Source organism: Bombina bombina, chromosome 4 (genome assembly GCF_027579735.1).
Source record: "Bombina bombina isolate aBomBom1 chromosome 4, aBomBom1.pri, whole genome shotgun sequence".
Lineage (NCBI taxonomy): Eukaryota > Metazoa > Chordata > Amphibia > Anura > Bombinatoridae > Bombina > Bombina bombina.
In genome coordinates, this window is record NC_069502.1 from 108092144 (window position 1) to 108236322 (window position 144179).

Genomic DNA, 144179 nt, shown 5'->3' on the forward strand with positions numbered 1-144179 from the left:
ATGAATGTTCTGGGTCTAGGGGATCCTAATCTGTGCACCATTTCTATTAGCATCGGGGGTTGCTTAGATAAGCCCACACATTGTGGAAGAAGAACTGATGCAAAAAGTATGAGATCTCTATACTCTGTGCTTTCCGGCAGGCCCACTACTTAACATTGTTACGTCTGGACCTGTCTTCAAAGTCTTCAATCCTAGCCTGTAGTATAGCCATTTTCTTTTCATGCTCAGTTACCATTGTTTCTTGACTATTTGCTTGATCCTCTAAGCTAGAAATTCTAAGCTCTGCTTCATCAAGCCGATTGGAAAACTGTCTAACTTCTGTCACAAGACTAGCTAACTCCAACTTAATCTCTGTAAATTGTGGAGTGAATAAAATCTGACATATGTTGCAATAACTGTTTGCTCTCTACAGATATAGGCATATTCTCCTCATGGGCACTTAAACTACTTCTAGGTCCCTTTTTGTCCTTTCATTTAGCTGCATAGCTAAAGGTGTGTAGGGGGTAGAGGACAAGAATTTGTCCATTGGATAGGGTGAAACCAAACAGTGAGATACCTATCAAGGTCAGAAAGAAGAAGTGTAGAAAGGGTGGATCCGGAGCCTGAACAGGCCCTCAAAAAAAAGGTGCGTGTCGTGTCCGTGTATCAGTGGCCTAGAGCGGGCCCTATATAGTGACCATATATCAGGAGCCAAGAAAGGCCCCAAAAAAAAAAAAAGTGAATGTGAGTGACAAATATGCCGACACTCTTGTTATCTTAACAGATTCTATAAGGGACAAAAAAAAAAGGATCCTCTGCCTAATACAGATCTGGTCTAACTTTTTGAATCAGCTAAAATTAGCTATTTATCTGTACCATACGTCTATCTTAACAGGGTCTAAACTTATTGCACAATGCAATGGACTTATCCTGATATTATAAAGCTCAAGAGACAGAGTTACACAGATATAGGCAAACAATAAACATATATATACAATATACGCATAAACCTATACACTCATGTACCTGTCCCTCCCTTTTTCTAGATCCAATGCCTTGTCCCTAGTCCCCCCTTCCTTTTAACAGAACAATACCAAGATAGACTATATCTTTAATATACCATAAACATTACAATGCAGTAACCAATTACTTTCCCAGAGTTTGAATTATCTACGTTTCAATTGGTACATCAACCATGGTATCTAGGTCTAATTGTTTAATACACTGAAGGCTTTATATATGACTCAGTTAGACAATCTTACGTTCAATTCTACCCACAATTGTTCTCCCACACTATTGGGGAACCTATAAGAACGTTCTTCAAAGCTTCTTAGAGATCATACACAGGAGTTCAGGTACCAACTATATTGACATAGTTACAAATGACTATTAAACAGTCCACCTGTTAACATGTAAGTACTCTCTTGCTGCAGCACTATTTATTGGCAGGCATTTATCAGCAGCAGTCCAACTTTCCCTTTTTTTCTTTTCCTTAGGCTTCCTCTATAGGATTATACGAAACAATTTAAATCTTGAAGCTCTTAAAGCTACTGGTTACTGCTTCAAGGGAGAGTTATGATATTCTAGTGCTAGACAAGTTAAATTTCAATATCTTAAATTAATTTACCAAGCGCCTGCTGAATGACGACCCTTAGCTCAGATAGGTTGACCCCTAGTGGTCAACAGGAATCTGTCAAGGTTTAAAAGAAATATCAGAGCGCCAACTGTAGAAGGCAGGGTCCACAATAAACTATAACCAAATCTCCAGGATGGCTTCAAAAAGTGTTTTATTACAACACAAACAGACCAGTAATGATTGATTACTTAAACTTCAATGTCTGTGTGTCTTACAATACAGTTAAAACAATTACATTAACCCAATATTGTTGTTATACAAAATAGGATGCTACACTTAGCATATATATTATTATAAAATCACAATCCTTTGGGTTTCAGGATTTTAAAACAAATAAATTAAATATGATTTAAAATGATATTACAAATTTAGTTTCCCTCATGGATCCATGTTAACAGTCTTAAGTTTAAATTAACCATACATTGGAACAGTAATAAAATCATCTAAGGCTTGTTTCAGGTGTTAACCCCCTTGAAAAACTCTTGGATGAGGTGACCTTTCCGGTCAGATTGGAGTTATTGAACAATATACAGGCTTACATTGGCTGCCTTCAATCTTTGGCAATCAAGATTAGCCCAAAGGAATCCCCTTGGTGAGGGATCCTACACAAAATTAAAAAGTCTGCTTACAGCCTAATGAAAATACTGCTTGCAACCTATTACTTTTGTATAGTATGTGCCCTAAAGCGTGATAAATAAACTTCCTACTAAAACGTGATACACAAACTGTTTTTCAAAAGTGAATAAAACATATACTTGGTGAAAAAATTGGTGAAAAAATAATCAAAGTGGAAAACACTTGCAGCAAATTACTTGTGGTGAAAAACAATTGCAGTAAAATCTGATGATTGATCTTTGCTTAGTGCTCAATCCCAATAAAAACAATAACAATGAGTGTCAATCAAAGCACAAGAACTGGTGATAAAACTTTGCTTAAATGTTCAATCAAAAAAAGTAAAAAAATAGTAACCAATGAAAAATAAATTCCTTGAATATCAGATGTGCAGAACTAGTGAGTGGAAATATGAAAGTTTAACAATTATAAGTCCCAACAATTGATGTGTTTATTCCTCCTCACGATCCTATGTGTGCAAGATATTCGGTAAGCCCTGGGTCCCCTTGCTCACAAAGCGCTCGGTCCCTTAGCCCTTTCAAGCGTTGGTACCCTCTGCTTGTTACCTCGCGGTCCCTCTGCCGAAAAAATTTTTATATAGTGTAGATTGCTACAAACAAGTATCAATATCAAAAACAAACTTACCAGCCAACGCGTTTCGGTCAAGTAATGACCTTTCTCAAGACTGGTTTTAGCGTTTGGACAGGGAGTTTAAATACCCTGTCAGTTTTTTGGCTTTTTCGTCAGACCGGAAGTTGGCCTTTTCCTCAAACCGGAAATGTTTGTTTGAAACTTTCGTGTTTAATCTATTACTTTCGGTTTCATGAATTCATTTGATCCCAACCTTAGGGGCTTATACGGTCCTACTACTCTTTGAGTTATGGATAATGTATTAAAAATCCTTATTCTAGTGGCTTTTTCTTAATACGATTTTTATCCATTCTGATTGGTGGGTCTGGTTGCTCATAACTTTTATGTAATTGGCTGCCATGGGAGGTGTGTGACAAATACCTTTTCTTATTGGATATCTAGCGTTATGTGTGTGCTTATACTTATGCAATAGGGGTAGTAATCTTTATTCAGATGTCTTTTACATAGTCCGATTTTTATCCATTCTGATTGGTTATTATGATATAGTATTCTAAATGTCCGATAATGTCCTTTATTTTCAAGTCATTGGTATATTTAATAACTATTGGGAAAGGTACATATTCTTTTTCTTAGTCCGATTTTTGGGAAAGATACATATTACTTATCTTAGTACGATTTTTATCCATTTTAATTGGTCAGTCTGATTGCTCATAACTTTTATGTAACTGGCTGCCATGGAGGTGTGTGACATATACCTTTTCTTATTGGATATCTAGCTTTGTGTCTGTGCTTATACTTATGCAATAGGGGTAATAATCTTTATTCTGATGTCTGTCTACAATCAACTTTTCATAGTCTGATTTTTATCCGTTATGATTGGTTATTATGATATAATATTCTAAATATCCAATGATGTCATTTTTCTTTTAAGTCATTGGTGTATTCAATAACTTTTGGGAAAGATGCATATTCATTATTCTATAAAGAAATGAATCAGTTTACTTTTATTTTCCTATATTCCATAAAGTTTACAACCATTAACCTTTCTGGATCATAATAGGTCAATATGTCATTGTCAGCAATATATTATGTTTGCCAATTTTTGAATTAAAAAAGATTTTTTGAAAAATTTATTGTTTATGTGGATTTCTATTATTAAATAAAATTGTCAGAGCTTGATCTCTGTTTATTTGTTAATTGCTGAGGGCTTGTTGAGTTTTTCAATAAGGAGACAATATAAGTACGTTTCTTCATCTGTCAGTTTGTATATATGAGGATTTTTTGTAATAAAGAGGATATTCCTATAGTACACTATCAATGCTGTTAGCTTCCTGATAATATCGTATTGTTTTTTATATATTATTTTTTGTGTTCCAACTAGTGGAAGGGAGGTTTTTAATAGGATTCCTCCGGGTGTGAACACTTGATCTAACAGTTTCTATATATTGTCATATATGAACACTAAGTTCATATATGGTAATGCATTTCCATGTTTTAAATGGACTTTATGTAGTCCATATATCTACATTTCTAAAAATCAGATGAAATGAGAAATGATTTCTATAACCTTTTTAGTTTTCATTTGGAAATCCCTTATGTTATTCTTAAAATATCTTGGATATGGCCTTCCTTGCAAATCACTTTTTCATGTATTTCCAATTTACATCTAAAGAGTTTCTCTGTAGTGTTAATGATATTTTGCTCCTCATCAAGGTGTCTTAATAAATTTAGGTGTCATAATAAATTTATTTCTTTTATAACTTTCTTGAAGGTTTTTGGTGGCTTAAAGATTAGCATTTTTCTTTTTAGCTTATCTTATTGGGCTTAATCTTTGGGTTTGGAGCGACTATGTTGGAATTTTTATCTGGCAGAAAAAGTGGAGAAGATTCTTCCCCAATTTTATATGCTTGCAGAATTTGAGTGCTAAGAGAGATTATCTAATAGTCTATTTTAGTGACATTGGGTGTTGTGGAGTATTCTTTCCAATAGTGTGAGATGTTTGTCTATGAGAGTGTTTATTATTTTGATGGTACTCTTTCATATTGGATCAACCTGAGTGTTGATAGGGACGTGGTACTTCTTCTAATAATTTTTCTAATACTTCTTAATATCATACAGATAGATGTTGATCGGGATTGGTCACTGGATATAGTCTCTGAGGTAAAGTTTTGGTCACTGGATATAGTCTCTGAGGTAAGGTCTTTTTCTTTAAGTGAATTTGTCCAAAGTGTTCAAATATGTCCATAGTTTTCAAATGTGACTGTTCCAATTTAGGAGGTGGGGACAGGTCTTCCTTGTTGTTCAACCCTCTTGGGAACAAACAGTCCATATGGAAGATCCATTTTGATTCTTCGACCCAATAGCTTTTTTTCATGGTTTCCCCCTCTCCAATTTATAGGGACCTTTTTGTATCCCCATATATTTCAGGGTTTTTATGTCCCCCTGATGTTTTTCGGAAAAATGTTTGTAGAGGGGTGTTTCTTTGTTAAGTTTTTTCGATACAGAGGATATGCTCCCTTATTCGGTCCCTTAGTGGCCTTGATGTTTGTCCAATATATTGGAGGCCACAGGGACATTGGAGTAAATAGATGACGTTTTGGTCATGACAGCGGATCAGATCTTTCATTTTATATTTCTTCATACTACTATTTGATTGGAATTCGGTTGTTTTTATACCATTCTTACATGCTTTGCATGTATGGCATGGGAAAAAGCCTCTCACTGGTTTCCCAAATGGGTCTTTTATTTCAGGTGCTTTCCTCTTTTGTATACTGGGTGCCAGTGTATTCTTCAAGTTATTGGCCCTCCTATATACAAAGCTTGGTTTCTGTGGTAATTTTTTCACCAAGAATATCATCGTCTTTTAGGATATTCCAATGCTTTCTGAAGATATTTTCGATTATCCGGCTGTTCTGACTATATTCCGTAATTAGGGTACATTTATGACCTCTTCGTCAATCTTTTTTGTCCTCTCTTTATATTTGGTTAAGTTTCTTCTGTCTATTTTTCCTATTTCTTCTATTTTCTGGTCCAATGCTTTCTCATTGTAACCTCTGTCTAAAAACTTTGCCTTAATGATTTGCGCTTGTTCTTCCCACTTTGAGTGGTTAGAACAATTCTTTCTCATTCTGAGAAGCTGTCCCTTAGGGGATATTCCTCTTCCAATTAGTATGGTGAACAGCTTGTTTGGTGGACATAGTTATTGCTGTCCACCTTTTTGAAGAAAGTTGATGTTTCGATTATCCCTTCTTTTACCTCTATATTCAAGTCAAGATATGTCAGTGACTTTCGACTCCATTCATACGTGAAGTGCAAATTGGCTTCATTCGTATTCATGACATTCATAGTGTGTTCTAGATCTTCTTGTGACCCTTTCCAGATCATTATGATGTCATCAATATATCGGCGATAGAGGACTAGGTCGCGCCTGCTGGGCATGATTCCCAGAAGATCTCTCCCATTTAGCCATATACAAATTGGCATAGCTAGGCGCGAACCTAGTCCCCATCGCTGTACCACATATCTGTCGATAAAATTTTCCATTATTACAAAAGTAGTTGTGATGTAATATATAGTGGATGCTGTCCAGAATAAAGTCACATTGTTTTGATGGAATCTCCGTATCCTTCTCCAAGTAGAATCTCACCGCTTTCAGACCCTCCTCGTGGGGTATGCTGGTGTACAGCGCGGTCACATCACAAGTTACCAAAATGTAATCTTTATCCCATCTTATATCTTCCAGGAGATTAATTATCTGGGTCGAATCCCTTAGATAGGAGGGGCGTTCTTTAACATGTTTTTGCAGATGTCTGTCGACATATTCAGACAGATTACTGCTTAACGAACCTATCCTGGATATTATCGGTCTCCCAGGTGGCTTTTTGAGATTCTTATGAATCTTTGGGAGGTGATATATAATTGGAGTCTTGGGATACTGTACATTGATATAATTGTATTCCCCTATCATTTAAGATGTTATCTTCCTTAGCCTCCTTCAGTATTCTTGACAGCTCCTTTTTGTACATATCCACTGGATTTCCTCCTAATTTTTGATATGTATTCACATCACTCAGAATCCTCTCAGTTTCATCATTGTAGTCTTTTCTATTCATCACCACAATTCCTCCGCCTTTTATCGGCGGATTTTATAGTTAGGTTGTGGTTTGGTTCCAGTTTCTTAATGGTTTGAAATTGTTTCATGGATAAGTTCTTATTCTTCAAATTCAGCTTTTTAAGGTGAATGTCCCGTATCTCTCTACACACTATTGTCTCGAAGGTCTCCAATGCGGTTCCTTTGTGAGTTAAGGGATAAAATGTGGACTTTGGTTTAAGGTCCGTATGTTGATAACAATCTTCTTGTGCTGTGGACCCATACTCTTTAAATCCATAACTCATCCTTTCCAGCGGTGATTTTAGAAAGAATCTCTTTAGAGTGAGTTTCCGGATAAATTCTTTAGTGCTCACAAAGGTATTAAATTTATCAAGGCTTCTAGATGGTGCAAATGATAAGCCTAATCCTAAAATGGATCTTTCATCTTTGTTTAATTCATATGAGCTTAGGTTAAATATCCCTTTGTTAGTCTCCTTACCCTCCTGATTATTGGTATTTTCCTCCTTCTTCTTTACTTTGACCCCTCCTCTCTCCCTCTATGGTTCTCTATTGATGACAATCATAATGATCTGGAAAGGGTCACAAGAAGATCTAGAACACACTATGAATGTCATGAATACGAATGAAGCCAATTTGCACTTCACGTATGAATGGAGTCGAAAGTCACTGACATATCTTGACTTGAATATAGAGGTAAAAGAAGGGATAATCGAAACATCAACTTTCTTCAAAAAGGTGGACAGCAATAACTATGTCCACCAAACAAGCTGTCACCATACTAATTGGAAGAGGAATATCCCTAAGGGACAGCTTCTCAGAATGAGAAAGAATTGTTCTAACCACTCAAAGTGGAAGAACAAGCGCAAATCATTAAGGCAAAGTTTTTAGACAGAGGTTACAATGAGAAAGCCATTGGACCAGAAAATAGAAGAAATAGGAAAAATAGACAGAAGAAACTTATCCAAATATAAAGAGAGGACAAAAAAGATTGACGAAGAGGTCATAAATGTACCCCTAATTACGGAATATAGTCAGAACAGCCGGATAATCGAAAATATCTTCAGAAAGCATTGGAATATCCTAAAAGACGATGATATTCTTGGTGAAAAAATTACCACAGAAACCAAGCTTTGTATATAGGAGGGCCAATAACTTGAAGAATACACTGGCACCCAGTATACAAAAGAGGAAAGCACCTGAAATAAAAGACCCATTTGGGAAACCAGTGAGAGGCTTTTTCCTATGCCATACATGCAAAGCATGTAAGAATGGTATAAAAACAACCGAATTCCAATCAAATAGTAGTATGAAGAAATATAAAATGAAAGATCTGATCCGCTGTCATGACCAAAACGTCATCTATTTACTCCAATGTCCCTGTGGCCTCCAATATATTGGACAAACATCAAGGCCACTAAGGGACGAATAAGGGAGCATATCCTCTGTATCGAAAAACTTAACAAAGAAACACCCCTCTACAAACATTTTTCCGAAAAACATCAGGGGGACATAAAAACCCTGAAATATATGGGGATACAAAAGGTCCCTATAAATTGGAGAGGGGGAAACCATGAAAAAAAGCTATTGGTCGAAGAATCAAAATGGATCTTCCATATGGACTGTTTGTTCCCAAGAGGGGTTGAACAACAAGGAAGACCTGTCCCACCTCCTAAATTGGAACAGTCACATTTGAAAACTATGGACATATTTGAACACTTTGGACAAATTCACTTAAAGAAAAAGACCTTACCTCAGAGACTATATCCAGTGACCAAAACTTTACCTCAGAGACTATATCCAGTGATCAATCCCGATCAACATCTATCTGTATGATATTAAGAAGTATTAGAAAAATTATTAGAAGAAGTACCACGTCCCTATCAACACTCAGGTTGATCCAATATGAAAGAGTACCATCAAAATAATAAACACTCTCATAGACAAACATCTCACACTATTGGAAAGAATACTCCACAACACCCAATGTCACTAAATAGACTATTAGATAATCTCTCTTAGCACTCAAATTCTGCAAGCATATAAAATTGGGGAAGAATCTTCTCCACTTTTTCTGCCAGATAAAAATTCCAACATAGTCGCTCCAAACCCAAAGATTAAGCCCAATAAGATAAGCTAAAAAGAAAAATGCTAATCTTTAAGCCACCAAAAACCCTTCAAGAAAGTTATAAAAGAAATAAATTTATTATGACACCTAAATTTATTAAGACACCTTGATGAGGAGCAAAATATCATTAACACTACAGAGAAACTCTTTAGATGTAAATTGGAAATACATGAAAAAGTGATTTGCAAGGAAGGCCATATCCAAGATATTTTAAGAATAACATAAGGGATTTCCAAATGAAACTAAAAAGGTTATAGAAATCATTTTCTCATTTCATCTGATTTTTAGAAATGTAGATATATGGACTACATAAAGTCCATTTAAAACATGGAAATGCATTACCATATATGAACTTAGTGTTCATATATGACAATATATAAGAAACTGTTAGATCAAGTGTTCACCGGAGGAATCCTATTAAAAACCTCCCTTCCACTAGTTGGAACACAAAAAATAATATATAAAAAAACAATACGATATTATCAGGAAGGCTAACAGCATTGATAGTGTACTATAGGAATATCCTCTTTATTACAAAAATCCTCATATATAACAAACTGACAGATGAAGAAACGTACTTATATTGTCTCCTTATTGAAAAACTCAACAAGCCCTCAGCAATTAACAAATAAACAGAGATCAAGCTCTGACATTTTATTTAATAATAGAAATCCACATAAACAATACATTTTTCAAAAAATCTTTTTTAATTCAAAAATTGGCAAACATAATATATTGCTGACAACGGACATATTGACCTATTATGATCCAGAAAGGTTAATGGTTTGTAAACTTTATGGAATATAGGAAAATAAAAGTAAACTGATTCATTTCTTTATAGAAATAATGAATATGCATCTTTCCCAAAAGTTATTGAATACACCAATGACTTAAAAGAAAAATGACATCATTGGATATTTAGAATATTATATCATAATAACCAATCATAACGGATAAAAATCAGACTATGAAAAGTTGATTGTAGACAGACATCAGAATAAAGATTATTACCCCTATTGCATAAGTATAAGCACAGACACAAAGCTAGATATCCAATAAGAAAAGGTATATGTCACACACCTCCCATGGCAGCCAGTTACATAAAAGTTATGAGCATCAGACTGACCAATTAAAATGGATAAAAATCGTACTAAGATAAGTAATATGTATCTTTCCCAAAAATCGGACTAAGAAAAAGAATATGTACCTTTCCCAATAGTTATTAAAGTATACCAATGACTTGAAAATAAAGGACATTATCGGACATTTAGAATACTATATCATAATAACCAATCAGAATGGATAAAAATCGGACTATGTAAAAGACATCTGAATAAAGATTACTACCCCTATTGCATAAGTATAAGCACACACATAACGCTAGATATCCAATAAGAAAAGGTATTTGTCACACACCTCCCATGGCAGCCAATTACATAAAAGTTATGAGCAACCAGACCCACCAATCAGAATGGATAAAAATCGTATTAAGAAAAAGCCACTAGAATAAGGATTTTTAATACATTATCCATAACTCAAAGAGTAGTAGGACCGTTATAAGCCCCTAAGGTTGGGATCACAATGAATTCATGAAACCGAAAGTAATAGATTAAACACGAAAGTTTCAAACAAACATTTCCGGTTTGAGGAAAAGGCCAACTTCCGGTCTGACGAAAAAGCCAAAAACTGACAGGGTATTTAAACTCCCTGTCCAAACGCTAAAACCAGTCTTGAGAAAGGTCATTACTTGACCGAAACGCGTTGGCTGGTAAGTTTGTTTTTGATATTGATACTTGTTTGTAGCAATCTACACTATATATAATTTTTTCGGCAGAGGGACCGCGAGGTAACAAAGCAGAGGGTACCAACACTTGAAAGGGCTAAGGGACCGAGCGCTTGTGAGCAAGGGGGACCCAGGGCTTACCGAATATCTTGCACACATAGGATCGTGAGGAGGAATAAACACATCAATTGTTGGGACTTATAATTGTTAAACATTCATATTTCCACTCACTAGTTCTGCACATCTGATATTCAAGGAATTTATTTTTCATTGGTTACTATTTTTTTACTTTTTTTGATTGAACATTTAAGCAAAGTTTTATCACCAGTTCTTGTGCTTTGATTTGACACTCATTGTTATTGTTTTCATTGGGATTGAGCACTAAGGCAAAGATCAATCATCAGATTTTACTGCAATTGTTTTTTCACCACAAGTAATTTGCTGCAAGTGTTTTCCACTTTGATTATTTTTTCACCAATTTTTTCACCAAGTATATGTTTTATTCACTTTTGAAAAACAGTTTGTGTATCACGTTTTAGTAGGAAGTTTATTTATCACGCTTTAGGGCACATACTATACAAAAAGTAATAGGTTGCAAGCAGTATTTTCATTAGGCTGTAAGCAGACTTTTTAATTTTGTGTAGGATCCCTCACCAAGGGGATTCCTTTGGCTAATCTTGATTGCCAAAGATTGAAGGCAGCCAATGTAAGCCTGTATATTGTTCAATAACTCCAATCTGACCGGAAAGGTCACCTCATCCCAAGAGTTTTTCAAGGGGGTTAACACCTGAAACAAGCCTTAGATTGATTTTATTACTGTTCCAATGTATGGTTAATTTAAACTTAAGACTATTAACATGGATCCATGAGGGAAACTAAAATTGTAATATCATTTTAAATCATATTTAATTTTATTTGTTTTAAAATCCTGAAAACCAAAGGATTGTGATTTTATAATAATATATATGCTAAGTGTAGCATCCTATTTTGTATAACAACAATATTGGGTTAATGTAATTGTTTTAACTGTATTGTAAGACACACAGACATTGAAGTTTAAGTAATCAATCCTTACTGGTCTGTTTGTGTTGTAATAAACACTTTTTGAAGCCATCCTGGAGATTTGGTTATAGTTTATTGTGGACCCTGCCTTCTACAGTTGGCGCTCTGATATTTCTTTTAAACCTTAAATTTCAATATCACAATAGACAAAATTGTCAGCAGCTTTATCCCAATGAGTCACCAGAGTTGAAGTTCACAGCAAAGTTTACCCAATACTTATATTCCAGCATATCACTAGCACGTTCAAAATCTCTAGGGAACACTTTAAACCCAGCAAATCATAATAGAAAATTAATTAAAGATTCTCAGCAGGAGATTTTTCTTATAGCGCCCCAATGCTTGCAAGTTAGAAGGCATATATTATCCTATGCATATGGGGGCTTATATCCCAGTTATGTCACATAGCTTGGTAGTTGGCTCCCCTGCAAAGTTCTGTATAGGGCTTCTTCTATTTGGTTATGCTACGACCACAGCACAGGGCTGTTCCCTGGCCCATATAACATTCCCGCCTCACCTTCACCCTGTGTTCCCCAGGCACTTACTCCAGCGGGTTTTTCTTCACCCCTCAATATCACAGGCGTTACACCAACAGCTATCTCCTCGCTGTGTGGACCGAGGGACTTTCAAGTAGAACTGTAGATCAATAGATCCCGGTATACTCGCTTCTGGTCTTAAGCGGGGGACACAGTAACACAACCTATGCTGTGGCTGTCAGCCGTTATGAGTTACTTGCAGCGGTTTGCACTTATCGAGTGTAATTACTTGCTGCTCCACAGTGTGTTCGGTTAGACTATGGCCCCACTTCCACTGCACTCTACAATACTTGTTGCTAGCGTCCGGATGTGCTATGCCGGGGCATACAGGCTTAAAGCCCAGCTATAGACTTCCGCTCGTCAGGTCCCACGGCCGTGGGGCTTTAGAGTATCCAGGCCGCAGAGAATGCAAACACAGCCAAGGAATCAGGTGAGACGACGGCTCCTAGCGTTGTCATCGTGCTGCTGGTGAGCAGGATCCACCGAGCCGCACTACATGCGCACGCTCCACCCACCAGAAGTCCACTCTAAATCAATCCTGTATATGGAGATCTCACAATCTCTTCGGCTCAGCAGAGTAAGTTCTGTGTAAAAAGTTATACTCTTTTGATATTCTTAGTTTAAAGCTAAACCTAGGATGCACATATGCTAGTTTCTTAGACCTTGAAGGCCGCCTCCTAATCTGAATCCATTTTGACCATTTTCACCACTAGAGGGTATTAGTTCATGTGTGTCATATAGATAACATTGAGCTCATGCACTTGAAGTTACCTAGGAGTGAGCACTGATTGGCTAAAATGCAAGTCTGTCAAAAGAACTGAAATAAGGGGGCAGTTTGCAGAGGCTTAGATACAAGGTAATCACAGAGGTAAAAAGTCTATTATTACAACAGTGTTGGCTATGCAAAACTGGGGAATATGTTATAAAGGGATTATCTATCTTTTTAAACAACAAAAATTCTGGTGTTGACTGTCCCTTTAAGGAAAGGATATCTTTGAAAGAGGCAAAGTGGAGTATAAAATATTTTTTCTATTACCCATTCTGATATATATTTAGTGCAGACAGTATGAGTTTAATTAAGCTTTAAATGATGTTCTATAGAACAAATGGAGAAAATGCTATAATAAAGGGGTGGCCAACGAACTTATGGAATACGAACGATCTAATGACCACAGGAAACAGATCAAGGCAAACTGTATTTGGTTAATGATCATCACTGCAATGATCTACAGTGTGTAGGAGACCATACTCATCACCCTGTATTACTTATATTTTGCTATTTGACTTTTACCCTTAAATATATTGTAACAATCAAAATAGTTCAATTAACAATGTTTCTATAATAATTTTAAACCATCAAAGTCCAGGAGGAAACACCTTCAACTTTTTGATGTAATTTTTTCAGATATAAAACCGTATCTGTGCATATTATTATTTATAGTAGTGTCTATTACATGCAGTTAAATGAATTTGTGTATACTGCCCCTTTAAGACACAATAGATGTCTTGTCTGATTTTTCATAGATACCCTAAAGCTGAGTATCCCCCCTCACACAAACACGCAGAAACACAACTGCAAAGACGTAGCGTGTGGAATATTTTTTTTTCTTAAAGATATTTTGTTCTTGTCTATATTTTAAGAATCCTTTTCTTCTGTTTTCTCTCTGCAGGTTTTTCTTAGAACATGTTTCTCACAGTTCCAATCACTATTGTTCTATCAGTTATAATATGTGTTTGTTTGATAAGTCTTCTTTATGGTTGGAACAGAATCACATCGCCGAACTTCCCTCCTGGACCCAGCCTCTGCCGATTATTGGAAATCTCCATATCATTAACAAACGTGCACCCTATAAAACATTTCTAGAGGTAATTATATATAAATATATTTCCAGGTGTAAATATCTAGATTTTACTATGGGAGAGATTTATTAAGCAGCGGATGTTGCTTTCTCCGCCCGAGGCTTCCGGCTCGCCGGAAACATAAGTTAAGAGGAAGCGGTCTTAAGACCGATACTCCTTAAACTTGTCTGCCACCTCTGAGGTGGTGGACAGCAATCATCCCGATCAGATACAATCGGGATGATTGACACCCCCTGATAGCGGCCGATTGGTCACAATGTGCAGGGGGCGACATTGCACAAGCATTTTCACAAGAAAAGCTAGTGCAATGATAAATGCCAATAGCGTATGCCGGGCGGACATTATCTGCTACTGCGGATCAAGTCTGCCCGACAGTTAATAAATCTACCCCTATGGCTTTAGCCATCTACATATATAACAATATAATATCATTTATCAATATTAATTAATTATTATTTTTGGCACATATATTGAGTTATTGTCCCCTGAAAACAAATGTTACAAGAACCTGAAAACCAGGGCTTGATACTAATCTTAAAGGGAGGGATACTAAACCCAATATTTTTCTTTCATGATTCAGATAGAGCACACAATTTTAATTTACTCCTATTATATTTTTTTTCTTCGTTCTCTTGGTATATCGTTATTTTATTTAAAAAAGCAGGAATGTAAAGCTTAGGACCCAGCCTATTTTAGGTTTCAGCATCCTGGATAGCGCTTGCTTATTGGTGACTACATTCAGCCAACCAATAAGCAAGTGTAACCCAGTTTCTGAAACAATAATGGGCCAGCTACTAAGCTTTACATTCCTGCTTTTTAAATAAAGATAGCAAGAGAACGAATAACAATTGATAATAGGAGTAAATGCTTAAAATTTCATGCTCTAGCTGAATCATTAAAGAAAATGTTGGATTTAGTATCCCTTTAACTAGAGATTTACTGTGTGTATGTGTGTGTGTGTATGTGTATATGTGTAATATATATATATATATTTTGTGTGTGTGTATATATATGTGTGTGTGTGTGGGGGGGGGGGGGAAAGTATTTAGTCAGCCACCAATTGTGCAAGTTCTCCCACTTAAGAAGATGAGAGAGGCCTGTAATTTTCATCATAGGTATACCTCAACTATGAAAGACAAAAAAATCACATTGTCTGATTTGGAAAGAATTTATTTGCAAATTATGGTGGAAAATAAGTATTTGGTCAATATCAAAAGTTTATCTCAATACTTTGTTATATATCCTTTGTTGGCAATGACAGAGGTCAAACGTTTTCTGTAAGTCTTCACAAGGTTGTCACACACTGTTGCTGGTATGCTGGCCCATTCCTGCATGCAGATATCCTCTAGAGCAGTAATGTTTTGGGGCTGTCGCTGGGCAACACAGACTTTCAACTCCCCTCCAAAGGTTTTCTATGGGGTTGAGATCTGGAGACTGGCTAGGCCACTCCAGGACTTGAAATGCTTCTTACGAAGCCACTCCTTCGTTGTCCGGGCGGTGTGTTTGGGATCATTGTCATGCTGAAAGACCCAGCCACGTTTCATCTTCAATGCCCTTGCTGGTGGAAGGAGGTTTGCACTCAAAATCTCACGATACATGGCCCCATTCATTCTTTCATGTACACAGATCAGTCATCCTGTTCCCTTTGCAGAGAAACAGCCCTAAAGCATGATGTTGCCACCACCATGCTTCACAGTAGGTACGGTGTTTTCTCTCCTCCAAACACGACAAGTTGTGTTTCTACCAAACAGTTCTACTTTGGTTTCATCTAACCATATGACATTCTCCCAATCCGCTTCTGGATCATCCAAATGCTCTCTAGCATACTTCAGACGGGCCCGAACATGTACTGGCTTAAGCAGGGGGACACATCTGTCACTGCAGGATCTGAGTCCCTGGCGGCGTAGTGTGTTACTGATGGTAGCCTTTGTTACGTTGGCCCCAGCTCTCTGCAGGTCATTCACTAGGTCCCCCTGTGTGGTTCTGGGATGTTTGCTCACCGTTCTTGTGATCATTTTGACCCCACGGGGTGAGATTTTGCGTGGAGCCCCAGGTCGAGGGAGATTATCAGTGGTCTTGTATGACTTCCATTTTCTAATTATTGCTCCCTCAGTTGATTTCTTCACATCAAGCCTCTTGCCTATTGCAGATTCAGTCTTCCCAGCCTGGTGCAGGTCTACAATTTTGTTTCTGGTGTCCTTTGATAGGTCTTTGGTCTTCACCATAGTGGAGTTTGGAGTGTGACTGTTTGAGGTTGTGGACAGGTGTCTTTTATACTGATAACAAATTCAAACAGGTGCCATTAATACAGGTAATGAGTGGAGGGCAGAGGAGCCTCTTAAAGAAGAAGATACAGGTCTGTGAGAGCCAGAAATCTTTCTTGTTTGTAGGTGACCAAATACTTATTTTCCACCATATTTTGCAAATAAATTCTTTCCAAATCAGACAATGTGATTGTCTGGATTTGTTTCCACATTTTGTCTCTCATAGTTGAGGTATACCTATGATTAAAATTACAGGCCTCTCTCATCTTCTTAAGTGGGAGAACTTGCACAATTGGTGGCTGGCTGACTAAATACTTTTTCCCCCCACTGTATGTGTATATATATATATATATATATATATATATATGTGCTCAGCATAAATGAGAACACCCCAATAGATTTGTCAGAAAACCTTTACTTAACTTTCAGAAAAAAATATATTCTATGGGACACTATACTACAAAATACTCCCACAAAGTGGGCCATTGATTGCAACCAAGATTTGTTAATTTGCCCCCTCCTATGCCAATCTGTTTATGGGTTGGTGGGAACTGTTCCACGTCTTTGCGGATGGAAATCCCTTCATTAATCACATTCAATTCTACAGGAGATTCATTGATGATCTCATACTTGTCTGGCATGGGGATGAACAGACCATACATGAGTTCATGGATTATTTGAACTCCAATGACAAGGGTTTGGAGTTCACCCATTGCTGGCACAAGTCTGAGATTGTGTTCCTTGATTTAGTGTTGAGAGCAGCTCCCTCAACAAGAGAGGTTACTACAACCTTACATCGTAAAGAAATTGCAGGTAACAGTTTGCTACACGCGCAAAGCGGACATCCTCAACATGTGTATAAAGGAATTGTCAAAGGACAATTTTTGCGCGTTAGGCGTAACTGTACCTTGCATTCGGACTTTGTAAAAGAGTCAGTTGACCTGAAACAAAGGTTCATTGAGAGAGGCTACAATGTGGGGATGATTGACTCAGTGTACAGGGAGGTAGAAACTATGGATAGAAAAATACTACTCAGAAACAGAAAACAGGGATGTGAAAGAAAAAACCTAAGATTTGTTACAAAATTCTCAAATCAATTCTCTGGAGTGTGTAATATCATCAAAAAGTACCTGCCCATTCTATATGGTGATGATGACTTGAAAAACATAGTTCAACAGGGATGTGACTTTGTATACTCTAAAAATCTAACAATGGGCAACATGCTTTCACCGAGCATGTTGCCCATCGCAGAAGCACGCAGCTCCTGGTTAGAAGTTGCAGGGACTTACAAATGTGGTTTTCCACGTTGTAAGTCCTGTACTTATATAAAACAGGGTAACAATTTCACATCTTTTGTTACTAATGAAACTTTTTCTACAAGAGGTTGTGTTAAGTGTACTTCCACCTATGTGATTTATTTAGTGGAATGCACTCAGCACAAAAAGCAATATATTGGCTTAACTACAAGGGATATACGTTCCCGGATAAAAGAGCATCTGGGTTATATATCTAATGAAGTGCAGTGCTCAGCACTATCGAGACACTTTATCCAAGTGCATGATAAGCAAGTACAGCACTTTAAATGGAATGCCATTGAGAGTATTACTGTGCCTCGCAGAGGTGGTAGTAAATTAAAGATCTTGGAGAGACAGGAGATCTATTGGATCCACAAGCTAAAAACTTTGGTCCCAGGGGGATTTAACTCACAATTTGATGTGATTAACTACTGGGAGTAAGCTTGTGGATTAGATCTGTTGCCTTGTAAATCTTTTTAGGATGTAGTTGAAATGAGGTGATGAAGTAAAATAAAATAATAAAAGTAGAAATAACAAAAACACACACAATGAATAGAGTCTAGTGTATAATAAGATTAGTCTGATAGTGAGCTGTTGTTTTCCTCTTTGTTTTCCCTTCATTCCTTCTATATCTAGAACTTAATGCAGCATAAGGAAATACAAACACAAACTAATTGATTAGGGATTGGCTGGGATGGTTTGCTATTGGTTTAAAGGAATTTATATAAATTTGACATACTATTAAAGTATTGACTAACAGAATGTGCAATGATAGTATATACAGAATCTTTGATGCAATAATATATTTGTAAAGATATACCTTTGTTATATTAGACAAAACACATTGGTATATGTATAACTGAGGATGGCGAGGGAAGGGAAGTGGGTTGTAATTCTTATATTCAAGGACTAAATCACTTTGTATAATACTTATAGTCCCAGAATCCCAGAACCTAATGCAATAATATACATAGAAATGTACAGATATGTGTGCAAAGAGATTTGCAACACACAAAAAGAAAGACTGCAGGTTACTGGATTGTGTAATAACTGTACCCACTGTTAGGTAAAGGTCAGACACATAAAGAATAAGTGAATATAAGAATCAAAATCATCCAATCATACTCATTTGTACTAAATAACTTTATTGGTGAAAAAATATTGAAAGTCCGACTGGACTCATACACATGCACACACACACATACAATTAAAACTAGCTGGAACTCAGATAATATTATTGGTATATCAAATAGCACTCACGCGTTCAAATTGTGGTAACTAACAGGGAATCTTAACTATTTATAGTGTTATAATACAAACAGCCACCAAGTTAAATCGTCTACAATCAACGTAAATAAGGACTAAGCTACCAAAAGGTCTCTTCTATAGCGGAGACCTGATTACTTTTAACTGTCTATAGATATTATGGTTGTATCAAGAGTGCTATGACTGAGTCAGCAAATTAAAAATTAGGGGTTCAATAACCCCGTGTTTGTGCCCCTGACGCGCGTTTCACATTACGCTTCCTCAGAGGGGTACGCGCCGGCCGGACAGAGCGGGTTATGTTGGAGTCAAAAAACCCGCCTACGTGTTTTGATTGGTTCACCAGAATAACGCTATGTGACTTCTCATTGGTCAATCCTTGCAGTGTGACACATGGAAGTTCAAACAGCGCATTTGCTTGGAGAGCTGATAAGTTCTCATTTACGAGCTGAATTTATCAGAAAATTATTTAAAAGGGCAAGAGTTAATGTATCTATCAGATACATAGTCACGCATCAAGAACGAGATATAAAATATTAAGTGCGCTTTATTCTTTGCATCGATATGTATTACTTGTGAATGATGTCTCTGTTGGTGATCCATTATATTAGTAGAATGCTGCTGGTCGTTACCTAGATATAGTATCTAAATCATCTACTTGGTTTTACATTATACCATAGATAAATCTATGAAACTTTATTTATATCGATACTAGGATAGACAACCAATAAAAATTCTAACAAAGTAAGATATTGAATATCACTCATTAGTAGTCCAATATTTCAAACAATATATCACTGTTCTATGGTCAAACTGAGAATTCACAGTTTGAGAGAGTTTTCAATACAGTGCCGTATTTTAAATACCATACATAATAGATGTACTCAGATTGAATGTTCATCAAATATACAGGATAAATAAATCCACAACAAAATAAAATTAAAAGGGCTAGATAGTGTAAATGTGATACAGTGTAGTGAAGAAATGTGAACAAAGGACACACATAAATAATGAAAGGATGTGATGCTCACAAAAAGTGAGAGAAGAGGGGAGTGTGCGTGGGCGTATGAATTCCACACAAAGTATATTGAATCATATGTTCCATTAATATGTAGACGTGAAAAGTCTTTCTACGCTGTGTACGGTAGAAAAAATTAATTAATAATTGTGTAGAAAGTTAATGGGTGAAGTAACTTATTAACTGAAAGGTGATATTATGCATAAACAATTTATACCAAAGTGTAGTAACATATATTAAGGGTTAGTGAAGAGCTAATGTGTACATAGACTGTGTTTTTATTAACTTAATATTAAAGTAGTGTATAAAAGGAAGATCTTTTAGAAAAAGAACTTTTTATAAATAAACATTGTAATTGTTGAATTCATTTAATCCGTGTGGATGTACAGTATTGAGTAGAGGTATCCAACGGCATTCTGCTTTTAATAGAGAGTTTTCTAAATTGCCCCCTCTAATGCCAAGGGAGACTTTCTGCAGAACAGAAAATTTTAAATGGCTGCTTGATCCTTGATGTTTAAGTAAAAAATGTTTTGCTACACTTGTAATCTTTTTGCCTTTTTGTAGGTCTTTTTCTGCGTTCTTAATATTGTTTTTATGTTCCAGAATCCTGACCCTTGCCTCTCTGGTCGTCATGCCTACATAAGCTTTCTCACATTCACAATAGATGATATAAATGACTCCCAGGGATCTGCATGTGAAGTGGTGTTTAAGTTTTTGGTTTTTCCCATATTTGTCCTGAATTTCTTTAATTTTTCTGACATGAGGACAGACAGAACATGTGCCACATGGGTACATGCCAGGGTCAGTGTCACTTTTTTTCGGAGTGTGTATATAATGACTCTGTACAAGTTGATCTTTTAGGTTTCTCGGTCTCTTATAGCCTATTTGTACTCTCGCTCCTAATGTATCTTTAAGCTCAGGATCACTAGTGAGGATATGCCAGTTCTCATTGAGTATCTTAATCACGCTCTGCATCTGCGGATTGTATGTAGTGATCAATCTAGGAATGGTGGTGGAATTGTCTTTGATTTTAGGACACAATAAGGTGTCTCTGGATGTTTTCAGAGCTTTGAATTTCGCATGTTTGATGGCCCTATTGCTGTAGCCTCTTTGTAATAGCCTGGTTGTAAGAAGTTTACTCTCATTTTCATATATAGAGACATCAGAGCAATTTCTCCTCAACCGTAAAAATTCCCCATATGGAATTGCTTTTAAAGTGCATCCTGGATGTGCACTTGTCCTGTGCAATGATGAATTTGTAGCAGTTTCTTTCCTAAAGACCTTAGTTGCAATGGTGCCATCAGTATTTTTTGTAATTGTTAGATCTAGGAAATCAATTTACACAGATCGGCTTGGTATGTCAATTTGATGTTAAATTTGTTTTGATTGAGAACTGAAAAGAACTCATCAAGATGTTCACGTGTGCCTTCCCAAACAAATAGCACATCATCGATGTACCTTATCCATAAAGGTATATGGTCTGTGTATTTCTCCATGCCTTCAGAAAAAACAATTTTTTGTTCCCAGTGCCCTAGGAACAAGTTAGCGTATGTTGGGGCACAAGAAGTGCCCATGGCAGTTCCTTGTGTTTGTAGGTAGAAACTATCTTTAAATGTGAAGATATTGTGAGTCAGGACATACTTCAAAAGGAGTAAAATAAACTCATTATGTTCTTTGTTATCCGATTCATTGGTGCAAAGAAAGTATTTAACTGCCTGTATACCATCATTATGTCTGATACTGGTATATAATGACTCTACATCTGCGGTGATGAGCCAGGTATCACTGTTCAGATGTAAGTTTTGCATAATTTTTAAGACCTCCATAGTATCGCGGACATATGAGGGCATAGCAGTCAGGTATTCCCTTAATCTCTGATCTATATATCTGCTAGCTGCCTCAGTTAGGTTATTATTGCCCGATACTATGGGTCTTCCTGGTGGTTTGGTAAGGTTTTTGTGAACCTTAGGCAGAAAGTATATAGTCGCTAGAGTAGGGTTCTTTTGTATCAGGAAATTTTTTTCGGTTTTAGTGATGGTTCCATTCTCCAATGTCCTAACTATGAGTTTATTGTATTGTTCCATATAGTCAGATTGAGGATTGAATAGTAGTTTTTTATAACAATCTTTATTAGATAACTGTCTCATGGCTTCATCAACATAGTCATCTTTAGGCCATAACACTATGTTTCCGCCCTTGTCTGACGGCTTAATGACTACATCAGTCCATGTTTGAATATCATTCAATGCCCTTTTTTCAGGGAGAGTGAGGTTATTATTTACATCAAAAATAGGCAAAGTTTCAATTTTTTGACATACAATCTGCGAGAAAACACTGACTTGAGGTGAAATTGATGCAGGTGGTGTATATGTAGATTTCGGTTTTAACCCTTTCTTCCATTGGATAGCATGGGTTTCAGTATCAGATTCACTTAAGAGATCTTCCAGATCTTGCAGAGAGTCTAATTCCTCCTTAGATAGAGAGGGATCATTTTTATTTGAATACATCTTTTTTAGTAACAGCTTTCGTGAAAATAGGTGTATGTCTTTAATTAACTCAAACTTGTTTAGAGTATTGGTGGGACAGAAAGTTAATCCTTTAGAGAGAACACTCTCATGGTTAGTATTCAGAGAGTGTTTGCTCAGATTAATTACTCTCATGAGTTGGTCCTGATTGTGGTGAATGGACACATCTCTTTCTTCCTCTCTGATTGTCTTTGGGGGCCTGTGTTTTTCCTTTTGTTTGCCCTTGTTGGTTTGTTGGCTGTTATCGAATTTAATGTTTGTTGTTGTCGGTGACTTAATGCTAAAAAAGACACTTCTCTGTTGGTATTAGATGTACTCGGTAAAGGATTAACTTGTGTTGCTGGTACTGGGAACTCTCTTGTCATAGGCTCCATTTCATCTCTATTGCTTTCATTATCAGAGATGTCAGTTTCTGTTTCTGTGCCACTGTTGTTTTCTCTTATTTGAGTTCTATTGTACCTATTTCTGTTAGATGTCTGATATCTCCACCTATAAATTCTTTGTTGTTGAAAATCATCTATATCTCTCTGCAGTTTTTGTTTTTTGGTTTGAATTAGTTCATTCTCAAGTTTGTCTAATTCTTTTTGGTATGTCTGATACGTTTCAACAAAATCAAATTTTTCTTCAAATTTTTTAAGAAGTTCATTATGTTCTTTAATCTCTGCATCTAATTTATTAAGTTCCAAGGTGTCATGTTTTATTAATATTTGAATTAATTTAAGTGAACATTCTGTCAGTGTTCCTTCCCATTCTTTTACTAAACTTTCATTGTTTAAGGTAAAAGCTGGGAACATTTTGATCCTTAAGCCTCTCGGTATGATGCCTCGCTCTGCATACTTCTCAAAGAAGTGCCAATTCCACCATCTTTTGGTTTGTTTGTATAATGTTTGATGTAAGTTACATAGCGTGTTATTCAGTTCATGTTTGGTTATTGAAGTATCATCAATGTTTTTTTTATCAAATAATTGGTTAAGTTCTTTAAGTCTTTTTTGTTGTCTGAGTGCTAAATCTTGTTGTAAATTCATTTTATATTAGTTAGTTCCCTCAAAGAAAAACTAGGATAACCTAGTAAATGTAATCGTTTAACTGAGGATGGCGAGGGAAGGGAAGTGGGTTGTAATTCTTATATTCAAGGACTAAATCACTTTGTATAATACTTATAGTCCCAGAATCCCAGAACCTAATGCAATAATATACATAGAAATGTACAGATATGTGTGCAAAGAGATTTGCAACACACAAAAAGAAAGACTGCAGGTTACTGGATTGTGTAATAACTGTACCCACTGTTAGGTAAAGGTCAGACACATAAAGAATAAGTGAATATAAGAATCAAAATCATCCAATCATACTCATTTGTACTAAATAACTTTATTGGTGAAAAAATATTGAAAGTCCGACTGGACTCATACACATGCGCACACACACACATACAATTAAAACTAGCTGGAACTCAGATAATATTATTGGTATATCAAATAGCACTCACGCGTTCAAATTGTGGTAACTAACAGGGAATCTTAACTATTTATAGTGTTACAATATTGAACCCTGTTAGTATATAATAGATTATAGACAGCAAGAAAAAATAATTGCTGAATTAATTAGCCCTCCTTAAAGGCAAGTCTGCACTAAGTTGGATAGGCAAAAACACTATATAATCTGATGTGCTGGGTATTAGTGCATAAATTAGCCAACCCAAGCACGGCCTTAAGTATCTACGTGTTTGAGTCCTAAACTGAGTGAGAGTTGCACTATAATTATTGTTTCCGATACTATTGCTAGTAATAGTTAAAGTGGTCAATATATCGGCCCCATAGATATAAAGTATAAGCCTTGATTTCAGAGACAAAATATGGTGAGTGCCTCTTATTGAACCACAGTATAGCTGTTTGCTGTGTGTGACCTGATATTCAGGGTGAGTATATTGGAATAAATTAGCATAAACCGATATTGTTTGCTACAAACTAACAAGCCTTGCCGAAATTTTAACACATCAAATAGTAGTGCTTAATCAGCTAGTTTGAATGCTGTGCAGTTAGCCTGCTTAATAACGTAAGTTTATGAATTTATGAAATAAATTAGCATAAGCCGATATTGTTTGCTACAAACTAACAAGCGTTTCCGCAACTTTAACACATCACATAGTAGTGCTTTATCAGCTAGTTTGAGTGCTGTGCAGTTAGTCTGCTTAATAACGTAAGTTTATGAGTTTTAGAAATCTGACCCTTATTATCGTCAGGAGAGTTACCACAGAAATGCTTAGAAATATCCCATTACAAACAGCCACCAAGTTAAATCGTCTACAATCAACGTAAATAAGGACTAAGCTACCAAAAGGTCTCTTCTATAGCGGAGACCTGATTACTTTTAACTGTCTATAGATATTATGGTTGTATCAAGAGTGCTATGACTGAGTCAGCAAATTAAAAATTAGGGGTTCAATAACCCCGTGTTTGTGCCCCTGACGCGCGTTTCACATTACGCTTCCTCAGAGGGGTACGCGCCGGCCGGACAGAGCGGGTTATGTTGGAGTCAAAAAACCCGCCTACGTGTTTTGATTGGTTCACCAGAATAACGCTATGTGACTTCTCATTGGTCAATCCTTGCAGTGTGACACATGGAAGTTCAAACAGCGCATTTGCTTGGAGAGCTGATAAGTTCTCATTTACGAGCTGAATTTATCAGAAAATTATTTAAAAGGGCAAGAGTTAATGTATCTATCAGATACATAGTCACGCATCAAGAACGAGATATAAAATATTAAGTGCGCTTTATTCTTTGCATCGATATGTATTACTTGTGAATGATGTCTCTGTTGGTGATCCATTATATTAGTAGAATGCTGCTGGTCGTTACCTAGATATAGTATCTAAATCATCTACTTGGTTTTACATTATACCATAGATAAATCTATGAAACTTTATTTATATCGATACTAGGATAGACAACCAATAAAAATTCTAACAAAGTAAGATATTGAATATCACTCATTAGTAGTCCAATATTTCAAACAATATATCACTGTTCTATGGTCAAACTGAGAATTCACAGTTTGAGAGAGTTTTCAATACAGTGCTGTATTTTAAATACCATACATAATAGATGTACTCAGATTGAATGTTCATCAAATATACAGGATAAATAAATCCACAACAAAATAAAATTAAAAGGGCTAGATAGTGTAAATGTGATACAGTGTAGTGAAGAAATGTGAACAAAGGACACACATAAATAATGAAAGGATGTGATGCTCACAAAAAGTGAGAGAAGAGGGGAGTGTGCGTGGGCGTATGAATTCCACACAAAGTATATTGAATCATATGTTCCATTAATATGTAGACGTGAAAAGTCTTTCTACGCTGTGTACGGTAGAAAAAATTAATTAATAATTGTGTAGAAAGTTAATGGGTGAAGTAACTTATTAACTGAAAGGTGATATTATGCATAAACAATTTATACCAAAGTGTAGTAACATATATTAAACGCTCATAAGGGTTAGTGAAGAGCTAATGTGTACATAGACTGTGTTTTTATTAACTTAATATTAAAGTAGTGTATAAAGGGAAGATCTTTTAGAAAAATAACTTTTTATAAATAAACATTGTAATTGTTGAATTCATTTAATCCGTGTGGATGTACAGTATTGAGTAGAGGTATCCAACGGCATTCTGCTTTTAATAGAGAGTTTTCTAAATTGCCCCCTCTAATGCCAAGGGAGACTTTCTGCAGAACAGAAAATTTTAAATGGCTGCTTGATCCTTGATGTTTAAGTAAAAAATGTTTTGCTACACTTGTAATCTTTTTGCCTTTTTGTAGGTCTTTTTCTGCGTTCTTAATATTGTTTTTATGTTCCAGAATCCTGACCCTTGCCTCTCTGGAAAATGCCTACATAAGCTTTCTCACATTCACAATAGATGATATAAATGACTCCCAGGGATCTGCATGTGAAGTGGTGTTTAAGTTTTTGGTTTTTCCCATATTTGTCCTGAATTTCTTTAATTTTTCTGACATGAGGACAGACAGAACATGTGCCACATGGGTACATGCCAGGGTCAGTGTCACTTTTTTTCGGAGTGTGCATATAATGACTCTGTACAAGTTGATCTTTTAGGTTTCTCGGTCTCTTATAGCCTATTTGTACTCTCGCTCCTAATGTATCTTTAAGCTCAGGATCACTAGTGAGGATATGCCAGTTCTCATTGAGTATCTTTATCACGCTCTGCATCTGCGGATTGTATGTAGTGATCAATCTAGGAATGGTGGTGGAATTGTCTTTGATTTTAGGACACAATAAGGTGTCTCTGGATGTTTTCAGAGCTTTGAATTTCGCATGTTTGATGGCCCTATTGCTGTAGCCTCTTTGTAATAGCCTGGTTGTAAGAAGTTTACTCTCATTTTCATATATAGAGACATCAGAGCAATTTCTCCTCAACCGTAAAAATTCCCCATATGGAATTGCTTTTAAAGTTCATCCTGGATGTGCACTTGTCCTGTGCAATAATGAATTTGTAGCAGTTTCTTTCCTAAAGACCTTAGTTGCAATGGTGCCATCAGTATTTTTTGTAATTGTTAGATCTAGGAAATCAATTTTACACAGATCGGCTGCTATGACTGCTATGCCCTCATATGTCCGCGATACTATGGAGGTCTTAAAAATTATGCAAAACTTACATCTGAACAGTGATACCTGGCTCATCACCGCAGATGTAGAGTCATTATATACCAGTATCAGACATAATGATGGTATACAGGCAGTTAAATACTTTCTTTCCACCAATGAATCGGATAACAAAGAACATAATGAGTTTATTTTACTCCTTTTGAAGTATGTCCTGACTCACAATATCTTCACATTTAAAGATAGTTTCTACCTACAAACACAAGGAACTGCCATGGGCACTTCTTGTGCCCCAACATACGCTAACTTGTTCCTAGGGCACTGGGAACAAAAAATTGTTTTTTCTGAAGGCATGGAGAAATACACAGACCATATACCTTTATGGATAAGGTACATCGATGATGTGCTATTTGTTTGGGAAGGCACACGTGAACATCTTGATGAGTTCTTTTCAGTTCTCAATCAAAACAAATTTAACATCAAATTGACATACCAAGCCGATCTGTGTAAAATTGATTTCCTAGATCTAACAATTACAAAAAATACTGATGGCACCATTGCAACTAAGGTCTTTAGGAAAGAAACTGCTACAAATTCATTATTGCACAGGACAAGTGCACATCCAGGATGCACTTTAAAAGCAATTCCATATGGGGAATTTTTACGGTTGAGGAGAAATTGCTCTGATGTCTCTATATATGAAAATGAGAGTAAACTTCTTACAACCAGGCTATTACAAAGAGGCTACAGCAATAGGGCCATCAAACATGCGAAATTCAAAGCTCTGAAAACATCCAGAGACACCTTATTGTGTCCTAAAATCAAAGACAATTCCACCACCATTCCTAGATTGATCACTACATACAATCCGCAGATGCAGAGCGTGATTAAGATACTCAATGAGAACTGGCATATCCTCACTAGTGATCCTGAGCTTAAAGATACATTAGGAGCGAGAGTACAAATAGGCTATAAGAGACCGAGAAACCTAAAAGATCAACTTGTACAGAGTCATTATATACACACTCCGAAAAAAAGTGACACTGACCCTGGCATGTACCCATGTGGCACATGTTCTGTCTGTCCTCATGTCAGAAAAATTAAAGAAATTCAGGACAAATATGGGAAAAACCAAAAACTTAAACACCACTTCACATGCAGATCCCTGGGAGTCATTTATATCATCTATTGTGAATGTGAGAAAGCTTATGTAGGCATGACGACCAGAGAGGCAAGGGTCAGGATTCTGGAACATAAAAACAATATTAAGAACGCAGAAAAAGACCTACAAAAAGGCAAAAAGATTACAAGTGTAGCAAAACATTTTTTACTTAAACATCAAGGATCAAGCAGCCATTTAAAATTTTCTGTTCTGCAGAAAGTCTCCCTTGGCATTAGAGGGGGCAATTTAGAAAACTCTCTATTAAAAGCAGAATGCCGTTGGATACATCTACTCAATACTGTACATCCACACGGATTAAATGAATTCAACAATTACAATGTTTATTTATAAAAAGTTATTTTTCTAAAAGATCTTCCCTTTATACACTACTTTAATATTAAGTTAATAAAAACACAGTCTATGTACACATTAGCTCTTCACTAACCCTTATGAGCGTTTAATATATGTTACTACACTTTGGTATAAATTGTTTATGCATAATATCACCTTTCAGTTAATAAGTTACTTCACCCATTAACTTTCTACACAATTATTAATTAATTTTTTCTACCGTACACAGCGTAGAAAGACTTTTCACGTCTACATATTAATGGAACATATGATTCAATATACTTTGTGTGGAATTCATACGCCCACGCACACTCCCCTCTTCTCTCACTTTTTGTGAGCATCACATCCTTTCATTATTTATGTGTGTCCTTTGTTCACATTTCTTCACTACACTGTATCACATTTACACTATCTAGCCCTTTTAATTTTATTTTGTTGTGGATTTATTTATCCTGTATATTTGATGAACATTCAATCTGAGTACATCTATTATGTATGGTATTTAAAATACGGCACTGTATTGAAAACTCTCTCAAACTGTGAATTCTCAGTTTGACCATAGAACAGTGATATATTGTTTGAAATATTGGACTACTAATGAGTGATATTCAATATCTTACTTTGTTAGAATTTTTATTGGTTGTCTATCCTAGTATCGATATAAATAAAGTTTCATAGATTTATCTATGGTATAATGTAAAACCAAGTAGATGATTTAGATACTATATCTAGGTAACGACCAGCAGCATTCTACTAATATAATGGATCACCAACAGAGACATCATTCACAAGTAATACATATCGATGCAAAGAATAAAGCGCACTTAATATTTTATATCTCGTTCTTGATGCGTGACTATGTATCTGATAGATACATTAACTCTTGCCCTTTTAAATAATTTTCTGATAAATTCAGCTCGTAAATGAGAACTTATCAGCTCTCCAAGCAAATGCGCTGTTTGAACTTCCATGTGTCACACTGCAAGGATTGACCAATGAGAAGTCACATAGCGTTATTCTGGTGAACCAATCAAAACACGTAGGTGGGTTTTTTGACTCCAACATAACCCGCTCTGTCCGGCCGGCGCGTACCCCTCTGAGGAAGCGTAATGTGAAACGCGCGTCAGGGGCACGAACACGGGGTTATTGAACCCCTAATTTTTAATTTGCTGACTCAGTCATAGCACTCTTGATACAACCATAATATCTATAGACAGTTAAAAGTAATCAGGTCTCCGCTATAGAAGAGACCTTTTGGTAGCTTAGTCCTTATTTACGTTGATTGTAGACGATTTAACTTGGTGGCTGTTTGTAATGGGATATTTCTAAGCATTTCTGTGGTAACTCTCCTGACGATAATAAGGGTCAGATTTCTAAAACTCATAAACTTACGTTATTAAGCAGACTAACTGCACAGCACTCAAACTAGCTGATAAAGCACTACTATGTGATGTGTTAAAGTTGCGGAAACGCTTGTTAGTTTGTAGCAAACAATATCGGCTTATGCTAATTTATTTCATAAATTCATAAACTTACGTTATTAAGCAGGCTAACTGCACAGCATTCAAACTAGCTGATTAAGCACTACTATTTGATGTGTTAAAATTTCGGCAAGGCTTGTTAGTTTGTAGCAAACAATATCGGTTTATGCTAATTTATTCCAATATACTCACCCTGAATATCAGGTCACACACAGCAAACAGCTATACTGTGGTTCAATAAGAGGCACTCACCATATTTTGTCTCTGAAATCAAGGCTTATACTTTATATCTATGGGGCCGATATATTGACCACTTTAACTATTACTAGCAATAGTATCGGAAACAATAATTATAGTGCAACTCTCACTCAGTTTAGGACTCAAACACGTAGATACTTAAGGCCGTGCTTGGGTTGGCTAATTTATGCACTAATACCCAGCACATCAGATTATATAGTGTTTTTGCCTATCCAACTTAGTGCAGACTTGCCTTTAAGGAGGACTAATTAATTCAGCAATTATTTTTTCTTGCTGTCTATAATCTATTATATACTAACAGGGTTCAATATTGTAACACTATAAATAGTTAAGATTCCCTGTTAGTTACCACAATTTGAACGCGTGAGTGCTATTTGATATACCAATAATATTATCTGAGTTCCAGCTAGTTTTCATTGTATGTGTGTGTGTGCATGTGTATGAGTCCAGTCGGACTTTCAATATTTTTTCACCAATAAAGTTATTTAGTACAAATGAGTATGATTGGATGATTTTGATTCTTATATTCACTTATTCTTTATGTGTCTGACCTTTACCTAACAGTGGGTACAGTTATTACACAATCCAGTAACCTGCAGTCTTTCTTTTTGTGTGTTGCAAATCTCTTTGCACACATATCTGTACATTTCTACATTGGTATATGTACTCTGTATAGAATTAATTGTTGCCAAATCCACTTCAGTCTATTCTAACCATGCACTTAATTAGAAAAGTATTTTTCCTTTGTCTATGGTCCTTATCTGAAGAAATGTAACAATGTTATAAATGAAATGAAATGATGTGTTTAGCCAAATTAATTTAACAACTTTAATGACATTAATATGTATCTTTTGTATTCATTGTATAACTAATAACTGCTGGTAATCAATGGGTTAAGGAGTGTTGATTTTAATGGGCGGATGTAAGCCCTATAAAAACACCTTCCATATACCAAGGGAGTATGTCTATGATTACGGCCGTGGAGGCTGAAACATGTAAGACCTAGTGTTAACTCTTTTTACCCTATGGAGCTCTGCTTTTAGCACCTACTTTTTTAAATTTTTGAATAAACGTCAATGTTTTAACGGACCTGGAGACGCCTGGATTCATTCCTTCTTTGTTGTATATATATATATATATGTGTGTATGTATATGTTCTCAGCATAAATGAGAACACCCCAATAGATTTGTCAGAAAACCTTTACTTAACTTTCAGAAAAAAAAAATATTCTATGGGACACTATACTATAAAATACTCCCACAAACGTGGGCCATTGATTGCAACCAAGATTTGTTAATTTGTACGCGCAAGAAAGTATTTTTCCTAACAAATTAATTCAAGACCATGTGGAAAAAATGAATACACCCCAATGAAAGTCATATGAGCAAAGCTAAATGTCTGACAACAAATTCCTAATTAACAAGAATTCAACTACAGGTGACTCTAATTATACATTAAACAGGTGTCCAGCAGACAGTTGATTATAAAAGGGTGTTACTTATCAAAGAAAACCCCTTCCCATGTCATGCTGTCAGCAATGGCACCACATGGAAGAGAAATGTCACAAAGCCGGAGAAAGAAAATAATTTCTTTACACAAGAGAGGTGAAGGCTACAAGATGATCAGCAAAGCTTTACTTATCAGTCAGAATACTGTATCAAAAGTGATACAAAAATGTAACAAAGATGGAACTGCATCCATCTCACAGAGACGTCCAGGCTGTCCACAGAAGTTAGCAGGAGAGTCTTCTGATGAGAAGGGTTGAAGAAAATTGCCATGCAAGTTCACTGCAGTTAGCTAAAGAAGTAGAAAGCCAAACTGGGGTGATTTTTTCCCTGTGACACAATATGGCGTACACTTGGCGTACACTGCAGAGGAATGGCATGCACGGGTGTCGTCCACAAAGGAAGTCTCTCCTAAAGCCCATGCACAAAAAAGCCTGCTTAGAATTTGCCAGGACATATGCTGAAAAAGAAGAATTCTACTAGGACTCTGTACTCTGGATTGATGAGACCAAGATAAATGTTTTTGGAACTGATGGTTTCAAAACTGTATGGCGTCGCAAATGTGAGGAGTACAATGAAAAATTCATGGTGCCTACAGTGTAAAATGGTGGTGGCAGTGTCCTTCTGTGGGGCTGCATGAGTGCTGCTGGTGTTGGGGAGCTACATTTTATTGATGGTATCATGAATTGAATCAGATGTACTGCTCTATATTGAAAGAGAAGATGCTTCCATCACTCCATGCCCTTGGTGGTCGTGCAGTTTTCCAACATGACAATGATCCAAAACACACATCTAAGGCCACTGTTTCATTTCTGAAGAAGAACGGGGTTAAAGTGATGCAGTGGCCAATTTTGTCTCCTGATATGAACCCAATCGAACAACTATGCGGAATTCTGAAGAGACAAGTTGAGCATCCAGCATCCAGGCTCTAAAATAAGTTGAGAATGGAAAAATATAGATGTTGCAATATGTTGCCAACTTGTTCATTCCATGCCTAGAAGAATTGGTGCTGTCTTTACAAATTATGGAGGTCATACAAAATTCAAGATGTAGAAGGTGCATCACCTACTTTGAGTAAACCTGAAGATTTTGTAATCCAAGTTATATTATTAACCTTACTTTCATGTAATGAGCTAAACAAATGTTCTATAATACTGTACTCAGTTTTGTCAAAATTCTGGAAATTGTTCTTGTGTTCATTGAGATATTGATTAAAATCTTACTTTTCAAAAGGGGTGTACTCATTTATGCTGAGCACTGTGTGTGTATATGTGCATATATATATATATATATATATATATATATAAATATGTTGTATTTTTAATGCATATAAATACATGCATTTAGTAAGTACCGTTTCCCCGAAAGTAAGACACTCCTCGAAAATAAGACCTACTTACAGTTTTGCCTCTCGCTGAAATATAAGGCAACCCTCCGAAAATAAGACCTCCCCAAAAATAAGGCCTCCCCCGAACATAAGTCCCAGCCAGAGCAGACAGGAAGTGCAAGGTCTCTTTTAATCAGAGAGCCCGCGCCGCCGCCAGGACAAGCTGCCGCCTGCTGCTCGCTCTGCCCTGACGGAGTCTGACTGACTCACAATTAGAAAGTGATTAGCGCGGGGCAGGAGTCGGGCACAATGTGTGGACACATAGGGGTGACTGAGGTAGGGGGGAAATGTCTGATAAAGGGGTGGGGGGGAGGGGTAATCACTTAAAATGAGGATCAGAGGGAGGAATCAAAATGACACAGGAGGACTACATTTCCTACCGTACCATATACAGGCAATACATTTCCTTTTATTTTTGTTCAACAATAAATGTGTACCGTATTCTTCTTCATGGAAAAATAAGACATCCCCTGAAAATAAGACCTAGCGCATCTTTGGGAGCAAAAATTAATATAAGACACTGTCTTATTTTCAGGGAAACACGGTAATAGAACATAAATTGAGTGTTATAAATTTATAGAATTATCAGCCAATATAGCCACACATCATTAACCCTTTGAGTGCTAAGCACTTTCCCACCTGGGTGCTAATATTTTCTATGGTTTTTTTTTATTTTTTATTTTTTTTTGAATATTTTTTTAACTTTTTAATTTTTTTTTACAGACCCCCAAGACTTACACTGTTGGAAAGGTTAGGCCCCCTTCTCCTATACTTAACATTGTTAAGTATAAATAAAGTTGCGCAGTGACATCATCACATCATTGCAGTGATGTCACCGCGCATCATGTGAAGCCCCGGCGATACCTGTCACTCTACAGGCACGATCGCCGGGGTAGGAGCGGTTAGGAGCCCCCATATCTACCTCAAGGTGGGAGAGTACTCATGACGGCTCTGAGCCGTCATTAGCACCAGAGTGAGAAACTCTGTGACGGCTCAGAGCCGTCATTACCACTCAAAGGGTTAAAAATAAGGCTGAACAATGATGATTGTCCTACCAATGCACATTGACATTCTTTGAATAGGTAACTAATTAAATTTGTTGTTACATTATTGTGTTTACATTTAACATGTGAGAAGCTTTGGGTTTTTTTTGTATTGCGCAAAGCTTATGACATTCCTGAAAAAAAAACTTCAGAAAAATGGAGGTCACAACAGGCATTAATTATTTACTTTTTTTATTGGGTACTTTTTGTTATGTTACTAATTTAGGACGTGTCCTAGATGGTAAGTTGTTTCCAGTGCTACATTACCTGATCAACCATATTAACTAAAATTATTTTAATCTATTTAAAAAAAAAAAAAAAAAAAAGGTTGAGTATGGCAGTTTTTCTCTCTGTACTATTTGTGGGTTAAAATATATATATATATATATTGCAGAGGCCGGCACCATTTACAACTATTAGTGTAATAAACATTAAATTAACCCATTTTTTTTTCACTGGAGTTAGTGAGGAAAAAATATTTTTCTATATACTTATATCTGTGTCAGTGGGCTTCATTGGTGTTAGTGGGCAGCTGGTAGCACTAAATGTACTTATAAGGATAGAAAAATAAAAGTTGCTAGCAGTCAGATACAGTGCATGGTTACACAACTGAAAAAGAAGAAAAAGCGTAAGCAATACAATAATTGCACTCTAAAGTGTGAGCACAGGAGGACGGCTGGTGTCCTGCAAACAAGATACTTCACAAGTCCAGCTTAACGCATTTGGCCCCACCCATCTGGAAAAGCCCTATGTCTGGCCCTTTTTGGGGGAGAAATGCTCTACGCTGGACTCGTGAAGTTTCTTGTTTGCAGGACACCAGCCTTCCTCCTGTGATGCAACCTGTGTACCCGGCATTTGTCAGGTTATTGAGAAATCCTGCTTTAATGGACCACTCAATGCAGTAGAATTATATAATTAACAAGTACATAATAAAAGGACAAAGCAATAGCTCTTTCTCTGAATTTGAAATAAGCAGTAGATTTTGTTTTCTGACAAATTATTTTTTTCTCCCATTTTCCGGCCCCTGTATCATGTGACAGACTTCAGCCAATCACAGACTAGTATACTTATATCCTGTGAGCTTGTGCACATGCTCAGTAAGATCTTTTCCCCCAGAAAGTGTGTATATAAAATGACTGTACAACATTTGATAATGGAAGTAAATTAGAAAGTGTCTTTAAACTGCATGCTCTTTCTAAATTATACAAGTTTATTTTGACTTGAGTGCCCCTTTAATGCCCCTTTAAAGACTTCACATAATACTTGCTCTACTGCCACAAAAATGCTTTTTAGAAAAAAAAAAAAAAAATCCAGTGTTCTCACAAAGGGATTCCACACTCTACTGAAAATAATACAAGACATCATGGAACAATCCCTGATTTGCTTAAAAAAAAAAGCTCCTTGCAGCCATGGAGTTAAAGGGGCATTCCAGAAAAATTGGAAAGGGCACAGATGCATTAAGTATTTAATACATGTATTAGCAAAAATGCTACTAATAAAAGCTATAGCTGTTTCAAGAGTGCACAGTATTTTAAACACATCACTTGCTCAGAGAGCCTGAGGGGTTTATATGATCTGCTAATGACTCCATTTGTATAATTGCCCCTACTGGTGCTCTGAGCAGCTGCAGCATTTAAAATGCTAGTGCACAGAGAATATCTAGCTATGCTTTACATGCACGTGCAGAGAAAAGTACTTATACTAAAACAGTGATAACTTTCTCTAGAATCATTTTTCTAATCTGTATATTGTAAATATGTAATTAATCTATGTGCATTTCAATTGTGACCAGAATGTCCCTTTAAATCTATGGAGCTGTATCTTTTATTTCCAATGCTTTACCTTAAAATATAACAGATTAGCCAACAATACATAAACATATACAAAACACAGAGTATAAAGTACATCTAAAAAATGTAGGATGCCCCATTGAAATTAATGGTGGTACTGTCAAAAATATGGGCAGATAATGGCTAATTACTGCTACTGCAGCCTGGAACAGACTTGGACAAGCTGTTAGAGACGCCAAACAGGTACAGCTTCTCCTAACCCTCCCTGTTAGATATTTCATAAGGATGTAAAAGTCAACATTAAACATGTATGATTCAGATACAATATGCAATAAAAAAATCCAATTTACTTTTATGTTATATTACTTCTTTCTCTTAGTATCCTTTGTTGAAATTTGCTCCTTTCTGTGACATCATACCTAGGTAGGCTCATGAAAATGCACATATCTTTCTATGGAAGCATACTATATGGCAGCTGTGTTTAGAACAATGTTTCTAGCACTGTAATGCATTGTTTAAAACAGTGCTGTCATATAGTATGCTCTCATAGAAATGAGCTTTATTTCAACCAAGGTTATCAAAAGAATAAATTAAGGGGCTGACCTCATTATTGAGTAGATAACAATTTCAGAGCTTCAGGTAGTAATTTTGTTTCTCCAGTAATCACAATTGTAAACTGAAGATCTTATTGGGGGACATGCCAGGCAACGAGGGCAGTTCCCCAGAACCAGTCAGCAACGTTGCAGTCACGTGACTGCAGCGACAATCACGTGACTTTCATTTTTCCCGTTTGTTTACTTTGGAACATTGTTCCCATCTTGTCCACTGGTTCCCTTCCTGAATAGTTAATTTCCCTAAAGCTTAAAATTGTTATAGCCAAGGGGGCGGAGCTAACCGTCGAGGAGAGCAGACGCAGTCTTCAGAAGCTCCTGCTTATACTCACATTATATATCCTTTTTATGGAAAATCAGCCAAAATATTTTTTTACCACAATGCTACCACCTCAGCTAGAAGCTTTTGAGATGTTAGAGATCATGAAATTAAGTAGATCTAAGAATGGGGAACTGAGACGCAATGCTCCTACATGACGCGGCCCTGATCTGGAAAACGCATTGAGGGACTATTACTAACTCTCACCTCCCAGAGAAGGGAAACAAGTCGGACAGCTCACTAGTAGAACCCAGACAAGCATAAGGTGATTACCTGAGCTACAATCCGCAGAAGTGTGCTGCGCACTGGGATCCTTGTTGAAATAACTCAGGGCAGCAGAACCCCCCCCCCTTTCCCTCCCGCCTAGAGAACGGATAAATATAACGGACAGTGGCAGCAATAGAAGCCAGACCCTATAATTTACCCGGACAGCTGCTCATAGGTTACACTTTCCTCAAGTGCTCAAAGACATGGAATTCGTAGACGCTCAGGAAGATCCTATCATACAACTTCTGGATGATCATTTCATGGATCTCAAGCGGAGCCTACTCACGGTATTTCAGCACGCTCAGCAATTGTTCCAGCCCTCACAATCTGAGTTGCAGTGCAGGAGATGTGGAGTTCCTCTGTCAATTCCTAGAGACTGTACTGCAGAAGGAGAGTATGACGCTCTGGATCAAGGACCAGCTTGCACCGCACCTAAAGTGCCTCATGCTGGCAGCAGAAGCTATTGGGGAGAGAAAGTTTTACCCAGCCAGTCCGGGAACATCCCACATAGCAGCCTAAAGACTCTCCCTAGTCTACTGCTAGCCGGAACTCAGAGAAGACAAGTGGACCTTCCATTTTGGTATCTAATACACGGAGGATACACAGAGGCTAATGTTTCCCTGCATTGTGACCATAATCACTCCTCCACTGCCCTGGCCCAGGGCCTTATATCAGCATGGTGACAGCATGAACTCAATTACCTCATATGGCAACAGGTATAAGTCTGGAATTGGCTGAACTATTGCCTTTTCGTATGTTTAAATGTTTAACAAATTCAACAAGTCATATACTTTTAACAGATTGTATTTATTCAAAGCAACAACAAAGCACTCATTGCTATATGAGTAAAATAAACCCTAGAGCTTCAATGTCACCCCAGAACTGGCACACATTTACATAATTCTTTCCCACTGAGCTCACTCTAGGCAAATGCATAATATATATAGCTTGTAGGTCCCTCCTAGTCTCTCACCTCTACTCTAACTTACGATACTTTAGCTGGGATGCTGTCCGCGGCCGAGGTAGCACCCTATCTCTTGGAAGAGGTGGGAAGAATATCAAATGTCTAGTACATATCACAGGAGAGATATAGTCTAGAAGCCCTTAGTAACCATATGTAGCCATGTATAGTAACCCCCTACCCTGACTTCCCCAGATATTTGATGCCCTCTGATTTACTCTATACAGATACACCAAGAAGCCCCACTTAAGGAAGAATTCACACTCTTACCCCTTTGGAACTGCTTACCTCTAATAGATAGCATGAGTCAGTCTCACCCTTAGACTTATGGTATAATATAACAGCTCTAGGGTAATCTTTTTAGCCAGTTAACTTAATGCACAGGGGGGCTGGCTTCTTACAGTTCTCCTAGGCCTATAATCTAATACTCCCACTTGAGCGGCTCTTGCCCGCTGTATCTTATCACCCCATACCCCAATCTACTTCAGTATACTATATATTTACTCTGACATTCTCAGGAATTCTTTATGCTCATTACTCAGCCCATAAGTGGCTGTCCATGTAACTACCAACTAACATAAATGTTCTAAATGAAGGGGTCCATATGAGACCTGAGCTGTAGTTACCCCAATGCAAGATATACCACAGAAAATGAGGTTTAACTTCCACAGGCTCAACTTTATTATAGACAGTTGCTTTTTTGTATTACTACTTATATTAACCTGCATGCCATATCTTTTTAGTAGAGTATGTATATCAATTTACTATTTTTCCTTATCTGAAAGGAAGATGACTGCACCCTCGTCTATGTAACTATGCTCTCAATTTAAGTATAGATGGAATTGTAGTCTTTCATATTGGCCTGAATGTCTAATATATGCTAATGTTTCCAAAGCTTTTGTTCCTCTTGTATGTTTTGAAAACCTCAATAAAAAAAATTTGTTTAAAAAAATTGTTATAGCCAGAAAACAACATTAAATCCTTATCCCCGCGATTAATGTTGTGATTTCATAATTGAATAAGAAAATGTGCAAATTAACGACAGAGTGATGGTTTAAATGATTTCATGATTATGTCACAGGTTGAAGGGCCTTTATGTTTATCCCTTTTTATAGTACGCAGTGATGTTAATAGGTGAGCAATTAACCCTTTTAAGGGATTTGAATTAGTCTTTATTATTATAGTGGGCAGGCATGTTTGTTAGGTAATTGATTTTGCTATTTTTGTAAAAGTGCTTGTTATTCATTGTTTAACTTTATAAATGATAAAGCAGAAAGTGTTTGTAGCTGGTGACATTGCTTTCTAACGTTGACTATACGCAAAACAAATTTTACATTTTGAAAACTTTTTGGGGTACTTATTAATAATTTGAAAAGTATTGTGAAGGTTTATCAAGTTCTTTTCTCTGTGCAAATTAAAGGAACACTACACCCAAAAAATTTCTTTCGTGATTCAGGTAGAAAATACAATTTTAAACAACATTCAAATTTACTTCTATTATCTATTTTCTTCATTCTTTAGATATCCTTTGTTAAAGAAATATCAATGCATATAAGTGAGCCAATCATGCAAGACATCTATGTGCAGCCACCAATCAGCAGCTACTGAGCCTATCTAGATATGCTTTTCAGCAAAGGATATATATAGCAAATGAAGCAAATTAGATAATAGAAGTAAATTAGAAAGTTGTTTAAAATTGCATGCTCTATCTAAACCATGAAATAAACATTTTTGCTTTCATGTCCCTTTAAAAGGACATCTCGGTCAAAATTTAAATGTTATAGAAATTTGAATAGGTACATATTTGCAATACACATGTACTGACAAAATTGCTTCTAGTAAAAGTTTTAACAGTTTTAGTGTTAACATTTTTCTGTGCATGTGAAGTTTAGCTAGATATTCTCAGTGCACCAGCATTCTAAATATTGCAGCTGCTCAGAGCGCTGGTGGGGCTTGTATTATGTCAACAATTAAAGGGACAGTATAGTCAATTAAACTTTCATGATTGAGGTAGGACATTTTAAACCACTTTCCAGTTTACTTTTATCATTAAATTTGCTTTGTTCTTTTGGTATGCTTTGTTTAAAACTAAACCTAGGTAGGTTCATATGCTAATTTCTAAGTCCTTGAAGGTTGCCTCTTATCTCAGTGCATTTTGACAGTTTTTCAAAGTTAGACATTGCTCAGTACATGTGTGTCAAATAGATAACATTGTGCTCACTTGAGTCAGCAGTCTGCAGTGGCTTAGATACAAGGTAATCACAGAGGTAAAACTGTTTTCCACCACTAGAGGGTGTTAGTTCTTGTGTGTCATATCGATAACATTCAGCTCATGCATGTGAAGTTAGCTAGGAGTCAGCACTTATTGGCTAAAATGCAAATCTGTCAAAAGAATTTAAATAAGGGGGCAGTTTGCAGAGGCTTAGATACAAGGTAATTACAGAGGTAAAAAAGTATATTAATATAACTGTGTTGGTTATGCAAAACTGGGGAATGGGTAATAAAGGGATTATCTTTCTTTTTAAACAACAACATTTCTGGTGCCGACTGTCCCTTTAACAAAATGCAAAGTGAGTAAACAGCTGAAAAATCTACATTAAATCAATATTTGATGTATGCGCAGTACTCTGTGTAAGGTGTTTTATAGTTAAAATTCAGCAATATACTGTAGCATAAAACTAAGTGAAGAACCGCACTACTTCAGCAGAGGTTTAGCGCACCATTGACTTAGCACTCAAGCAACAGTCAACCTGAGTTAGTTTAAAAGTTAGCTTACAAAAGTTTCCCCGATCGCTCTCTAATGTGGGTTTATTATGGCAGGCGCCATAGACATTAGATTCTGGGAGCCTCTGGGACTATGCCAGACTTCTTTATACAATATGCCCATGCTACTAACTAACGAAACTGGGCACAGCACAAAGAAACTGGGCATAGCACCATGTGTGCAATTTTCATTGTTGTACTGCCCTTCTAAACAAAACGCTTAGCAGAGCGGCAGGCCGGGATATTCTTTGTAAGCTTCTTTCAAAAGTAAGGTTAAAAGGACACTAAACCCAATTTTTTTATTTCTCAATTTAGATAGAGCATGCAATTTTAAGCTACGTTCTAATTTACTTCTATTATCAAATTTGTCTTTGTTCTCTTGCTATCTTTATTTAAAAAGCAGGAATGTAAAGCTTAGGTGCCAGCCCATTTTAGGTACAGCACCCTAAATAGTGCTTGCTTATTGGTGGCTTCATTTAGCCACCAATCAGCAAGCGTAACCCATGTTTTGAACCAAAAATGGGCCAGCTCCTAAGCTTTACATCCCTGCCTTTTAAATAAAGATAGCAAAACAACAAAGAAAAATTGAATATAGGAGTAAATTAGAAGGTTGCTTAAAATTGCATGCTCTATCTGAATCATAAAAAAAATAATAAGGTTTGATGTCCCTTTAATAGTAACCTGCTTCTGTTGAAATAGTAAAACAGCCTTTAGCACTTTAGTAGCTTTTAACCTAAAGCCTAGATACATTACGTAGTCAATATTTAGCTAATTGCATTACTTCCATGTAAACCATATGATGTACTCATTATCACAGACGTTTACCTATGTCACACTAACCCAAGTAATTTGACAGTGCAATGGGTCATAACACACAGACTGAGAAACACAGGTTTAAAGGGACAGGAAACATTATGAGCTAGATTGTACGTAGAGTTCAATTAGATAGTGCATGGTATATTACCTTGCACTCTGTCCTACGCTAATCTAAAATAAAGGTTTATTAATGGAAAAAAATGGATTTAAAAGGATATGATATATAAGAAGGTGCAGGACTGGTAAAAGGTTCAAAGGTGTATATGTGTATACTATCAAAAATAGAAATGTCAATTCTTTATTTTTTTAGCAATTAACAAAATGCAAAGTGAGTGAACAGCTGAAAAATCAAAATTAAATCAGTATTTGATGTATGCGCAGTACTCTGTGTAAGGTGTTTTATAGTTACAATTCAGCAATATACTGTAGCATAAAACTAAGTGAAGAACCGCACTACTTCAGAGGTTTAGTGCACCAATGACTTAGCACTCAAGCAACAGTCAAATTTAGTTAGCTTAAATTGTCATTGTTGTACTGCCCAACCTAAACAAAACACTTAGCAGAGGAGCAGGCTGGGGTGTTCTTTGTAAGCTTCTTTCAAAAGTAAGTTTAAAAGGACACTAAACCCAATTTTTTTATTTCTTAATTCAGATAGAGCATGCAATTTTAAGCAATGTTCTAATTTACTTCTATTATCAAATTTTCTTCATTCTCTTGCTATCTTTATTTAAAAGCAGGAATGTAAAGCTTAGGTGCCAGTCCATTTTATAACCTTTAATCTCATTTGATAAAAAAAAATAATTGTTGTCATTGTTTTTAGTTTTTATTTTTCTATTTGATGCATCAAAACAAGAGCATTCTAAAGCACATTTCATTTTTGCTTTTTGAGAAATGCATGTTCCTGTGGTGAAAATATTATGCTTATATGTGGCAGGTCCCTAAAATCCCAGTGGAGAACTGGATGTGTCCATTTCAACAGTTTTGAATATATTAGCCCTAAGGATTTAAGTACAAACATACAATTAGTTTCAAAGTCAACCTTTAACTTTTTCTTCACGTAAAAATCTGTAATGTTATATCTTATGCATTATGCATAACTTTGCTAGGTACAATGTGTTTTTAAAAGGATATGCAACCCACGTATTGTCTTTCATGATTCAGATAGAGCATATAGTTTTAAAGAGACAGTCTACACCAAAATTGTTATTGTTTAAAAAGTTAGATAATGCCATTACTACCCATTCCCCAGCTTTGCACAACCAACATTGTTATATAAATATACTTTATAACATTTAACCCCTTAAGGACCGGGCATTTCAGACTAAGGAATTATCAAGCTCCAAATGGATGCCTTCAGGCTTGCCGTAAACAGCAGTTATAAAGCAGCGGTCTTAAGACCGCTGCTCCATAACTGGTCTGCCTGCTCTGACGCTGTGGACATCAGTCTGCCTGATCCTATACGATCGGGCTGATTGACACCCCCTGCTAGCGTCCGATTGGCAGCAAATTTACAGGGGGCGGCATTGCACATGCAGTTCACAAGAACTGCTTGTGCAATGATAAATGCAGACAGCGTATGCTGTAGACATTCATCGATGTCTGTCGGACATGATCCGCTAAGTCGATCATTTCGGACAGACCGATGATAAATCGGCCCCTAAAATTTCCAAAAAATACCAGAACAATTTTTGCCATCACTACATTTAAACAGAAATAGAGCCTTTTTTATATTTACCTTTAAAAACTATATATAGTTTTTTTAGTAGACAACCCAAAGCATTGATCTAGACCCATTTTGATATATTTCATGCCACCATTTCACCGCCAAATGTTATCAAATAAGAAAAAATCGTTGACTTTTTCACAAACTTTGGGTTTCTCATTGAAATTATTTACAAACAGCTTGTGCAATCATAACACAAGTGGTTGTAAAAGCTTCTCTGTGATCCCCTCAGTTCAGAAATAGCAGACTTATATGGCTTTGCCATTGCTTTTTGGTAATTAGAAGGCCACGCTTTTATTATTCGCAGCAGTGAAGGGGTTAATCAGGTAGCTTGCAAGGTTAATTTTAGCTTTAGTGTAGAGATTACTCTCCCACCTTAAACTTCCCACCCTCTGATCCCTCTCAAACAGCTCTCTTCTCTCACCCACCCTTCAATGGTCACCCCTATCTAAAGTACTGGCAGAAAGCCTGCCAGTATGAAAATATAAGGCTTTTTTTTCTATCATCTATCACAAACAGTTCCCAGTACCCAGTTTTCTATCATTTTTATTTTATAAAAAAAAACAAAAAACATTTTTTTTCTGTAGTGTAACTGCCCCCTCCCCTCCAAGATCATATCCCTACCCTCTAATCCCCCCTCCACCATAGTATTCCCCTCTACCTACTTCTCCCTCCTCCCTCTCCCTCCTTCTCCCTCCCTGTCAGGTTTTTTTTCCTGTAGCATATCGGTCCCACCCGCTCCCGCTACCCTCCAGCGATGGGCCGCCCACCCGCCTCCTTCCTAACCCTCCCACACCACCAACGATCGGCACCACCACAGTAACTCTGCCCCACTCATGGGTCATGCAGAAATAGCATGATCTCGCTACTTTTAGTGAGATCGCGGCAGAGAGAGGCCCTTTAAGCAACTTTCCAATTTACTTCTATTATTTAATATGCATTTTTCTTTTGGTATCCTTGATTGAAAAGCATACAGGAGTAGGATTAGTAGCAGCAAAGCACTACTGGGAGTTAGCTGCTGATTAGTTGGTGCACATATATTTTCTATTTTCATTGGCTTACCTGTGTTCAGCTAGCTCCCAGTGGTGCATTGCCACTCCTTCAACATACGATGCCAAGAGAATTAAACAAATTTGATGATCCAGGTAAATCAAAAAGTTCATTAAAATTGTATGCTTTATCTGAATCATAGAAGAAAAAAAATGTGCTGCGTGTCCTTTTAAAGAATACACCATTGTATGCTTAATAAAGATTATCACAATTTTTTATTTCAGCTGGCAAAACAGTATGGCCCAGTATACAGCGTCCACATGGGACTTAATAAAATGGTTATACTCTGTGGATATGAAACCGTGAAAGATGCGCTAGTGAACCACGCTGAAGAGTTTTCTGGAAGAGGAACATTGCCAATTTTTCATGACATAAATAAAGGAAATGGTAAATTATAAATTAGTCAAACAAATGTAAATATTTTGATAAAAAGTAGTAACAGTTTTAAGTTTCCAGCTACATTTTAGAGGAAAAGGACCATCATTGTTAACTTGATTTAAAATGTTTAGACTTGTTGTTAGATACTGTATGTTATTTAATTGCAAGACAACAGAAAGATCTTGTATTCACAATGTGTGAATGTGTATTGAGATTTGATAGCCAGAGAGAGATGAGATAAGGAAGCAAGTATATGTATAGAGAGTGATAAGATAAGGATGCCTGCTCTCTCTGCTAGCTCAGGCTTCCAGCACTGATAAGAAAGGGAAATTTGTGGGCAGGGCCACAGGAGGAGGGGCGGAGCTACAAATGTTTTGCGCAGACCCTGGTTTTTCTTTGGAAACTGGGACGTTTGCATTGAAGAGGGAGCTGCTGAAGGGAGCAGGATGAACTGGTAGCCATCAGCAATACCCCCCTAAACCAGTGGGGGAGCTACACGGGGAGGAGGTAATGACAGGGGACTGTCTAGATCCTGAGACTACGAGCATCTCAGGCTGTAGTGCTGTGGATAGGACGTGTTGAATGTGTGCAGGAAAACTTGGAAGCAGCAGAGACAGAATTGGGGAGTGCTAACAGATATAAGGATCAACTGACTGACAAGTCATGAGGACCTGTATATAATACTTTATATACACTATACAGCTGGTGTGGGTTTAATATTACTATGTACAATTACAGTTCATGAAAACATAGATGAGATACATCACTGTATATAGTCATATAAAACTGTATTTATTGATTTGGTAACAGTGATGATGGTATCTATCCCCTCTTTTTATTTTTTTGTGTTGTGAATTCTGAAATATGCACAGCATCCATCTACAATCTGTACTTATTCTGAACCGTGAGGTATTGAGGAACACACTTGTGTAATTATATTGCTTCCAGCTTCTATGAACCGGAACCGTTTATGGATGCCATTGGAGGAGGCGATCCCACTCCATAACCACCCCCCCCTTCCGGTGGCAAAAATCTTTACCCGACCGGGCTGCACAGGATTATCTTGCAAGCCACTGCATTGAACTTTCTTATATAAGCAACATATTTTATATTCTAACAAACTCAGCATATAAAGTAAAACTTATCACATTGTCTGATCGAATGGCTCTGATTGATTCCCGCATATACCTAAACTGTGATTGGTCAAAATGGAGGCTTGCAAAACTGCTAAACAAGCACTTCTAACAGGGCACTTTTAAAAGATGGAGGAACGACTTGCCATTATTTTTTATCATAAGCTGGTATTGCATGATGTGATGCCTCGCACCCTCATTCAGGGAGCCGTGGCCTCAATCCCTTACACTTGCAGCCCTGTTGGTTGCGATGGGGGGTTCCCCCTCGTTGGGCCAATTCCTCAGCGTGACCGAGTGGGAATATTTGTTGCAAAGTTAGAAACGGGCTCTGTTTATACCCTGGATGAGACATATATGTAGGTGCAACTTACCTTTACTGCTTTGACTTAGGATCCACTGTACAAACCAGCAGAAAGCTGTTCCCTCGCACACTATAAATCCGATCCTGCTGCCCTCCGGCATGAAGATGACAGTTCTGTAGGGCCCCAGCACATACCACTTTTCACCGCAAAAAGCAACTTCGGGCTGTGTCAGAAAGCCTGATTTCGAAGACCCTGGTGTGAGATCTGCTATTGCCGACTCCGAAGAGACATGATCAAGATGTCACACTGGGAATGGTTTCTGAGATAGACTTTGTCCCGGGATCAGTTGGGTTAATGAGAAGCTTGAAGGATGCCGTTCGGGACAGAATACTACTCCATTTCCCTATTTTTTTTTAAAGTTCAGAAGAATTGGAGCCTTCTCTAACTTGATGGCTATACTTTCGGAGGGGATACTCTTAAAGTTTGCTAACTCTGTAAGGCTCTGTAAGTAGCTGGATGAGCTCCTACATAATATATAGTTCATTTCATTGTTATTATATTTGTTCCACAGTAACACAGTGTCCTGTTATTGTATATTGATGCTCAGCTGAAATGTGGGAAATATGTTACTTAGCATGCACCATGGCTAGTTTCCCTTTTTTCCCCACTATTATTAGAGACTAGTTCAGTTTAAGTTTATAGGTAAACAGCGTGCTAGTAAGACTCTATGGAATATTTCTTTAAAATATGTAATAATGACAGTACACTTGTATCTTTATGTTATAAGACATGATATCTCCAGCACCTTGTACTCAATGACTCAATGTACTAAGTTCACCTTCGACTTGTCCTATGATACAGTTTTTGTCATTTATGTTTTAGTTTTAGTACATCTATATATTATATATCTATTTATATGCAACGTTTATACTATCTCAGGATTGTACATCGCTAAATACTAAGCTATATCAAAATTTATTTTCATACTACTACATGTGTATGCGCCTAATCTAATCTAATAGCCATAACTGATTCATTTCTGAGTGTAGCAGGACAATATCTTAAATAGTAAGTACTTTAATATTTATGATGTGTTGAATACCGGTTTTGAACTTTAAGTATAAGTACTTAACTATTTCTCTTATGTTCACTACCTGTTCAAAGGTTTCTTAAAACATTTTATTAAGAGCAGTATGTTTTTACTTAACGGATAACCATTAATCTTCACTTATGATTTACTGTTTCTATAGTAATACCTCCATAATGCTTTGAACATCTCTATGGGTCACTGTCTTAGCACTTTTCATTAGTATCTCAGATTCGCTTTCTCAGCGGTCAAAACAGTAATATATTAATTCTATTTCTATATAAGATACGTGAAATTACATTTGAAAGCATGTCCCTTCCATATTGATGTTTGCAGTGTACTGCTAGATAGCATTCTTTAGATAGAGAGGACCTATTGTAAAATACCACACTGACACAGGACCCCCCTAAGGTGAATCAGTGTGAGCATATGTAAATACAAAATAGCTTCATAAGTGATATAATAATATATCTCAATTTTATACGTGAGTAACATACTAATTGATCTTTGCATTTTAAGAAGAGTAGCTTAGTTATTTGTTCTACAGTAATTAGATGTGAACATATACCTTTAGTTTCTGCAACATAAAACAGTTTTTTGGCGATATATTAGTATGTCTCTGAACTCATTAGTTCCTTAGTCACAAACAAACCTCATAAGTGTCATATACTACAAAGTTAGTTATTTGGAGTCTGACATGTCTCAAGGGATCTAAAGGTAATCCATCATTTTGTTGACATTTTACTGTTGAAGTATGTTATACATCTTGTCTTTAGCATAATATTGTTAATTTAGCAATATATGATATTTTTACTGCTATTGTTACTATCTAGTTTACTTTATAGTTAAGGAGGTTGCATTACACCATGGCCCAAGAGTGGCCTTTGAGATTTATTAGTCCCCCTTCTTTATGTCACATGAATATATATAGGTCCAAGAGTGGTTGTTTGTCCAATGGGGGAATCCTAAAATGTAAAACTGAGGTTTAATTTATGTTGGTTCATGTACTTTGCACAGTGTACTGTGTCCTGGAATAGGGGATACTGTTTTGTACTGAGTATTATTTTCTTGTATGTCTATTATATTTTACCTACAACTGTCTGTAATAATTTTTCCAAAACCTTAATAAAAAAAAATTTCTCAAATTAATTTTGCCTGCATGTCAGAAGCTAAAGATGTGATTAGCTTAATCAATGACAAATATTCTTTCTCCACTTGGTACTCATATATTAATCTTCCTATTCTTCTTCAGGTATTATTTTTGCTAATGGAGAGAACTGGAAGGTAATGAGGAGATTTACTCTTACAACTTTACGGGATTTTGGAATGGGAAGAAGAACATTAGAAGATAAAATTAATGAAGAATGTGACTTTTTGGCGCAAAAACTTGAAGCCTTTAAGGGTTGGTGTTTATTTGTATAATTTTTTAAAACACATTTCATAGAAATAATTTCTGAAGAGATGTTTTTAGGCTGTTTGGAACAGGACTCTCCTCCCGTCAAATATTATTTCTGAACTGTAATGCATACTCCCAATGTATGCTTCAATGACCATGGATTCAGCATTGCATAGTATGGTGAAGCCTTATTAATAAATTATTATTATTGTAGTATTAGATCCAATCATGATCCAGAAATCCCAGAGTAGTATTTAGCCCCCACTTAGTCTCTTTTAATCTTTAAAAGTGACACCTCATAAAAGGAAATCAAAGCTTCAAAACATTTTAAATTATTTTCAAAGGGGATTTTAACAGACCTTAACAAAATCAAAATATATGTGGCCAAATCAGGATTGTAACTAAATCCCACTGGACCCCTAAGAAAAGTCTGTGGCAGGGTCTGCTATTTCAACCATGTAATTTCTGGGTGTTTTCAAACTGTGAAAGCTAGTCTGGCAGCCGCAAAATAGCAAGAGGAGCTGTGGCTGTGAGTAATTATTTTACCTTGGTTATTCCGCACCGGAGGATATGAACTTCCTATACAAATGTGGTGGCAGATTGTCCTGTACAGCAATAAGGTGACAGCCATCTTGGAAACTTTGCCACATTTGTAAAGGCAAATCTAAATCCTTTCCTTATACTGTGAGCCCTGTTTTTCAGTGGGGGGGGGCACAAAGAGGGGCCAAAAATTAAAAAGGGTGGGTGCAACACCACTAATGATTGCTTCCTAGAGGTGCAAGCCCAGTCTCAACTGAAACCAAGTAATTACGCCCCTGGCCAAATCCAAATTCAAACATGGCAGCTAAATGATTCAGTATCAATAATAACTGCATTTTTTCTTTGAATATAGTTTAATATTTCAGTTAATCCCTTTAGGCCAGACCGATTTGTCCAAGTTCCAAACATAATAAAAAAAAAAGAAAATTAAGCACATGATCATCACTGCGATCATGTGCATTGAAAACGGCGCTGATTGGTTCCTGGGGAACTGTCTGCGTTGCTAGGCACATCCCCCAGTCAGATCAGCCGTCGTTTATTTTTAGAATAGAGCAGGATGCCACAAAAGTTAGGACGTTCCATTCCATCCTAAAGGCGTTTTAAGCCCATCACTTTTAGGACGGCATAGAACATCCTAACGGCGCCAAGTGGTTAACCAATGGTATTAAAGGGACAGTCTACTCCAGAATTGTTATTGTTTAAAAACATAGATAATCCCTTTATTACCCATTCCCCAGTGATTCATAACCAACACAATTATATTAAGACACTTTTTACCTCTGTGATTACCTTAGATCTAAGCCTCTGCAGACTGCCCTCTTATTTCAGTTCTTTTGACAAACTTGCATTTTAGCCTATCAGTGCTGACTCATAAATAACTCCACGGAAGTGAGCACAATGAACTAACACCCTCTAGCTGTGAAAAACTGCCAAATGAGTCGGGCCTTCAAGGGAAATTAGCTTATGATGCTACCTAGATTTAGCTTTCAACTAAGAATACCAAGAGAACAACTCACATTTGATGAAAAAAGTAAATTGGAAAGTTGTTTAAAATTACATGCCCTATCTGAATCATGAAAGTTTAATTTTGACTAGACTGTCTCTTTAACTCATAATGCGTGCATTTAACAATTTCATTTAAGGTCATTTTATTATTACTATTTCTAACGACCAAACACTTAAAGTGAATGTAAATTTTGATGCTAAAGTGCCCGGTTTTTAAAACTTTGATTAAAAACAGGGGCACTTTAATTCATCAATATTTTCATTTCACTCCTGTTGTGAAAATAATTTTTAATCTTCACAGCAGCTCCAGCTTCCTCCACCTGTTTCAAAGCCTCTTCCTGGGTCTAAAATGAGGTATCTGGCTTCCTCCAATCACAGCAGTGAATCAGACACTGAATCCCCCGGGGGGGAATCTGTGATTGGAGGATGGCCTATCAATCATTTCTGACATCAGAAATGGCTTGTGAGACCGGAGGAAGCTGGAGCTGATGTGAAGTTTAAAAGGTAAGTTTTTTGTCACAACAGGAGTGAAATGTAAATTTTGATGAATTAAAGTGCCCCTGTTTTTAATCAAAGTTTTAAAAACCGGGCACTTAAACATCAAAATTTACATTCACTTTAACTGTGATCTTAAATAAATATTTTGATATCCATATTGTTGTTTCATAACTTTCTATTTCATCTATATGTTTTTCTATTACACATAGAAAAACAAAATACACTTAAAAAAAAAGTAAAGTATTTTACTGCAAAAGCACATAATAAAATGCAACTAACAAGACAATATTACTCTGAATTTTAATTTCAAAATGTCCTTCCATTTCCCTGCCCTTTGTACCATGTGACAGCCATTAGCAAATCATAGACTTACACTGTGAACTCTTGTACATGCTCAGTAATAGCTGGTGCCTCAGAAAGTGTGCATGAATAAAGAATGTGCACACTTTGATAACGGACATAAACTTAAGTTTTTTTTTGTTTTGTTTGTATCTGCATATGCTATCTGAATCATGAAAGTTTAAATTTTATTGTCCCATTAATTATTTTAATTAATTTGAGAGGAGATATAGGTTTATAGTGCCTATAACATACAAAAAATGTAAACAATGGGGAAAAAAGCATTAAGAATAGTCAAAAATTACCAGCTGTTCGAGATGGGTTGGATTCAAATTAACAAAGCCTTAAGTCACTTTACAGGGAAATTATAATGAAATAGAATAGGAGGATACTGAGAGTTATTCATAATTACTTACATGACTAAAAGCCTATTGTAGGTTCGAAACGTTGTTCCTGTAAACTTTTGGACCCAACTAATGAAAATAAAGGTCTTTTAAACAAAGATTTCTTCTGGTGGCTGGAGTGCTTTGGATGCAAGACTATTTGGATTGACAAGATTTGGCAAATCTTACTCTGTGCCCCACAAACAGGTGTGCTGTTCTCCTTCTCTTTTGATTTTCAGTATCTAAATCCACCACAGTGAATAATTCAACTTATTCACTGCATTTTCTTATTGTTTTCATCTAGCAACTTCTTGCTTTAATATTTTTTTTTTTTATTATATTTTTTTTATTCTAGGAAAGCCATTTGAAAATACAATGATCATGAATGGTGCTGTAGCCAACATTATTGTTGCCATATTACTTGGTCATCGCTTTGATTATGAAGATCCAAAATTTCTGAGACTAATGAGCATCATAAATGAAAATATAAGGCTTTTGGGAAGTCCAGCAGTGATGGTAATGCATTTATTTTATTAGCTGTAATTTGTTCTGTAATGCAAGATGTGTTGGCCGAGCATTTAGTTATAAGACACTGGTTTGAATTGTGGCAGAAAAGTTGGCAAGTGAAAAAGTAATATAACTGAAATCATTTATGCTTGTGAAAAACATAGCAAAATGGTGATGAAAATCAGGAAGATAGGACATTGGGCCTCATTTATGAAGCTGCAGATGCCTGAAATGCTAGTTAAGTAGCTGCGGCTTTAAGGATCTTCTGGGATGATTGACAAGTTGCTGAAGAGCAGGCGGCGTGGCTACATTAGTGCAGTAGTTTTTCCAATGATAACTGCTCACTGCAATGAAGAAACTGGGGCCATAGTGTTCATTAGGGAGGTAAATAGTAGGGTGGCACCACAAACATCTTTCTTTGTTTCATTTAAAATAGGGCATTGACAAATATATTTCAATGTTTTGCTTTTCTCTCCTGTCACACTTGCTGAAATGTGTCCCTCTCCACCCATTAAAGCACAGGAAGTTGTCCTTATTCATCGGTGAGAATTAGTAGGAAGTAAAAAAAAACAATACTGAAGTATTAGATGCATGTGAAAGTGAAAAGAAAGCCTCAGTAGATACTTAAATACAAGTCTGTATATGGCATAGATTAGCGTTACTCAAATGCGGTCCTCAAGTACCCCCAACAGACCATTTTTTTTTATTATAACTGAACCAGTGCACAGGTGAAGTAATCTACTGAGCAGTAACACCATGGTTACTAACCTGCTCTTACCCATAAGATGATTATTTCACCTGTGCACTGGTTCAGCTGTAATGAAAACCTGGCCTGTTGGGGGTACTTGAGGACCGCGGTTGAGAAACAATGGCCTGGATTATTCATGGAGCAAAGGGGATGACTTGGGGAGTTTTCATGATGAGATGAGGAGCATTTTCAATTGAATATTTTTTTAAATTGTTCTTAAAGGTCATGTATCCTGCCAACTCACTGGCTGACATAGGGGAGGGCCAAATAGTAAGTGGTTATTGAGATGAATCAGTCTGTCAGACATGATTAAATGCTATAAATGGGTTGGTTGATGAACTGCATTGGATTGGAAATTTGGCTCATTATACCTTATTGATGTGAAAATTTAATTAGTGTCATTGTTGCACCCTGGGTGAGATTTTGCAAGCTTTTCTGTGCATGAGTGGTGATGGTTTTTTGACTGTAGGAATATTATAAATGAAAGAGAGAGTATGTATACAAGAAAAAGTGTAGTAAGACTTCTGATATACTATTCCATCTAAAAAGAAGTGTAGCCAAGAAGACCTAAAAAAAGCATCACAAACTGTATACAAAAGTGGGTTGATGATTGTCCAAAACAACAAAACAAAACAGTTATGGAAAACCAAATTTAAAACATTGATGTCCAATGGAAGTTTATTATTTTAGGGAAAGATTTAAAAATATCACTGCTCACTGTGTATTACTGGCAATCAGTGTAGTTTCTAGAGAATCTGACTCCCAAGGAGAAATTTCAAAATGTGCCCCCACCTCATTCTAAAGTGTACACCCATATACATTCAGATGCACACAAGCACATACAATTAACCAAATATATTCACCCGTCAAAAGACTCATGCAAGCACCCATATGTATTCCTACAGACACATGCAAAACTTCATATACATTCAAAAGCACATAGACCTATGCAGGCACTCATATACATTCACATGCACACAGACCTATGCAAGCACCCATATACATTCCAATACACACAGACACATGCAGGTACCCATACACATTCCCATGTACACAGACACTTACAGAAAAACACAGGTGATCATTTATACCAGCATTACTGAAGACCAGGGAGTGTAAACTTGGCTTTAGAAATATATACAGTATATATAATAAAAACACACATATACACATGTTTATAAAAATAATGGAAAGTGCACGTTTTGTATTAAAGGGACAGTTTACTCAAAAATGTTCTCCCCTTTAATTTGTTCCCAATGATCCACTTTACCTGCTGGAGTGTATTAAATTGTTTACAAGTATTTTCATTACCATTTTATTGACATTTGAAATAGTTTATTTAGCCTGTGGTATTCCCACCCATCCTAAAAGTTTATGTCCTCAAGGCCAAGCTGTGTTAACACAGCCAATAGAAGAAATTACACTCCCAGTGGGTTATAGAAGAGATAAGGTAATAAAATGTTAATTTTCCATTGTTTGTATTGGTGATTGCTTTATGGACAGATATAAGATAAAGAAGCAGGTATATGTACACAATGTGATAAAGTAATGAGATCTGATTATACCTACAAGCTCAACCCATTTTATTAGGTTGTGGCTTCAAAACACAAAATCAGCTAATTCATATACACAAATAAGCGTTTTATACTCTGCAGCTGGTAAAACAAAGGAATTGGAAAAACATTAAGAAAAACATTTTTATAGAGTACTGTCCCTTTAAGTAAGGCAAAACAGTGCTGAACTGTCTCACTCGTGCAAGCCTGTAATCACAAGTTAAAAGGCAGTTTTCATAACACTGCTGCCTCTTAACCTGTTCTCCGAGGCTGTGGATTAAAATCACCCCAGAATGATCTAACTGGTTGATTGGTTGAGCAAGAGCACAGGGTAGAATTTCACAAGAAAGTTCTTGTGCAATCTTAACTTATGCCACCAATACTTGCATCACTGGTCATGAACATAGACTTTCCCATCAGGGGTGAGACATCTGAAATACCACAAGGATTTGCATAATTTTGTACAGCTCTGGCTACAATGTAGGTGGGGAATGGGTGATCTTCTGACATGAATGTTTTCAGAAGAAGTGTTAACTAATATTTATACAACATACACAAGTGTTTCTCTAAGTTACGCAAAAGTGATATTGGGTTTATTGCGGCTTTTTGCACTTGTAGGATGTAGCGCTCATATTATAAGTTAAAAGTAAACACGATCGCATTTGAATTTAACGTGCGTCGGCATAGTGAAACCTTAGAACTCTAGTTAACTATTTCACAAAACACATAAAAAATACATTTAAAAGTACAGTTACACTCATAATAACACTATCTAATAAAAATATTAAAAAAATATTGCCAAATGTTATAAGGGCTCGGACTTTAACATAGAGATACATACATATACATGTCTAAAAATGTATATGTATGTATATATGTGTGTGTATATATGTAATACGTATATGTATAATATATATATATATACAGTATATATATATATGTATGTGTGTTTCTATGTGTGTACATATGTTTTTATATGTGTATACATGTATTTTCAGACTTATATATGTGTGTGTGTGTGTGTAGATATATATATATATATATATATATATATATATATATATATATATATATATATATATATATATATATATATATGTATATATTATATGTATTGGACTGTTTATATGTGTATATATATGTCTGAAAATACATATATAAATATGTACACATATATAAACACACACATATATATATATATATATATGTGTGTGTGTACACATGTATTTAAATGTGTACAGTATATATGTATTTTCAGATATATACACATATATATATATATACACAAATACATATGTACACATACTGACACCTAGATTACAAGTTTTGCGTTTGTGTTTTAACGCTGAAGAAAAATGGTAATTTCAGCGTTAAAACAGTCTTGTCGGTATAGCTGTACCACAAGCCTTTTAGCCTGTAATGCAACGTCAGTCTCGCACTCGTAAAAATGACAATTTTTCATGGGATTCCCATAGCACTGCCATTACGAGTTTTGCGGTGAGACTAAAAAGCTTGAGTTCCAGCCTATACCGACAAGATCCGTTTCGCAATCTAAAAGCAGTAGATATGAGTTTTACGCTACAAAACTGTTACATAGAACTGATAACTAAAGTGTTACAAAGTACACTAACACCCATAAACTACCTATTAACCTCTAAACCGAGGCCGTCATGCATCGCAAACACTATTTAAATATTATTAACCCCTAATCTGCCATCCGCCCACATCACCCCATCTATACTAAAGTTATTAACCCCTAATTCCTCCGCCACTATAATAAACCATTTAACCCCTAAACGGAAAGCCCCCCCACAACTAAATATACTAAATAAAGCTATTAACCCCTAAACAGAAATCCCCCCACATCACAATAAACTAATTTAAACTAGTAACTCCTAAACCTAATGCCCCCCTAACTTTATATTAAAATTACAATTTCCTTACCTTAAATTAAATTAAAACTTACCTGTCAAATTAAAAAAAACTAAGTTTAAACTAGCAATTAAACTAATATAATTATAAAACTAAAATTAAACTAAGTACCAAATAAATGGAACTAAAATACACATTAAAAAAATTCTAACACTACTTTGCAGGAGTACTCTGTGCCTTATCCCTAAAAAAATCTTTACATTTGAGCTGCCTTTGCAGCCTGTGAATATCTACTATCTTGTCAAAAGTATTAGATTGCACTACTTGCCATAGCATGTTGAGTGGGTCCTCGTTTCAACATCCACATCTTAACAAGAGATGTAAAATCAATCACAGATTAACCTGTACTAGTGACCATGTCATATACCTGCTCATCTGTCCTTGCTCCCTGGTGTATATCGGGAAAGCGACAACTACGTTCCAGGAACGTATGGCTAATCATAGGTTTGCCATAAGAGAAGCTATAAAAAATGGGGATTCAGAACAGCCAGTGGCCTGCCATATTGTACAACACAAACACAACCTGTTGAGCCTTAGGACAATGGTAATTAATTATATACCACCTCTACGGAGGGGAGTCAATAGGGCACAGAAGTTGCTACGTATGGAGTCAAAGTGGATTTATCTACTGGATACAGTGGCCCCTAGGTGTCTAAACACTATCTTGGACTTTGGCCCTTTTTTGGCATACAATGATGTCTTGTCATTACAGGATTGAGTGACTTTAGTGTCCATACATAAAAATAACATAACGTATGAATTGTGGACACTCATAATTAAAAATGCATTTTTCACTGTACATATATAGTTTTTCCATTCCGCATAATACCTCAGTTGGATCCTATTACTACCATACTCCATCAGTCACCAGAAGAATGTTCTAGGATGTAATAGTATAGGGTATTCTATGATGAGATAGTTTTTAATCGTTATATATTTGTATATATATATTTTTTACTAATTGTTCATTACACCGTAACTTGAATGGCTCAAGGAGGGGCAAATGTTTCTTTCCTATTTCCAGTAAACACGCACATCACTACTGCGGATGGTTCTGTTGTGCAAAGTATGGCTGAAAGTTACATGCGAGTTGACAGCTGTCAAAATACAGCTGATTTTTGCAGTTGCGTAGTAAGGTGTTGACCGGCACTTTCTGATGACGTCACTCGCGCACCACCTATCCTTGACCCATGCGCACATGGCACATTTGATGTTCATGAGGTTCAGGTGTATGGTATTGTCTTTTACTTCTGGTATGTATATAAGGGAATGTAAAGGTATGCTGTGTTAGGTATGATTTTGTACTGCATTTGAAATAGAAGGCAGTGAGGTTCCGAAACGTCATGCTGCTTTTTATGGGATTATATAAAACGCTACATTTTATTCTCAAAAGACCACTGAGTGCTTACTTTTTTTTTTTGGTATCTATAACTATCTATCTATCTATCAATCTATCTATCTATCTATCTATCTATATATATATATATATATATATATATATATCTCAATATCATCAGCTATATGTAGAAATATGTATTTATGAATAAATTGAACACTTACCTCCCAACATTTGAGTCTCAAAGAAGGACAATTTTCTCCTTCGCTAACAGAGCGTCACTGCTGCCTCCACACACACACACACATTTATTATACTCTGTATGTACTGTACGTGTATGTGTATATATATATATATATATATATATATATATATATATATATGTATGTGTGTGTGTGTGTATGTATATATATATATATATATATATATATATATATATATATATATATATATATATATATATATATAATAAATTGAAGGAGAAAATTGTGGGGAGATTAATCCTCACTATAGATCCCTTTATCCGGCACCAGAGTATAAGGTTAATTTGTCAGATAACTAGCGTTCCCTATAAAGGTCTACTTCCCCTTTAAATTCCTTACCACTATATACTCAAAATATAATTGCTCCCATATCATCACAACACTTACATTCAAATTACAGAGGATAATGATAATAAGGTCACATACAAAAAACAATTTTACTTATGCACATATGATTTATTCACTGCCAACTTCAAGAAGGCAAAGTATATGATTATACTAATCTACAATCGAGTAGTTCAGAATCAGACACTTCAAGTATAGCCTCTAATAATTTTAGAAGAAGAGGCAATACTAATAGAAGAGGTTTTTTATTCAGGAGAAGAACAAGAAGACAAGGAGAGGGGGAAAAAAACATGAGAGGATTCAGTAGAAAAACAACAGAGATATCCCTTAAGGAATCAGCAGTCACAGAAATAAAAACAGATGTGATAAATTTATCGGATAGAGAACTTACAGAGAGTGAAATTAAATTATTACAAAAGGGGTTAAACTTTGTACCTACAAACAAATGTAACAAATTTGAAACTGTTAAGGATGTTCATATGTTTGCCAGAAAAATAGTATTAGAATTACAATTAGAAGAATTAGCAGAGGATACCACTTCTGATTCTGCCTTGGAAGAAAAGAAAATTGGACTCTTAAAAATAGTTCTTTATACATGCCAGCCTTATCACAGGTGGCATGTGTAAACAACTTTGTCAAATTAGTTGAGGCAGATATAAATGCATTAGACATTAAAACAGCATTTAAGGACAATTTAACAAAAAATCAAAAGAAAGCACTGAAAGAATGATAAAACAATCACCATAAAGCCGGCCGATAAGGGCGGAAATGTAGTGATATTAAAAACAACAGACTATGTAAAAGAATGTTCTAAACAACTTTTGGATAGAAAACAATACATAATTCTAAAAAGTAACCCGACAGAAACATATAAAGACATTTTGGATAATTTGATCAAGGAGGGGACACAGGATGGTTTGTTAAATAAAATGGAAGTTGAATTTTTTTTTTTAATAATTTTTTATTGAGACAATGGATAAAAGTAACAGAAAAGGGAGTGAGTCCCAGCACAAGACAAATACAAAAAGAAAAATAACTGTTACAAATCACATATGAAAGGTACATAAGAATTAAGACATTGATGTGCTAATATAGGATTTGTTAAAATATTATCTAGACAATAGAGTTTCAATATTTATATAATAATAGGAGTCAAAGATATGAAAGATATCAAGGTTGAGAACAGAGAGATAACATTTGACGTAAATTATAGCACCGACTTTATGACCTTAAATACAGAATGCGCACAGTGAGATCAAAACATGTGTGACTGGGGCATATAGAAATGAAGTCTCAGTTTTATAATACAGGTAACTAGTGGTCCCTACTCTCAAATAAGGGGTATTCTATACGCTGAAAATAGTGAGAGGAAGGGAGCTGGCATTTATCAGGCCTCCCATAGGCCTGCGTATATAGGGGGATGAGGGACGCAGCGGGCAAGAGCCGCTCATAATGGGGGGATAGGGGAAGGGAAAGGGGGGGCGGAGCCAGATAATTTGTCTTAAGAATATAAACTACAGGGCGATGTGAAATGGAATGGAGTAGGATCTCAGGGCTTTTGAAAAACTTATATGCTGGACCGTGCTTTCCCAGTATACACGGCCCAACAGCATCTGTAAATGGACCCTATCATCCTCAAACAATATACCCTGCTTACTAATAGGGAGTAGGACTGCTCTCTGTATGTAAAAAAGAAATAAGCTATCTAGCTGGAGTAAAGATTGTGGGGGATGAGAGCATCCTCAGTTTATCCAGCAAACTGAAGGCCCAAAGGAAAAGAGATAACTTCACAATATTTAGGAAATATGGGCTATCTATAGAGAGCTAACTATGAACTTGAACATTGCTAGTGGATACTTGCAGCTTTTAGTTATAGACAGAGAGACAAGCATGTAACAGGGTGTGTCCATAACCAGCTAAAAAAAAAAAAAAAAAAAAAAGGGCCTTGTCCCTATGCACATCACAAATCTGGACATCCACCATTACAATAACAGTATCATATATATATGTGAGGCTTACTAGGAAAACACAAATAATAAAGGGCAAATCCTTATCAACGTGTACAATGGAGAGTCCAACATACCATAGGAACTGCTTTACAAAGTTTACTCTGAGATATAACATACATCTATAACTGAAACCTTTATCCAACCTCAATATCAAAGAGAAAAGCTGTATACTGATAGTGCTTGAAGCATATGTTAGTAGCGAGGTGGCGGGGAGGTATAACTATATTGGAATAATTAGTTCTACAATAAAAGGGGAATAGGTAATATAAAATAATATAGGCCCAATAGAGAAATACAAAGATCTCCGCAGGAATAGATAATTAAATGTATCAGACAAAGAGGGGCAATAGCAACACATCTGGACATGTCTAGAGATGGTCAATAAATGGCGGGAATCATGGCTAGTGAGAGATATAATACCAAATGAAAAACCTATAATAATAATACATAGGAACATTAACTTGTGCATAATATTAGTGAAAAGACATAAAAGTATTAGCCAGAGTTATGGGATTACTGGATTTCCCGACGATCAAGTGGATAATGAACAAAACAAAAAAAAAAAAAAAAAAAAAAAAGCTATCACCAGACCATATAGTTATTTATAGACAGTCTGACGCGGTATATTCCAGAACTAATATAGTAGCATTATCATGTGTATTGTAGAGTGAAATAGGTGTGCAAAACTTTTAAAGCAGAGGCGGTATCTAATCCCTATATGAGTGACCCCAAACCCATCGCTGGTGTATTATACATGGTGATTATAATATCTAAGAAGAGGTAGGCATCAGCCAGAATCAGTAAACTCCAAGTAACCTATGCCATGAGTAAACGCTGTTCAAAGTTTAAAATAGTGTTGATTTAAGGAAATCCCTCCTGAGCTGTAGTATACATAGACAAGGGATATTAGATTCAGCATAAATGCAGAGAGCGAATCCCCACACATACCTAAAGCAGGGAGATGTAATGGGGAGCTGCACTATTCCTGCTTGAAATTAACCAGCTAGTAATCAAAATATTAGTGGGGGATAAGACTAAACCCTTTTATAATACATAGCATTAACAGTATAGAAGTATGTAAACTGAACATGATAGTTGAAAATATATAAAACACCAAGTCATAATGTAATGTGTCTTTTGAAACCGCTCCAGCCAAAGGTATAGGGGTACCTCTCTCTTCTGAGACTAGGAGACAAGTCCTTTACTAGCCAATGCCACAGGGCGACAAAGTTAAAACACATTCTGTTTCTGCAGTCCATAGAATGTCTCCTGTAGAAAGGTTAAAGGACCATGAGTTTTGTTCGTCTCTTGAGAACTCCCTGTTAACTTGTCTCAAATTATGTTTCAGACTGGGAGAACATAAGGTAAGCAGAGAGCTGCCGTTAGCGTCCCATGTCAGATTTAAGGCTGTTCTCAAACTGTGTCCCATACTGTCAGAGCATAATGTAGGGCTGGCATCTCTATTGATCTTACCATCCGGAACATCTAAGTAGGAGCTAGACATCGTGGGAGTCATATCCAATCGTGGATCGGCATTAGGGTTTAGCTCACAACTAGCTTGGACCTGGTATCCCTCAGTGTTTGGTCGCGTCCCCGGAGGGTCAAGGATCAGCCTCTCAGAGTCTATCAAACAGACCCGACCAGCTCCAGGCACTGGTATACCGCCTGTGCGTCTCTCAGTCTGGTTCCGGGAGTCGGCACATATACACTGCTCAGCTAAAAGCGCGTGTTTCTCCAGATCTCCTGCTGAAAGCTCTTCTCCCTCAGAAACCTCTCGCAATCTGTAGGAGGTTTGTATATGTCGGTATTCAGATTCTCCTGCGGAAGTAGGACTCCGCTCTTCTCTGAGAATTTTCGTGAGAGTATTAAACTGACTCTCCATCTTGGTGGCCAGAAAATGTAGCCAGGCTTCCACAGTGATCTCCATCCTAGGGTAGAATCTAATACTCTATTTGCGGAATAGATGTTTCCCTTACTTGTGGCTAGGTTCCACGCGGTTCTTAAAATGGCCGCTCCTCAGACAGGCAGTGTATAAACAGTGGGTGTAAAAAGACTGCTCCGGGTAGTAATTTTAAGTCCTCTCTTCTCCACTAGACCCTATGGCACTGGTCTCCAGATCCCTGATCACAATATAGCAACAATTTGGGCAATACTGAGCGGTCTGATTATTAATTATAGGTAGTATAAGAGCAGAGCTCTTTCAGTGTGCGACCGCTCAGATGCCCGGCTTGCTCCGCCCCCAAGTTGAATTTTTAAGAGTAAAATTTCCAAAGTTAGCAACATTTTACACAATACCTAAAATTCATAAAAAATAAAATACCACCTCCAGGAAGACCTAGCATTTCTGGACAAGGTTCCTTAACAGAAAGGGCATCACAATACATTGATTATATATTAAGACCAAGTCTTTTAAGTTTGCCATCTTATGTAAAAGATACTCAAGATGTATTAAAAATTATTGAGGGTATGTATTTTGAAGACAGTTGGATATTAGTGGCAATAGATGTAGAGTCATTATACTCTTCAATACCACACAAAGAAGGCATTGCAGCATGTGAATATTTTTTAGAACAAAGGGGTCACATATTCTCTAAACACACAAAATTTGTTAATAAGCTACTAAGTTTTGTGTTAGAACACAACTTCTTTACATTTGGAGGCAAATTTTATCAACAGGTGAGGGGCACAGCAATGGGAACTTGCTGTGCCCCCACCTATGCGTGCCTATATTTAGGCAAGTGGGAAAGAGATGTCGTCTATGGGGGAAGCCAGAGTGTAAGCATAAAACTCTGGCTTCGCTTCATAGATGACATTCTACTATTCTGGTCAGGATCAGAGCAAATGTTGCATAATTTTATGAAGGAATTAAATATTAATAATTACAATTTAAAATTTACATATGATTTCAATAAAATAGCAATTACCTTCCTGGATTTAAGAATTTCAGTACAAAATAATAAGATAATAACTAGTACTTACAGAAAAAAGACAGCAGGGAATAATTTATTAATGGCAGATAGTCACCATCCCCCCACATTCCTAAGTGACAATATCTGAGACATCAAAGAAACTGTACAGAATCCAACACATTTAAAGATGAAGTAGGATCTTTGAGATAAAGATTCATAGATAGAGGATACTCTCATAATGTACTGAAAAAAGCCTACATTACCGTTATTAAAAGTAATAGAGAAGAACTACTATATAAGGAGAAAGAAATTGAACACGAAAATAAAATTAGATTCATTTCCATTTTTAACAACAAATGGGCAAGACATCAGAGCTATATTAAAGAAACATTGGCCTATTCTTACTTTAGATAGAGATATTGTAAACTTTGTTGGAGATAGACCTCTAATGTCAGCTCGTAGAGCTCCAAATTTGAAGGACAGATTAGTTCAAAGTCATTTCACAGATATGTCAAAAGCTAATTGGTTACAAAAATATCAAGAAAAAGATGGAAATTTTAAATGCAAAAAATGTTCAGTTTGTTGCAATATGCAACAAGGTACATACTTTGTAGACAAATATGGCTGTAGTCACAAAATAAGAGGTAAAATCAATTGTAAAAGTGAGGGAATTATTTATCTGGCTTTCTGTTTTTGCCCCATGTACTATCGTGAATTGAAAGAAAGGATTAAAGAACATTAAAGGGATATTTCAAATGAGGTTAAAACGAGCAGTATAGCAAGACACTTAATGTTTCTTCATTACTATTATGAAATAACTTGAACGCCTAGATTACGAGTTTTGCGTTAGCCTTAAAAAGCAGCGTTGAGCGGTCCCAACGCTGCTTTTTACCTAACGCTGGTATTACGAGTCTGACAGGTAGAGGCTCACCGCTCACTTTTCTTCCGCAACTCGAGGCTACCGCAAATCCCCTTACGTCAATTGCGTATCCTATCTTTTTAATGGGATTTGCCTAACGCTGATATTATGAGTCTTGGAGAAAGTGAGCGGTAGAGCCTCTACCTCCAAGACTCCAACCACTTTTAAAAGTCAGTAGTTGAGAGTTTTATGGGCTAATGCCGGAACATAAAGCTCTCTACAGTGCTACAAAGTACACTAACACACATAAACTACCTAAAAAACCCTAAACCGAGGCCCCCCCACATCGCAAACACTATAATAAAATTATTTAACCCCTAATCTGCTGACCGGACACTGCCGCCACCTACATTATAGCTATGAACCCCTAATCTGCTGGCCCTAACATCGCCGACACCTATATTAAATTTTTTAACCCCTAATCTGCCCCCCCCCCACGTCGCCGCCATTTACCTACACTTATTAACCGGACATCGCCGCTACTATAATAAATGTATTAACCCCTAAACCGCCGCACTCCCGCCTCGCAAACACTATAATACATTTTATTAACCCTTAATCTGCCCTCCCTAACATCCCCGCAACCTACCTACAATTATTAACCCCTAATCTCCCGCACCCAACGTCGCCGCTACTATAATAAAGTTATTAGCCCCTAAAAGTCTAACCCTAACCCTAACCCCCCCCCCCCAAGTTAAATATAATTTAAATTAAGCTAAATAAATTTACTATAATTAAATAAATTATTCCTATTTAAAACTAAATACTTACCTATAAAATAAAACATAAGATAGCTACAATATAACTAATAGTTACATTGTAGCTATTTTATGATTTTTTTTTATTTTACAAGCAACTTTGTATTTATTTTAACTAGGTACAATAGCTATTAAATAGTTAATAACTATTTAATAGCTACCTAGTTAAAATAATTACAAAATTACCTGTAAAATAAATCCTAACCTAAGTTACAAATACACCTAGCACTACACTATCAATAAATTAATTAAATAAATTAAATACAATTATCTAAAATAAAATACAATTAAATAAACTAAACTAAATTACAAAAAATAAAAAAAAATTACAAGAATTTTAATCTAATTACACCTAATCTAAGCCCCCTAATAAAATAAAAAAGCCCCCCAAAAAAATAAAATTCCCTACACTATACTAAATTACAAAAGTAATCCGCTCTATTACCAGCCCTTAAAAGGGCTTTTTGCGGGGCATTGCCCCAAAGTAAACAGCTCTTTTACCTGTAAAAGAAAAGAAATAGAATACCCCCCCAACATTACAACCCACCACCCACACACCCCTACTCTAAAACCCACCCGATCCCCCCTTAAAAAAACCTAACACTACCTCATTGAAGATCACCCTACCTTGAGCCGTCTTCACCCAGCCGGGCACCGATGGGCCAGAATAGGACATCCAGAGCGGCAGAAGTCTTCATCCGATCGGGGCAGAAGAGGTCCTCCATCCAGCAGAAGTCTTCATCCGATCGGGGCAGAAGAGGTCCTCCATCCAGCCGAAGTCTTCATCCAAGCGGCATCTTCTATCTTCATCCTTCTGGCGATGAGCGGCTCCATCTTGAAGACCTCCGGCGCGGAGCCTCCTTCCAGCACGACGGACTAACAACGAATTACGGTTCCTTTAAATTACGTCATCCAAGATGGCGTCCCTCGAATTCCGATTGGCTGATAGGATTCTATCAGCCAATCGGAATTAAGGTAGGAAAAATCCGATTGGCTGATGTAATCAGCCAATCGGATTGAAGTTCAATCCGATTGGCTCATTGGATCAGCCAATAGAATGCGAGGTCCATTTTCATTTTCATTAAAGCCCTAATATGTTCAAGGACTTTCTATATGGCTGAAGAACGCAACTTGCGATTTGCAATAATTGAGAAATAAAAGTCTTTGGGAAGTACTTGATGTCCACAATTGGACTTTAACTACAAAAGTCTGTTATAAGGACATAATACAGTATGTAAATCATATGTGCATAAGTAAAATTGTTTTTTGTATGTGACCTTGTTATCATTATCCTCTGTAATTTGAAAGTAGGTGTTGTGATGATATGGGAGCAATTATATTTTGAGTATATAGTGGTAAGGAATTTAAAGGGGAAGTAGACCTTTATAGGGAATGTTAGTTATCTGACAAATTAACCCTATACTCTGGTGCCGGATAAAGGGATCTATAGTGAGGATTAATCTCCCCACAATTTTCTCCTTCAATTTATTATTTAAATAAACTTTTCCCCCCGAGCACAGTGCCGATCTGATATTAACTTATAAGTCAGATCACTCGAATGAGTTAGTGAAAATAATTGAAGTGGTGTGAATTGAACTTAATATTATATATATATATATATATATATATATATATATATATATAGTAAATAACAGGAAGCAAGAGATAGGGAGGGAGAGAAAAGGGAAGAAAGAGAGAAGAGGGAAAATGAGACACAAATTTTAGAGGGAAAGAGTAAATAAAGAGAGACTGAGAAAGAGAGAAAGGCAGGGAAGAGAGAATGAGGGGAAGATGGGGGAGAGAGTAAGAGCAAGAGTGGGAGAAAAGAAGGACGAGAAAAAGAGGAGAGAGAAAAAGGGGGAGAAAGACAAAGAGGGGGAGAGATAGAGATCAAAAGGGGGGAAGAGAGAGGTAAATAGTAAGAGAGAATGAGGGGAGAGAGAAAGGGGGAGAGAAAGACAGGGAAGAGAGGGGGGAGAAAGATGGAGAGAGTGCAAGATGGGGGTGAGAGAGAGAGAAAGAGGGGGGAGAGAAAGGGAGAGATAAAGAGGGGGGAGAGAGAGGTAAAGGAAAGAGAAAGGGGTGATAGAATGAGGGCAGAGTGAAAAAGAGGGGGTGCTATATTTGTCATGATTAATTTGCCATTTTGACAGTGACAAAATGTATTTTTATTTTGTTTGTTTTTTTGCAAAGAACATTGCATTTGCATTAATGTATTGCCCAACTAAATCATCATGACAGGACTGCAGGAGATGTGTTAACTAAAAGCAATCACCTCCTGTAGGTAGAGTCTGGCTGGAAGTAGTGTGATGGGGATGTGGGAAAAGAAGTACAGGAAAAAGATCTATTCAAGCAGAGAGGCTTGTGGAACACACACACACAAACAGCAGCAAGGAATAGTAGTGCGCTACCAAGTTACAGCGCAAGCCACCCACCACTCTAGTGCACAGTATTAATGTTCCTTATGACTGCTTTCAGTTTTTCTTTTGTCTGGGCATAACAAAGTCCTTGCACTCACCTGATCGCCCCGCCCACCACTGTTCTAAGGAGCTCAGTCAGTCTGGAGTCCTTGTAGTGCTTGCAAATTTCTTTAACGCTTTACTCCACCTCCTGCTCCTATAGTCATGACACTTAGCGAAATATGAGGCATAAAAAAAAACTAATTTTAAAAAATGGGCTGTGCGCAACACTTGTACGTTTTAGGGACAATACGTGACTGAACGTTGTCTCAGCGGGACAGACCCCTGATTTCGGGACTGTCCCGCACCACCCGGGACAGTTGGGAGGTATGAGAATATATTCTTCTATGTGAAGAACATTGGAATGGGAAATATTTATATTTTCATGTCAGGTTAGCGCACTTGATAATATTCGATCAGGTATATATATAAAATGTGTGTGTGTATCTGTATGTATCTATGGGTACGTATATGTATGTGTGTTTGTGTATATATGTATGTATATTTTATTTAAATTGAAATTGAATACTATAGTACATAAATAAGTAAAGAACTCCACTGCATGAGTGGAGGTTTAGTGCTCGAGCAATAGCAAAACACAGAAGTCTATTATGTGAGCACAATCGTGATATACGCTATATCCAGATGTTGGTGTGCCCCAGACTATGGGGCCTATCTATCAAGCTCTGAATGGAGCTTGTGGGCCCGTGTTTCTGGCAAATCTTCAGACTCACCAGAAACAGCAGTTATGAAGCAGCGGTCTAAAGACCGCTGCTCCATAACCCTGTCCGCCTGCTCTGAGTAGGCGGACAGGAATCGCCGCAATTCAACCCGATCAAATACGATTGGGTTGATTGACACCTCCCTGCTGGTGGTTGATTGGCCACGAGTCAGCAGGGGGCGGCGTTGTACCAGCAGCTCTGATCCGCAATGTCGGATCAGGTCCGCAAGACCTTTCATAAATAGAGGCCTATCGCTCAAGCGCTAAAATATCACTTGTAATATGAGTGCAAAAATAGAAACTCTGTTGAGTTAATTTGAGTAACGTTAATGCACAGTAGTACTAATATTGTTGCACTCCACTTGTAATCTAGCCCATAGTGATTTGTAATATTTAGACTTTCAGCGTCTCATAACAGTTTTGAGCCTAATTTTCATTTTTCTGTTTTTTCTAAGCTATACAATATATTTCCATCTTTGATGCGCTGGATTCCAGGAAATCACAAAACAGTTCATAAAAATATTGCAGAGTTTCAAAGATTTATTAAAGAGACATTTACAAGTTACAAGGATCACTTGGATGTAAATGACCAGAGAAATCTGATTGATGTGTTTCTGGTCAAGCAAAAAGAGGTAGTGTATACTATTATGTCTATCAATATTTCATTGTTCATTAAATGGAATCTTAAAAAAGTTGTTTTGGTTTTTTTAACCCCTTAATGAATGTGAAATACACTGTAGGTCGCAAGCGACAAGACTGCGCTATTAGACCCTCCCTCCTGCAGCCTGATAAACTATTGTTACTGGAAGAGAGGGGCTAAAAACTGCTGTATGTGTTACTAGCATGAAAGGGTTGTGCCAGTAAAAAAGCAAAACGTTTAGTTTTTTACTAATTTTTGCAAGTAACACAGTGCAGTGGTTAACCCTTTTCATGACTGCAACATAGTTTTTCTATAAGAAGTGGTAGCTGTCTATCTCTGTCTTTCTGCACAGATTGAATGGTAAGTGGTGAAATATTTATTTCAGCAACATCTCCATGATGCCCCCCCCCCCCCACAACAGGTAGAGCAAATTGTTTATGTACAGTACCATTTTGTTAATAATCACATCTTGAATTACATTGACGTATATAGATATAGATATCAAGAGAGAAAAAAATATATATATATATATATCTTTGTATAGCCCATTAACAAATCTAGACAAGTCAGAAGGCTTGTTTTTTCCACAGACAATCTCTGGATACATACGGCTAGATTACGAGTTGTGCGTTAGGGTAAAAAAGCAGCGTTAAGAGGTCCTAACGCTGCTTTTTTACGCCCGCTGGTATTATGAGTCTTGAAGGTTTAGGGGCACAGCACAAATTTTTGGCCTTACCACGAAACGACTTACGTAAACTTCGTAAAGTCTTTTTTCTATGTGACTTCCATAGGGCCAGTATTACGAGTCTGTCCTGGGAGGAAAAAAAGTGAGCGGTACAGCCTACCCTGTCAAGAGTCCTAACGCATTTAAAAGTCAGTAGTTAAGAGTTTTATGGTACAAGGCCGTAACATAAAACCTCTTAACTAAAGTGCTAAAAAGTACACTAACACCCATAAACTACCTATTAACCCCTAAACCGAGGCCCTCCCACATCGCAAATACTAAAATAAATATTTTACACCCTAATCTGCCACTCCGGAAACGGCCGCCACCTACATTATATTTATTAACCCCTAATCTGCCGTCCCCAATGTCGCCGCCACCTACCTACACTTATTAACCCCTAATCTGCCGCCCCCAACGTTGCCGCCACTATATTAAAGTTATTAACCACTAAACCTAAGTCTAACCCTAAACCTAACACCCACTAACTTAAATATAATTTAAATAAATCTAAATAAAAATTCCTATCATTAACTAAATTTTTCCTATTTAAAACTAAATACTTACCTATAAAATAAACCCTAAGCTAGCTACAATATAACTAATAGTTACATTGTAGCTAGTTTTGGATTTATTTTTATTTTACAGGCAAGTTTGTATTTATTTTAACTAGGTAGAATAGTTATTAAATAGTTATTAACTATTTAATAACTACCTAGCTAAAATAAATACAAATTTACCTGTAAAATAAAACCTAACCTAAGTTACACTAACACCTAACACTACACTATAATTAAATAAATTAACTAAATTAAATACAATTACCTAAATTAAATTAGCTAAAGTACAAAACGCCCCCCACTAAATTACAGAAAATAATAAACAAATTACAGAAATTTAAACTAATTACACCTAATCTAATAGCCCTATTAAAATAAAAAAGCCCCCCCAAAATAAAAAACCCTAGCCTAAACTAAACTACCAATAGCCCTTAAAAGGGCCTTTTGCGGGGCATTGCCCCAAAGTAATCAGCTCTTTTACCTGTAAAAATAAATACAAACAACCCCCCCAACAGTAAAACCCACCACCCACACAACCAACCCCAATCAGCCAATAGAATGCGAGCTCAATCCTATTGGCTGATTGGATCAGCCAATAGGATTAAACTTCAATCCTATTGGCTGATTGCATCAGCCAATAGGATTTTTTCTACCTTAATTCCGATTGGCTGATAGAATTCTATCAGCCAATCGGAATCTAAGGGACGCCATCTTGGATGACATCATTTAAAGGTACCTTCATTCTGTTTTAGTCGTCGCCAGAAGAGGATGCTCCTCGTCGGATGTCTTGAAGATGGACCCGCTCCGCGCCAGATGGATGAAGATAGAAAATGCCGTCTGGATGAAGACTTCTGCCCGTCTGGAAGACCACTTCTGCCCGGCTTGGATGAAGACTTCTGCCCGTCCGGAGGACCACTTCTGCCCGGCTTGAATGAAGACTTCTGCCCGTCTGGAGGACTACTTCGCCCGGCTTGCATGAAGACGTCTCCTGGTAAGTCGATCTTCAGGGGGTTAGTGTTAGGTTTTTTTAAGGGTGTATTGGGTGGGTTTTATTTTTTAGATTAGGGTTTGGGCGGCAAAAGAGCTAACTGCCCTTTTTCTTAGGTTTTTTTAGATAGTATTTTATTTGGGGGGTTGGTTGTGTGGGTGGTGGGTTTTACTGTTGGGGGGGTTGTTTGTATTTTTTTTTACAGGTAAAAGAGCTGATTACTTTGGGGCAATGCCCCACAAAAGGCCCTTTTAAGGGCTATTGGTAGTTTAGTTTAGGCTAGGGTTTTTTTTTTATTTTGGGGGGCTTTTTTATTGTAATAGGGCTATTAGATTAGGTGTAATTAGTTTAAATTTCTGTAATTTGTTTGTTATTTTCTGTAATTTAGTGTTTGTTTGTTTTTGTACTTTAGCTAATTTAATTTTATTTAGGTAATTGTATTTAATTTAGTTAATTTATTTAATTATAGTGTAGTGTTCGATATTAGTGTAACTTAGGTTTTATTTTACAGGTAAATTTGTATTTATTTTAGCGAGGTAATTATTAAATAGTTAATAACTATTTAATAACTATTCTACCTAGTTAAAATAAATACAAACTTGCCTGTAAAATAAAAATAAATCCTAAAATAGCTACAATGTAACTATTAGTTATATTGTAGCTATTTTAGGGTTTATTTTATAGGTAAGTATTTAGTTTTAAATAGGACTAATTTAGTTAATGATAGGAATATTTATTTAGATTTATTTAAATTATATTTAAGTTAATGGGTGTTAGGTTTAGGGTTAGACTTAGGTTTAGGGGTTAATAACTTTAATATAGTGGCGGCGGCAGATTAGGGGTTAATAAATGTAGGTAGGTGGTGGCGATGTTAGGGACGGCAGATTAGTGGTTAATAATATTTAACTAATGTTTGCGAGGCGGGAGTGCGGCGGTTTAGGGGTTAATATGTTTATTATAGTGGCTGCGACGTTGGGGGCGGCAGATTAGGGGTTAATAAGTGTAGGTAGGTTGCGGCGACATTGGGGGCAGCAGATTAGGGGTTAATAAATATAATGTAGCTGTCGGCGATGTTGGGGGCAGCAGATTAGGGGTTCATAGGTATAATGTAGGTGGCGGCGGTGTCCGGAGCGGCAGATTAGGGGTTAATAAGTATAATATAGGTGTCTGCGATGTCAGGGGCAGCAGATTAGGGGTTAATAAGTGTAAGATTAGGGGTGTTTAGACTCTGGGTTCATGTTAGGGTGTTAGGTGTAGATATAAAAGCATTTTAGCCTATAATGCACTCAAAAAAAGGAAATTTTTGTATGGGATTTCCATAGCGCCGGTATTACAAGTTGTGCGGTGAGGCTAAAATGCTTGTGTTCCCGCCTATACTGACACGATCCATTCCGCTATCTGAGACCAGTAGTTATGAGTTTTGCGCCACAAAAATGTTTCCCAAAACTCATAACTAAACTGTTACAAAGTACACTAACACCCATAAACTACCCATTAACCCCTATTCCGCCACCCTCCTGCATTGCAAACACTATTTAAAACTTATTAACCCCTAATCTGCCAACCTGCCCACATCCCCGCTACTATAATAAAGTTATTAACCCCTATTTCACCTCTACCCGCCACCGCCGCCACTATAATAAAGTTATTAACTCCTATTCCGCCGCTCCCCAACATCCCCGCCACTATAATAAAGTTTTTGACCCCTAAACCTCTGGCCTCCCACATCACCACTACTAAATAAACCTATTAACTCCAAAACCGCCAGCCCCCTACATCGCAAAACAACTAAATTAAACTATTAAACCTTAAACCTAACAACCCCCTAACTTTATATTAAAATTACAATATCCCTATCTTAAAATAAATAAAAGCTTACCTGTGAAATTTAAAAAGTTTAAACTAACAATTAACCTAACATAACTATTATACTAAAAATAAAATATAACTACCAATTAAATAAACTAAATTACACATTAAGAAAACCTAAGACTACTAAAAATTGTAAGTTTAAAATTACAAAAAATAAAAAATACTAAATTACAAAAAATAACAAACATTAAATTACAAAAAATAACAAAGGAAATTATCAAAAATAAAAACAATTACACCTAATCTAGCCCTATAAAAATAAAAAGCCCCCCCCCCCAAAATTAAAACACACCCTAGCCTACAATAAACTACCAATAGCCCTTAAAAGGGCCTTTTGTAGGGCATTGCCCTAAAGAAATCAGCTTTTTTACCTGAAAAAAAATACAGCCCCCAACAGTAAAACCCACCACCCAACCAATGCCCCAAAATAAAAAAAAACTAACTCTAACAAAAACCTAAGCTACCCATTGCCCTGAAAAGGGCATTTGTATGGGCATTGCCCTTAAAAAGGCATTCAGCTCTTTTACATTGCCCTGAAAAGGGCATTCAGCTCTTATCATAAAGCCCAAACCCTAATTTAAAAAAAAAACCCACCCCAAAAAAGTAAAAAGATATAACACTAACCCCGAAGATCCACTCACAGTTTCTGAAGTCTGGTCATCCAGGCGGCGAGAAGTCTTCATCCAGGCGGCGAGGTCTATCTCCATCCAGGCGGCGTCTTTTATCTTCATCCAGGCGGAGTGGGTCCATCCTTGAAGACATCCGGCGCGGAGCGTCCTCTTCATACGGTCATCGCTGTACACGGAATCTTCAATGCAAGGGAGCCTTATTAAAATGGCACCCCTTGCATTCCTATTGGCTGATTTGATTCTTGAAATTCAAATCAGCCAATAGGATGAGAGCTACTGAAATCCTATTGGCTGTTCAAATCAGCCAATAGGATGAGAGCTAATAAAATTCTATTGGCTATTCAAATCAGCTGATTTGAACAGAAAAAAAAATAAAAAATCTGCCAGTCACAAGGGCATGAGACTCCTTAATAGAAAGAAAAATGGTTTAGTTTCACAGATGTAATTTATGGGATCTTTCAAACATTGCAGGGTTAGGCTTGTAAAGTCTGCAGTGTGTACTTCCATTTGCTGCAACTGTCTAAATGACATGCGGCAAAATAAATAAGTATATTTTGTTTCACCATGCATAACTAAACATTTCATATGACAGTGTTAGTGCTTCATGTCCCTTTAATGAATGTTACAAAACACCTAGCTGTAATGAAATAACCACTATTATAAAAATATATAATTTGGTGACTATTACAGGATGAAAAAATGCAGGTACTATTATTGTGTTTGTTATGTTGTTTTGTTTTTAACGTTATGTTGCTTGTTGATTATATCTAAAAAAGTTATACAAAACCTTCTTTGTTATAAATTTCAGGAAAAACCTACTCCTGGATTATATTTCCACAATGAAAATCTAGTTAATCTTGTAGGGAATTTGTTTGGTGCTGGAATGGAGACAACATCAACCACTCTTCGCTGGGGTTTGTTGATAATGATGAAATACCCTGAAATACAAAGTAAGAAATTGATTTGTCTTTTATTTTTTAATTATTATATTAAATCTTGAGAGAACCTATTTGAGAGTAGGTGTCCATATTGGCAATAATAAGGTCGATCCCAATCTTTCTGATTTTTTTTTCTTCCAATGTTGAAAAAAATCATGAATAGACATTTTTTCCTTGACAAAGTGATCACAATCTTTCTGAGTCAAACACAGCCAAGATTGTTAACACACCATTTTTGCCACAATAGCACATGGGACTGCTGATAATGGATGTTGAACACAATGAACCTGTGAGAGGGGTTTATGGAGTTTGTGTTTTTTTACATTTGGATAAAGTGGTCTTTATGATAAGTGTTAAACAATATGAATGACATTTATATATGGGCATGATGGGTATACTGGTCATGTTTTTTTGTTTTTGTTTTACTTGCAAATTCATTTAAAAAAAAACAACTTGTTTTCCGTTTTGGCTAGTTTTTTGTTTAAAATCAGGAAGAACATTGCAGAGTATTAATTTCCATCAGCAGAAAGTGGCTTCAACAAATCTCATCTTCTATAAGGAGATTTTAACAGTTCTCACTCTGTAAGTAGCAAGGTTTTAAAGATAGTACAGAGTTGCAGAACTCACTGTACAAACCACATTTTAAAAAAAAACACTATACAGATTGCTAATTACAAACCTCAAACACTGTACAGAACATTTTTTTTTGCTTTTTTTCTATAACTGCAAGAAGATCGCAGTTTTAAACAAGCAAGACTGAATGGCAAATACTTAACCCCCGATCACGTCAATGTGATTGCAAAGAGAAATCCCAAAACTGCTAGTACGAAATAAAAACGTAGGTATTAAAAGCGAGATTGATAAACTCCATTTCACCACTGCTAAACCATCTGAATGCCAATTGTATGTCGCTATGATGGGCATATTGAGCACACATTTTATCACTATATTTTAATTTTAAACATTCTTAAATATTGTTTTTAACAATATTTTTTTCAACTGTTTGTTAAAGGATCATTTCCATTTTGGCATGTTCTTAAAACAAGGTGGTGACTCTGGGTTTCTATTGAAAGTACTTATATGTTCTGCCCATTATGCCAACATACAACTGGCCTTCAGATGGCTTCGTAGTGGTGCGGATTGAAACTGATTGCAATAGATTCCTATAGAACTTTGGATTGTGAAATCCCATTTCAGGACCCTAGTGGACTATCCTTTATGGGGATTAGGAAAATAAAATGCATACATACACACACATTTACTTCTTTAAAAATACAAAACCTAGGAAATCACTGGGTAGAATTTTATAGGTTCATGGTCCACTCTGGGGGAAGTTTAAAAAATCACGATGTTTAGAGTTAAAGAGACAGTCAATACCAGAATGTTTGTTGTTAAAAAGATAAATAATACCTTTATTACTCATTCCTCAGTTTTGCATAACCAACACAGTTATAATAATACTAGTCGATAAGCCTGCCCAGAGTGCAGTCTAATTATTTTTTAAACTACAGATGTAGAAACAACGTATTTTGTAACTCTTCTTTTATATAAAAATTTAAGCTACAGGTGTAGCAATACTATAATTTTAGTGGACTACTATCTTAAATATATCAAAAATATTTTCTATATAATAAACTACAGATATAGCCACACTCTAATTAGACAAACTACTGTCCTAAATAAATACAAAGTTTCTTCTCTTTAAATTATATCTAGCTTAAGTATATTTCTTTATATACATAACCCCTAAACAGCAAAACCCCTACATTGCAATAAATCTATTTACCCTATTAACCCCTAAACCGCAAAACCCCTACATTGCAATAAACCTATTTACCCTATTAACCCCTAAACCGCAAAACCCCTACATCGCAATAAACCTATTTAACTTATTAACCCTTTAAACTGCCAAAACCCGAAATGCAAATAACTATTTAATTAACTAAGTACAGTACACTAACCTAACACCCCCTAACCTAACACCTCCTAACCTAAGAACCCCTAACCTAACACCCCATTAAATAAACCCATAATACCTAAACTAATTCATTCTAAAGTTAAAAAAAAGTTTACAAAAAATAAAAAAGCTAACATTACAGAAAATTAAAAAATCAAATTACCAAATGTATCAAAATTATCAAAATTAAACCTAATCCCTATGAAAATAAAAAAGACCCCCCAAAATAAAAACACCCCCTACTTTAAGAATAAACTACCAGTAGCCCTTAAAAGGGCTTTTTGCAGGGCATTGGCCCAAGATAATCAGCTCTTTTTCAAGAAAATACACAAAGCCCCCCCAACAGTAAAACCCCCCATCCACCAAACTACCCCAAATAAAATAACCTAACACTAAAAAACCTAAACTACCCATTGCCCTGAAAAGGGCATTTGTGTGGGCATTGCCCTTAAAAGGGCATTTAGCTCTTTTTCTGCCCATCCCTAATCTAAATAAAACAAATCCCCCCAAAAAACCTATAAAAAATCCTAAGTCTAACCCCCAGGTTGGTACTCACGGTTCCTGAAGTTCGGTGGAGAAGGTCCTGTTCCAGGCGGTGAAGTCTTCTTCCAAGCGCAACCTCTTCTTCTTCCAGGAACATCCTGCGCAGAGTGGAGCTGAAGACTGAAGACCGTGGAGCTGAAGACCGGCGACCGCGGAGCCATGGAGCGTGGAGGATTCTCTTTGTATGATCTCCGCCGTACACTGAATAGTGAATTCAAGGTACGCGATTAAAGATGGTGTCCCTTGAATTCATATTGGCTGATTTGATTCTTCCAATTCAAATCAGCCAATAGGATGAAAGCTACTCAAATCCTATTGAATAGCCAATAAAATTTCACTTGCTCTCATCCTATTGGTGGATTCTTTCACCACCCTGCCATTTTCGGAATTCACCTGGATGCAGCTTTGCTGCATCCAGGTGAATTCTTTTGTCCTCTCGCTGCAAACATTCCATTGAGGATGCGTGCGCAACTGCCGACGGCGACGGACATTACAAACGCAATTATAGTTTAGATACTATTTACCTCTGTAATTACTTTGTATCTAAGATTCTGCAAACAGACTTGCATTTAATCCAATCAGTGCTGACTTCTAGTAACTTCACGTGTGTGAGCTCAATGTTATCTATATGACACACATGAACTAATGCCCTCTAGTGGTGGAAAACTGTAAAAAAAACCTGTCAAAATGCATTCAGATTAGAGGCGGCCTTCAAGGTCTAAGAAATTAGCATATGAGCCTACCTAGGTTTAGCTTTCAACTAAAACTGTCCCTTTAAAGGGAAAGTAAACATTACAACATACTGAATACTATTACAAACATTACAGTGCTATGATTTTGCTGCTGTACTTTGGTCTGATGGGTTACATGACCAGACTTACTGAGACCCTCAAATGTTTCTAGATAGTTATCCCAAGACATGTTTACTTCTTCTCAAGTAATATTTGTCTAGATATACTTTACTCTATAGTATATTATCTTATACCTTCCTACCTACCGTCATCATATACTTTTTACTTAAAAAAGTGGCTACTGATGTGTAACCTTTCAGATAAAGGGATTATCATTTAACTGAACAATGAAATGCATTTTACTATGTTATATTTAGAAAATGTGCAAAATGAAATTGAAAAAGTGATTGGATCAGCTATGCCCCAAATGGAACACAGAAAAAAGATGCCTTATACTGATGCAATTGTTCATGAAATTCAACGATTTGCCAATATTGTACCATCAAATCTTCCACATCAGACTACAAGGGATGTATCTTTTAAAGGATATTTTCTTCCAAAAGTAAGTAGCAAACTTTTTTATTATAGTTAATTTAAAAGTAAATAACCACAGTAAGTTTATTTATTATTTAGGACTAACATATAAACTAATAAAATAATAATAATACTATAAACGACTTACCCATTGGTATTATGTACCTACCCACTTAGGTAAAATGTCTCAGAGTGTCTCCTCCATGTGCTGGCGTGGATGTGGACAAGTTTTCAATTCCATAAATATTTTGTGGGAATGTAACAAAATTAAAACTCTCTGGTACAAGTGCTTCTCGACCTTATTCAGACTTGACCTACAGCTCCCCAAAACCCCTGAATTAGCACTACTTCATATAGGACTGCACTCCTTGCCTAAGCATCAAAGTTATCTCTATATCTACATCCTGATGGCAGTTAAACTGTCCATAGCTAAATTCTGGAGACAGGAACTACCCCCCAGTTGGTCTTCTGTTATAAACACCATGGCCTATATATACTCCATGGAAAAAATATTTTTAATGCTCTAAACTAATCTGACCTGTTCAAACTGATTTGGGCAGATTGGGTTTCCCAGTATAACCCCAAAAGGACGCCAACAGGTCAAGCACTGTAACATAATATGGGACAACCCAATACCCTCCCCTTTACTCTCACTTATAAAGGACTTCCTAACCATCCCCTCAATTACCACTTTCCCCGTCTTCTCTTCCTCTTCTCTGATCTTCTTTATTTCCTCCCCTCACTCTATCTTATTTCTACCTTGTTTACCAATACCCCAAGAGATCATAATGGGTCAAGTTGGACACAAAAAATGTCTTATGTGTAAGTTTTGTATTGGAATTTCAAGACCTGCATGCCACATTCTTCATTTCATCTCCAATGTATATTCTTGATTTGTTAGGATATTTTTGTTATGTAAGTTTTATTATTGAAAAAAAAAAAGAAATATAATAAATAAAATAAAAAAGCATCACAATTCAATATAAGAACAATTGACTAAACTATCAGATAGTAATCTAGGTGTGTCTAATAAATTGGAGATTAAAGGTTAAAAAAAAAAAAAAAATGTTTTCAAAACCTTAATATTCTGCATGTTTTCAGAGACCATATAAAGTCAAACAATAAATTAAAAATTACACAATGGGTAATAAACTGATGAAAATATATATAAAACACAGGACTCCCAGTAAAAAAGGATATTTTATATGTTAATGTAATATAAAAAGAAAAAACACAGTCAACACTATGCAACACGTATTTGCAGCCACGTAAATGAAGTTGATCTCTGATGGGAGCATTTGAAAATGTTGCATATTTCATTCATGTGTAAGGCAGATTCAAAATCACAAACTCTTCTATGTACCATTAATGATCCTTAAAACAAAAAAAATACATAAAGGTTAATGGTAGATGCACATGAGTAGATTGCAGAAGAGTGAACAATGAAAGATACACTGATAATTATGATAAAAGGAAGTAACAGTGTGTATGTGTGATAGATAAAGATTAAAGGCAGAGTACAGGTTCTTGACACAATATGAAGGGTGTTAATAACGATTAACCAACTTGAAAGACTGTTATTTTACTTTTTTTTTTTTTTTAAATCAAGGTTTTTTTTATTAAGGTATTTAGCTATACAACATTCACAGCATAACATCATGAATATGGCCTCTACAATATAGAGACAAGCATTTTGTTGAAATTAAAAGAAAAAAGAAAAAAAAAGAGTTTAAACAAGAAGATCATATAGCGCGTGGAGGTCTATGAAATCTATTCTTAGGGCTAATATGGCGTACTATAATTCTAGTAGATCCCAGTTTTACCAATTGATGGTCTTGCAGTGATACCTTACAATTTTTAATTTTATGTGAGTTACTGTAGTACCTCTTTATAATGAAATAGTACCTAATAGAATGATACTTTAAATTGAACTGTTTAACATAATAACAAACTACCTTAACTGAGAGATACAATTTTTACTGTAGCATATATAACACTAAAACAAATAATAACAGGTTGTAAAACAAGTTTCCTCACTTGACATAGAAGGTAACTCTTGTACCTAGTGAAACAGATATTATAGAAGAGGAACATTAGCATTAGGTAGCGGGTTAATACCGCTAAAGAATTCACCAAATTGGGTGAATTTTAAATTTGAGACAGTGGATAAATACCGCTCAGAATATAATAATAGGGCTAATGATGATGTACACAAATATCTAGAATGTTAAGATACAGACTTGGGACATGTGATAATAGTGTGTTGTCTAAAGAGCAATAAGGGTATTAGGGTAGCTACTCAATATTATATACTATAGACAGGATGGAGAGAGTTCCCAAACATACCCATGGATGTGAGTGCAGAGGAGCTCACTACAATAACTATATGTTTAGATGGGTAGTAATTTACAAATTCAACCATTAAGGGGAATGATACTCTAAGACATCTGGAAGGTGTTGATATAAGCTGATACTACATAACTCTAAAGGAGGCTCCGAAATCTAGCAAATTGGTATATATATTAGTAAACATTGACTCTGCATTGAGCTAGTGGATCATGACTGGGGTGAAGCTAAGTATAAAAATTTGCACAAATGATCAGAAGGACCTACTATTGTCGTTGAGAGCTATGTTCATTAGCATCATTATAGAGACATATCAATGTTTTAAACATCATAAGTACAACACTTAATTCTCAACTGGGGCTCCTTCTAGAGGATTAGATAGGATCTGAGGTCTCCACTATAATCTGGTTCCAGGCACCTAAATGTTGCATACCAAGCACTCACTCTGTCTCACTTTGCGTTAGGAATTAACACCATGTAGGTTAATTAGTGTGCACCAGGAGCCCCAGCAATATAGACAAAAGCTTAGGTAAGGGGATGATAGAATAGTACTATTGGCTTTGCCACTAAAACCCCCAAACCTATGAGCAGCCATAGAAGTTACAAAGTGCACGGGAGTGCAGAGAAGCCACTCATTAAGTTGAAATAAACATAAAACCCATAGCTTTAAGATTAGGTAAGCTGGTATACTTGAAAGATCTTCATTCTCTGCATCTATCTTATGTAAAAAAATAGCATCTATTAAGTAGGAATATGGAGATGATGCTGTTTTTACCTCATAATCCAGATGCCTATTTGTAAAGTTACAAAGCTATATGATAAAAATACCGGACATAAGTTATAAGCATAAAATACAACAATATGGACCAGAATATACAGCTAAATATGACTGTCCCATGAAACTCGTTGGTAATTAAGCTAAAGTAAACTTGGTGCAAAAAATGTGAAGACATTTAGTTAGGTCACATTTAACGTGGTACCATTAATTGTCCTGTACTTTTCATCGCATCTAGCCTATGCAGGCCCGGATCGGGATTAACATGCTGTGACAAATGTCCCACATACTTTTGGCATTGTTATAAACATCAAGCAGCGGCTCTCGGTGGAAGTCTACTGCCCGATTGTTCATGGGAGCAAAAAACAAGATCTCACCCAGCTCACCTGTCAACTCTAGTGCTGCGTACTTCTGGGATAGTCCGGACCTCATGCACGGGATGATGTCGTAGGCCACGGCCTTGTCTAGCTAACTGTCCGGAACGGCTTTCTTAATGTCGTTGTTTTCACAAGAATAAGTTCTGATAGCAGAATGATGTTGTCCTATGTGGAATCTGTAGGAAATGTTTATAAATTAGTTTTATAAATATGGATAGACACCAAATAAGTTAAAGAATTTCAGGAGCTTCAGTTTATGCTACCAGTCATGGCAGCCGTCTGGAAACGCGCCATGTTATTTTACTTTTTAAAGGAACAAGCACTAATTAGACTTGTTAAATTTTGTTTGACAAAAAACAAATGACAGTTGACGAGAGCCCATTGTATTCAAAGCTGCTGCGGGAACGCCCTTTCAAGTGTAATGGGCTCACTCCCACCCTTAGTGGGTAGTTGATTTCTGCTGCTGTTTTTGTTTTCATATGTTTTGTATAAACAGCACTGCAGTATTACACTTTTCAGTATAGGGGGTTTAAATAGATTTCAAATTAAAAAATAAAGGTAAAAGAACTATTTGTAAACAAATTAATACACTTGGTATCCTTTGTTAAAGAGTAGGTAAGCTCAGGAGTGTGCATGTATCTTGGCCATTTGACAGCAGTGTTTGCCACAATGTTTCTAGCAATGTTATAGATACAAAAACTGCTGCCATATAATGCTACAGATACTCTATAGCAGAAGCATTTGCAACTATGGGGCCCTTTCTATCAAGCTCCGAATGGAGCTTGGCGGCCCGTGTTTCTGGCGAGTCTTCAGACTCGCCAGAAACACAAGTTATGGAGCAGTGGTCACAAAGACGGTCGCAGCGGTCACATTCAGTGGTCACATTCAGTGATGTCTTGCGGACCTGATCCGCACTGTCGGATCAGGTCCGCAAGACATTTGATAAATAGACCCCTATGTATAACATTGTTATAAACGTTGTTGCAGACATTGCTGCCAGATGGCTAAAGAACCCTATAAAAAGATCAATGCAAAATGGGCAACTATTCTTACTTGTTGAATGACATATATATAGATAGATAGATAGATAGATAGATATATTTCATAAAAACAGTACACTTTTAACATAGCTAGAGGTCTTAGAATTAAATGTTTTTCAACCCTGGTATATGTTTGTATACTAAGTTATAAATTGTAGATAAGCTTTTCAAATGAAAAAAATACCGCTACTTTCAATACATTTTTAAAAAAAGTAAAAATAAATAAACTTAAAGGGACAGTAAAGTAAAAATAAATAAACTTAAAGGGACAGTAAAGTAAAAATAAAACAGCCACGATTCAGATGGAGGGGCCTATTTATTAATGTGTGAGCGGACATGATCCGATATTGTGGATCATATCTGATGCACATCGATAAATGCTGACAGCATAGGCTCTCTGCATTTATCATTGCACCAGCAGTTCTTGTGAACTGCTGGTGAAATGCCGCCCCCTGCAGATTCTCAGCCGCTAGCAGGGGGTGTCAATCAATCATATTCTGGCAATGTCTTTCCGCCACCTCAGAGCAGGCGGACAGGTTATGGAGCAGCGGAGCTTGATATATATGCCCCAGAGCATGTCATTTTAACCAACTTTTTCTAATTCACTTCTATTATCAAATTTGCTTTGTTCTTTTTGTATCTTTTGTTGAAGAGTGGGTTGACTGGTAAGTGCTTGTGTGCACGTATCTTTAGCAGTGTTTGTAACTATATATAACATTCCTATAAATACTGTTGTAAGCACCTAGAATAACTCTTTTAACAAAGGATACCAAGAGAACTAAGATAAATTGATAATTGAAGTAAATTGGAAAGTTGTTTAAAATGGCCCAATCTCCCTGAATCGTGAGAATTCAATTTAGACTTTACTGTCCCTTTAATTAAAGGGAATTTTTAGTGCAAAAATTACTTAATCTAATTGATCATGTCATTATAGCACTCATGACAATACCAGTCTGCAGCTTCTGATTGGTTCAATTACCATGTCCACTGCTTTGTGACTGCCGAGAGGTAATTATGTGTTTAAACCCTTTGCAAGGTTTAAACACATGGACTTGCAGGGTTGGTAGTGATACAATTACATCTTCTTACTGATTTTTGCACTGCAATTTCCCTTTTAAACATTTTGGGCCAGGTTACAAGTAGAGCATTATTTAATGCTCTAGCTCGAGCGTTAACTGCTCTAGAAGTAAGCTTTTTACGTGCGTTTGGTAGTAACAAAGTAAACTGTTTTCGCTCGCGCTAACCTGATGAGCAAAGCCGTACTTACAATATCAATAACCCATTCCCCAATAGAAGTCAATGGAGCAAAAAAGAAAAAAAACACCCTACTTACACACAAGCCTGATTACGTTTTCTCTCAAGTGAGCTAGCCCGACATGAAAATATGAATATTTCACATTCCAATGTTCTTTACATAGAAGAATGTATATATGATTGTTTATATATATATATATTTATAGATGTTTCTAAATAGGTATAGATATATACAGATATATATAGGAATATCTATTTATAAATGCATAGAACATATTTTGCTATGTCCAGAACATTGGAATGTAACATATTTACAGTAAATACACACTTTATTAAATATGAATATTATATAAATGTTTTCATGTTTACAGCTACTTAACTGCAAAGGGCTCCAATGCACTATATATATATATATATATATATATATATATAGGTGGCCCTCGGTTTACAACGGTTCAATTTGCACCGTTTCAGAATAACAACCTTTTTTTCCAGTCATGTGACTGCTATTGAAAAGCATTGAGAAGCAGTGCATTGATTAAAATAGCCAGTAGGTGGAGCTGTACGCTTGTGTTGCTGCAAAGCCAAGCAAGATGAAATTAATCAGTTTAACCAGACCTGAGCTATCGAGCAGATTTCAAAGGAACAAGATCTTCCTTTCTATAAATCAGTTCAGATTGGAATGCATAGAAAGAACTGTTTGCAGAAAACGGTTTCGATTTACAACCATTCCTTCTGGAACCTAACCCTGGCGTAAACTGAGGGCTACCTGTTTATATATAATACATAAATACACACATGTAAATAAATACACACATTTTTATATATACAACTCAAAATAACAAGAGTATTGCATTGAGCAATCATACTTTTTATTGGACTGACTATACATTTATAAGTTGACAAGCTTTTGGAAGAATTCCTTCCTTTCTTAAGTCTGAAGCAATACTGACCAATTCAATGTAATTTACAGATTAAATTGGTCAGTATTGCTTCAGACTTGAGAAAGGAAGGAATTTTTTCCGAAAGCTTGTCAACTTATTAATGTATAGTTAGTCCAATAAAAAGTGCCATTGCTCAATGCAATACTCTTGATATTTTGATATCTAAATCTCTCGACTAACATGTCTACAAAATATTTTTTTGAATAATTTTTATTAGATGATGTTATTATGAGTGCAAGTGAACTTTTGTAATTTATTCTTGATGTGTTTTGTGACACTTTTTTTTTTTTGCGAACAGTTAACCAGAGCTCTGAGGTTACACTAACCCAATGTGTTAACCTAAATTGCGCTTAAGCGATCACTTTTACTTTCAACTTGTAATACGAGCGAACAACTGGACACATGCAAACACACGCAATAAACCCCTTATCACTCGCGCATAACTGATAGCACTCCACTTGTAATCTGGTCCTTTATAGGGGAATAAATATTTAACTTAATGCCCTTTTTAAATAGTTTAGACAAAAAAGAACAAATTAAATCAAATTAAATAAAGAATGACCAAGGGTCAAAAATTTCAGAAAAAAAAAAGTTCATAGAATATATAACCTTTTTCCATTATCCTTCATTTGTATTTTTAAGTGTTTATAATTCCTATATTGGTCCTACTCAAAGTGAAGTTATTTTTCAGTACTATCCTACGATTAACATTCAGATACTCATTATTGTACTCTTTCTAGGGGACCGTCATTCTCCCAGTGCTAACTTCTGTATTGCGAGACAAGGATTATTTTGAGAAACCAGATGAGTTTTATCCTCAACACTTTCTTGATTCTGAAGGGAATTTTGTACGGAATGATGCATTCATGCCATTTTCAGCAGGTATTGCACGTTCTAATATTATTATAGCAACAATGTGTGTAAAAAGGATGATTTATAAAAAATATTTACATGTTACTGAAAAGCCTCCTTGTGCGTGCGATATGGTGGCATACCGCACAAAAGCCAAGGGCTGCTTTGATGTGCTCGTGCACGCTTTCCCCGATAGACATCAATGAAAAAAAACTAACACCTGAAGTGCGGGATGAAAAATCTCTGTAACGCAACCCCATTAATGTCTATGGGAAAAAAAAATTATGTTTAAACCTAACACCCTAACATAAACCCCAAGTCTAAACACCCCTAATCCGACGCCCCCGACATTACTGACACCTAAATAAAGGTATTAACCCATAATCTGCCTCCCCCAACATTGCAGACCCTAATAAAAGTTATTAATCCCTATTCCGCCACTCCCGACATCGCTGACACTATTATAAAGTTATTAACCCCTATTCCGCCGCTCCCGACATTGCCGCCACTAAATAAACCTATTAACCCCTAAACCTCCGGCCTCCCACATCGCCGCTACTAATTAAACCTATTAACCCCTAAACTGCCAGCCCACCCCCACATCGCAAAACACTAAATTAAACTATTAACCTCTAAACCTAACACCACCTAAATTAAAATTACAATATAACTATTTTAAAATAAATAAAAACTTACCTGGCTGTGAAATAAAAATAAACATAACATTAAACTATAAATTAACCTAACATTACTATTCTAACAAAATAAAAAAATACTACCGATAAAAAAATCTAAATTACAAATTTAAAAAAACATAACACAATGAAAAAAATTAAAAATCTAAAATTACAAAAAAATAATAAACACTAAATTGCGAAAAATAAAAAAACACTAAGCTTACAAAAAATAATAAACGAAATTATCAAAAATAAAAACAATTACACCTAATCTAATAGCCCTATAAAAATAAAAAGCCCCCCCAAAAGAAAAACACCCCCTTGCCTACAATGAACTACTAATAGCCCTTAAAAGGGCCTTTTGTAGGGCATTGCCTTAAGTTAAACAGCTCTTTTACCTGTAAAAAAAATACAAAGTCCCCCCAACAGTAAAACCCACCACCAACCCCCCAAAATAAAAAACCTAACTCTATAAAAACCTAAGCTACCCATTGCCCCTAAAGGGGCATTTGTATGGGCATTGCCCTTAAAAGGGCATTTAGCTCTTTTACAAAAGCCCAAAGCCTTAATCTAAAAAAAAAAAAATCCCACCCAAAAAAATGAAAAAAAACACCTAACAAAAAAACACCTAACACTAACCCCATAAAATCTACTCACGGTTCCTGAAGTCCGGACATCCATCTTCATCCAGGTGGCGAGAAGTCTTCATCCAGGAGGGGACACCTTCATACAATAGGATTTCAGTAGTTCTTATCCTATTGGTTGTTTTGAACAGCCAATAGGATTTCAGAAGCTCTCATCCTATTGGCTGATTTTAATTTGAATTAGCCAATAGGAATGCAAGGTACGCCATTTTGAAACGGCTACCTAGCATTCAACTTCAGTGTACGGCAGTGACCGTATGAAGAGGACGCTCCACGCAGGATGGGATCAGCTTCCAGGATAGCTCTGTGCCGCCGGGATGAAGATAGAAGACGTCCCCGAGATGGATGAAGGTGTCACCGCCTAGATGAAGGTGGATGTCCGGACTTCAGGAACCATGAGTAGATTTTATGGGGTTAGTGTAAGTTTTTTTTTTTTTTTTTTTCATTTTTTTAGGTGTTTTTTTTTTTAGATTAGGGCTTTGAGCTTTTGTAAAAGAGTTGAATGCCCTTTTAAGGGCAATGCCCATACAAATGCCCCCTTAGGGGCAATGGCTAGCTTAGGTTTTTTTAGAGTTAAGTTTTTTTATTTTGGGGGAGTTGGTTGGGTGGTGGGTTTTACTGTTGGTGGGACTTTGTATTTTTTTTACAGGTAAAAGAGCTGTTTAACTTTGGGCAATGCCCAACAAAAGGCCCTTTTAAGGGCTATTGGTAGTTTATTGTAGGCTAGGGGGTGTTTTTATTTTGGGGGGGCTTTTTTATTTTTATAGGGCTATTAGATTAGGTGTAATTGTTTTTATTTTTGATAATTTTGTTTATTATTTTTGTAAGCTTAGTGTTTTTTATTTTTCGTAATTTAGTGTTTATTTTTTGTAATTTTAGAATTTTTTAATTTTTTTTGTAGTGTTAGGTTTTTTTAAATTTGTAATTTAGATTTTTTTATTGGTAGTATTTTTTTATTTTATTAGAATAGTAATGTGAAGTTAATTTATAGTTTAATGTTAGGTTTATTTTTATTTCACAGGTAAGTTTTTATTTATTTTAAGATAGTTATATTGTGATTTTAAGTTAAGGGGCCAGAGGTTTTTGGGTTAATAGGTTTATTTAGTAGTGGCAATGTGGGGAGCAGGAGGTTTAGGGGTTAATAGGTTTACTTAGTGGCGGGGATGTAGGAGGCCAGAGGTTTATTGGTTAATAGCTTTATTATAGTGTCGGGGAGCCGTGGATAAGGGGTTAATAGCTTTTATAGTGTCAGCGATGTCGGGGAGCAGCAGATTAGGGGTTAATAGCTTTATTATAGTGTCGGGGAGCGGCAGATAAGGGGTTAATAGCTTTATTATAGTGTCGGCGATGCAGGAGGGCAGCGGTTTAGGGGTTAATAGGTAGTTTATGGGTGTTAGTGTACTTTGTAACAGTTTAGTTATGAGTTTTGCAAAACATTTTTGTTTTGCAAAATCCATAACTACTGGTCTCAGATGGCGGTATGCATCGTCTCGGTATAGGCTGTAACGCAAGCATTTTAGCCTCAACGCACAACCTGCAGTACTGGCGCTATGGAAAATCCCACACATAAACGTAATTTTTTTTAGTGGGGAATGGACATTGCGTTACAGGCTAAAATGCTTGCATTACAGCTATACCGTAATATGCGTTCCTGGCCATTACGCTTGAATTGCCATTTTTTTAGCGTTAAAAGCCATACAGCAACACTTGTAATCTAGCCGTATGTGTTGTAAGTTGTGTGTCATACTATACAACAAGTAAACAAACTATCATTTTTAGCAGTGGTTTAGCCTTTTATCATCAGCATAAAATAACCCTGTAATTACAAAACATCTGTCTTTCAATAGATTAACATATCAACAGAGTGTAAAAGTTTCCAAATTAACATTAACATTAAAATTGTTTTGGCTGCAGTCATTTTTCAATGGCCAAACTTTTACAATTACTTGCATTATTTGGAGGAACTAATCTGGTGTTGCCACTGTCAATTTGTTAGCATTAGTGATGTCGCGAATGGTTCGCCAGCGAATAGTTCCCGGCGAACATAGCTTGTTCCCGTTCGCCGCGGCAGGCGAACATATGCGATGTTCGGTCCGCCCCCTATTCGTCATCATTGAGTAAAACTTTGACCCTGTGCCTCACAGTCAGCAGACACATTCCAGCCAATCAGCAGCAGACCCTCCCTCCCAGACCCTCCCACCTCCTGGACAGCATCCATTTTAGATTCATTCGGAAGCTGCATTCTTAGTGAGAGGAGGGACAGTGTAGCTGCTGCTGATTTAATAGGGAAATCGATAGCTAGGCTAGTGTATTCAGTGTCCACTACAGTCCTGAAGGACTCATCTGATCTCTGCTGTAAGGACAGCACCCCAAAAAGCCCTTTTTAGGGCTAGAACATCAGTCTGCTTTTTTTTTTGTTTCCTGTGTAATCTAATTGCATTTGCCTGCCTGCCAGCGTGCGTGTCAGGCTCACAGCGTATACTGTGCCCACTTGCCCAGTGCCACCACTCATATCTGGTGTAACAGTAGTGTACATTTAAAAAAAACAACACTTTTTTGACTGTGAAATAATAGCAGTCAGTTTCCTCCAGTGTCACACCAGTGCAACTCATATCTGGTGTAACAGTAGTGTACATTAACCCCTTAATGACCACAGCACTTTTCCATTTTCTGTCCAGTTGGGACCAGGGATATTTTTACATTTCTGCGGTGTTTGTGTTTAGCTGTAATTTTCCTCTTACTCGTTTACTGTACCCACACATATTATATACCGTTTTTCTCGCCATTAAATTGAATTTCTAAAGATAGCATTATATTCATCATATACTATAATTTACTATAAAAAAATTATAAAATATGAGGAAAAAATTGAAAAAAACACACTTTTTCTAACTTTGACCCCCAAAATCTGTTACTCATCTACAACCACCAAAAAACACCCATGCTAAATAGTTTCTAAATTTTGTCCTGAGTTTAGAAATACCCAATGTTTACATGTTCTTTGCTTTTTTTGCAAGTTATAGGGCCATAATTACAAGTAGCACTTTGCTATTTGCAAACAATTTTTTTTCAAAGTTAGCGCTAGTTACATTGGAATACTGATATCTGTCAGGAATCCCTGAATAGCCATTGACATGTATATATTTTTTTTTAGAAGACATCCCAAAGTATTGATCTAGGCCCATTTTAGTATATTTCATGCCACCATTTCACCACCAAATGCGATCAAATAAAAAAAAATTGTTCACTTTTTCACAAATTTTTTCACAAACTTTAGGTTTCTCACTGAAATTATTTACAAATAGCTTGTGCAATTATGGCATAAAGGGTTGTACATTTTTCTCTGGGATCCCCTTTGTTCAGAAATAGCAGACATACAGGGAGTGCAGAATTATTAGGCAAGTTGTATTTTTGAGGATTAATTTTATTATTGAACAACAACCATGTTCTCAATGAACCCAAAAAACTCATTAATATCAAAGCTGAATATTTTTGGAAGTAGTTTTTAGTTTGTTTTTAGTTTTAGCTATTTTAGGGGGATATCTGTGTGTGCAGGTGACTATTACTGTGCATAATTATTAGGCAACTTAACAAAAAACAAATATATACCCATTTCAATTATTTATTTTTACCAGTGAAACCAATATAACATCTCAACATTCACAAATATACATTTCTGACATTCAAAAACAAAACAAAAACAAATCAGTGACCAATATAGCCACCTTTCTTTGCAAGGACACTCAAAAGCCTGCCATTCATGGATTCTGTCAGTGTTTTGATCTGTTCACCATCAACATTGCGTGCAGCAGCAACCACAGCCTCCCAGACACTGTTCAGAGAGGTGTACTGTTTTCCCTCCTTGTAAATCTCACATTTGATGATGGACCACAGGTTCTCAATGGGGTTGAGATCAGGTGAACAAGGAGGCCATGTCATTAGATTTTCTTCTTTTATACCCTTTCTTGCCAGCCACGCTGTGGAGTACTTGGACGCGTGTGATGGAGCATTGTCCTGCATGAAAATCATGTTTTCTTCTGTTATGTGTGATCAGTCCACGGGTCATCATTACTTCTGGGATATAACTCCTCCCCAACAGGAAATGCAAGAGGATTCACCCAGCAGAGCTGCATATAGCTCCTCCCCTCTACGTCACACCCAGTCATTCTCTTGCACCCAACGACTAGATAGGATGTGTGAGAGGACTATGGTGATTATACTTAGTTGTTATAACTTCAATCAAAAGTTTGTTATTTTACAATAGCACCGGAGCGTGTTATTGCCTCTCTGGCAGAGTTGGAAGAAGAATCTACCAGAGTTTTTACTATGATTTTAGCCGGAGTAGTTAAGATCATATTGCTGTTTCTCGGCCATCTGAGGGAGGTAAAAGCTTCAGATCAGGGGACAGCGGGCAGATGAATCTGCATTGAGGTATGTAGCAGTTTTTATTTTCTGAATGGAATTGATGAGAAAATCCTGCCATACCGTTATAATGACATGTATGTATACTCTACACTTCAGTATTCTGGGGATGGTACTTCACTGGAATTACTCTGTAAAAAGTACATTAAACCCTTTAATAGGTATTTATTATGTTAAACGTTTTTTGCTGGAATGTAGAATCGTTTGCATTTTCTGAGGTACTGAGTGAATAAATGTTTGGGCATTATTTTTCCACTTGGCAGTTGCTTGTTTTAATTGTGACAGTTTCGTTTCTCTCTCACTGCTGTGTGTGAGGGGGAGGGGCCGTTTTTTGGCGCTCTTTGCTACGCATCAAAAATTTCCAGTCAGCTACTCTTGTATTTCCTGCATGATCCGGTTCATCTCTAACAGAACTCAGGGGTCTTCAAACTTCTTTGAAGGGAGGTAGATTCTCTCAGCAGAGCTGTGAGACTTATATATTGACTGTGATTAAAAACGTTGCTCTGTTATTTTTACGTTTCAAATTTAATTATTGTTACTTTACTAATGGGAACAAACCTTTGCTAAAAGTTGTGTTGTTTTCAAGGATTGATGCTATAACAGTTTTTCAGTTCATTATTTCAACTGTCATTTAATCGTTTAGTGCTTCTTTGAGGCACAGTACGCTTTTGTTAAATAAGATTGTAACCAAGTTGCAAGTTTATTTGCTAGTGTGTTAAACATGTCTGATTCAGAGGAAGATACCTGTGTCATTTGTTCCAATGCCAAGGTGGAGCCCAATAGAAATTTATGTACTAACTGTATTGATGCTACTTTAAATAAAAGCCAATCTGTACAAATTGAACAAATTTCACCAAACAGCGAGGGGAGAGTTATGCCGACTAACTCGCCTCACGTGTCAGTACCTGCATCTCCCGCCCGGGAGGTGCGTGATATTGTGGCGCCTAGTACATCTGGGCGGCCATTACAGATAACATTACAAGATATGGCTACTGTTATGACTGAAGTTTTGGCTAAATTACCAGAACTAAGGGGCAAGCGTGATCACTCTGGGGTGAGAACAGAGTGCGCTGATAATACTAGAGCCATGTCTGATACTGCGTCACAGCTTGCAGAGCATGAGGACGGAGAGCTTCATTCTGTGGGTGACGGTTCTGATCCAAACAGATTGGATTCAGATATTTCAAATTTTAAATTTAAATTGGAGAACCTCCGTGTATTACTAGGGGAGGTTTTAGCGGCTCTTAATGATTGTAACACTGTTGCAATACCAGAGAAATTGTGTAGGTTGGATAAATACTTTGCGGTACCGGCGAGTACTGACGTTTTTCCTATACCTAAGAGACTAACTGAAATTGTTACTAAGGAGTGGGATAGACCCGGTGTGCCGTTCTCACCCCCTCCAATATTTAGAAAGATGTTTCCAATAGACGCCACCACACGGGACTTATGGCAAACGGTCCCTAAGGTGGAGGGAGCAGTTTCTACTTTAGCTAAGCGTACCACTATCCCGGTGGAGGATAGCTGTGCTTTTTCAGATCCAATGGATAAAAAATTAGAGGGTTACCTTAAGAAAATGTTTGTTCAACAAGGTTTTATATTGCAACCCCTTGCATGCATCGCGCCGATTACGGCTGCGGCAGCATTTTGGATGGAGTCTCTGGAAGAGAACCTTAGTTCAGCTACGCTGGACGACATTACGGACAGGCTTAGAGTCCTTAAACTAGCTAATTCATTCATTTCGGAGGCCGTAGTACATTTAACCAAACTTACGGCTAAGAACTCAGGATTCGCCATTCAGGCACGTAGGGCGCTGTGGCTAAAATCCTGGTCAGCTGATGTAACTTCTAAGTCCAAATTACTTAATATACCTTTCAAAGGGCAAACTTTATTTGGGCCCGGTTTGAAAGAAATTATCGCTGACATTACAGGAGGTAAGGGCCACGCCCTGCCTCAAGACAAAGCCAAAGCTAAGGCTAGACAGTCTAATTTTCGTCCCTTTCGGAATTTCAAAGCAGGAGCAGCACCAACTTCCACAGCACCAAAACAGGAAGGAGCCGTTGCTCGTTACAGACAAGGCTGGAAACCTAACCAGTCCTGGAACAAGGGCAAGCAGGCCAGGAAACCTGCTGCTGCCCCTAAGACAGCATGAATCGAGGGCCCCCGATCCGGGACCGGATCTAGTGGGGGGCAGACTCTCTCTCTTCGCCCAGGCTTGGGCAAGAGATGTTCAGGATCCCTGGGCGCTAGAGATCATATCTCAGGGATACCTTCTAGACTTCAAATTCTCTCCCCCAAGAGGGAGATTTCATCTGTCAAGGTTGTCAACAAACCAGATAAAGAAAGAAGCGTTTCTACGCTGTGTACAAGATCTGTTATTAATGGGAGTGATCCATCCGGTTCCGCGGTCGGAACAAGGACAAGGGTTTTACTCAAACCTGTTTGTGGTTCCCAAAAAAGAGGGAACTTTCAGGCCAATCTTGGACTTAAAGATCCTAAACAAATTCCTAAGAGTTCCATCGTTCAAAATGGAAACTATTCGGACAATCTTACCCATGATCCAAAAGGGTCAGTACATGACCACAGTGGATTTAAAGGATGCTTACCTTCACATACCGATTCACAAAGATCATTACCGGTATCTAAGGTTTGCCTTCTTAGACAGGCATTACCAGTTTGTAGCTCTTCCATTCGGATTGGCTACGGCTCCAAGAATCTTCACAAAGGTTCTGGGTGCCCTTCTGGCGGTACTAAGACCGCGAGGAATTTCGGTAGCTCCGTACCTAGACGACATCCTGATACAAGCTTCAAGCTTTCAAACTGCCAAGTCTCATACAGAGTTAGTTCTGGCATTTCTAAGGTCGCATGGATGGAAAGTGAACGAAAAGAAGAGTTCTCTCTTTCCTCTCACAAGAGTTCCATTCTTGGGGACTCTTATAGATTCTGTAGAAATGAAGATTTATCTGACAGAAGACAGATTAACAAAGCTTCTAAATGCATGCCGTGTCCTTCATTCCATTCAACTCCCGTCAGTAGCTCAATGCATGGAGGTGATCGGCTTAATGGTAGCAGCAATGGACATAGTACCCTTTGCACGTCTACATCTCAGACCGCTGCAATTGTGCATGCTGAGTCAGTGGAATGGGGATTACTCAGACTTGTCCCCTACTCTGAATCTGGATCAAGAGACCAGAAACTCTCTTCTATGGTGGCTTTCTCGGCCACATCTGTCCAGGGGGATGCCATTCAGCAGGCCGGACTGGACAATTGTAACAACAGACGCCAGCCTACTAGGTTGGGGCGCTGTCTGGAATTCTCTGAAGGCTCAGGGACAATGGAATCAGGAGGAAAGTCTCCTACCAATAAACATTCTGGAATTGAGAGCAGTTCTCAATGCCCTTCTGGCTTGGCCCCAGTTAAAAACTCGGGGGTTCATCAGGTTTCAGTCGGACAACATCACGACTGTAGCTTACATCAACCATCAAGGAGGGACAAGAAGCTCCCTAGCAATGATGGAAGTATCAAAGATAATTCGCTGGGCAGAGTCTCACTCTTGCCACCTGTCAGCAATCCACATCCCGGGAGTGGAGAACTGGGAGGCGGATTTCTTGAGTCGCCAGACTTTTCATCCGGGGGAGTGGGAACTTCATCCGGAGGTCTTTGCCCAAATACTTCGACGTTGGGGCAAACCAGAGATAGATCTCATGGCGTCTCGCCAGAACGCCAAACTTCCTCGCTACGGGTCCAGATCCAGGGATCCGGGAGCGGTTCTGATAGATGCTTTGACAGCACCTTGGAACTTCGGGATGGCTTATGTGTTTCCACCCTTCCCGCTGCTTCCTCGATTGATTGCCAAAATCAAACAGGAGAGAGCATCAGTGATTCTAATAGCGCCTGCATGGCCACGCAGGACTTGGTATGCAGATCTAGTGGACATGTCATCCTGTCCGCCTTGGTCTCTACCTCTAAGACAGGACCTTCTGATACAGGGTCCATTCAAACATCAAAATCTAACTTCTCTGAAGCTGACTGCTTGGAAATTGAACGCTTGATTTTATCAAAACGTGGTTTTTCTGAGTCGGTTATTGATACCCTGATACAGGCTAGGAAGCCTGTTACCAGAAGGATTTACCATAAGATATGGCGTAAATACCTATACTGGTGCGAATCCAAAGGTTACTCCTGGAGTAAGGTTAGGATTACTAGGATATTGTCCTTTCTACAAGAAGGTTTAGAAAAGGGTTTATCGGCTAGTTCATTAAAGGGACAGATCTCAGCTCTGTCCATCTTGTTGCACAGGCGTCTGTCAGAAAATCCAGACGTCCAGGCCTTTTGTCAGGCTTTAGCTAGAATCAAGCCTGTGTTTAAAACTGTTGCTCCGCCATGGAGTTTAAACCTTGTTCTTAACGTTCTACAAGGAGTTCCGTTTGAACCCCTTCATTCCGTTGATATAAAGTTGTTATCTTGGAAAGTGTTATTTTTAATGGCTATTTCTTCGGCTCGGAGAGTCTCTGAGTTATCAGCTTTACATTGTGATTCTCCTTATTTGATTTTTCATTCAGATAAGGTAGTTCTGCGTACTAAACCTGGGTTCTTACCTAAGGTAGTCACTAACAGGAACATCAATCAAGAGATCGTGGTTCCTTCCCTGTGCCCGAATCCTTCTTCAAAGAAGGAACGTCTTCTACACAATCTGGATGTAGTTCGTGCCCTCAAGTTCTACTTGCAGGCAACTAAGGATTTTCGACAAACGTCTTCCCTGTTTGTCGTGTACTCTGGTCAGAGGAGAGGTCATAAGGCTTCGGCTACCTCTCTCTCCTTCTGGCTTCGTAGCATAATTCGTTTAGCCTATGAGACTGCTGGACAGCAGCCTCCTGAAAGAATTACAGCTCATTCTACTAGAGCTGTGGCTTCCACTTGGGCCTTTAAGAATGAGGCCTCTGTTGAACAGATTTGCAAGGCTGCAACTTGGTCTTCGCTTCATACTTTTTCCAAATTTTACAAATTTGACACTTTTGCTTCTTCGGAGGCTATTTTTGGGAGAAAGGTTCTTCAGGCAGTGGTTCCTTCTGTATAATGAGCCTGCCTATCCCTCCCGTCATCCGTGTACTTTTGCTTTGGTATTGGTATCCCAGAAGTAATGATGACCCGTGGACTGATCACACATAACAGAAGAAAACATAATTTATGCTTACCTGATAAATTCCTTTCTTCTGTTGTGTGATCAGTCCACGGCCCGCCCTGTTTTTTAAGGCAGGTAAATATTTTTTAAATTATACTCCAGTCACCACTTCACCCTTGGTTTCTCCTTTCTCGTTGATTCTTGGTCGAATGACTGGGTGTGACGTAGAGGGGAGGAGCTATATGCAGCTCTGCTGGGTGAATCCTCTTGCATTTCCTGTTGGGGAGGAGTTATATCCCAGAAGTAATGATGACCCGTGGACTGATCACACAACAGAAGAAAGGAATTTATCAGGTAAGCATAAATTATGTTTTTCTTGAAGGATGCAGACTTCTTCCTGTACCACTGCTTGTAGAAGGTGTCTTCCAGAAACTGGCAGTAGGACTGGGAGTTGAGCTTGACTCCATCCTCAACCCAAAAAGGCCCCACAAGCTCATCTTTGATGATACCAGCCCAAACCAGTACTCCACCTCCACCTTGCTGGCGTCTGAGTAGGAGTGGAGCTCTATGCCCTTTACCAATCCAGCCACGGGCCCATCCATCTGGCCCATCAAGACTCACTCTCATTTCATCAGTCCATAAAACCTTAGAAAAATCAGTCTTGAGATATTTCTTGGCCCAGTCTTGACGTTTCAGCTTGTGTGTCTTGTTCAGTGGTGGTCATCTTTCAGCCTTTCTTACCTTGGCCATGTCTCTGAGTATTGCACACCTTGTGCTTTTGGGCACTCCAGTGATGTTGCAGCTCTGAAATATGGCCAAACTGGTGGCAAGTGGCATCTTGGCAGCTGCACGCTTGACTTTTCTCAGTTCATGGGCAGTTATTTTGCGCCTTGGTTTTTCCACACGCTTCTTGCGACCCTGTTGACTATTTTGAATGAAACGCTTGATTGTTCGATGATCACGCTTCAGAAGCTTTGCAATTTTAAGAGTGCTGCATCCTTCTGCAAGATATCTCACTATTTTTGACTTTTCTGAGCCTGTCAAGTCCTTCTTTTGACCCATTTTGCCAAAGGAAAGGAAGTTGCCTAATAATTATGCACACCTGATATAGGGTGTTGATGTCATTAGACCACACCCCTTCTCATTACAGAGATGCACATCACCTAATATGCTTAATTGGTAGTAGACTTTCAAGCCTATACAGCTTGGAGTAAGACAACATGCATAAAGAGGATGATGTGGTCAAAATACTCATTTGCCTAATAATTCTGCACTCCCTGTATATGGCTTTGACGTTGCTTTTTGATAATTAGAAGGCCGCTAAATGCCACTGCGCACCACACGTGTATTATGTCCAGCAGTGAAGGGGTTAATTAGGGAGCATGTAGGGAGCTTTTTGGGGTAATTTTAGCTTTAGTGTAGTGTAATAGACAACCCAAAGTATTGATCTAGGCCCATCTTGGTATATTTCATGCCACCATTTCAATGCCAAATGCGATCAAATAAAAAAAAACGTTACATTTTTCCAAATTTTAGGTTTCTCACTGAAATCATTTACAAACATTTTGTGCAATTATGGCACAAATGGTTGTAAATGCTTCTCTGGGATCCCCTTTTTTCAGAAATGGCAGACATATATGGCTTTGGCATTGCTTTTTGGTAATTAGAAGGCCGCTAAATGCCGCTGCACACCACACGTGTATTATGCTCAGCAGGGCAGGGGTTAATTAGGGAGCTTGTAGGGAGCTTGTAGGGTTAATTTTAGCTTTAGTGTAGTGTAGTAGACAACCCCATGTATTGATCTAGGCCCATTTTGGTATATTTCATGCCACTATTTCACCGCCAAATGCGATCAAATTTAAAAAAATAGTCAACTTTTTCACAAACTTTAGGTTTCTCACTGAAATTCTCACTGAAATTATTATAACAGCTTGTGCAATTATGGCACAAATGGTTGTAAATGCTTCTCTGGGATCCCCTTTGTTCAGAAATAGCAGACATATATGGCTTTGGCGTTGCTTTTAGGTAGTTAGAAGGCCACTAAATGCAACTGCGCACAACACATGAATTATGCCCAGCAGTGAAGGGGTTAATTAGGTAGCTTGTAGGGAGCTTGCAGGGTCAATTTTAGCTTTAGTGTAGAGATCAGCTTCCCACCTGACACATCAGACCCCCTGATCCCTCCCAAAGAGCTCTCTTCCCTCCCCCACCCCACAATTGTCCCCGCCATCTTAACTACTGGCAGAAAGTCTGCCAGTACTAAAATAAAAGGTATCTTTTTTTTAAATATATATTTTTAGCATATTTACATATGCTGTTGTGTAGGATCCCCCCTTAGCCCCCAACCTCCCTGATCCCCCCCCAAAACAGCTTCCTAACCCTCCCCCTCTGCCTTTTTGGGGGAAATATTGTGTACTGGCAGCTGTCTGCCAGTACCCAGTTTGCAAATAAAATGTTTTTTTTTTTATTTTTATTTCACTTTTCTGTAGTGTAGCTTCCCCCCCCCAAGACCAATCCCCCACCCGCTCCCAGATCACTTAGATTTCCAAGTACTAAATATTTTGCACCCCTTTCTCCCACTTATAAAAACATTTTTTTCTGTAGTGTAGTGGTTCCCACCCGCTCCCTCCACGTGCACGTGCCCGCCCCCTCCCGTGCACGCGCGCGCGCCCACGGCGATCCCGCCCCCCGATCCCGCCCCCCTCTCTGACAAGGACCGCATCGATGGCCGCCCACCCGCCTCCCACTTCAGCTCCCACCCACCAACGAATGCAGCCATCGATGCCCGGTGCAGAAAGGGCCACAGAGTGGCTCTCTCTGCACCGGAGGGGTAAAAATTTGTTATTGCAGGATGCCTCGATATCGAGGCATCCTGCAATAACCGGAAAGCAGCTGGAAGCGATCAGGATCACTTCCAGCTGCTTTCCAAACCGAGGACGTACGCCATACGTCCTCAGGCGTTAACTGTATTTTTTCTGAGGACGTATGGCGTACGTCCTCGGTTATTAAGGGGTTAAAAAAAAACTAGAAATTTGACTGTGAAATAATAGCAGTCAGTTTCCTTCACACGTGTGCGTTTCAGGGCCTGCCAGGGCACAGTGTCACACCAGTGCAACTCATATCTGGTGTAACAGTAGTGTACATTAAAAAAAAAACTAGAAATTTGACTGTGAAATAATAGCAGTCAGTTTCCTTCACGCGTGTGCATTTCAGGGCCTGCCAGGGCACAGTGTCACACCAGTGCAACTCATATCTGGTGTAACAGTAGTGTACATTAAAAAAAAAACTAGAAATTTGACTGTGAAATAATAGCAGTCAGTTTCCTTCACACGTGTGCGTTTCAGGGCCTGCCAGGGCACAGTGTAACACCAGTGCAACTCATATCTGGTGTAACAGTAGTGTACATTTAAAAAAAAAAATACAATTTTGACTGTAATAGATTGAATAGCAGTTAGTTGTCTGCAAGCGTGTGTGTCAAGCCTACAGCGTCTACTCTGCCAACTTCTGCCAGTGCACAGTGCCACTCATATCTGTTGTCACAGTAGCTTGCACGCATAGTACCACTAATCGAAAAAAAAAATGACAGACAGAGGCAGGCCACCCCGCAGGGGCCGTCGTGGTCGTGGTGCTGTGATTCCCTTTGGCCCTAGAATAATGCAGTGTGGTGCGTTAAACGGGGAGTTTGGTCTGTCACTGTGAAGCGGGCGTAAAACTTACACTACCTGATCGATACAACATCATACCTGATGTTTTAAAGCACGTTATTCCAAACAATTTAGGAATGTTAGGTGATTTATGCCCTTTATGGATTAAAACCAGACTCTGCATCAACTATGTAATTTTCCATGGGAGTTTTGCCATGGATCCCCCTCCGGCATGCCACAGTCCAGGTGTTAGTCCCCTTGAAACAACTTTTCCATCACTATTGTGGCCAGAAAGAGTCCCTGTGGGTTTTAAAATTCGCCTGCCTATTGAAGTCTATGGCGGTTCGCCTGGTTCGCCCGTTCGCGAACATTTGAGGAAAAATTTTAGGTTCGCGATATCACTAGTTAGCATAATTACATTGTGTTATCTTACCACTTCTACAAGGTTATGATTAAGATATCGGCAGTGTGCAGTTCCAATTTTCAGAATTAGAAAACTAGTAATTTTTAGGGACAAATTACAGGAAAAGTGGATTTTATGAAAGTATATTCCAAAGTTTTTTTGTTTTTGTTTTTTTGCTATGCGTAATTAAGATGTTTATATCCTTTTAAGCACTTACTAGACACTTAATGTCACCTTTTACTTTTACCAGGTCAAAGAATTTGTGCTGGGGAGAATTTAGCCAGAATGGAGCTGTTTCTGTTCTTTACAAGACTGTTGCAGAAGTTCACATTTCGTCCTCCTCCGGGTGCTCCTGACGTTGATCTTATTCCAATGGACGGAGCTACTAGAAATCCCAATAAATATCAGATGTGTGCTGTACCTCGTACCTAGATGTGTGCTGTACCTCATACCTAGATGTGTGCTGTACCTCATACCTAGATATGTGCTGTACCTCGTACCTAGATGTGTGCTGTACCTCATACCCGATGTGTGCTGTACCTCGTACCTAGATGTGTGCTGTACCTCGCACCTAAATGTGTGCTGTACCTCATACCTAGATGTGTGCTGTACCTCATACCTAAATGTGCGCTGTACGTCGTACCTAGATGTGTGCTGTACCTCGTACCTAAATGTGTGCTGTACGTCGTACCTAGATGTGTGCTGTACCTCGTACCTAAATGTGTGCTGTACCTCGTACCTAGATATGTGCTGTACCTCACACCTAGATGTGTGCTGTACCTCGTACCTAAATGTGTGCTGTACCTCGCACCTAAATGTGTGCTGTACCTTGTACCTAGATGTCTGCTGTACCTCGTACCTAAATGTGTGCTGTACCTCGTACCTAGATATGTGCTGTACCTCGTACCTAAATGTGTGCTGTACCGCGTACCTAGATGTGTGCAGTACCTCATACCTAAATGTGTGCTGTACCTCGTACCTAGATGTGTGCTGTACCTCATACCTAGATGTGTGCTGTACCTCGTACCTAGATGTGTGCTGTACCTCGTACCTAAATGTGTGCTGTACCTTATACCTAGATGTGTGCTGTACCTCGTACCTAGAGTAGAAAATAAAGATTTAAATGTGGCCTTTTGTCAACATGTTTGTAATTAAGATTTATCTTTTTTGACTCCATATTATGTTTAATACATTTTTCTAACTTTAAATGTTTTTCAATGTTAGCTTTTTTATCAAATCCAAGTTACAAAACTGTTACAGATATTGGGGCATATTTATCAAGCTCTGTATGGAGCTTGAGGCCCCATTGTTTCCGGCGAGCCTTCAGACTCGGCGGAAACAGAAGATATGAAGCAGCGGTCTAAAGACCGCTGCTCCATAATTTGCTTCCTGCTCTGAGGCGGCGGACAGAAATCAACTAGATCGAATATGAATCCCAAGAAATATCAGATGTGTGCTGTACCTCGTACCTAGATGTGTGCTGTACCTCATACCTAGATGTGTGCTGTACCTCATACCTAGATGTGTGCTGTACCTCGTACCTAAATGTGTGCTGTACCTCATACCTAAATGTGTGCTGTACGTCGTACCTAGATGTGTGCTGTACCTCGTACCTAAATGTGTGCTGTACGTCGTACCTAGATGTGTGCTGTACCTCGTACCTAAATGTGTGCTGTACCTCGTACCTAGATATGTGCTGTACCTCGTACCTAAATGTGTGCTGTACCTCGCACCTAAATGTGTGCTGTACCTCATACCTAGATATGTGCTGTACCTCGTACCTAAATGTGTGCTGTACCGCGTACCTAGATGTGTGCTGTACCTCGTACCTAAATGTGTGCTGTACCTCGTACCTAGATGTGTGCTGTACCTCATACCTAGATGTGTGCTGTACCTCGTACCTAGATGTGTGCTGTACCTCGTACCTAAATGTGTGCTGTACCTTATACCTAGATGTGTGCTGTACCTCGTACCTAGAGTAGAAAATAAAGATTTAAATGTGGCCTTTTGTCAACATGTTTGTAATTAAGATTTATCTTTTTTGACTCCATATTATGTTTAATACATTTTTCTAACTTTAAATGTTTTTCAATGTTAGCTTTTTTATCAAATCCAAGTTACAAAACTGTTACAGATATTGGGGCATATTTATCAAGCTCTGTATGGAGCTTGAGGCCCCATTGTTTCCGGCGAGCCTTCAGACTCGGCGGAAACAGAAGTTATGAAGCAGCGGTCTAAAGACCGCTGCTCCATAATTTGCTTCCTGCTCTGAGGCGGCGGACAGAAATCAACTAGATCGAATATGATCGGGTTGATTGACACCCCCTGCTAGCGGCCGATTGGCTGCAAATCTGCAGGGGGCGGAATTGCACCAGCAGTTCTTCGTATGTCTGCTCACACATTGTTAAATTTGCCCTATTATGTGAAAACTGAAGCCATTAAATCCGTCGTATAGTATTAACCATGTATAAATAGACTTGCACAATCAATGCAAAATGGGGAACTATTCTTACTTAGGGCTAGATTACTAGTGGAGCGCTAATTATCGCTTCCGCTCACTCACTAACTGCGCTCAACTTTAGCTTTTTTGTGCGTAAGTAAAAAGTTTTTACTTTGGCACTAACCCAACGTGAGCAAAATTCCGAAGTTACAATATTGTGACCATCTAAACATATTCTCTTATAGACTTCAATAGAGCATGAAAGCGGAAAAAAACAAGACCCCTTGTTTTAAACCCCATTAGCCCCTCTTAAAAATAAAGCCCTTAAATAAGTTTTAATAGTCAGTTGATAACTGTGATAAAAGGGAAAAAAATGTGCATTTATCTGCACAGAGACTTATGTGAGCTTTTATGTGCAGATCAAAGTTACAAAACTATGCTGAATGGCCTTTATTTATATGTGGCTAACCTCTTCTTTTTACTATAATGTTTAGCGGGGAAAACACACACACTCTATTGTTTATAACTTTGTTTATTAAAATTATAATGAAAAAAAATCACTTTTTCACACGTTGTGGTGCAGGTTTTTTTACGTCATGATATATACATAAAATAATGTTATAATTTGAATCTTCTGGATCTCCTAAAAAAATATATAATATGTGGGTACTGAAAATTACTTACAGTAGGGCCTAAATATAAACAGCATAAAAAACTGCAAGAAAGTTCAACACATAGAGTAGAAAGTAAGGGTTAATACAGGGGCATATTTTGGCCTTGGCACACAAGGCACTTGCCTAGGGTGATAGATCTAGGGGACAGTCCTTTTTGAGTTTCTGTTGGGGGCAGCAGGTGACTTAGCTAGCGCTAGCCATCTGTATTTTATTTATATATATACTAGTCCTAAAGCCCGTGTACACGGGCCAATTTTTGCAGTACATCGGTTCTCTCTCTATCCCCCCTCTTTTCTGCTCTCTCTCTATCCCCCGTCTTTTCTGCTCTCTCTCCCCCCTCTATTTTGTTCTCTCCCCCTCTCTTTTGCTCTCTCTCTCTCCCCTCTCGTTTGCTCTCTCTCCCCTCTCTTTTACCCCCTCTCTTTTGCTCTATCTCTCTCCCTCTCTTTTGCTCTCTCCCCCATCTCTTTTGCTCTCTCTCTCTCATCTATTTTGCTCTCTCTCTCCCCTCCTCTCTTTTGCTCTCTCTCCCCCTTCGCTTTTGCTGTCTCTCTCCCCTCTCTTTTCCTCACTCTCTTTAGCGCTCTCTCTCCCCCTCTCTTTGCGCTCTCCCCCTCTCTTTTGGTCTCTCTCTCTCCCCTCTCGTTTGCTCTCTCTCCCCTCTCTTTCACCCCCTCTCTTTTGCTCTATCTCTCTCCCTCTCTTTTGCTCTCTCCTCCATCTCTTTTGCTCTCTCTCTCATCTCTTTTGCTCTCTCTCTCCCCTCCTCTCTTTTGCTGTCTCTCTCCCCTCTCTTTTACTATCTCTCTCCCTCTCATTTGCTCTCTCTATCCCCCGTCTTTTGCTTTCTCTATCTCCCCTCTTTTGCACTCTCTTTCCCCTCTTTTTTGCTCTCTCTCTCCCCCCTCTTTTTTGCTCTCTCTCTCTCCCCCCTTTCTTTTTGCTCTCTATCTCTCCCCCCTCTTTTGCTCTCTATATCCCCCCTCTTTTGCTCTCTCTCCCCCCTCTCTTTTGCTCTCTCTATCCCCCTCTTTTGCTCTCTCTCCCCTTTCTTTTGCTCTCTTTCCCTCCTCTTTTGCGGTCTCTCTCTCCCCTTTCTTTTGCTCTCTTCCTCCCTCCTCTTTTGCGGTCTCTCTCTCCCCTTTCTTTTGCTCTCTTCCCCCCTCTCTTTTGCTGTCTCTCTCCCCCTCTCTTTTGCTCTTTCTCTCCCCTCTCTTATGTTCTCTCTACCCCCTCTCTTATGCTCTCTCTCTCCCCTCTCATTTGTGCTCTCTCTTTGCCCTCTTATGTACTCTCCCCCTCTCTCTTGCTATCTCTCCCCTCTCTTTTGCTGTCTCTCTCCACTTTCTCCCCATCTCTTTTGCTGTCTCTCTCCCTCTCGTTTGCTCTCTCTATCTCCCCTCTTTTGATCTCTCCCTCCCCTTTCTTTTGCTCTCCCTCCCCCTCTCTTTTGCTGTCTCTCTCCCTCTCGTTTGCTCTCTCTATCTCTCCTCTTTTGATTACCCTCTCCCCCTGTCTCTCTAAGTCTCTTTTGCTCTCTCTATCCCCCCTCTTTGGAGCTCTTTTAAGCTCTCGGCACGGCCCCGCCCATGCCTCACCTGGCCCCGTCCACGCCACGCCACGCTCATGTCCGGCCGGCCCATTACTCACTTTGCAGTGTTGAAGGACAGGTGTGTTTGTCCTTGCGTGCAGTGTCTACTGCGCATGACAGCTTCGGACAAACACACTTGGCCTTTTATTATATAGGCCTAGTCCTAAAGCCCGTGTACATGGGCCAATTTTTGCAGTAGAGTGGTTCCACCCCTTGCTCTCTCTCTATCCCCCCTCTTTTCTGCTCTCTCTCTCCCCCCCTCTCTTTTGTTCTCTCTCTCCCCCTCTCTTTTCCTCCCTCTCTTTTGCGCGCTCTCTCCCACTCTCTTTGCGTTCTCCCCCTCTCTTTTGCTCTCTCTCTCCCCTCTCTTTTGCTCTCTCTTTCTCTCCCCTCTATTTCACCCCCTCTCTTTTGCTCTCTCTCTCTCCCCTCTCTTTTGCTCTCTCCCCAATCTCTTTTGTTCTCTTTCCCCCCTCTCTTTTGCTCTCTCTCCCCCTTCTCTTTTGCTTTCTCTCTCCCCTCTCTTTTGCTGTCTCTCTCCCTCTCTTTTGCTCTCTCTATCCCCCCACTTTTGCTTTGTCTATCCCCCCTTTTTTGGTCTCTCTCTCCCCCCACTTTTATGCTCTCTCTCTCCCCCCTCTTTTATTCTCTCTCTCTCACCTCTTTTATGCTCTCTCTCTCTCCCCTCTCTTTTGCTCTCTCTCTCCCCTCTTTTTTGCTCTCTGTCTCTCCCCCCTCTCTTTTGCTCTCTCCCCCCTCTTTAGCTCTCTATATCCCCCTTCTTTTGCTCTCTCTCTCCCCCTCTCTTTTGCTCTCTCTATCCCCCCTGTTTTGCTCTCTCTCCCCTTTCTTTTGCTATCTTTCCCACCTCTTTTGCGGTCTCTCTCTCCCCTTCCTTTTGCTCTCTTTCCCCCTTCTCTTTTGCTCTCTCTCCCCCTCTCTTTTGCTCTTTCTCTCCCCTCTCTTATGTTCTCTCTCCCCCCTCTCTTATGCTCTCTCTCTTCCCTCTCTTTTACGCTCTCTCTCTGCCCTCTTTTGCGCTCTCTGCCCTCTTATGCGCTCTCCCTCTCTCTTTTGCTCTCTCTCCCCTTTTTTTTGCTGTCTCTCTCCACTTTCTCCCCCCTCTCTTTTGCTGTCTTTCTCCCTCTCTTTTGCTCTCTCTATCTCCCCTCTTTTGATCTCTCTCTCCCCCTGTCTCTCTAAGTCTCTTTTGCTCTCTCTCTCTATCTCCCCTCTTTGAAGCTCTTTTGAGCTCTCGGCACGTCCCGCCGACGCCTGGCCCCGCCCATGCCACGGCCCGCCCGGCCCCACCCACGTCACGGCCTGACCGGCCATGCCCGTGCCAAGCCCGGCCACGCCCACGTCCGGCCGGCCGTTACTCACTCTGAAGTGTTGAAAGCCAGGTGTGTTTGTCCTCGCGCGCAGTGTCTACTGCGCATGACAGCTTCGGACAAACACACTTGGCCTTTTATTATATAGGATATATATATATATATATATCACTGCTCTAATGTATACTGAGTACACGTGCTAATTCAACCCACCTATGTGATTTGCAGTTTGCAAGCCCTGGTGTACTTTTACTTTGGAAACACCATAAAAAAAATTACGTTACACCTTGACCAAAAAATGCCTAAAACACAAAACCTAAATATGCCACTTGGTTAATATGTAAAGTAAAATGCATAAATGCTTTAAGGTATTACATATATACATAAAACCAGTGGCGGAAATACCATTGGTACAACAGATGCAGTCTATACCTAGGCGTGTGCAGAATGTGTACAATCCCTAAAGCAGAGAATACTTTTGTTAGTGTATTCATCTATCTCTATCTATCTATCTATCTATCAGTATATCTATTGGTCTATCTTCTATCTATCATCTATATATCTTTTCTTAAAATCATTACACAGAGCAACATGTATAGTATTGTTATTGCTCACTACTGAGTTACCTTTGAGGGCCCAAAAACAATTAACAATAGGGCCCTCTGTTGAATAGGTTGCAGGAAACTATTACTCAAATTCTATTTAAAAAACATATCTTTATACACCTGTTCCTTTACATATATCCCTTTATTTTTCCAAAGTATCTCTGTGGATAAATAATTACATTTTTATTAGGCCACAATATTTCAGTTCTTGACAATGAGTATTGTGTGCAGTTCTGGAGGCCTATCTTCAGAAGGATATAAACCAACTTTAATCTGTGCAAAGGAAGGCTTCCAAATATGTACATGGTCTAAAAAATAAAACGTACCAGGAGAGGCTCAATGACCTAAATATGTATAGCTTAGAGGAGAAAAGGGAAAGAGGTGATATGATAGCAACTTTCAAGTATATTGAAGGGCTTAACAAAACTGAGGCTGTTAGTATTTTACATAAAAAGGAAAATTCAAGAACAAGGGGTCATGATCTCAAGCTGAAGGGTAGTAGATTCAGGAGTAATTTGAAGAAGCACTTCTTTACAGAAAGGGTGATCGATTCTTGGAATAAACTTCCACAAGAGGTAGTAATGACAAACAGTATGGGGGACTTTAAGGATGCCTGGGACAAGCATAGGGCTATCAATCAAATTAGATACGTTTATACTTTTACTTGCTGGGCCTATGGCTTTTATCTGCTGTCAATATCTAGGTTTCTATGGTTCTAATTACTTTTCCTTGAGTTTTAAGAAATGTGTGGCAACACTGACCAAAGTTTTGCCAACCCTTACAATCCTTCTCAATTGTCATAAGTTTGTTCCATAGTTTATTTCCACATTTGACAAGCTGTTAGAGTCATTTAATTTAAGAGCTATGGGAGTCAAATTGAACTTTTCAAGCCTACTATTAAAAAAAATCATATTTACTTTTACTATCAAATTGACCTATTTATTTTGCTATACTTTCTTGAAACTCCCCCGCAATTCATGAGAGCATACTAAGGTAGGCAATTATCTTGACCACTGTAAGTCAGCTGTGTTTGCAGCAGTGTCACAAGGTTATACCTATACTTAAAATATTGATATTGAAAAACTCACAGTAACATAATCTGCTGTAATATCTTATTCATGCCCTATTGAAAAGCTCCTAAAAGGAGTCCATTGTATTTAGGTATTAGAAAATCTACTATATCACACACACCCTCTTCCATCCTGCCCAGGCAGAATTTTAGAGACATTCGGCTAGATTACGAGTTTTGCGTTATGAGGGGTGCGGTGCTAACTTGCACGTTATTGTCACCACTCACTTCCCTACAGCGCTAGTATTACAGGTTTATAAAAACCTGGCGTTATCAGGCAAGAAAAGAGCGTAGAGAAAATTTAGCTCCATACCGCACTCCAATACCAGCGCTGTGGTGAGCTGGTTTTACGTGCTCGTGCGCGATTTCCCCATAGACATCAATGGATAGAGCCAGCTGAAAAAAGTCTAACACCTGCAAAAAAGCAGCGCAAAACTCCGTAATGCAGCCCCATTGAGTCCAATGGGGAAACAAAATTTATGTTTACACCTAACACCCTAACATGAACCCCCAGTCTAAACACACCTAATCTTACACTTTTTAACCCCTAATCTGCCGCCCCCGACATCCCCGACACCTACATTATATTTATTAACTCCTAATCTGCCAGCCCCCGACATCGCTGACACCTACATTATACTTATTAACCCCTAATCTGCTGCCCCCAACATCACCGACACCTACATTCTATTTATTAACCCCTAATCTCCCACCCCAATGTCGCCGCAACCTACCTAGACTTATTAACCCCTAATATCCCGCCCCCAACGTCGCCGCCACTATAATAAACATATTAACCCCTAAACCACCGTACTCCCGCATCGCAAACACTAGTTAAATATTATTAACCCCTAACCTGCCGCCCCTAACATCGCCGCCACCTACCTACATTTATTAACCCCTAATCTGCCACCTCCAACGTCGCCGCCACTATACTAAACCCCTAAACCTAAGTCTAACCCTAACACCCCCTAACTTAAATATAATTAAAAGAAATCTAAATAAAACCTACTATCATTTCCTAAATAATTCCTATTTAAACTAAATACTTACCTGTAAAATAAACCCTAAGCTAGCTACAATATAACTAATAGTTGCATTGTAGCTATCTTAGGTTTTATTTTTATTTTACAGGCAAGTTTGTATTTATTTTAACTAGGTAGAATAGTTACTAAATAGTTATTAACTATTTACTAACTACCTAGCTAAAATAAATACAAATTTACCTGTAAAATAAAACCTAACCTGTCTTACACTAACACCTAACCTTACATTACAATTAATAAATTACCTAAATTAAATACAAAAACACTAAATTACACAAAATAAAAAAAGAAATTATCAGATATTTAAACTAATTACACCTTATCTAATAGCCCTATCAAAATAAAAAAGCCCCCCAAAATAAAAAAACTCTAACCTAAACTAAACTAAAAATAGCCCTTAAAAGGGCCTTTTGCGGGGCATTGCCCCAAAGAAATTAGCTCTTTTACCTGTAAAAGAAAATACAAACACGCCCCAACAGTAAAACCCACCACCCACACAACCAAACCGCCCAAATAAAATCCTAGCTAATAAAACCTAAGCTCCCCATTGCCCTGAAAAGGGCATTTGGATGGGCATTGCCCTTAAATGGGCATTTAGCTCTTTTTACGCCCAAAAGCCCTAATCTAAAAATAAAACCCACCCAATAAACCCTTAAAAAAGCCTAACACTAACCCCCGAAGATCCACTTACAGTTTTGAAGATCCGACATCCATCCTCAAAGAAGCCGGCAGAAGTCTTCATCCAAGCGGCCGAAGTCTTCATCCAAGCCCGCAGAAGTCTTCATCCATCCGGTGAGGAGCGGCTCCATCTTCAAGACATCTGGCGCGGAGCATCCTCTTCAATCAAAGTCTTCTTGCAGAATGAAGGTTCCTTTAAGTGACGTCATCCAAGATGGCGTCCCTTGAATTCCGATTGGCTCATAGAATTCTATCAGCCAATCGGAATTAATGGTGAAAAAATCCTATTGGCTGATGCAGTCAATAGGACTGAACTTGCATTCTGTTGGCTGATTGGAACAGCCAATAGAATGCGAGCTCAATCCTATTGGCTGATTGGATCAGCAAATAGGATTGAAGCTCAATCCTATTGACTAATTGCATCAGCCAATAGGATTGTTTCACCTTTAATTCTGATTGGCTGATAGAATTCTATCAGCCAATTGGAATTCAAGGGACGCCATCTTGGATGACGTCATTTAAAGGAACCTTCATTCTGCAAGAAGACGTTGATTGAAGAGGATGCTCCACGCCGGATGTCTTGAAGATGGAGCCGCTCCGCGCCAGATGGATGAAGATAGAAGATGCCGTCTGGATGAAGACTTCTGCCTGTCTGGAGGGCCACTTCTGCCGGCTTGGATGAAGACTTCTCCTGGCTTCGTTGAGGATGGATGTCAGGTCTTCAAAACTGTAAGTGGATCTTCGGGGGTTAGAGTTAGGTTTTTTTAAGGGTTTATTGGGTGGGTTTTATTTTAGGGTTTGGGCATTTGAAAAAGAGCTAAATGCCATTTAAAGGGCAATGCCCATCCAAATGCCCTTTTCAGGGCAATAGAGAGCTTAGGTTTTTTAAGTTAGGATTTTATTTGGGCGTTGGTTGTGTGGGTGGTGGGTTTTACTGTTGGGGGGTTGTTTGTATTTTTTTTACAGGTAAAAGAGCTGATTTCTTTGGGGCAATGCCCCACAAAAGGCCCTTTTAAGGTAGTTTTATTGGTAGTTTAGTTTAGGCTAGGGTTTTTTTAATTTGGGGGGCCTTTTTTATTTTGATAGGGCTATTAGATTGGGTGTAATTAGTTTAAATATCTGATAATTTCTTTTTTTATTTTGTGTAATTTAGTGTTTGTTTTTGTTTGTAATTTAGGTAATTGTATTTAATTTAGGTAATTGATTTAATTGTAGTGTAAGGTTAGGTGTTAGTGTAACTCAGGTTAGGTTTTGTATTTATTTTAACTAGGTAGTTAGTAAATAGTTAATAACTATTTAGTAACTATTCTACCTAGTTAAATTAAATACAAACTTGCCTGTGAAATAAAAATAAAACCTAAGCTACCTACAATGTAACTATTAGTTATATTGTAGCTAGCTTAGGGTTTCTTTTACAGGTAAGTATTTAGTTTTAAATAGGAATTATTTAGTTATTAATAGTAGGTTTTATTTAGATTTATTTTAATTATATTAAAGTTAGGGGGTGTTAGGGTTAGATTTAGTGTTAGGTTTAGGGGTTAATATGTTTATTATAGTGGTGGCGATGTCCGGAGTGGCAGATTAGGGGTTAATAAATGTAGGTAGGTGGCGGCAATGTTAGGGGTGGCAGATTAGGGGAAAATAATATTTAACTAGTGTTTGCGATGCGGGAGTGCGGCGGTTTAGGGGTTAATATGTTTATTATAGTGGCGGCGATGTCGGGAGCTGCAGATTAGGGGTTAATAAATTTTTTTAATGTTTGCGATGCGGGAGGGCCTTAATTTAGGGTTAATAGGTAGTTTATGGGTGTTAGTGTACTTTTTAACACCTTAGTTATGAGTTTTATGCTACAGCTTTGTAGCGTAAAACTCATAACTACTGACTTTAGATTGCGTTACGAATCTTGCAGTATATGCTGCACCGCTCACTTTTTGGCCTCCCAGAAAAAGCTTGTAATATCGGCGCTATGGAAGTCCCATTGAAAAAAGACTTTACGCAAATTGCGTAAGTTAATTTGCGTTACGGCCAAAAAAGTGTGCGGTACAGCTTTTTTGACAAGACTCTTTATAGCAGCAGTAGTTAAAAACCAGCGTTATAACCCATAACACTGCTTTTTCACTCATAACGCAAAACTCGTAATCTAGCCGATTGACAGGTAAGTCAATTTACTAAAGAAGATGCACTTCTTCCTATGCTTTGTTCTCTGTACAGGTTGTTGGACAGACTATCTGGGTGTGTTCTCCTCACTATGGGCATGCAGCAAGGAATGGGGTATATAACTAATGTCTTCCTGGTTTAAAGAATTACTGCAATCTAAATCCCCATCCGTATTTAGAAAAAGAAAAGGTGATATGTGCTGGAAGCACTTCTAAAATTTAAAGGGCAATTCCAGATAATGGGTTGAAATATGAAGATCTCCCAACCATCGTGGACTTGGCTGACTTGTCATTAATTGGAAGGTTTCTAGGGACTGCCAATGAAACTCCCAACTTTGCCAAGCCCATGACATGCCTGTGCCCTGCCCCTCCCATCATACTCTTGCCCACAAAACACTTGCAGGCCACATCACAGCCATCTCACCTCTTTGCCTCCAGGAAATGTTGGGAGGTATGGTACATGTGAGCATAAGCAGTCTAGGTGGGGTATAAACAATGGATGGTGTTTGGGAATACTGGGATGGTATCCCATGCGGCCTGTAGAGAAATGAGGGCACAAACACGGGGAAAAGGGTCAGTGAGATATGCTGCACTATTCAGGAGTAGCCCACAAATTGCATAATGGTTGTAATTAGTAGTATAGGGAGGTAATATAATATGCTTAGAAGGATCATTCTTTATGATCAAATTCTCTTGTAAATTTAAAGTCTAATTATAAACAGCTTTGAATATAGGTTGAACTGGAAACAACAAACAAGACCGAACAGATGTAATAAATGTTCTTCCTGTGACACTCCGGTTATGTGTACAGTGATAATCTATAAACTCCCTTGCTCTTTGGCATGTGACACATTAGAAGAAAGTATAAATCATTTTGCAAATTGAATAAGTAAAGTGAGGTACAGGTAATACTGTTAATGCCTTAACAGTTAGGAGTACAATTCAGAGCTCTGAGGTCACTTCTGAAAGACAGCATAGTAACATAATAACATACAACTAGATTACGAGTTTGGCGTTATGAGTGAAAAAGCAGCATTATGCTTCATAACTCTGCTTTTTGCCTAACGCGGCTATTACAAGTCTTGTAGGTACAGTATAGGTGTACCGCACACCTTTTTGGCCGTCACGCAACATAAGTACCGCACTTTTAAAAAAGTCCTTTTTCAATGGGACTCCCATAGGGCCGGTATTAAGAGTTTGCCTGGGAGGCCTAAAAGTGAGCAGTACACCCTATAACCACAAGATTCGTACCACCATCTAAAGCCAGTAGTTATGAGTTTTACGTTACAAAGCTGTACCATAAAACTCATAACTAAAGTGTTAAAAAAGTACACTAACACCCATAAACTACCTATTAACCCCTAAACCGAGGCCCTCCCGCATCGCAAACACTATAATAAATTTATTAACCCCTAATCTGCCGCTCCGGACATCGCCGCCACTAAAAAAAATTATTAACCCCTATATTAAACACCTATAGTTAATAACTATTTATTAACTAGTCTACCTAGTTAAAATAAATAAATACCTGTGAAATAAAAATGAAACCTAAGATAGCTACAATATAACTATATATTGTAGCTACAGTGGGGCAAAAAAGTATTTAGTCAGCCACCAATTGTGCAAGTTCTCCCACTTAAGAAGATGAGAGAGGCCTGTAATTTTCATCATAGGTATACCTCAACTATAAGAGACAAAATGTGGAAACAAATTCAGACAATCACATTGTCTGATTTGGAAAGAATTTATTTGCATATTATGGTGGAAAATAAGTATTTGGTCACTTACAAACAAGCAAGATTTCTGGCTCTCACAGACCTGTATCTTCTTCTTTAAGAGGCTCCTCTGTCCTCCACTCATTACCTGTATTAATGGCACCTGTTTGAACTTATCAGTATAAAAGACACCTGTCCACAACCTCAAACAGTCACACTCCAAACTCCACTATGGTGAAGACCAAAGAGCTGTCGAAGGACACCAGAAACAAAATTGTAGACCTGCACCAGGCTGGGAAGACTGAATCTGCAAAAGGCAAGCAGCTTGGTGTGAAAAAATCAACTGTGGGAGCAATAATTAGAAAATGGAAGGCATACAAGACCACTAATAATCTCCCTCGATCTGAGGCTCCAGGCAAGATCTCACCCCGTGGAGTCAAAATGATCACAAGAACGGTGAGCAAACATCCCAGAACCACACGGGGTGACCTAGTGAATGACCTGCAGAGATCTGGGACCAACGTAACAAAGGCTACCCTCAGTAACACACTACGCCGCAACGGACTCAGATCCTGCAGTGCCAGACGTGTCCCCCTGCTTAAGCCAGTACATGTCCGGGCCCGTCTGAAGTATGCTAGAGAGCATTTGGATGATCCAGAAGCGGATTGGGAGAATGTCATATGGTCAGATGAAACCAAAGTAGAATTGTTTGGTAGAAACACAACTCGTCGTGTTTGGAGGAGAGAGAATGCTGAGTTGCAACCAAAGAACACCATACCTACTGTGAAGCATGGGGGTGGCAACATCATGCTTTGGGGCTGTTTCTCTGCTAAGAGAACAGGACGACGGATCCTTGTACATGAAAGAATGAATGGGGCCATGTATCGTGAGATTTTGAGTGCAAACCTCCTTCCATCAGCAAGGGCATTGAAGATGAAACGTGGCTGGGTATTTCAGCATGACAATGATCCCAAACACACCACCCGGGCAGCGAAGGAGTGGCTTCGTAAGAAGCATTTCAAGGTCCTCGAGTGGCCTAGCCAGTCTCCAGATCTCAACCCCATAGAATACCTTTGGAGGGAGTTGAAAGTCTGTGTTGCCCAGCAACAGCCCCAAAACATCACTGCTCTAGAGGAGATCTGCATGCAGGAATGGGCCAACATACCAGCCACAGTGTGTGTGACAACCTTGTGAAGGCTTACAGAAAACATTTGACCTCTGTCATTGCCAACAAAGGATATATAACAAAGTATTGAGATGAATATTGACCAAATACTTATTTTCCACCATAATTTGCAAATAAATTCTTTCCAAATCAGACAATGTGTTTGTCTGGATTTGTTTCCACATTTTTTTCTCTCATAGTTGAGGTATACCTTTGATGAAAATTACAGGCCTCTCTCATCTTCTTAAATGGGAGAACTTGCACAATTGGTGGCTGACTAAATACTTTTTTGCCCCACTGTAGCTTAGGTTTTTTTTTTTTACAGGTAAGTATGTATTTAGTTTTAAATAGGAATTATTTAGGTAATAATTGTAAGGTTTATTTAGCTTTATTTAAATTATATTTAAATTAGGGGGTGTTAGGGTTACGTTAGGGTTAGGGTTACATTAGGGTTAGGGTTATGCTTAGGGTTAGGTTTAGGGGTTAATATATTTATTTAGTGTTAGTGATGTTGGAGGCCAGAGGTTTAGGGGTTAATAACTTTAGTATAGTGGCAGCGACATTGGGGGCGGCAGATTAGGGGTTAATAACTGTAATGTAGGTGGCGGCGATATCAGGAGTGGTGGATTAGGGGTTAATAACATTATGTAGGTTGCGGCAATGTTGGGGGCAGCAGATTAATGGTGTTTAGACGTGGTTTTTATGTTAGGGTGTTAGGTTTAAACGTAACTTTTTCTTTCCCCATAGACATCAATGGGGCTGCTTTACGGAGCTTTTGTTTCCGCGATCGCAGGAGTTAGGCTTCTTTTTTGCCTGCTCTCCCCATTGATGTATATGGGGAAATTGTGCACGAGCACGTACAAACAGCGCTTGTATTTCGGTGCGTTATGGAGCTCAACGCCACCATATTGCTCGCACAAGCCTGCTTTTTGTAAACCTGTAATAGCAGTGCTATAGGGAGGTGAAATAACACCGCTTTTGTGGCAGTCGTTAATTTCCCTATAGCGCTGAAAACTCGTAATCTAGCTGATAGTAAATAAGGTTGAAAAAAGACTGAAGTCCATCGAGTTCAACCTATACAAATCTAATATAATTACAAAAAAGCTCTAGTTGATCTTAAATTAATCCCATTAAAAAGGTGACCTATGTAACATAAGCAGTCATATACTTTGGTAGTAATTTCTACAATTTTATTGCTCTTACAGTGAAAAAACGTTTCCATGGCAAGAGATTAAATCTACTTTTCTCCAGCCTTAAATTGTGTCCTCTTGTCACAAACTATTTTCTTGGAGTAAACAGAGCTTCTGCCATCTTTGTATATGGGCCTTGAATATACTGTATTAAGATAAAGTAATCATGTCACCTCTCAAGCACCTTTTTCTAGTGAAAACAGAGCAAGTTTTACTAGCCTGTCGTCATAGCTTAAATTCTCCATTCCTCTTATTAGCTATGTGGCCCTTCTCTGAAAGTTTTCTAAGTCTGCAATGTATTTGAGATCGGTCTCCAGAACTGCACTTCATACTCAAGGTTAGGTCTTACCAGGGATTTATATAGTGACAGAATTATGCTTTCTTCCCTTGCATCAATGCCTTTTTAATTACATGCTAGTATCTTATTAGCCTCAGAAGCCACTGCCCTGCATTGCACACCCATCTTTAGCTTGTTATTTATTTCTACTCCAAAATAACTTTCCTCCTCTGTTTGGCTAACTCTAGTCCTATTAAAATAATACGGCTAGATTTAGAGTTTTGCGTTAGAAGGGGTGCGTTAGCTACGCGTGCTTTTTTTTCCCCGCACCTTTTAAATACCGCTGGTATTTAGAGTTCACAGAATGGCTGCGTTAGGCTCCAAAAAGGGAGCGTAGAGGCATATTTACCGCCACTGCAACTCTCAATACCAGCGGTGCTTATGGACGTGGCCAGCTTCAAAAACGTGCTCGTGCACGATTCCCCCATAGGAAACAATGGGTCAGTTTGAGCTAAAAAAAAATCTAACACCTGCAAAAAAGCAGCGTTCAGCTAATAACGCAGCCCCATTGTTTCCGATGGGGAAACACTTCCTAAGTCTGCAACTAACACCCTAACATGAACTCCGAGTCTAAACACCCCTAACCTTACACTTATTAACCCCTAATCTGCCGCCCCCGCTATCGCTGACATCTGCATTACACTTTTAACCCCTAATCTGCCGCTCCGTACACCGCCACAACCTACGTTATGCCTATGTACCCCTAATCTGCTGCCCCTAACACCGCCGACCCCTATATTATATTTATTAACCCCTAATCTGCCGCTCCCAACGTCGCCGCCACCTACCTACACTTATTAACCCCTAATCTGCCGACCGGACCTCACCGCTACTATAATAAAGTTATTAACCCCTAATCCGCCTCACTCCCGCCTCAATAACCCTATAATAAATAGTATTAACCCCTAATCTGCCCTCCCTAACATCGCTGACACCTAACTTCAAGTATTAACCCCTAATCTGCTGACCGGACCTCACCGCTACTCTAATACATTTATTAACCCCTAAAGCTAAGTCTAACCCTAACACTAACACCCCCCTAAGTTAAATATAATTTTTATCTAACAAAATAAATTAACTCTTATTAAATAAATTATACCTATTTAAAGCTAAATACTTACCTGTAAAATAAACCCTAATATAGCTACAATATAAATAATAATTATATTGTAGCTATTTTAGGATTTATATTTATTTTACAGGCAACTTTGTATTTATTTTAACCAGGTACAATAGCTATTAAATAGTTAATAAGTATTTAATAGCTACCTAGTTAAAATAATTACAAAATTACCTGTAAAATAAATCCTAACCTAAGTTACAATTAAACCTAACACTACACTATCAATAAATTAATTACATAAAATACCTACAAATAAATACAATTAAATAAACTAACTAAAGTACAAAAAATAAAAAAAGAACTAAGTTACAAAAAATAAAAAAATAATTTACAAACATTAGAAACATATTACAACAATTTTAAGCTAATTACACCTACTCTAAGCCCCCTAATAAAATAACAAAGCCCCCCAAAATAAAAAAATGCCCTACCCTATTCTAAAATAAAAATAGAAAAGCTCTTTTACCTTACCAGCCCTTAAAGCCCCTGAAGATCATCCTACCTTATCTTCACCACGCCGGGTATCACCGATCAGTCCAGAGGAGGCTCCGAAATCTTCATCCAAACCCAAGCGGGGGCTGAAGACATCCATCATCCGGCTGAAGAGGTCCATCATCGGGCTGAAGTCTTGATCCAAGCCCAAGCGGGGGCTGAAGACATCCATCATCCGGCTGAAGAGGTCCATCATCGGGCTGAAGTCTTGATCCAAGCGGGCACTGAAGAGGACCATCAATGGGCTGAAGTCTTCTATCAAGCGGCATCTTCAATCTTCTTTCTTCCGGATCCATCTTCATCCCGCCGACGCGGAACATCCATCCTGGCCGACGACTTCCCGACGAATGACGGTTCCTTTAAGGGACGTCATCCAAGATGGCGTCCCTCTAATTCCAATTGGCTGATAGGATTCTATCAGCCAATCGGAATTAAGGTAGGAAAATTCTGATTGGCTGATGGAATCAGCCAATCAGATTCAAGTTCAATCCGATTGGCTCATCCAATCAGCCAATCGGATTGAACTTGAATCTGGCTGATTCCATCAGCCAATCAGAATTTTCCTACCTTAATTCCGATTGGCTGATAGAATCCTATCAGCCAATCGGAATTCGAGGGACGCCATCTTGGATGACGTCATTTAAAGGAACCGTCATTCGTCGGGAAGTCGTCGGCCAGGATGGATGTTCCGCGTCGGTGGGATGAAGATGGATCGGGAAGAAAGAAGATTGAAGATGCAGCTTGATAGAAGACTTCAGCCCGATGATGGACCTCTTCAGCGCCCGCTTGGATCAAGACTTCAGCCCGATGATGGACCTCTTCAGCCGGATGATGGATGTCTTCAGCCCCCACTTGGGCTTGGATCAAGACTTCAGCCCGATGTTGGACCTCTTCAGCCGGATGATGGATGTCTTCAGCCCCCGCTTGGGCTTGGATGAAGATTTCGGAGCCTCCTCTGGACTGATCGGTGATACCCGGCGTGGTGAAGATAAGGTAGGATGATCTTCAGGGGCTTAGTGTTAGGTTTATTTAAGGGGGGTTTGGGTTAGATTAGGGGTATGTGGGTGGTGGGTTGTAATGTTGGGGGGGGTATTGTATGTTTTTTTTTACAGGCAAAAGAGCTGTTTTCTTTGGGGCATGCCCCGCAAAAGGCCCTTTTAAGGGCTGGTAAGGTAAAAGAGCTTTTCTATTTTTATTTTAGAATAGGGTAGGGTATTTTTTTATTTTGGGGGGCTTTGTTATTTTATTAGGGGGCTTAGAGTAGGTGTAATTAGCTTAAAATTGTAATATTTTTCTAATGTTTGTAAATTATTTTTTTATTTTTTGTACTTTAGTTAGTTTATTTAATTGTATTTATTTGTAGGTATTTTATGTAATTAATAATTTATTGATAGTGTAGTGTTAGGTTTAATTGTAGATAATTGTAGGTAGTTTATTTAATTAATTTATTGATAGTGTAGTGTTAGGTTTAATTGTAACTTAGGTTAGGATTTATTTTACAGGTAATTTTGTAATTATTTTAACTAGGTAGCTATTAAATACTTATTAACTATTTAATAGCTATTGTACCTGGTTAAAATAAATACAAAGTTGCCTGTAAAATAAATATAAATCCTAAAATAGCTACAATATAATTATTATTTATATTGTAGCTATATTAGGGTTTATTTTACAGGTAAGTATTTAGCTTTAAATAGGAATAATTTATTTAATAAGAAATAATTTATTTCGTTAGATAAAAATTATATTTAATTTAGGGGGGTGTTAGTTTTAGGGTTAGACTTAGCTTTAGGGGTTAATACATTTATTAGAGTAGCGGTGAGGTCCGGTCGGCAGATTAGGGGTTAATACTTGAAGTTAGGTGTCGGCGATGTTAGGGAGGGCCGATTAGGGGTTAATAATATTTATTATAGGGTTATTGAGGCGAGAGTAAGGCGGATTAGGGGTTAATAACTTTATTATAGTAGCGGTGAGGTCCGGTCGGCAGATTAGGGGTTAATAATTGTAGGTAGGTGGCGGCGACGTTGGGGGCGGCAGATTAGGGGTTAATAAATATAATATAGGGGTCGGCGGTGTTAGGGGCAGCAGATTAGGGGTACATAGGGATAATGTAGGTTGCGGCGGTGTGCGGTCAGCAGATTAGGGGTTAAAAAAATGTAATAGAGTGGCGGCGATGTGGGGGGCCTCGGTTTAGGGGTACATAGGTAGTTTATGGGTGTTAGTGTACTTTAGAGCACAGTAGTTAAGAGCTTTATGAACCGGCGTTAGCCCAAAAAGCTCTTAACTCCTGACTTTTTTCTGCGGCTGGAGTTTAGTCGTTAGATTTCTAACTCTCACTCCAGCCAAGACTCTAAATACCGGCGTTAGAAAGATCCCATTGAAAAGATAGGATACGCAATTGACGTAAGGGGATCTGCGGTATGGAAAAGTCGCAGCTGGAAAGTGAGCGTTAGACCCTTACCTACACAACTCTAAATACCAGCGGTAGCCCAAAACCAGCATTAGTAGCCCCTAACGCTGGTTTTGACGGCTAACGCAAAACTCTAAATCTAGGCGATAGATTGCCTGATTATTTTTACCTCCAAAATGTAGAACCTTGCATTTTCCCATATTAAATCTCATATTCGATTTACCTGCCCATTCTTTAAATTTTTGCAGATCCCCTTATAAAGCAAGTTTGTCCTGCTCCGATCTAATGACCTTACACAACATTGTATCATCTGGAAAAATAGAGATGTTGTTATTTAATCCTTGCTCTAAGTCATTAATAAAAATATTAAAAATAACAGGGCCCAGTACTGATCCATGGGGGACTTCACTGATTACCTTTGTCTAATTTAAATATGATCCGTTTACTACTACTCGTTGCTCCCTGTCTTTTATACAGTTTTTTGATCTATGACATTTCCAGCTATTCCCAGTCCCTTCATTTTATTAGAGCTGCAACAACTTATCGATATAATCGATAATAATCGATTATGAAAATAGTTGTCAACTAATCTCATTATCAGTTAGTTGGTTTGTGATTAGTTGGTCTGTGCACTGCACCAGCTGCTTCACTCTGATGAGCTCCTGCACTTGGTATTGTATTTTATCGTTATGCCCTTAGCCTAAAGGACGTCTACAGACGTTTACTTTTCACTTTTTTAGGACAGTTTAAGTTTACAACTATTTCTGGCTTATGTGCAACCCAGAAATAATAGGAGTCATCATTTGAATTGTTTATATTAAATCAGATGATTTGGGACTATGCTTTGCATGATATAGTGCCAAGCTTATTATTTATACCTAGCCCTAGATTGATGGGAGTTGATTATTTGAATTGATGTCCACTATTATCTGTTTGCACGGTAATTAGCGGATTGCTTGCTATTGCTGATTATATTTACTATATAGGTAAATGTGTAAGTCTTTGTTCTGTTATTGATATATATAGTCCTTAGCGCTTTTGACTTTTTTAATTTTTTTTAATACATTTTAATATGTACCAGATTTAACCTCTATAAGTATATATGCTATTTTAAGAGTGGACTTCATATTTTCCCCTAACCTTATAGCTGGTTATTTACCATTGAATATAGATATTCAAGATATTTGTATGTTTGAATGAAGTCCAGGCTTACTTTATTTAGAGGCCCCTTGCCAAGGAGGAAAACACTTTGTATTGATGGAGCTAACAAAGACAAATATCCCACCTTGGCAACATTGGCAAAACCCTACTTATGCATCTCAGGCACCTCAACAGCATCTGAGCACCTCTTCTCTGCTGCAGACAGTATAGCTTGCAAAAATAGAGACAGTCACAGCCAGGAGCATGTGCATGTGGACCTGTTGACATTTTTGCATTTCAATATAAAGTTTCTGAAAGAATAAATAACAGAATATTATAAACAGTGATAGTCAACCTCTTTCTAGTTCTACCTCTTTTTAAACAGTTTGTGGCTTTGCTTTGCTTAATAATAAAAATGTGTTCTGCTGCTTAAAAATTAGACAAACAGTAGTGTTAATGTAAAGTTTTAGTCTGAAGTTTATATCTGTAACACTCAGTATGTGGATTTGACTGAGTGCTTTGCAATTAATCTTTTATTTTCAATGTTGACTAATTTGATCGCTTTTTTGCATACTTTGTTACATTCCTTATATCTTTGGTATTTTGAGTCTGTACTATTTTCTTTGAATAATTTAAATGCCCTACATTGTTACCTAATTTCTCTTAACACATTTTTATTTAGCCACATTGGATTGGATTTATTTAGTTTACTTTTATAACCATGTGGTATTAGTTGATGTGTATATTTATTTAACAACGTTTTAAATATTATCCATTTATCCTCTGTATTTTTATTAGAGAATACTTTGTCCAAATTAATGTTATTTAACGGTTTTCTTAAATCATTGAATTTGCTTTCTTTAAACGAAAAGTCTTAGTTAAACCTTTAAGACACTGATTATGGATAGTGATTTCAAATGTGACCATGTTATGATCACTGTTACCAAAATGTTCTTTGACTTCTATGTTTGATATTATATCTGTATCATTTGATAGCACTAAATCCAATTAAGCTTTATTCCTAGATGGCTCCTCTATTAATTGTGACAAAAAGTTATCCCTGAGAGCATTTTAAAATCTATCTCCCTTCGCTGAATTACTAGATTAATTTGCCCAGTTTATGTTGTGGTAGTTAAAATCTCAAATAATTACAGCACTGTTATTATTAGCAGCCTTTCCTATTTGCATTAGTAGTTGAGTTTCCTCCATGTCACTAATGTTGGTAGCTTGTTGTAGGTTTAAGGTCAGGTTTAATATACTGTACATGCAGATTCCTCCACCCCTTTTATTACTCCTGTCCCTCCTAAATAAAGTATAACCCTCTAAGTTAACTGCCTAGTCATGGGAATCATCCCACCAAGTTTATTTATACTAATACTATCATAGTCCTCTTCTGCAACCATTTTACTCATCATGCTTCTTGCATTTGCTGTCATACATTTAATTTGCATATGCTTGCTGCTGATACTTGGTGCGCTTTCCTCCAAACTTTTTAATGCAACATTTCATAAGTGTACCCTTCTGTCATCCCTTCCTTGAGATATTCTAGGTTTGACATATTCACAGACTGATCTATCTGTTCTTTTATGCTTGGACTGACTCCCCCCCCCCCACACACACCTTTGCCTAGTTTAAAAGATTCTCTAAGCGTGCTACCATCCTCTCCCCCAACACACCTGCACCCATGCCATTCAGGTGCAATCCACCCTTACCCTACAAATTGTATCCTACTGGAAAGTCAGCCCTGGAAGACAGCAAACTGTTCTATTTAAGGGGTCTGAATTACAAATTACCCTATCAACCTTCCTAATAATAAAGTCTGTTACACACATAAAAGCACTCGCTCACAAGCTCACAGCTAAGAATAAAAGCAAATCTGGAAGAGTTAGTTGGCCAAATGGGACAAGCTCAGGCACCACGTCAAGGTCTCTTCTTTGTGCCTGAGTCCCTAATACAGCCACACAACTGCAGCCACACAAACAAATGCAGGCTAATAAGCAAACTGGGAACAAGTCAGGGTTCACAGACTTATGTAATCACTCCGGGCGTAAGCAAAGTTAAGAAGTGGAACAGCACATCCAGACCGGACCGGGTCCACATCCCATGACCCACAACCAGGCTCAGCTTTGGTTGCTATCGCACTCACATAAAGCTACATCCACTTGCAGGGTCACAGGCAGTTAACCCCGGGCCTGCCTGGGTGCAGGAACCAAAGGGTGAATTACAGAAACAAACACTGTTACACACATAAAAAGTCCAGCACTCTCTCACAAGCTCACAGCTAAGAATAAAAGCAAAACTGGAAGAGTTAGTTACCGCATTTGGCCAAATGGGACAAGCTCAGGCACCACGTCAAGGTCTCTTCCTAGTGCCTGAGTCCCTAATACAGCCACACAACTGCAGCCACACACACACATGCAGGCTAATAAACAAACTGGGAACAAGTCAGGGTTCACAGACTTATGTAATCACTCCGGGCGTAAGCAAAGTTAAGAAGTGGAAAAGCACATCCAGACTGGAACGGGTACACATCCCATGACCCACAACCAGGCTCAGCTTTGGTTGGTACCGCACTCACATAAAGCTACATCCACTTACAGGGTCACAGGCAGTTATAATAATAAAGTCTCCTACAACCAACATCTGCCTCAGGCCCAGACTTGCTTGGCCCTCTTCCATGACTGAAGGACTGTTCACTATAGTATGCCAGGCTTCTATGAATGAAGGACTGCTCACTATAGTATTCTCCTCTTCCATAACTGAAGGATTGTCTACTATACTAGGCAGAACAGCCCTCTCTGACATTGCCACCCCTGAACTGATATCCCCAACATCTTCACTCACTCTGGCAAATATGTTGGGATGTACCAGCTTAGAACTAGCCAGTCTCTTGCGCTTACTTTTACTTCCCCTTCTAACTGTGACCCAGCTACTTCCTGGAGACTCTCCATCTGAATCCTCTCCATTCCCACTGCTAGAACCGTTAACAGCGAGCTCAGTCAGAAGAGTTCTACATTAACATTGTTTCAGTTAATAGCATTTGCGCATAGAAGCTGGTCTTCTGGTGGGTGGAGTGAGGCAGAACACGAGGCGTTTAGTGTGATGCTCGGAGAACTCAATACCATCCTCAGCACAGGTGCTTTGTCTATTGTTGGTACTTCACTGTTTCCCAGGACATCGGCCATTTGTCAGGACCACCTAGGAAGCCAGCACAGGCCATGGATGGTCTTTTTGCTAGGGCCGCGACCAGAGCCTATCGGCTAGATTTAAAGTTTTGTCGGTAACGACCCGAAAAGCTAACACTGGCTTTTTTCTGGCCGCACCATAAAAATAACTCTGGTATTGAGAGTCCACATAAAGGCTGCGTTAGGCTCCAAAAAAGGAGCATAGAGCATATTTAACGCAACTTCAACTCTCGATACCAGAGTTGCTTACGCAAGCGGCCAGCCTCAAAAACGTGCTCGTGCACCGATTCCCCCATAGGAAACAATGGGGCTGTTTGAGCTGAAAAAAACCTAACACCTGCAAAAAAGCCGCGTTCAGCTCCTAACGCAGCCCCATTGTTTGCTATGCGGAAACACTTCCTATGTCTGCGCCTAACACTCTAACATGTACCCCGAGTCTAAACACCCCTAACATTACACTTATTAACCCCTAATCTGCCGCCCCCTGCATATTATTATTAACCCCTAATCTGCCGCTCCGTAAACCGCCGCTACTTACATTATCCCTATGTACCCCTAATCTGCTGCCCTAACATCGCCGACCCCTATATTATATTTATTAACCCCTAATCTGCCCCCCACAACGTCGCCTCCACCTGCCTACCCTTATTAACCCCTAATCTGCCGAGCGGACCTGAGCGCTACTATAATAAAGTTATTAACCCCTAATCCGCCTCACTAACCCTATAATAAATAGTATTAACCCCTAATCTGCCCTCCCTAACATCGCCGACACCTAACTTCAATTATTAACCCCTAATCTGCCGACTGGAGCTCACCGCTATTCTAATAAATGTATTAACCCCTAAAGCTAAGTCTAACCCTAACACTAACACCCCCCTAAATTAAATATAATTTTAATCTAACGAAATTAATTAACTCTTATTAAATAAATTATTCCTATTTAAAGCTAAATACTTACCTGTAAAATAAATCCTAATATAGCTACAATATAAATTATAATTATATTATAGCTATTTTAGGATTAATATTTATTTTACAGGTAACTTTGTATTTATTTTAACCAGGTACAATAGCTAAAATAGTTAAAATAATTACAAAATTACCTGTAAAATAAATCCTAACCTAAGTTACAATTAAACCTAACACTACACTATCAATAAATAAATTAAATAAAATACCTACAATTACCTACAATTAAACCTAACACTACACTATCAATAAATTAATTAAATACAATACCTACAAATAACTACAATGAAATAAACTAACTAAAGTACAAAAAATAAAAAAGAACTAAGTTACAAAAAATAAAAAAATATTTACAAACATAAGAAAAATATTACAACAATTTTAAACTAATTACACCTACTCTAAGCCCCCTAATAAAATAACAAAGCCCCCCAAAATAAAAAAATGCCCTACCCTATTCTAGATTACTAAAGTTCAAAGCTCTTTTACCTTACCAGCCCTGAACAGGGCCCTTTGCGGGGCATGCCCCAAGAAGTTCAGCTCTTTTGCCTGTAAAAAAAAACATACAATACCCCCCCCCAACATTACAACCCACCACCCACATACCCTTAATCTAACCCAAACCCCCCTTAAATAAACCTAACACTAAGCCCCTGAAGATCTCCCTACCTGGTCTTCACCTCACCGGGTTCAGCGATCGGTCCAGAAGAGGGTCCGAAGTCTTGATCCAAGCGGAGCAAGAAGAGGTCCTCCATCCGGTAGAAGTCTTCATCCAAGTGGGGCAGAAGAGGTCTTCCATCCGATTGAAGTCTTCATCCAAGCGGGATCTTCTATCGTCATCCATCCGGAGCGGAGCGGCAGGATCCTGAAGACCTCCGACGCGGAACATCCATCCTGGCCGACGACTGAACGACGAATGACGGTTCCTTTAAATGACGTCATCCAAGATGGCGTCCCTCGAATTCCGATTGGCTGATAGGATTCTATCAGCCAATCGGAATTAAGGTAGGAATATTCTGATTGGCTGATGGAATCAGCCAATCAGAATCAAGTTCAATCCGATTGGCTGATCCAATCAGCCAATCGGATTGAACTTGATTCTGATTGGCTGATTCCATCAGCCAATCAGAATATTCCTACCTTAATTCCGATTGGCTGATAGAATCCTATCAGCCAATCGGAATTCGAGGGACGCCATCTTGGATGACGTCCCTTAAAGGAACCATCATTCTTCAGTTGGACGTCGCCGGATGAAGATGGGTCCGCGGTGGAGGTCTTCAGGATGGAGCCGGTCCTCATCGGATGAAGATAGAAGATGCCGCTTGGAAGAAGATGGTTGCCGGTCCGGATCTACTCTTCTTCCCGGATAGGATGAAGACTTTGGACCCTCTTCTGGACTTCTTCAGCCATCGGATGATGGATGTCTAGCCCCCTCTTGGGTTGGATGAAGATATCGGAGCCAGGACGGATCGGTGAACCTGGTATGGTGAAGACAAGGTAGGATGATCTTCAGGGGCTTAGTGTTAGGTTTAAGGGGGGTTTGGGTTAGATTAGGGGTATGTGGGTGGTGGGTTGTAATGTTGGGGGGGGTATTGTATGTTTTTTTTTACAGGCAAAAGAGCTGAACTTCTTGGGGCATGCCCCGCAAAGGGCCCTGTTCAGGGCTGGTAAGGTAAAAGAGCTTTGAACTTTTGTAATTTAGAATAGGGTAGGGCATTTTTTTATTTTGGGGGGCTTTGTTATTTTATTAGGGGGCTTAGAGTAGGTGTAATTAGTTTAAAATTGTTGTAATATTTTTCTTATGTTTGTAAATATTTTTTTATTTTTTGTAACTTAGTTCTTTTTTATTTTTTGTACTTTAGTTAGTTTATTTCATTGTAGTTATTTGTATGTATTGTATTTAATTTATTTATTGATAGTGTAGTGTTAGGTTTAATTGTAGGTATTTTATTTAATTAATTTATTGTTAGTGTAGTGTTAGGTTTAATTGTAACTTAGGTTAGGATTTATTTTACAGGTAAATTTGTAATTATTTTAACTATTTTAGCTATTAAATAGTTCTTAAAGGATTACTTTCTGTTGTTCTTTTGCCTTCAATTAAATAATATATTTTAATTAAACAACAATATCTCATAACTACTGACCTGTATTATCTAAAAAACGAAGCTTCCAAACGTTATAAAATGTGTAATTTATATTCACCGATGACGTCACACAACCACTCCCACTATTTTCTGCATTGCGTGTCCAACATAGTGAAACCAATCAAATTATATCTTTACGCATATCATTAACTACTAATTCTTCACTAATACGCAGGCGCTTCAAGGTGGATTTAATGCGCATGCGCAATACTAACAATTGAAGCCTACTACACCCACAGACCAATTACAAGTAACGCTTGCGCATTAGGTTAAAAAAACGATGCAATCAGTTATCCAGACTTTCTATAACAAAAACAAATACTCTGTCAAAGCGCAGATTAATCGAATGATGTGCGTTCAATAGAGTGGGTCTATTCTGTTACAGGCAGTCTTCCAGCGAGTGACGTTTTCGCTGACGTCGCACTAACTTGCGCATGCGCACAAATAAAAAAATCCGACATTTTGGAACCTGGGTTATCAACACGGATTGGCATGCAGCAAATTAAACGAACGGAGTGGGTTTGGAAAAACGGAAGATTTAGAAAAAGGAAAACAAAGAAACGGTAGATATATTTTAATGTGATCATATTAAAAAAAAAATATTTGGTATGGTTGTTTTATAAGAGCAAGAGAAAAAATGATCTTACAGTGGCCCTTTAACTATTTAATAGCTATTGTACCTGGTTAAAATAAATACAAAGTTACCTGTAAAATAAATATTAATCCTAAAATAGCTATAATATAATTATAATTTATGTTGTAGCTATATTAGGATTTATTTTACAGGTAAGTATTTAGCTTTAAATAGGAATAATTTATTTAATAAGAGTTAATTAATTTCGTTAGATGTAAATTATATTTAACTTAGGGGGGTGTTAGTGTTAGGGTTAGACTTAGCTTTAGGGGTTAATACATTTATTAGAATAGCTGCGAGATTCGGTCGGCAGATTAGGGGTTAATAATTGAAGTTAGGTGTCGGCGATGTTAGGGAGGGCACATTAGGGGTTAATAAATATAATATAGGGGTCGGCGGTGTTAGGGGCAGCAGATTAGGGGTACATAGCTATAATGTAGCTGGCGTCTCTTTGCGGTCGGCAGATTAGGGGTTAATTATTGTAGGTAGGTGGCGGCGACGTTGTGTGGGGCAGGTTAGGGGTTAATAAATATAATATAGGGGTCGGCGATGTTAGGGCAGCAGATTAGGGGTACATAGGGATAATGTAGCTGGCGGCGGCGTGCGGACGGCAGATTAGGGGTTAATAAGTGTAGGTAGATGGCGGCGACGTTGTGGGGGGCAGATTAGGGGTTAATAAATATAATATAGGGGTCGGCGGTGTTAGGGGCAGCAGATTAGGGGTACATAAGGATAACGTAGGTGGCGGTCGGCAGATTAGGGGTTAAAAAAATTTAATCGAGTTGCGGCGATGTGGGGGGACCTCGGTTTAGGGGTACATAGGTAGTTTATGGGTGTTAGTGTACTTTAGAGTACAGTAGTTAAGAGCTTTATGAACCGGCGTTAGCCCAGAAAGCTCTTAACTACTGACTTTTTTCTGCGGCTGGAGTTTTGTCGTTAGATTTCTAACGCTCACTTCAGACACGACTCTAAATACCGGAGTTAGAAAAATCCCATTGAAAAGATAGGATACGCAATTGACGTAAGGGGATCTGCGGTATGGAAAAGTCGCGGCTGAAAAGTGAGCGTTAGACCCTATTTTGAGTGACTCCAAATACCGGAGGTAGCCTAAAACCAGCGTTAGGAGCCTCTAACGCTGGTTTTCACGGCTAACGCCAAACTCCAAATCTAGGCCTATGTGAGGTATCATCTGTCGACCCCATACAAATTAGCTGCAACTGACAAGCAGTGGGCACCAAGACACAGAAAACAGAAAAAAAGAAAAGGGAAAGGAAACCCCCTAAGGGGGACTAATCTCTTCACGAGCTGAAGGGCCAGGGCGGACACGGAATCTTCATACTTCCCTGCGGGCAGAAGATCTGAAAAGGATCTCTTGTGTAGTGATCTGCGTGTGAGGTTAGCAGAAAGCGCCGCGCCTGATAGATTTCCTACTAACCCAAAACTGCAAGTGCAATTATATTTCAACTGAAACTGCCCTATATACAGTACATGTGTAGATTGCTGGACCGTGTCGTGGTTTAAAAATCTAAGAAAAGCCTGAGATTTTTGATTGTCAGCCCTCTATACCTCTGGGGTTCATCTAGAGACTCAATCTTGATATGGACCGTTGAGATTACACAGATGCTCTTTCTGTTCTACCTCGTCACTTAGCTTTGAAGGCTATAAAGAATTGCTAAATAGTTTGGAAAACTTTTGCTTCTTTTTTTTTTCTTTTTGCACGCAGAATAATAAGAGCCTCTTTATTGTATCTGGGAAGTAAGTTAAGTGTTTGACAATAACTTTCCACACTGGTTCTCTTTATACTGGATACCATACTTAATCCACCCTTAAAGGGACAGTCAAGTCCAAAAATAACTTCATGATTTAGATAGGACATGTAATTTTAAACAACTTTCCAATTTACTTTTATCACTAATTTTGCTTTGTTCTCTTGGTATTCTTAGTTGAAAGCTAAACCTAGGAGGTTCATATGCTAATTTCTTAGACCTTGAAGGCCGCCTCTAATCTAAATGCATTTTGATAGTTTTTCCCCACTAGAGGGCATTAGTTCATGCGTTTCATATAGATAACATTGAGCTCATGCACGTGAATTTACCATGGAGACAGCTCTGATTGGCTAAAATGCAAGTCTGTCAAAAGAATTGAAATAAGGGGGCAGTCTGCTGAGGCTTAGATACAAGGTAATTACAGTGGTAAAATGTGTATAATTATAACTGTGATGGTTATGCAAAACTGGGGAATTGGTAATTAAGGGATTATCTATCTTTTTAAACAACAAAAATTCTGGTGTTGACTGTTCCTTTAAAGGGACACTGAACCCAATTTTTTTCTTTCGTTATTCAGATAGAGCATGCGATTTTAAGCAACTTTCTAATTTACTCCTATTATCAATTTTCTTCATTCTCTTGCTATCTTTATTTGAAAAAGAAGGCATCTAAGCTTTTTTTGGTTCAGTACTCTGGACAGCACATTTTTATTGGTGGATGAATTTATCCACCAATCAGCAAGAACAACCCAGGTTGTTTCCCAAAAATGGTCCAGCATCTAAGCTTACATTATTGCATTTCAAGTAAAGATACCAAGAGAATTAAGAAAATTTGATATTAGGAGTAAATTAGAAATTTGCTTAAAATGTCATGCTCTATCTGTATCAGTGACCCTTTAAGGCTGATACTATATAAGTAAGTGCCGTGGATATAAGCCCAGAAGGACTTTTAATCTTTCCCACCCAGGACTGAGATATTTTCTCAAAGCCTCAGGATACTATGGACTCAAACATAATATCTAAAATATACCATATGTAAAAGATGTATGGATTAAGACTCCCTTTATTCTTTTTTTTTTTTTTTCTCGTAGCAACTATTATCTTGTGATACAGAAGAAGAATGATAGAGCCCTCTTATAAGGAACTATTCATACTCAAGTGTACTTTTGCTTTTTATATTTTTGTCCTTGGGATCTCTACTAGGGACATAACATACATTTTCTTGGCTCATGTGATCTAGAACTAACTTTTTTAATAGTGGAAACTATCTCTGTTGCCGATATGTTATTTGTGTAGATAATTTTGCAACTGTGAGAGGTTGAATGTTTATCAGCAGAGCTGTTTTATCACACTTTTTGTTATATATTTTGACAAGTCTTAGGTGCTGATATTATATTGGTGAATAAGAGTTTATTTAATTCACAGTTAATTCACTATATCTATAGATCTACATTAATCTATCAGAACCCACCTAAGGGCTGTTCATATGGTATAAAGCTATTACAGTTTCATTAGAGTGGTAAAATGTCCTTAGAGTGGTAAAAACAGCTTACCTTAAGCTGTAGCTGATTTACCTATTTATTGAGCCTCACTAGATCTAGAGCAAGAGTTATCCTATATTCCACAATATTGACAAGCTGGCCTATTAAGGGGGGCACTTAAAAGTCACATAAAAAAATAAATTTTAATATATATGTATAAATATGTGTGTGTATATAGATATATATATACATTTATTTTTAATAATATCACCTGAGGTTTAATTAAGCCACATTTTGTCATATATATTGCTAATATAAGCATAGCTTGTCACTAATGTACACATATTGCTTTTTCACTTTAGCAGAGATAAATCTGTCTCATTTTTCTTCTTTTGCACATGGAAACATTCCTTACACATAGTAAAGTCAATTCACCTATTATACCTGTCAAACATAAAGATAAGAAACACAACTTGATACAACTAATGAATCAGCACTTTCTAAAATAGAACTTCAACCACTAGTTAGACAACTATCAGACATATTCCTGCCTCAATTTGAATCTGTGAAAGTACAAATATTGAGTCTAACAATAGAAATTAGACAATTTGCTAAAAGACTGAGAGGATAGGGTCTCTGAAGCAGAGGATACAATTAACACTCAAGCTCTGTCATTAAATTCTAATGAAAAAAACCTCAAATTATTGCAAACTAGACTAGATGACTTAGAAGATTGTTCGAAGCATAATAACTTAAAAATCATTGGCCTCCCGGAGAACTGAGAATTTTCAGATATGCTCAATTTTGCTGCTGTAATATTACCTCGAGTTCTTGGAGTTCAGCAGCAAAATATACCCTTAGCCATTGAGAGAGCACATAGGATGGGTTTATCGAAAACAAATAACACAGGTTTTAAATTAAACAAGTGTATACAAAGAAAGCGGGTCTCAAGCGAAATTTGAAATCCAATGCACCTTTATTGTGAGCAAAATAGAAAGTAAAAAGTAAAATAATAGGACATAAAAACTACATGTAGACTAAGTGGTCAGACGCGTTTCGGCTCACGCCTTCATCTGTGACCTGTACATTATACTCTGCTAAGCATGTATATACCCTAAAGGTATTGCTGATTGGTTGATTGGTGTACAGAACAATCAGTTAATTACGGTTGAGAGAACACCCTCTTAAAATTTAACCCCTTGAAAAATGCATATAACAGAAAATGCATGTTGTAAACAAACAGATTATCAAATGTTAAAAGCTTATGTGCAACAGAGACTAATAGTAATGAAACACAATACAATAATACACACTACAATGATAGTAATGGCTGCTGAAAAATGTATATGTACAGACGTGCCTGCTAAAAACATCGCTCAGACGTGTAAAATTTAATTTCACTAATCAAATGTTATATTTAATCAATATTAATTAATTTTACCTTTAATTTTTATTTAAATTTTATTTAATTTTTATTTAATTTTTGTAAACTTATAATAGTGAGCTCAAAAAGAAAAGAAAAGAGGAAAAAGAGAATAAAAATAAAAATAGAATTTGACTGGGGGGAAAGGTTTCCTGGACTATTAACATATTTTGTCACATAAATTTAAGGACATTTTTAACTGTAAAAGTTGTCACTTGAACCATCGTCCCTTTGCCAAATCAAAGCTCTTCTTAATCAAAAAACTTTATCACTAAATCTTAGGTTTTATACCACATTGAGAGAACTGCAAAAAGCCATAGATTCTCATAGCAAGTGTTTTTCAGCAGTGATTGGTCAGGAACATATATTATATGTACTATAGTATTGAGCTTATATAGAGGTTTTAATATGTATGTGCCCCTAATGACCCCTATTATAGCAAACCCCACTCTAATCACTCTAATCACCAACCCTCCCTGGAGGGAAAGTGTGATAATAAAGTAAGATACTTAAAGACACGGAATTATCTCCTATGGTGTCCATAGCACCTGGATGAACTAAGTACTAAGGGTCCAGATAGCGTGGGTACCTCTTAATTCTTCCTACCAGGATATCCACTCTGTTGGGTGGTTCCATAAGCCCTGCTCTAACATTGTATTCTGATAAATCTGTACTACCAGGGTGATTTTAAGTTCCTATTTCCAGACATTTATGATGTCTGAATCAATATTGAAGCCAAGTGGTACTCTTGTTCTCAGAACAAAAATCCAAAACGCTTCTCTCTTGGAGAGGATCTCATCCAGATTTCCCCCCCTTTGGGGGCGACGAATTTGTTCTATCACAAGCCACTTGAATGTGTTCACTTTACAGTCATGTTTGACTATAAAGTGCTCTGCCAGTGCTGAACATGGAGAGATATTAGAGATATCATTAAGATGTTCTCTAATCCTTTCACGGGCTTCCCTTGTAGTCTTACCCACATATTGAAGATTACATGAGTGACATCTGACTAAATAAACAACATATTTGTTCCTACAATTTGAAAAATGTTCCAAATTGTAAATTCTTTGGGTGACGCAGGATTGGAAATGTTTAGAGACCTCAGCATGACCACAGGCTTTACAGTTGGTTTTCCCACATTTGAAGTGACCATGGGTCGCCAGCCAGTTGCCTTGCTTGGTCTGAGAGCGGATCATGCTGGGTGACAAACAATTTCCCAAAGTTTGATTGCGTCTTGAGACGAAACGAAAACCCCTTTTAATAATAGGGTTTAAAGAAGCGTCTCCCATAAGCATAGGCAAGTTCTGTTTAATAATCTTGATTATCTGATCATATTGTCTACTGTACCTAGTGCTGAAGATAATCTTTTCTTCTTGTTTAGTTTGACTATTTGGCCTAGATTTGAATCTGTCCCTTAGTAGAGAAGACCTATCCAAAGCTTGTACCTGTGTTAGAGCTTTATCTATCACTGGCATTGTGTACCCGCGTTCAAGAAATTTCTGTGTTAACATGGTACTCTCTGACAAAAAAGTTTCTTTATTAGAACAGTTACGTTTTAACCTGATCATTTCACCCTTTATCATACCAAATCCAGTGCTTTTGGGATGCAAGCTCTTTGCATGCAGCAAAGCATTGGACTTGATGGGTTTGGAGTACAGTTCAGTAGAGATGGTATTGCTACAAACATCACCTATCAATGTTAGATCAAGATAGGGAATCTTGGTACAGTCACATGTATATGTGAAACTTAAACCGCATCTGTTAACATTGAGGGATGCAACAAACTCATCTACTTCCTGTAATGTACCTTCCCAGATAAAGAGCAGGTCGTCAATGTAACGCCTGTAGAATCTGATACATTGACGAAAAGAGTTTTCCTGTCCATAAACGTGGAACAGCTCCCACCAACCCATAAATAGGTTGGCATAGGAGGGGGCGAATTTCGCCCCCATAGCTGTTCCACGTTTCTGGAGAAAAAACTCATTTTCAAACAGAAAATAGTTGTGATTGAGTAAAAACTCTATCACATCCATTACATAGTTCTTGAAATCTGTTGAATAATTACTAAATCTGTCTAGGAAAAATCTTACTGATTGTAAACCTAAACTGTGTGGAATGGCTGAATACAGCCCCACTACATCCACAGTTAGCCATATGTAATCCTGAGACCAGACTTCCTTATCCAAGAGATTCAAGAGATGTTTGGTATCTTTTAGAAAGCTTGGGATAAGTTGGACTAGGGGCTGAAGGATGCTGTCTATCCAGGCTGATAATTAAACAGACCTATTATGGTACAATTTCTGAATTACCAAGACAAAATGAATATATTAAAATTATACAGGAAATTAGACAATTTTCTAGGAGAACATAAGATATTACTTTTTTAGGATTTCTCCAGTGAAACCTCACTTAAAGAAAATAAATTACACCATGCTGCACAAAATTGATTAATAACGGATTTAAAGCTAGGCACATTTAGACTCAAGTTTGCCAGCTGCCCTCCATTAACAAAATTACCCAACCAGTGGGTGAAACAGAGAAAGTAGACAGACAGGGCTGTAATTCAACCTCAGATCAGATTCCAAGCCCCACAGTCCCTCTGTGCACCACAGCTAATCTCATATAATACCCTAGCTCTGAAACCTCTCATTCAGCTACATACCAAAATCAGATTATACACTCACCCTAAAACCCCTCAGTCAGCAGCATACCAACATCAGATTATACACTCAACCTAAAACCCTTCAGTCAGCAGCATACCAACATCAGATTAATTATACACTCACCCTAAAACCCCTCAGTCAGAAGCATACCAGCATCAGATTATACACTCACCCTAAAACCCCTCAGTCAACAGCATACCAACATCAGATTAAACACTCACCAAAAAACCTTAGTCTGCTACATACCAACATCAAATTATACACTCACTCTAAAACCCCTCAGTCAGCAACATACCAACATCCGATTATACATTCACCCTAAAACCCCTCAGTCAGCATCATATCAACATCAGATTATACACTCACCCTAAAACCCCTTAGTCAGCTACATGCCAACATCAGATTATACAATTACACTTAAACTCCTCAGTGAGCTACATACAAAAATCAGATTATATACTCAGCCTAAAACCTCTCAGTCAGCTACATACAAACATCAGATTATACACTCCCCCTAAAACCCCTCAGTCAGCAGCATTCCAACATTAGATTATACACTCACCCTAAAACCCCTTAGTCAACTACATACTAACATCAAATTATACACTCACACTAAAACCCCTCAGTCAGATACATACCAACATCAGATTAAACACTCACCCTAAAACCCCTCAGCTACATACAAACATCAGATTATACACTCACCCTAAAACCCCTTAGTCAGCAGCATATCAACATCAGTTTATACTCTCACCTTAAAACCCCTTAGTCAGCTACATACGAACATCAGATTGTACACTCACACTAAAACCCCTCAGTCAGCTACATACAAACATCAGATTATACACTCACACTAAAACCCATCAGCCACCTACATACAAACATCAGATTAAACACTCGCCCTAAAACCCCTCAGTCAGCTAAATACAAACATCAGATTATACACTCACCCTAAAACTCCTTAGTCAACTACATACCAACATCAGGTTATACACTCACCCTAAAACTCCTCATTCAGCAGCATACCAACATCAGGTTATACACTCACCCTAAAACCCCTCAATCAGCTGCATATCAACATCAGATTATACACTCACACTAAAACCCCTCAATCAGATGCATATCAACATCAGATTATACACTCACACTAAAACCCCTCAATCAGCAACATACCAACATCAGATTATACACTCACCCTAAAACCCCTCAATCAGCTGCATATCAACATCAGATTATACACTCAAACTAAAACCCCTCAATCAGATGCATATCAACATCAGATTATACACTCACACTAAAACCCCTCAATCAGCAACATACCAACATCAGATTATACACTCACCCTAAAACCCCTCAATTAGCTGCATATCAACATCAGATTATACACTCACCCTAAAACCCTTCAGTCAGCAGCATACCAACATCAGATTATACACTAACCCTAAAACCCCTCAGTCAGCAGCATACCAACATCAGATTATACACTCACCCTAAAACCCCTCAATCAGCTGCATATCAACATCAGATTATACACTCACCCTAAAACCCCTCAATCAGCAGCATACCGACATCAGATTATACACTCACCCTAAAACCCCTCAATCAGCTGCATATCAACATCAGATTATACACTCACCCTAAAACCCTTCAGTCAGCAGCATACCAACATCAGATTATACACTCACCCTAAAACCCCTCAGTCAGCAGCATATCAACATCAGATTATACACTCACACTAAAACCCCTCAATCAGCAACATACCAACATCAGATTATACACTCACCCTAAAACCCCTCAATTAGCTGCATATCAACATCAGATTATACACTCACCCTAAAACCCTTCAGTCAGCAGCATACCAACATCAGATTATACACTAACCCTAAAACCCCTCAGTCAGCAGCATACCAACATCAGATTATACACTCACCCTAAAACCCCTCAATCAGCTGCATATCAACATCAGATTATACACTCACCCTAAAACCCCTCAGTCAGCAGCATACCGACATCAGATTATACACTCACCCTAAAACCCCTCAATCAGCTGCATACCAACATCAGATTATACACTTACACTAAAACCCTTCAGTCGGCAACATACCAACATCAGATTATGCACTAACCCTACTCAAACACATCCTACACGTTTCATGCCGAAAAGGCACTTTGTGAGGGATTAGTGGGAACTCCTCTTCCACTCTCTCATAGGGCACTAGGTTAACCCTTCATTAACCATGTAAAGACACACACACACATATATATATATATATATATATATATATATATATATATATACAAAAGTGCATAAGTGCAAAAAAGTGCAATGTGAAGCTTTACAACTAATTTGAGACAATATTATTTTCTATTAATTCATGTTACATCCAGTTATTGGACAGTGCAATAATAATAGTGTAACTCAAGTGAAACCCCTAATGTTATATATATATATTATATATATATATATATAACATTATTCAGTATGAAAAAAAGTATAATAAAGTAAGTATATATAAATGGGACAAGTAACATTATGATGATATCCTCTTGTCATTTATATATTCATATGATAAAGTCTCGATAGAGTTATGTAAGGAAAGGGATAACATTTACAGGTGGATGGAATAACAATTAAAGAACATATATAAATATATAAATGCACCCTAATACACTTACATGATATTGTCCATGTATTTAATGAATTAGCAAGATCACAAATTGAAACTGTCAACATCCACAGGCGTGGAGGTATCAGCAGCACAGTGATTAACTGGAATAATACAACATGTATAGTATAGTGTAACGTATTGCAATGTGGCACAAAGTAATGCAATTACCGTAGATGGACAAAGACAAGAACAAATCTTGTGTTCAATGCCTTAATTACATCACACTACACTATGGGGTCTATTTATCAAAGCGTCAACTGAAAATATGCTGGAATTCCGCGTCGTAATTGTCGCGAGATTGATCCACCGTAGTTATCAAAGTGTCAAGATCGGCTAATGTTAAAATTTGTGACGTAAAATACGATCCCGCAATCTCAATCCGACGCAGATCGATGCGAGTTGAAAACCTTGGTATTCAAGCGGAATTTTGTTAATTCGCCCTCCTATTAGACACTATTTGAAGCTTTCACGGAGTTATCAAAAATTTTACATTTACGCTTGCGTCTTTTCTGACTCAGCGTACCAAGTTTTCAATCTGCAACCCTTGAGGTCGTGGATGCCTTAGAAGTCAATGGGAGTCTGAAAACACAGAAAGTTTATGTTCGATACTGCAAGAGAATGAAGTATATTACATAATAAAAGTAAATTAGAAACTTTATTAAATTTGTATACCCGTTCTAAATCAAACAATATTATTGCTCCACATTTGGTGCACTAGTAGATATAGGGATAACGATGAAAAATACATTACTACTTATGGATTAGGCTACAACTTTGTCTCTCATTACAAAGCAAGGGGACAATATTATTTCTACATATTTGGTGCAAATGTCGCCCCAAACTTGTTGCATTAATAGATATAGAGATAAAAATGAAATAAATACACAAAATAATATAGCTAACTTCCTTTTTATTTTTTGTGAGAAATCTATGTGCACCAAGTCCCACTCTCCACTTTGCGCCATATTTGGCTCAACAATTTTTCGCAACAATTATGATGCAAACTCCTTAATAACCCACACACTAGTGAATTTTTTCACCACTTTTGATTGAAATATGCATAATCACATGATTTATGACATCTGCCAATCTGATTCAAATACACATTATAAACTATCACTAACAAATCAAATTGCTCGATACTTGTGCCATTGATCACTCATCAGAACTTGTAAGTGCCATTTGTTAAATTGTGTATTGTTACATTGTGTATTATACTTTGAAAGTATGTATATCTGAAATTACTATTAAAGATAAACATTGATGCTGACATTAGGACGCACAATGTAATATTTTAGACAAGGATTTTAAAATTCGAATTGATGTTTGATTCAGTATAATCTTAAACTGTTAGCTCAAAGGGATAGCCCACCTAACTTTAAACTGTCATGATTCAGATACAGCATAAATTAAAATCACCTCTTTACTGGCATGCTATTTTCAGTGTATTTCTTCCTTCTCTTGAATTTATTTTTCAGTAAGAAATGTCATTTTATATGCCAGCCCATTTTATAACACCTGTGTAGGGGTGGATTTTAAAAATAGATTGCAATCAGGAGGGGTTAGACAGGTACAGAGGGAAAACTGGCCCAGCTCTTCAAGGGACAGGAAACCCCAAAATATTATTTCATGATTTGGATAGAACATACAATTTTAAACAACTTTCAAATTTAATTACATTATCAAATTTGCTTCATTTTCTTGTTATCCTTTGCTGAAGGAACAGCATTGCACTACTGGCAGCTAGCTGAACACATCTATTTAGCCAATCACAAGAGACAAATGTGTGCAGGCACCAATTAGCAGCTAGCTCCCACTAGTACAACTTAAATGTTTACTTTCCTATCCCTTTAAAATATCCATTGATTGCAAATAAATACATATGATACCCTGATTACATGTTATATTCGCAATTATTCCTGCTCAGAATAATAATACATTTACAATATATACATTTAGTGGTATAAATAAACACAGAGATATGACAGACAACATTGTTTAAAACAAAAAAAGGAACTTAGGGACATGTAAATATGTTTGCAAAAGATTTCTGACATAACACACACACACACACACACACACACATATATATATATATATATATATATATATATATATATATATATATATATATACACACACACAAGTATGTGCAAGGATATATGTACAAATTCTAGCATTAATAATAATAATAATCTAAAAAATAAATAATAAATATGACTCCTAGAAATACAAATACACATTAATTTATGTGAAAGTATCATATAACAAATCAATATAAAAATAACTTTCTATGAGATATTGTTTGTTTAGGTATAAATCAATCTATTTCTTGGACATTAACAGTTGAAAAATAAAAGATTAGCTTTAGAGATATGTGGTTGTTCATGGACAGTAATGAAATGGTATAAATAAAGTTTGGAAAAACCCGAATAGCCGTGACATTGATGACTGTTAGTTAACACCAGTCCGCACCGTACTTGACGCGCATGTTTTTGACGGCTTTTTAGATAAATAAGGAGAATGTATTCAGGTCTGTGGCAGCGATGTCTGGCGAGCGTATTGACGCCGGCGAATGCAACATAGTCGAAGCTTTGATAAATAGGCCTCTATTTACCTGTATATGACTTAAGATCCCAGATCTCATTAATACCGTTGGGTACACCTGTCTGTAAAGCAAAAATCCAATAAGCTTCTTTTCTATTTAGCCTAGCAAATCTGTCACCACCTTTTATGTTATTAGGTACACAGTCTATTGCTTGAAAGGAGAACATATCCCTAATTTTCTGATTACTATGCATTGTAAAATGTCTTGCTACCAGTGTCCTAATTGGATCAGCATTCATGGAATTAATGTGTTCTCTAATATGATCTTTCAAAAGACGGGTTGTGCGACCTGTGTACTGTTTCTGACAGATTTTGCATGTTATTAAATATACAAAAAATTTGGAATTACATGTTAAGTGACAAAATATATTGTACTGTTTACCTGTTACACTAGAATAAAACTCATCACCCCTGGAGACATATTCACAGCTTTTACATGGCAAAGTTCCACACTTGAAGAAACCCTTCTAAGGATGTAACCAACTTTTAGTATGTTTTCCTCTTACAGATAAATCCCTTTTAAGGATATCCTAAAGTGTCCTTGCTCTCTTAGATATACAATCTATGCCTTTTTCAGTAATTTGCATACCTATATGTGGATCTTTCTCTAAAATGGTCATAGCTCTACATTAAATGTCACAAATTTGTCTGTACTGCTTACTGTACATAGTAATAAATCTGAAAGGACTTCCCTCCTTTGTTTGCTTGTTTTTGTTCCTAAGTAACACAGATCTATCCATTTTGCCTACTTCTTCTCAGATTTTGTCATGGGACCAGGACACATCTCCTTACCAGGGGGTCCTCAGATCTGGTAGCGGGTGTCCTCCTGGACCTTCTCGTATCTCCGATGCAGCTGGCATTTGCGGGTGCGCGTGTCATGTCGCTGGCATCAGAGCAGTGCGGGGAGTGTCCAGAGAACACTCCTCCACTAGCTGAATTCTGATTGGCCTCCTAGGGGGTGACTCCTAGCATCACCATGGTTATGGGGGTGTTCCTTGTCCCTATGAGCTATAAAGCCTGGACAGTCCCCTAGTTCAGTGCTAGGTTATTCTGCCTGTTTCCAGAGACCAACCTTTTTTTTTACAAGTACCTTTTTTCCTGAGTCCTTATCATTAGTGATGTCGCGAACTGTTCGCCGGAGAACAGTTCCCGGCGATCTTAGCTTGTTTGCATTCGCCGTGGCAGGCAAACATATGCGATGTTCGATCCGCCCCCTATTCGTCATCATTGAGGAAACTTTGACCCTGTATCTCACAGTCTGCAGACACATTTGAGCCAATCAGCAGCAGACACTCCCTCCCAGACCCTCCCAGCTCCTGGGCAGCAGCCATTTTAGATTCATTACGATCCTGCATTCTTAGTGAGAGGAGGTTTAGTGCTGCTGCTGGTGATTTTATAGGGCAATAGATAGCTAGGCTAGTGTATTCAGTGTCCACTACAGTCCTGAAGGACTCATCTAATCTCTGCTGTAAGGACACCTTTTTAGGGCTAGAACTTCAGTCGTTTTTTTTTTGTTTTTTTGTTTTTTATTTGCATTTGCCTGCCTGTCAGCCTGTGTGTGAGGCTCACAGCATATACTGTGATTAATTCTTCTGTGCCACCACTGATATCTGCTTAACATTAGTGTAATTTAAAAAAAAAAACTTTTACATAATTTTGCTAGTGTAATCTAATTTCATTTTCCATCAGGCCTGTGTGTCAGGCCCACATCATATACTGTGATTAATAGCTCTGTTTTCCACCACTTATATCTGGTGTAACATTAGTGTAAATTTTTTTTTAAAAAAGTTTTACATCAGTCTGCCATTGTTATTTAATTTTAGTTGCCAGGCCAGCGTGCCACTAGTGCCAGCCTGTGTAAGGGCCTAAGGGAACATTAGTGTAAATTTAAAAAAAAAAAACTTTTACATCAGTCTGCTATTGTTATTTAATTTTAGTTGCCAGGCCAGCGTGCCACTAGTGCCAGCCTGTGTAAGGGCCTAAGGGAACATTAGTGTAAATTTTTTTAAAAAACACTTTTACATCAGTCTGCTATTGTGATTTAATTTTAGTTGCCAGGCCAGCGTGCCACTAGTGCCAGACTGTGTAAGGGCCTAAGGGAACATTAGTGTAAATTTAAAAAAAAAAACCTTTTACATCAGTCTGCTGTTGTTATTTAATTTTAGTTGCCAGGCCAGCGGGCCACTAGTGCCAGCCTGTGTAAGGGCCTAAGGGAACATTAGTGTAAATTTAAAAAAAAAAACTTTTACATCAGTCTGCTATTGTTATTTAATTTTAGTTGCCAGGCCAGCGTGCCACTAGTGCCAGCCTGTGTAAGGGCCTAAGGGAACATTAGTGTACATTTTTTTTAAAAAACCTTTAACATCAGTCTGCTATTGTTATTTAATTTTAGTTGCCAGGCCAGCGTGCCACTAGTGCCAGCCTGTGTAAGGGACTAAGGGAACATTAGTGTAAATGTTTTTTAAAAAAACTTTTACATCAGTCTGCTATTGTTATTTAATTTTAGTTGCCAGGCCAGCGTGCCACTAGTGCCAGCCTGTGTAAGGGCCTAAGGGAACATTAGAGTAAATTT

The 144179-nt window shown here is 37.8% G+C and overlaps 1 protein-coding gene across 1 annotated transcript; it reads left to right on the forward strand.

Moving 5' to 3' along the window:
- Positions 1-14102: 14102 nt before the first annotated feature.
- On the forward strand, positions 14103-102904 carry LOC128655969 (cytochrome P450 2K4). The gene is made up of 9 exons (XM_053709586.1): positions 14103-14298; positions 44991-45153; positions 48919-49068; positions 52183-52343; positions 68742-68918; positions 74508-74649; positions 78246-78430; positions 85879-86020; positions 101153-102904. Exons 1-9 carry the CDS (start codon positions 14161-14163, stop codon positions 101332-101334), a joined length of 1440 nt encoding a protein of 479 aa, XP_053565561.1. The 5' UTR covers positions 14103-14160; the 3' UTR covers positions 101335-102904.
- Positions 102905-144179: the final 41275 nt, after the last annotated feature.

Bases quoted from the DNA above. Each gene is read 5' to 3' on its own strand.
- LOC128655969 (XM_053709586.1), top strand. From the start codon at position 14,161: ATGTGTTTGTTTGATAAGTCTTCTTTATGGTTGGAACAGAATCACATC. The intron at 49,069-52,182 runs GTTGGTGTTTAT...TTTTTATTCTAG, and splicing joins AAAACTTGAAGCCTTTAAGG to GAAAGCCATTTGAAAATACA. The intron at 86,021-101,152 runs GTATTGCACGTT...TACTTTTACCAG, and splicing joins ATTCATGCCATTTTCAGCAG to GTCAAAGAATTTGTGCTGGG.